Here is a 142,891-nt window from a genome sequence, read left to right as displayed (position 1 = left end):
TAAGTAGCCTACCACATAAATTTGTTTATAGCATCAAGGCTTTTTGACTTTATCAGGAACCTCTATTTAAACAAAATAAAACAAAACACTTTTTAACTGCAAAACCAACCTTTTCATGGATAAGGAACAATGTAACCAAGAGATGAGAAACAAATGGGATGATAAATAATTGTTTTAGTGTGTTTTACAGCTGATTTAAGACTTGGGTCAAAACTGACCCGAACACCATAGATGGTAGCAGAAAGCTGCAAGAGGAAGGTTAGATTGATACTGACAAAAAAAGGCCCAGGGACCCACACCAAAAAATATTAAAACCAAAATGTTCACAGATAAGGAAGCCTAACAATGTGACCAAGAGAAGAAAAACATTTTATTTTACAGCTGATTTAAAACACGGGTCAAAATTGACTCTAACACCATAGAGACGGTAGCAGAAAGCTAACACAAGACGAAGGTTAAACTAACTGACTAACTTGTGTTAGTTAGTGTTAGCTCATTTACCTTGCAGACATGAAAAGTGGCCACTTTTAAGGTTGGCACATGCCACCATCAATCCTTTGATCAGTCTTTCTAAAAGAAAGTAAATAAAAACAGATTTCCCTAAATATCAAACTTTTCCTTCAACAGTTGCAACAAACCAACAGTGAAATGTATTTTGTTATATTCACAGGTTACATTTTTCTTTATTACTGTAAAGCTACTATGTCGCCATTTGTTTCAAATTTCATACATGGACATACATGAGTTTTTCAGACCTCTACATCCTCACTGTGATTTTTTTCCCCCTGAAAACCTAATGTATACAATCAGATACATGCAATGATCAGACAAACCACCAGGGTGCAGTTATTTATGCACCAGCAGGCCTTCACTTGGGACATCCAATATGGCTGCTGTCAGTCAGTGACCCAAATGTGTGTTCTCATGGATATTATTGACAATTTTGAAAAAGATAACGTAAGAAAAACTTAATTTTTTTTACTGAGTTAAGTAAGTTACTGCATTGATGCAAAGTTAAACTACTTAATATTTCATAACATCTTTTATAGTAGAACCGTGTTGAAAATGTGTGTATCAAATTAGATACAGCAGGTATGTAAGGTAATTTTCTATGCAAATCTCCTATTCAAAAAAAAAATTGGGGTGTGGGGGGGGGGGGACTTACTTTTTTTTTTTTGTCAGAAGGTCCAATAAAAGGTCCAATTAAAAAATTTTAGAATTTCCTGACAATGATATTTAATGGTTCAGGCTTTACAGGGTTAAGAAGAATCCAGAGTTTCATTGTGTAGGTGGTGATTCAGTGAAATTTATTTTTTTTGGTTGCCTAACAGGAAGTCATGTGACTGGGTAATCAACTCCTTTTTGGTGTGGACAGTGTCTTGAAATGTTTGGTACCAGTGTTTAGAAAATCAATTTTAAAACACATAGGTTATTTTTGGTGGTGCTTTGTCACATTCATTCAACTTTTCAACCTGTATAACCAATAGGACAAACCAAAGATCTGGTGAGTTTTACTGTATATACTGAGTTAACATAAAAATGTAGCAACTAGGGGTCAATGTGCAGTCAATGTGAAACATAGGTCAGGAGGCCTTTTTTGACAGATTTAAGCCCTGTGTGAATAGTTTAACTCCAGTCTGAGTGATGCTCTTGTTAAAGTCCATGCACCTTCCCTGCCTCACTCTGCCTCTTCTCATCTTCTCTTTAAATCACACTCAGTGTTGTTTCAATCAATCACACATAAAAATATGATGCTGCCAGTCCCACTGAAGCTACCGTAAATTTTCAGCAATCCATCATCCACGCTGTATTAATCACAGACTAGCTGCCGTCCATGTACTGAATTAGCTTTGCAGAACGGAACCCCCTCTGAGATAATCACTTTTTCATCGCCGCCAATGTGACGTGTGACAAATGCAGATGTGGCTATGATGGATAAAACAAAGGACAGATGTGTGTAGAGTTTCTCTCTTTGTTCAGCTGTGGCTCCAGTATGGTTTGTGCATCAATTGTAAATCTACTATCCCTAACCTTATCTAGTGTGTTACTGTTATTTCATTTAAGGTCAGTTAAGCAGATTTCAATCTATTTATATGTTTTTTCGAGTACATCTTGCACGGACCTTCCTGAATCAAGAGTAATGGACTGTTTTTATTGTGTGGTGCCTTTAAATTGCGAAATTAAACCTAATTGGAAAGGAATTGGTTTTCCATCTTTGAATTAATTTACATTTCATTATGTTTTATAAATGTATCTCTATTTGATAATACATGTCCATGAGTTTTCTTTATAGCAAGACAGAATCTTTGAGAGCCACTCCTTATCCAATACAGGCAAGAGTGACATAAAGGTCCACTGAAATCTAGGAGAATTCAGATTATAGTTGGCATTAAGTGGTAGCATGCAGGAGGCCCGGTTTGTGATCTTCGATAAACTCTTTTCCATCAGGTTCGAACTATGAGTCAAGGTGCTTGAAGACTGAATCGACTGGGAGTTATCATGTACTGGAAGATTTTCTTTCTTCCTGACAGTCTGTATCTTAGTCTGAAGTTGTGCATTATGTTGTCTGAGACTTGATGTGCGCTGTTATCTCCTTAGGCCCGTCTCCATTGAGATGCTGCCATCCTGACTGTCATGTGGGGAGGAGAAAAAAAAACTGTTTACATTCCACAAATGCAGCAAAGAGATGTGTATTTGCATTGTTCTGACTCACTCTAGGGGCTTATCCTCATGTAAATGGTGTGTACACTTCCAAGTGTAAAGATTTAGCACCAGCGCAATTGTGGTCGCTGGGTAAGGTCTGTTGGTTTTGAGCGAGACTGACAAGTGAGCGCATTTGCCTACAGATGTGGTGCTGAATGCCAATCTGAATCACAAACACACATGTTGGAATGAGCACACACACTGCGGTGATGTTTGACCGGCACTGCCATCTGGTGGTGGGATCTATGAAGTCAACATATAATCCAGCAGCAGCAGCAGAAAGGCCCACTGACAATCTGTAGTAACGAGAGACAACGATATGTTGTTGGCATTTCTTTAATAAACATTTGCCAAAGGAGGAGGGAGGGGGGACAAAATCATTTTTAGTACAAAAAAAAAAAAAAGACATTGTTTCCTTTTTGAACTCGGGTTACGTGTCTGTTTTCCTCATGATTTACAACACCTATTGGCAAAAAGGCATGTGGAATTGAGAGTGAAAATAGCTTTTCTCCAATAAGTCAGATCGGATTTTCTGCCGTTGTCCAAGTGCTACCAGTCTCTCTGGAACTAACAGTCCTTTTCTTCAGATGGCTGCCTGTGCTGATACCTAAGCCATTAACCCAATCAACTGAGTCACCATCGTCTCACTAAATCATGGCCATAAAAAGAAAAAAAAAAAAAAGAGGACACTACATTACTGGTCATATTCCTAATTGTGCAGGTAAAGCACATCATCCATTTCCTTTCATAGCTAAAACTGTTTCCGCCTACTTCAGTCAGTAGTGCAAAACATTAATACTAGTCTGCCCTGGAGCAAATCACAGACAAGCTAAAGGTAGAGATTTTAAAATTTACCTGTCTGATAAATGTACACTCAAAAAAGGTAAAAGTTTAATTTAAAAGACAGCAGAATAGATTACAAAAAAATATGAAAATGGTATGAGCAAGAAAAGCTCCTCCGGGGTTTATTCCACTGTCCTTCTGCAAACGTACTCCACATTCCAGACTGGGGAGGAATACAATGCCTTACACTGATTTAAGTTATTACAAACTTGAGTGTGCATCTCCAGATCCCTCTGGTCTGGCATGAGAGGCGTCAGGCTCAAAATAGAGTCCTCACGCCTTTTGTCCATTGTCACAAACTGCCATGTCAGATTTTTCCAGTCTTTCAGAAAGGTAGTCCTCGTCCTCTGATTGTTGCTGTCGAGTTCACGTGTGGGACGAAGCCCAGGGGTAGTGGTGGAGCCCCGACTTGAGAAGGGGAGCCCCAGGGTTGTCCTGGTGCTGGGATGGGTGGGGGAGGGGGTCCGCCGTCCTTCCGAGCCATGGCGTGGTTGTACAGGTGGATGGCGCCGGGGTTGGGCTGTCCCTCCACGGGTAAGGGGCTGTGATTGTACTCGAAGCGGTGGTCCTTGTCCCCGGTGAACACCATGCTGCTGGGTCTGGTGGCTCCGGAGCCTGGAGGGAAGGGGTCCGGGTGGGCCGGGGCCAGGACGCCGGCGCCGGACGAGGAGCCCGTGACCTGGCCCGGTCCGCTGAACACCTCCCTCAGGGCGTGTGGGGGCAGGCCTCCGCCGAGCATGTGGCCCATGTAGCTGTCCCCGAACCCTGCGGGGGTGAAGGGAGGAGGCGGCGGGTGGCTGTACTCGCCCCCGTATCCGGGCCCTTCTGCGGTAGGTAGGGGGGGGTAGTCGGGCTCCGGGGGTCTCCCGCCGTCGCCCCCGCCTGCAGATGCGATGGGGGGCGCGTGGCCCGTCTTGGGCTCGGGGGGAGGCTGCCGGTAGTCCAGGTCAGCGTGTGGAGGTGGTTCTGGAGGTTCAGGTGGTCTCTGGTCTGGGGGTAGGATCGACACTCCACCTACTTCAGACACTAGAGAGGGAGATTAGAAAAATTATCAGACACAGTGAGTAAATGTATCCCATTCTTTCAATTTTATTTTTTAAAATGGATAGTTCAACCTTTTGGCAAATTGGCCCATTGCCAATTGCTATAGTCATAGCAGTAGGTTTGTTACCTTTAATTGTCGGTGCAAGCTGTTTTTAGAACGGCGGAGCAGAGTTGCCGACTGCTCAGAGCTACTCTACAGAGGCTCATGGGATTTCTTGGTGTCCCTCATCCAACTCATCAAATACACAATCCAACAACTCCAAAACACTCTGGTGGACAAGTTGTGACCTGCACATTCACCACGCTATGAGATAATAACGGAACATTACGAGAGATTTGTTTTCGAGGTAAATGCAGAGACTGCTTGCTGACTGACCCTTACGGGAACGCGCATCAGCGGTTTTGCATGAATTTACCTCTAAAACAACTCTGTCTGGTAACGTTCTGTTATTATCTCATAGCGTGGTGAATGTGCAGGTCACAACTTGTCCACCAGAGTGTTTTGGAGTTGTTGGATTGTGTATTTGATGAGTTGGATGAGGGACACCAAGAAATCCCATTAGCCTCTGTAGCGTAGCGCTGAGCAGCTTGCGGCTCTACTCTGCCGTTCTAAAAATAGCTTGCACCGACAATTAAAGGTAACAAACCTACTGCTATGACTATAGGGATTATGGCAATGGGCAAATTTGCCAAAATGTTGAACTATCCCTTTAAGTTGAACTGTTTTCTACCTAGACAAACCACTTCTTGAGTTCCTGTAATGTGGATTTCCCTGTTTCTTATCTCAGTCTAATCTGAATAAACGGTTTGGATAGAGCCAATTTTTTTGTGTCACACTAATGGTAATTGACAGATCTTGATCCTTCTGGAGATATAATTTTGTGGTTTTGTACATTCTTGACATACTCCATCTGCTGACCACTTTCCCTGCAAAGCGTTCTTGGCCTAATCTGTTTTCATTACACATGATTTCATCTGGTAAACCAATGTTCTATCGCTGACATATGGTGAAAACCTTTTAAAAATAAATGAAGGGGAAAAAATGGCTTAAGGAGCCTCAAGTAGAAAGAAATTGTCAGATGTGTTCAGTCAGACAGCTGAGCGTTAAGTACAGGAGGGGAGGGAGGGGCGGGGGGTTACCTGGAGACACTGGGCTGGGCTCTGGAGGCTGTTTGACCTCTGGAGGTAGAAGAGACCCTCCTGGTGCTACCACTCCTGCAGGGTTTGTGCTCTCTGCTCCCTCTGCGCCTTCGCCGGCGTCTTGCCTCTGGGCCTGTTGCGCTTGGAGGAGTTGAGCCAGCAGCATTGTCATCGCCGTCTGGGTGGCGGACGCGGCCTCTCCCTCTGGGATACCCGGCGGTGCGGACATGGGGGGCGAAGGGGGCTTGGGCATGGGAGGGGTGCGGGGGACTCCTGCTGGAGCGGCGGGCTGGGGAGGCTTGGCGGGCGCAGGTGGAGCGGGAGGCTCGGCCGGGTCGGTGGGCGCCAGGGCTTTGGAGAGCTGCTGTAACGTCTCCTGGTTGACCTTTGTGCTCATGGACTGGACAAACTGGGCTGTGTTGACCGAACTCTTCGGCTGGCCCAGGAAGTTCAGGAGGACCGCCAGCTGCTCCTGTGTCAACTGAGAGTTTGGACCCTTCGGATCTATAAGAAAACAGAAAAATAAGATAAGCATTGAGGTTTCGCTGTTAAACTTTGGTTCCAAGGTTCGTTTACCATAATAATCATTTGTTTTCATAGTGCCTTTCACACAGGGGAAAGATCTTTACCAGTGACTAACAAACTAAAATCAATAATTAAACAGTACAAATACAAATGATAGTCAGGCTCACCGAGCAGAGCTGAAGCAGCTGCATTCTGAGCTTTGATACCTCCAGGAGCAGGGAAGCCCTGGGGAGTGTTGCTGCGGCTGTCGTCAAGGCCCAGCTCTTTACGGGGTGCCTTAGGGGCCGCCAGTTCCTCTGGCATCTGCTTCTGTCGCCTGCGTTTCTTACTCCACAGCTCATGACAGTCCTGCCACAGTGGGAGACTGGAGAGAAACAAACGGTTACAACGGTGAGAAATGTTGAGGATTTATCAACTCTGGTTAAATACAGCAAGATCGACATGAACGGAGACGTACTCGGGCGGGGGCATCTTGTCTGGGTCCACGTCCTTGAGGAACTCGCTGCCCAGCGCTTGTTCGGCCGTGCAGCGCTTGCTGGGGTCCAGGTTTAACATATGGTCAAACAGATCCAAGGCAGACGGAGGGATGCTAAACGGCAACAGAAGCACAAGGTCGCGGTAAAACGTGCTGCTGGAGGCCCCAAGCCATAAATGTATGATTAGAGGTCATGGACATTGACTTACAAAGCAAACTCCTCCCGTAACCGTCTCCTGTACTGTTTCTTTGGTTTCATGGTGTTGAAGAAGGGAAGCTTTATTACATCTGGCCACACAGCAGGACAGGGGCTGCCACAGATTCGACTAGATGACAGGAACACAAGTCATTAGTTAAAGCAGAATACATCTTTTTAGCAAACGGTAAATTGTGACTCCCAGAATAACTGACAACACCCAGACAACTGGCCCGACTTGTTGCGTCACATTTACCGTCACAGTTTATTTTCTCCCCTCCCTCGATGTCACCAGTGTAGTAAAAGTGAGGAAGTAAATGAGACGAGTAAAACGTGCTTCTTCCATTTTCTAGCTTAAAGAACTGTACAAACTTTCAGGTTTTTTTTACTTTCACTACCTTGACTTTTATCACTAAAGAGGACACACACGCACACAAAAAAAAGATAAGTGAGGTCTGTTAACCAGAGCGCATATTATGGCTGAATGGCATTGCCTTCAACTGAGACGATCAGAGTAAAACATGTGCCACTTTCTCTTCCTTTTTTCAGAGTGGTTGCACCACTGAGAGAGAAACAGAACTTAAAGTGAAACATTTACATTTTTAGCAAGCATTTACCTGATGAGCTCTAACTGGGCTAACTCCTGATTAGCTTGGAAGATGGGTTTCTTTGTGAACAGTTCTCCAAGAATACATCTGTAACAGACAAAACAAGGCGTGAGTTTTGATTATGACCTGATGGATAATCATGTAACATGTCCACAACAAGTCCATATCAGTCCTGTTCTTACCCGCAGCTCCACACGTCAATAGCAGGCGTGTATCGCTCTTCCCCCAGGAGCAGCTCTGGGGGGCGGTACCATAGTGTGATCACTTTATTGGTGTATGGGCGACTGGAAAGGAGAATACAGATTATTATTTTAAATCACACCAAAGGGTTGGAATAAAACATGGAGAATGAAACAAACTTGGTTTTAGCAAGAAAGCTGCATCCAAGAATATAAGAGGCTCACCTCTCTTCAGAGTTATACAGCCGAGCAAGACCAAAGTCTGCAAGCTTGATTTGACCTCTGATTGGGTGGGGGGAAAAAAACGACTGATTAGACCTAGCTGGAAAACAGGCTTGACGATTTAATAAAAATCTTTGCGAGATCCCGAGGACCTACTTGTTATTGAGCAGAATATTGGAGCACTTAATGTCTCTGTGCAGGAAGTTCTTTTTGTGGCAGTAATCGAGACCTTCCAGCAACTGTCGCATGAAAGACTTGATGTGACTCTCATTGAAGTGAACCAGGCCGGACTCGAGCAAACCCATTAAGTCGTGGTCCATGTATTCAAATACGAGATAGAAAGCACCTGAGATGGAAGGGAGAAAAAAAATATTTAGTCATCCAAAAAAAAGATCAGGTTGGAGAAATCTATACATTCAACAAAATATACCTTTATCATTTTTAAAATCCAGAGCGTCCTCCTTGTCCGTGACAATCTCCTTCATGTTAATGATGCTCTTGTGGTTGAGTTGTCGCAAAATTTTAATCTCTCTGATGGCTGTAATTGGAAAGCCCTCCTTTTCATTGTCCAGGCGGACCTTCTTCAAAGCCACCATCTCAGCTGTGAAACGGAAGGAAGAAATGCACTTCAAAACTAGATCGCTGCACAGGACACTGGTTTATGAACAATATACAGTATGTACAGAAAACTTACCAGTGTCTTTGTCCTTTGCTTTGTACACCTGCCCGTAGGTGCCTTCCCCTGTGATTCCGATGATCTCAAACTTGTCCACACAGCGTTTGCCCCAATCGATCTCCGTTTCCTTGATCTCACCGTATCTTGGGCCGCAAATTCTGAGAATTACAATGAAAGAGTTCAAAGGAAGTAAAAGTCAGTGTAGAACAAAGAGCATCAATAGGAAATGATAGAGGAAGACTAGATGCACTCCAACATACTTAGGTCTTCGGCGAAGGGTTTGGGACTTTTTGTCCTCGGGTGGGCTGTGCGGGGAGGACGTGCCACCAGGAAGTTCAGGAGGGAGAGGCAAATCGGTCAGAAGCGGGCGGGCTTTTCTCTCTGACTTCTTCTTCCCTGAGAGTAAGCTGTCCTTTGAGCTGATGGGAAGAAAATGTAGGATACAATGACAGAGTAAGTCTAGACAATTGAGTATAGAGGTGTATTAATCTACTAGGTCAACTGCCCCAACACACACTTACCCTTCTCCTTTATTCATGTGCTCAAGAACTGTTTGGGGCAATGGGAGAGATGACAGAGTAGACATGATAGAACCAGTGGCACGTTCCTTGTCTTTGCTCGGTATAGATGCTGGTGCTTTCCTCTTGTCCCGATGTACAGAGTCGTCCTTCCCCTTTCCGTCTTTGTCCCTGCTGGTCTGGTGCTCGGTGGTCCTGGTCTTGGACGACCTGTCGGAGGGAGACTGGGGCTGGCTGGTTGTGGGAGTTCTGGGGCCTTTCTCTGGTGGAGGTGGAGAAGGGGGGCGGCCCTTCCTGGCTGCGTGATTAGACTTCGGGCTCGGCTGGGGAGCAGACGACGAACCCTTGGTCGGAGTAGACGTGTTGCTGGAGTTCTTGAGCTTGGCGGCCGCTTCGGCAGCTTTAGCCTTTTTCTGCTTGCTCAGCTCGGCCGCGAGACTGGTTTTGAAGGTGAGCGTGCTCGGCGAGAGGCTAGAGGGGCGACTGCGGGAGCGAGAGTGGCGGTGGCGGCTGCGAGAACGTGAATGCCTCGAGGATGAATATGGACTTCTGCTACGTGATCTAGCAGATCGCCTGGAAAGGAAACGACAAGGACACCATTGTATATTTTGCTTCAACATTACAAACTGTTACACATGACTGCTTCATTTGCTTGAATCAAATGAAAGAAAAACTGGTGGCTATTGAAGCTGGAGTGTTGTGCTTTCCATGAAAAGATATCAGGTAGGTCTTTTACATTTATTATCAGCAATTGCACAATATCTCTTTTTCTCTGTGGGGGTAGGAGTTAATAAGTTTTTACTTCTTCCTACTCCTTTTCGAACATGTTTAACTTTGTTTTCTTTATTATTATTAGTTAATTAGTAGTAAAAATAGTAGCTTTTTGTGGTCTTTTTATTTTTTTCTCAAATTATGGATATTTTGTTTGTTTGGCTTTGTTTTTGATTCCACTGTTCACACATGTTCAAAATAAAGATTTCAATCCATCAAAATCTCTATCAGTGTGCTGGTTGATCAAAGGCCTATAACAACAAATCAAAAGGACACACCACTATAATAGAGCACAGACAGAAATTAAACACACCTCATCCTAAGAACTTACCTGACATCTGGACTATGGCTCAGGGACTTCCTGTATGGACTTCGTGATCTCCTGCGATTCCCATAAGGACTTGAACCAAACTCTCCTTGTTCATACGGACTATGACGGCCATAACTTGGTGACCTGCGCCAGTTCGCTGGGCTCGCAGGGGATCGTTTCCTTTTGTTGCTAGAGTATGAACTGGGCGACTTTGTCGCGCCATACGCCCCATACGCATCTGAATCCCGGCTGTAATATGTGGAACTGGGAGAGAGTCTTTTGCTCCCATATGTTGGACTTCTTCTAGATATCAGCTGGTTGTAGCTACCAGGGGACTGGTAGCTGTACGAGTATGACGTCCCATAGGGACTTTCTGATTTTAAACCAGGACTTCTCCTGTATGCCCTGAGGTCTTCGCGGTCATCTCTGTAAGATTGTGGAGCATCTCTATATGCAGACGGGGGCTCTTTATCAGACCTAGTTTTACTTCTGTGCCTTTTTGAATCCCTTTTGTCTGCAGATTGTGAGGACTGAGACGTGGATGTCTTTTTACCATTTCTATCACTGCTCCTTGTAGTGTCCCTGTGGTTTTTAGAGCCACTCAAGCTTCCTCCACTCCGAGCTTTTGAGGAGTCTCTCTCGCGACTCTGGCGATCTTTTTTCCTCCCTTGCTCCTTGTCTTGCTTGCTTCTTTCAGATGGTCCTCTGGTTTGCTCGTCTTTGCTGACACTCACCGCCTCTCGGTCTTTCGGCTGACTTCTGTCTGGAGATGCTGGTCCATTATAGTCAACAAAGTCAACATCGCTGAGTCGGTCCACCGAGAGACGGTCAGCGTGGGGGTCAAGTTTAGGAGAGGGGCTCCCAGAAAATCGCTCAGACTGGGAGCTCACGTCGTCATACTCTACCAATGTCCGAAGTTCAACCTCTTTATCAAAAGTGCCTTTTCGATCATTGCCGTGGTCTTCTGCCGTACCAGTGTGCCACAAGTCTCTATCCTTGGCCTGCCTGCGTTTCTTTTTCCTAGAAGCCGACGAGCGCCTCTTCTCACGGGGCCTCTCTCGCTGAGCAGCACCGCTCCCTGCTTTACTACGCCTGTCCTGCCTGTTAGCATTTCTCTGTGCTGAGGGGCTCCGTCCCCGACCCTCGCGAAGCACGTCTGAATTAGGCATTTATCCGCCAAATAAACGCTACGTCCGCGTCGAGAGTTGTAGTTAATCCTGCGTACTTTACCTAAACTATGTCCCTGGCTGTGTCGTGAAACAAAACATTGGGGCTAGCTGTGTAACAGGCTAGTGAGCTAACGCTACGGCTACCTCACAATTAAGACAGCCAACCAGCTAGGTAGCTAAATCACGAGCTTAACGTTAGCATTACAGAGCTAACACGATTGTGGCTCCGGATAAAACGAGCTATCCCTGGCGGTAATTACTGAAAATAAGTGCCAGTAGATTCCGTCACATATAATCCACAATACAGTGCTTAGTTATAGAGCCAGTCGATACTCAACCATTGTACTCCAGGACGGACATCTCCCAGATATGCCAGCTAACGCTAGTCGGTTTTAGCCAGCTAGCCTCCACTAGCTGTGTCCGGCTACACAGTCGCTTTCCAGTTCATGGTCAAAGCACAGGCCCGGAGCCACACAGAGTTGAAAATCCAGTTCTTCTGAAATGTTGCAGTGAATTGCGAGCATGTACATCCATTCACCGGGTAGTGTTAAAGTGGAGGTAAACAACTATCTCGTCTCCTCCTGACAAACTTCTTCTCGCCCTCCATCGCACTCCTCCTCCAGTATGCAACAAGGAAGTGAATAGCACACGAGTTGTTGGATAGCCGCCGCCGCCGCTAGCGACGTTAGCCACTTAGCTTTCTTTTCTCCTTGCGTGGAGTTCACGGCAACTCAAGTCAAGATGCAATAAAACAATGCCATTCAAAAACACCTCCGCTCCGACGTATTCCGCCGGCTTCTTGCTCACTGCGACAGCCGCATTGTCCCAAAAGTGGTTCACGTCTTTCCGGGTAAAAATGACCCCAAAAATGATTTGATTTTTATTTCAAAATATCCCCAACTTTGTTCGAGTGTGGCTAACGCTGTGGCTCGCCTGGGCCCAGACAGCTTTCAAACTACAGGCCTTGTGCGTCGCTGTGGACCAATGATACGCGTGTGCGTCATCCAGCTCAGTGGTTACGTCCCACCAAGGGAAACCCCTGACCCCTAACTTCAAAATACAACCCACCGCTTCCTTTCTGTTAATCCGACGATCTCAGAATTAAACTTGTTTTTTCTATAGAGATTCTATACATCAAACAAGACTGGAAAATACACATATCGATTTGACGTGAGTTGTACGCCATTTATTGTTTTTGTGGTTTATTAAGTTTTTTCCCCTTCAAAAGAGATGTATAATTCCTGTAAATATATATAGCCTACTGTATATATGTTGATAATGGTATACATTTATTTACTGATTTTAGTGTTCATTTATTTGGATTTGACCATAGATTCTTCTAAGGGTCTGTGTCTTAATTAATGCATTAACGTAAATTAATTATATAAATTGAGACATTTCAAAGGTAGCTGTCAAAAAATAAAATAATGAATAATTATGAAATAGAAAAAACAAAACAAAATGGACAACATTTACAAAAAACAGTGTCCTCTTCTGCCTGCACATGGATGCAATACCAGATCATTCTTCAAAAGCTGTAATAGATTTGCTGAATTTATCACAAAAATACTAATACATTTGTAAAATAAAATGTAAAAATGACTAATATTTTACACTTGGCGACAGCTCTTTAACAAAAAAATCAAATCAAGCAATTATATAAGATATCATACACAAACTGTAAAGCAGCCATGTCTGTCCTATGGTAAATCAATACTTACCCCTTCCATCCTGCATGACATTGGCAAAGTCAAATATTAGAAGACAAAAAAAAAACCTAAATGCAGCACAAAGAATCAGTGTTAATGTGTAAACAGTGATGTGGGTGTAGACAAGCTGTCGGCGCTTGGTGACAACAAGGCCGATTTAAGCAGTGTCAATTTCTGCTTGAATGAACTAACATAATAAGACAGCTTCTTCAACCTGCATAAGTAATCACACAAAGAATGCTACAAACATCTGGAAAATGTTATTAGTAATATCCACTTTATTTGCCATTTCCAAATACCTCACAAAAAATGAATTGAAATGTAAGCTTCACCTCTTGCATTCACAAACAGATAGGCTACATTAGTGGTTATGTTTAAAATAAGTAAACATGAAGGAAACATTTAACTGATGGCATACAGTACATACAACCATCCAATCAAAAGACATGGATATCTATTCTTCTTCTTTTTTCACTCCGAGGGTATTTGTATAAAAGGCAAAACAAGTTATTTGAATACCCAGTAGGACATTTTGCTCTTAGCTTTCACACAAACATCTGTTTTAGTATCCAGCTGAAAATATTAAGACCGTCCAGTCTATTAAACTATTCATGAGGACAGAGAAAAAGAACGTTTATGAGTTACGTTTGCTTCCGAAAAAGCACCGAAACATGAATGAGACTGTGATAAGCCGATGTTCGAGTAAGCAAGCACTATGGTGGTCGGCGTAAGTACAGTAGCTTCTGCGATCCTCAACAATGTAGACACACAGCACTTGGTTATTGTAATGGCCGTAAGCTAAGGAAGGTGTGCCATAATAACAGACTGTGATTCTTACACTGCATGTCAGTTTTTGTGCCTGTCGCTTGAACTTTCAAGGGCCGTTTCAATCACGGTGTAGTGTACTGCAGGTTAGCCCTTAGAGAATATTAAACCAAACGACTTTCCAAACATTCTGCCGCCATGGCTTCCTAATGTTTTGCCTCGCAAACTGTCACGTATCCAGTCTCACCCTCCCATTTCCCCCATTTCTAAACTCTAAAACTCTCTCAACCGTGTGCTTCTCAGTAAACATGAAATCCCACAGACATTCTTAAGCATTACTGTCTTTCTGTACAACTAACACACTGAAACACACGACAAACAAAGCCTGTAATCAAAAGGCATGGATTTTAAAGTGTTTATCTATTAACTCAGGAAATCAATGACACATTCTTATTTGCGCTCGACAACTTTTGGATGATGTTGGATTTCCTCAGATGTGTTCAGCTCTCTTAACCGCATTCAAGTTTAAGTGCTTCTGCTGCACCGAGTCTTATAAAAAAGTAGTTTGAAGACAGTGACAATGTTTTTGAACCGTTTTGAAGTTATCTCGTCCTCTTTGCAATTGCACCAATTATTTTTGCATAGACTCCACTGTTGGGCATCCCACTGGTAGCTGGACTCTAATGTAAATGGTGAGCTGCTGCTGTTGGCAATGCACACACGCACACATTTACTCTCATGTCAATAAACCTAAACTGGATCAGTGTGAAATGTGGCAAAAGGAACCTCTGGATGGTTGTCAAACTTGAATTAAACATTGAAAAAAAATAATAATTTAAGTTATTTTTGTTTTAATAAGTTAGAAGTGGTAGGAAAACAAAGAGTGGCTCAGTTGTAAAGGGACTCTAAGAGGATTGAGGGGCACATTTCATTACGTGTTGTGGTGTAGGCTATGTAATTTAGCTACTAATCATGTGCTGCATTCTCACTTTGCCAATTCTTACACTACACTAATCTTCACTTGCTTGTACAATTATTCCACTACATGAGCAAGACCTGAAGAAGAAACACAAAATATTTCATCGAGTTGCCACTAAAGCATTCTAACACAGGGTAGGCTTGCACAAAATGTAACAAAGGTAAACAAAGTACAAAGTCAATGACCTCTAAACTCTGCACATCATTGGCAGCCAAAAGGTTACAGGCAAACGGGATGAGCATATGGGGGTTATTCACATTCACAATGGACAGAGAGGCAACAGTGATACACTGTACATGAATTACTAAAGCCCTCGTAACCTTGTACTTTTTCCCCAGGCCATTTCCAATGTAATCTTTTCACCTCCCCTGACGCTCCTTCAACCTTTGTCTCGGTCACTTCTATAAAGATAATTTATGCACTAATGCCGCGGCACTTTCTTCTGATGCTCACCACAGAAAGTTGTCATTCACTTCAATTAAACGGTGGGCACTTGTTTGTACTAGCTAGCATATTTCTTTGGTGACAAGAGTGTAAGTTTATTTTGGACAGGTACCACCTTACTTTTATCAAGCCAGCATTCATTTTTTTGACATTTTCTACCTTCAAATTGAATCTATCAATCAATTTAATACCACTTTTGTCCCAATTTTTAGGAATAGATGTACATAAAAAAAATAGGGAGATAAAAAGTCTGAGCCAGGAAAAGTAAAATCTGGCAAAATAAACCTTTACATGTCTGGAAGCAGATTATTTTATCTGTGTTAAATGACACATGTTAAATAATGTGTTAAAGACAGCATATAAAGGATGTAGTGTTATGGAATCGCCTTTTTATCAGAGCACCAGGGATTCCGTCATCGCAAAAATAAAAAGGCAATGGAAGTCATTAGCCGAGTGAGGTAAAACTTCTGAAATGTTAGAATTGAAAAAAAAACGTTCAAGTGTTGCAAAATCCCTCACAGGTTTAAGGGTAAAGATCAATGTTGTTTGTGCATTTTGAGAAGACTCAACAAAGTGACTAGAAGGGGAGAAAGAAAATTAGTGCGATCAGCTTACACTGGTTGATATGATAGAGGACAAGGAAAGAAAGAAAATAAAAGTTTGACTTCACACATAAAAACAATAAGTGGCGATAACCGTATCACAGTAAAATTGAGGTGTAAGACGACAAATAGGAATGGCATCAAATTTCAGCTCTGGCTAAGTTTAACACATGATCATTCAATTAAAATGCTTCCAAGATTCACAAGTGCAATGTACATTTCCTCTGTGGCACTTGATGAATTCTGGTTTGACACTACACTGCTGAAGTCTGTTCACTTGACGTTTCCTACCAAAGACGGTGGACTGATTCTACGAAGTGGGGCGTTCCAGTATTGAGCTCCAGTTATATTTCCCTCCCCCATTTAAACCTTGGCTCTGACACTTTCATTTTATCTTTTCCTTTTTGAACTTGCACTGCACAGTTGTCTGAATATATTATACACATCAAACTTTACAATGAAAGGTTTTTTGTAACATTTCAGGGCTTAGCCTCTTGTCAAGCTTAGGCCTAAATTAAAACACCATCCATTTATTACACTCTGTAATGTGGTCAGAGTTAAGAGAGAGAGAGTACATAAGTTATTTGGAGTGTCAGCACATAAAAAGTTAGAGCTATAAATGGTGTATGGAGTGCCACCTTACTACTCCCTGACGCACGGTCAGATGTCCTGTTAGCCAGGAACAGAAAGTCATGGTCAGGTGTGGGCACAAAGTAAATGCAAAAGTCTGAGAAATGTATATGTACATAAGCAGCTACCCTGCTCTCTTTTAGGACTATAAAATACAGCATCTCTCTCTAATTCTCTTGGCCAAACTTTTACTTTTCTTCTTCCCGTTCTTCTCTTTGCTGTCCTCCATTTTCCTTGCCCGGATCTCTCTCATCAGGTCAAAGAACACCTGTTCAAAAAAATAAAAAAAAATACATGAATAAACAAAATAACAAAAAGAGGGCTCTCATATCTCTGCTGTAGATCAACTGAGCTTACACGACCGCAGCCAAGCCGTGGCTTATCTTTTGCCGATCGGACTAACCTTGTCGACGTTGGCACGGGTTTTGGCAGAAGTCTCCACGTAGCACACGCCCCACTGCTCGGCACGTGCCTTCGCCTCGTCTGCGCTGACCTGCCGTCGGTCGTCCAAGTCCGACTTGTTACCGACCAAGAGGAACGGCACGTTCTCGTCCTCCTTCACTCGAAGTATCTGCTCTCTGCAAAACAGGAAATGCCATCGAGTCATGAATTATGGAAGTAAAGACACTCACTCACAGTGTTACAACCATCTCAGAGCAAAAGCCGTAAATCACAGATTCCAAAGTATCAGAAAGCGAAGCATTTAGTCTAGGAAAACCACTGAAATGGATCCAATGCTGATGGATAAGAGAGTTCTGCATTAAAATCAAAGCACGCTGCTGTACCTGAAATCTACTGTTGCCGCAAACGATTCCAGTTCTGTGATGGAGAATACACAGAGGAAACCTTCACCACTGCGGAAGTAGTTATCCCGGATGGCTGCATAGTCCTCTTGTCCAGCTGTGTCGAGGATGTCGATCTGTACCTCCTCTCCGTCCAGCACCACTTTCTTCCTGTAACTGTCTGCTTTGGTTGGCTCATAGTCTTCGACAAACTGGAGGGGTAGAAGAAGAGGGAAAAAAAAGATTAACTTGAACTTTTTCCACAACAAAAAAAACTTGTGAATTGTAACTGCACAGCTGTGGCGTAAGTGGCTCACCTCATCGTACATGAACTGGAGTGTGAGAGCCGATTTGCCCACTCCTCCACTGCCCACCATAATCACTTTGTGAAGGGCGAGAGAGTTCTGCCCCTTTGGCTTAGCAGCTGCCATGGCTCTGTGTACTGAGAGATCTGAGTGCGAAAGGGAGAAAGTTCAAGGTGGAGGGGAAGGGTTGTGAAATGAAGAGGGTAAAAATCAGTCTGGACTGCAGCTGCAACAAAGAGCTGAATGATAATTCCTGGGGAGACAGAGAAGGAAAAGAGAGAAAATTATGGTAAGATGTTTCATCATCACTTCTGGGGGCCCTAGACTCCATCTCAGCAGTTAGATTGCATAGCCATCAGTGTGTCTCGTAGCAATAAATCCCACTACAATAAAAATTCAACCAGTAGAAACAGCCATTACTCTAAAATATAATACAGGGGGGTATCCGCTGTACCATGTCAAGATACAGCAGATAGAATAAGAATGACTTCTACTAGACTGACACACAGTACAGGCTGCTTTATAAATCCACTGGCTCCTTCCCCATCACCATGCGTGTGTGGATTACATGTTCCTTAATACAACAGTAGTAAACACTGTTGTTACACTCCAATGGTGCCTTCACGATAAGCCTTGTAGATCAGCAAAACACCAAATCAGAGGTCATCATGTAAACGTAGATAGCCTCTAATCACAACTACATTTGCAATCTGTGGGAAAATAAACTGTTTTTGGCAACCTCTGAGAAAACCTACTGAGATGGATGACATGCAGATAAGCAAACACAAATTCTACAAATTCCACTAACCCTGGAGGAACTTGTGCACGCCATATGGCAGAGAAATAAAACTTTTACAACTACAACTGGCAGTATTTTCCTAAATTCTGACAGGGGTGGATAAGATCTGACATATGTCAGAGCCATTTAGTGATCCGTTTCCCATACTGGACTGTCCAAGACGACTATAGGAATGACATGATGTCAAGAGGTGTGTGTGTGCTGATGCCGTTTCCCATCACAGGCCAACACCGGCTTCTGAGGATCAGGGATAAATACGGGAATGGAGCCAATGGGTCATTATACAAATTAACAAAATGGTCTGCATGCTGGAAGTCAATATTACGATTAAGTACTAAAGTCAATGCTTTTACCTTAACCATTTGGACAACCACATTGCGGAGGCACACCTCTTGACTAAACATGATGGAAAAATATCATCCACGTGTAGCATTATAATTAACATAAAGTATATAAAAATGGCAGAGACATAGGTTAATATGTAACCAGCTCAAAGAGGAAACGGTTCAACAATTTCTAAACAAAGTTACATGTTCAAAACAGTGATAGAAATGCACTGGCAACAGCCGTTACTTAGGTAACAATTATCGCCATGGTATTTTTGTTTAATGTCATTATTTGGCAACTCATAGCTAAACAAGGCTAATAACACAGGCACGTCAACAACACAATTAGATGGTCTAGGCTACATCGTCACCGGAGACAATTTGACTTAATCATTACATCAGTAAGACGAAGCACAGTACTCCAATAATCACGTTAACTTATTAGCAAGTTAGCCGCCGACATGCCGGACTGACTCCAGTGGGCGATGCGGCTAACGAGCTAACTAACCAACCAACCGAGCAGGTTCACCTGACAGACAGGTCACCTAACCGGTCATTTAACATGTACGGAAGTTCAAAACGCAGGTGGCGACTGAGACGACACATTAAACCACATTTTAATAATAAAAAAGAGCAGATACCCAGCAGCAACAGATGCTCGGGTCGATGCTTTTTAAAAACTCAGCAGCTCCCAGCTCGGGTGGCTAACCAGCTACACAGGCAAAAAAAAGAGGGGGCTAGCGAGCAGATAACAAGCAGCTAATCACAACTAAATGATGCGAGAGCAGAAAAAGAGCAAACGAGACACAACAACGGGTTTTGTGTGCAACAACATCACCTACCGGTAAAATGTTAAACAGTGTTCACCTTGGCACGGCGTTTTGGCGAAGGCTGAGTTGTGGTGGCAAAAACTGGAAAAGACTCAGCTAGCTACTTGTTAGCTCATGGCTAGCTCCGTGGCTAACTCCAGAGGCTGGGCTGGCTGGTGGCTGTTAGCAGCAGACTGACTGCACGTCCTGTGGGCTTGGCTCCGTCTGACAACGCCCGCCCGCCCGCCTGGGAGAACCTGATAACACTCATTTTTACTTTTTGTTTTGAATGCAACATCAATTTAAATATTTATTCATAAAATAAAACGTAATTTGCATTGCTTCACACATCACCATTTCTGTTTTATGTGGTTAGATATTGCATGAAGCACAAGAGGATGCCAGATAATTGAATAATTAGTTCATCCGCATTTAAATGTTGTCACGTTTGCTCAGGGCGAGGCCCCTTTGTCAAGTCAGCAACGCTGCAATAGACACACACAGACCAGGTAATGTTGGTTTTTTAAGTGTTGACTGCAAGATGAGCATTACAGGCTGCAAACCAAAATCCAAACACACAATTAAGTGTTTATCTTTAATCCAAAACACACTTTAAAGTTTGCCCACAAATGTAAGGGTGTGGATATTGTAGTTTTAGTTTCATATTTTGTCCTCTTTTTCTCCTTCAGAGATGAAAGCAAAGTCCATAATTTCTGTCCTGCGCTTGAAGTTTGCAGAGAGGACCTGGAATGACACCTTTCAGCTTGTCCGCAGATGCATGGTGAGACAAACGTCAAACATTTCACAATGTTTGATCACTCTGGTTCTCGTTTTCTTTATTTTCCCCTCACATGAGTCAACTCTTGCCCTTCATTATGTAAATGATGGAGTTCACCCAAGATTCCCGTTAGTCAGGTCATTTGAGACTATCCCCCTTATTTGCTATGCATGGGGAAAACTGATATTTTTCAGTTTGCAGGTCACTGGAGGGTTTCTCCAATATGATGATGTGCTGTGAATCAGGAACTGGTGCAGTGATGCACTGAGAATGAGATCATGTATCCTGGAACACTCGAGTCTTTGTTGTTGATCAGCAGTCTGTGCATTGACAGTAATCACAACTTCACTTGGATTCACTTCTTATCAACCACATGGCACAGTATGTGTTGTCAGCCTCAGCCTTTTGGAACAAAACAAAGTTGGTTGATTGGTTTTTCTCGTTTTAATTAGGCTTCTGTATGGCCTTGGCTCGGCAAGGCCTCCTGTTTGGCAAGACATGTATAGGCTACTACGTATCTGTTGGTTTCACTCATTTGATTTTGCAAGTTTTACATTGTGCTCCATTAATATACTTGTAGACATACATTATTTTACTTTAGGATTAGCAAAGCTTCATAGATTCCAATGGATTGTACACCCAACAGAGGATCTGCAGAGTGCATTAGCTGTGCCATAGTTAGTTGTGTGCAGAGGCTCTTGAGGAGAGGGTGGGTTAGTTTTCTTTAGATTTGTCATGGGTGGAGCAGCAGGGTAGATAATACTTTTGGATTAATACAAAGTGGAGCTTGGCAGTGGCCAGTCTCTGGAGTCTAGTAAAGAAACCTGATTACTTGGTGGTCTGAAGGGATGTGTGGTCCAAAAGGATAAGGCAGCTGGGGTTAGTCATACAGCTTCCTGCCAGCACTGATGTAAAAAAGGACTCCTGTAGGACCAGACTTCACTTTAACTAAGCAGGGAAGTGCACAATTGTATTTGGACAGGTCTGCTGCTGTAGCCTCCTTGGTCTTAACCCATCCCAAAATGCAAAGCATTCAAATGTCAACTCAACACTCGTCTTTGCCATGGTGACATGCAGTTTGTGTGTTAGGCTACATGGCGGGATGGGCCAACAGGACCAAAGAGTGTGTGCACAAGGATGACATTGCCACACAACTGATCCATTGTTGTTTTTTTTCTTCCCTTTGTCCCCTAATAGGAGAAATCCAGAGATGCATCCAAACCCTGTGAGCCTCTGGTCAGATCCCTAGAAAGGCTCCAGGAAGAGTTCAGTGGTAAATAAAACAAGATTGTGCACGTATTTCAGTATGTATCACCTGTGAGTAAGTCAGACTCTGTTTGTTTCAGTGTCATCTATGAATACCATGAGGTTTTGTTTGGAAATGATGGCCAAACAACAAGGGTAGATTCCATTTATCATCTTTGTCCTTTAATTTGTTCTATTTTGAGCTTATGATATTTGATTCACACCCCTACCAGATCTACAGTATTAACCTGTTAATAGTTTTATTTAATTTCTAACTATCTAAATCCCCAGGATATAACATTATCTCTTCTGACACCCATTCATTTCCATATCCATGTCTAGAATGGGTTTCCATGTTACTGAGGCCACTTGCTACCTCACAGCCGACTTGTTCTACCTGGAGGTGGTGTTGTTGCCGTGTGGTGGGGTGGAGGAGGTAAAGGTGGCCCCGCAGGGAGAAGCCCCCGTTGTAAGTGCAGTTTCCAGCCGGCCATTAACAGCACTTCCCTTTTTTTTTTTAGTCCATGTGCTAATAAAAATAAATTGTTTTGCAGCCCAGTGAGTCCCTTCTGCAGCTGCTGAGGTAAGAGGAAGAGCAATGGTAAATTTAGACTTTGACATTTCACTTGGACCCAACAGTGCTGCTATTCCCTCAACCATTGAGTTGATGATTAGAGTACAAACTATTTAAGTGATTACTTAAAGATAGATGATTTCAGATACACATGCTGACCTCCTGCTTTATCCACACAGGCTAAAGAACTTTGCCGACTTCTCCGTGAGATTGGCAGGCCTCTTCACCCAGTACAACATCCCTGGAGAGAGGTACACAACCCTAAAACAATTTTTTGTCTTGCATTTATCTTTTGGCCAGTTGTATTTGTTATCCATTTCCTTCATGTTGTTGTTTTGTTTTGTTTTGTTCCCCCCCCCCCCCCCCCCCCCCCAGCGAAATCAAATTAAAGCTGTTTACATCTCTACACTCCCTTGGGAAAGACTTGCAGCACATTTCTAATTTGCCAAGGTGGGCAACATCAAACACAAAAGCCTAAACTTTATTTCCCCTGCAAATTAGAGCTCGGGCAATAAGTCAATGGTTTATGTGGCATTCATGATTGCATTTTTCATAAACCTAACAACTCATCAAGAAAATAATTATTTGTAAATTGGAATCACTTTCAATCAGGGTACAAAAGGACAGTGACCCCCAAATAGACACGATTAACAACGGAAGGATTGGATGTCTTACAGCTGGAAAAGAAGGTAGAGATGCAAAAACACAAGTTATCAACACATATTTTCGTAAATTGCTTAGATTTTAAATGAACAAAGTTTCTGATTCCAGATTGCCCCCTGACTATCCAGTTCTTTATCGCTCCGACTGATGTAAAACCAACAGATTCACGTAAGATCTCAAAATGCCTCCAAAACAAAAGCAGACCCTCCTTGGTGGTAAACTAAAATCATTTAGACGTGCTGTGTGAATGCATGAGAGATGTGTCTGTATGCCTGGGAAGCCTTTAACGGCCCTGTCGAATGCAGATTTTCCTGTAATAAAAGCTCTTTGTTTTTTAAAGAAATAACAGATATAAAAGCAGGTGTCCAGGCAGCCCAGGTGACCGTATGTGTCAGCGTTGTCTCTCACAAGCTCCAGATGGCATCTGTGATCCCACAGCCACCACAGCTGGATCCCCAGGGGTAACGTTGTTATTGTTTAATCTCCCTCTCATCAGGAATCGTATTTAATTTTACATCCCACAGTGAATGTTGAATGTCAGCGCCAGTGGTATTAATATAGCGAAATTGTGTCCTGTGGCAGTTCTCCTGTGTTCCTGCCGCTGAACGAGGTGCCAAATGAGACGCTGCCCGCCTGCTTTCTCCTCAAACTGCAGCCAGCTGTCCCAGTGCTTATGTCTTTTGTAAACAAGCTCAGCCAAATTACAGGTGAGGTAATTGTTCACAGGAAATATTGCATAAAACGTAAGCCGAACTTTCTTTTTCTTTTCACACATGTTAAAGTTTATACTTTTTAACTCATTTTAAAGAGGAACTATGCAAGTCCGGTCGCTCTTGCTGATTTGCTAACCCTCCGTCTGGTCATGTGCATTTGTTTACAACGAAACCAGCGAAAAAAATCCATGCATGGGCAGGTGGATAACGTTATATAACATATACACTGCAAAAACTCAAAATCTTATCAAGGCTATTTGTCTTATTTCTAGTCAAAATGTCATTTCTAGTCAAAACAAATATCATTATACTTAAAATAAGACACATCATATTAAAAAGTAGCTTGTAGAAAATCTGACGTTTTTCTTCCTTATTACGAGCACAAAAAAACCTGCTTTCACTGGCAGATTTTTCTACTTATTTCAAGTGAAAATTTGTTTGAAACAAGTGAAAATTATCTAAAACAAGTTAATTTTTAGGTGATGAGTCTTATTTTAAGTGGAAAGAGATTGGTTTTGACTAGAAATTAGACATTTTGACAAGAAATAAGACAAATATTCTTGGAAAGATTTTGAGTTTTTGCAGTGTACAATGTTACGACGTGTATATCTGTGTAGTCTTAAAGCAGAAGTAAGCGATCCGGTCGTTTTGGCTAATGCTGCGTTCCAGGTAGGCTTTTGAAACCGTAAATTACAGCTTCAAGTCACAACTTACGACTTTGTAGCGTTTCAGGCAACCCACTCGTGTTTTTCCGACCTGTTTTACCGGTGAAAGTCACTATAACGGCCACTCGTAACTTCTGACCCGTGAACTCGTACCAGATCGAACTGGTATGACTTCACAGGTCGGAAAAACACGAGTTACGAGTTTCCTTGAACGCACCATAACAGTCCTCGTCCCTACGTCACCACATTCACGGCGTCCCTTGGCTGCACACACAGCCCTTCATGCCGTTCTCTCTCCTCATTGGATAAAAACTGTAGGATACGATAAATGTTTTCTCCTCGGCTCAGAGCAGAGCAGAGTGACTGACAGACCCGTGTTTCAGTCCAAACACTCTATGTAAGTGATTGCTGTCGGAAGATATAACTATTTAAGACTTATATTAACACAAATATATCACTTACTTCTGCTTTAACTGTCATAAACAAACGATTGCGGGTTATGGAGACAAGAGCTGGGACACCAGGGCGGCGACCAGGTACTACACTGATGTTGCAAGGTTGGTTTTCAGCCCTGAGACGCCAGGTGGAAGGCAGAGAGCCTCCATTCTCACTCATAACAAGTCACAAGTCATGTAGTTAACTCTGGAGCTTTTTAATTAAGGTAATAATATAGCAGAGCCACGGGAAAAATCCTGCTTAGTTCCTCTTTAAGCTGCTCTTCACCCTATCACATGTTCTCCTGTATTCTCCCTCTGTGATATTCCATAGATGTGGCCATACCAGAGGTTGACCTGCAGTGGGCACCCTTACCCAAGCTTCTGCTGAGAGGTTCACCGAGTCCAAGCAGCCATGTGGACACACTGGATGGACAGGATACTATTTTTACAGTGGTCTGTATGTTTTGCTTTAAAGATCAGCACGCCGATTATGAAACAAATGATAACTGGGTCCAAGCTAAATTACTATGCAAGCTTTAGATCTAAAATAAATCTTTGTTTTTTATGCTCTCTCTTCTCTTCAGCCTCTCCCTGGTGGTGTGATGCACAGTTATATTTTCCCTGGAGCTGCATGGGAGGCGCACGCACATGGGGGGACTGTGATGGATGGCGTTCCCTTCACCCACCCGGCACATGTCCCGGCTATACTGAACCTGCTGCGCCACCAGTGTGTCATTAACACCCTGCTGAGGAGCTGCATCGCTTCCCGGTGTGCCAATCAAAGTAAGAGGGAGTTTTACATTACAAAATCACTGGCGTCATGGCGACAGACACGTCTGCAAAGTGACGTGAGGCTTCACTGATGTACCTTGTCTTCAGGCTCAGTTTGTGACCTGCACTTTGAAGTCCTCTTGGAGTCTGACACCAGCTTCTCTGTGACCTTCCACCAACCAAACATCGACTCCCTCGCTGTGTGTGAGTATTTCCCACTGAATGTTTTTACTCAGATTAAAGTGTCACAGCTACAAGACAAGCCAAATATTTTCTGCCTCCAGCTTCTGAGCTGTGAGGATGTGATGTTTTTCGTTGACGTTTTTAATTATAAACTCAAATCTTTCAGTGTTAAAGGGATAGTTCAACATTTTGGCAAATTTGCCATAATCCCTGTAGTCGTAGCAGTTCATTCATTACCTTTATTTGTCGGTGCAAGCTATTTTTAGAACGGCGGAGCAGAGCCACGAGCTGCTCAGAGCTACGCTACGGAGGCTCATGGGATTTCTTGGTTTCCCTCATCAAACTCATCAAATACACAATCTAACAACTCCAAAACGCTCTCGTGGACAAGTTGTGACCTGCACATTCACCACGTTATGAGATAATAACAGAACGTTACGAGACAGTAGTTTTTGAGGCAAATGCAGAGACTGCTTGCTGAAAAACTGTGGGAACATCAGCGGTTTTGCATGAATTTACCTCGAAAACAACTTTGTCTCGTAACGTTCCGTTATTGTCTCATAGCGTGGTGAATGTGCAGGTCACAACTTGTCCACGAGAGCGTTTTGGGAGATGTTGGATTATGTATTTGATGAATTTGATGAGGGAAACCAAGAAATCCCATGAGCCTCCGTAGCGTAGCTCTGAGCAGCTTGTGGGATTATGGCAATGGGCCAATTTGCCAAAATGTTGAACTATCCCTTTAAGACTGTTGGTAGAATTAAAAAAAAAAAAAAAAAAAAGCAATTTTAATGAAATTATAAGGAGCATTTTCCACTAGTTACTTATCTGAAGCTATGTTGTGATTGATATAATGTCAAGCAAATGACAAATATGACACTGTATGACTTTATGGTGCATTTCTGTCCATAGTGCTGGTGAACGTATCAGATCCCCATCATATTACCTGCAGCTTGTTTGGAGCAGGAGCATGTGATCCGTCCATGGATGAATACATCTCTACTATTATGAAGAGGTATGGTTCATGACAAGTTTCCCTCCCTGCTCCACAATTTTATGAGGAAGCACATTGATGGCTCTGAATCTCCCTTCTGAGTGTAATCAATACTGCAGCAAACTAAGTGATTTCACTGATGTATTTTTTTTTTTAGCAGATGTAAATATAACCAAGTGCGGAAAGCATTCAGTCATTTCCTTGCAGCCTTAATTGGATCTCTTTGATAGTGTGTATTTGTGTTCATGACTCAGGTGCATGTCCGTTCCTCTGACCCTGAGGACATTATACACTAAGCTTGAGGAAATCACCCCCGCCCCACTTTCTCCCTGTGGCCCGGCCACCACGGAGGCTGAAAGTGACCACTCGGCTCCATCGAGTGCTGCTGTGATGGACGCTAACAGCCCCTTGACCAAGTCGTCCGAGGGTGCAGCTGTGCCAGAGGACGGCTTCAGCGTTTCCGGCTCGGCCTGCTATGCCATGTCTGTCGCCGATTCTGAGCTTCTCCCTGAAATAAATACAAGTCCTGCTGTCAACCCTTACCCATTCACTCCTGTGGGTGTTTTCACATTGAATGGTCAGCTGTCAGAGGTAATCTAAACCAGTTTGTGACGTCCCAAAGTTTTTAAAATGTGTGGCATGTATAGAATGGAATAAATGTTTTGGTAAAGCTTTTTTTTCTCCCCTCATATGTCAAATCAGATACAACACATAACTTACTTTGTCTTTTTTTTTGCCTGAGGATGCTGTGTTATTTGTAAGTGCATGATCTTCTGCAGAAAGCTTAAGTGCTTCTTACTATGCATTCCACCGTGGCAAAGATTGCTGGCTGTAAAGGTTTGAGGTTTGGCATTTGACCCCTCTCAGACAGCCAAGAGCCAATTTGATTGGTACCATGTGAGCCAATCAGACATTGTTAAAGTACATAATGCATTCTTGATGGCTCGTAATAATAAAGTAGCAATCAAAACACGACATGTTAAAGTAAAAGAAAAAGTAGCTCTCCTGCATGCATAAATAACATTAATGCTATGGCTTGATTGTGTTGGGCTGATCAACAGGAGTTAGCACTCTAGTCATTTTTTCCTTTTGAGAAAACAGCTTTGCACGATAAATAAACGACTTTTGGTGTGAAAAGTGTGGGAGTTGAATACCTCTTTGGAATGGAAATTCCACAGTAACAAATCTTTTGATTACTGCTGAGCACCCTGTGCACAATTCTGCTTTTCCTGGGTGCAAGCCAAGACGACTACCTACCACCACCATAGCACAACGATGACTAGTCCATATATATTGTCAAATGTTCTGCAAAGGCAAAAATGTGCCCACGTAATAACTCTGCCGTGCACCTATTGTTAAGATGAATGGCGCTGCATTAACCTCATATCTGGTTATAGAATATACAGTCTGCCTGTATAGACCAAAACACCATATTTATCCCAGCGTTAAGCTTGCTGCAGCTCTGTTTGCTGTGTGCATTTAGAAAGGAATTTAACATGTATTTGGAATATTAAGTCGACTGTCAACAGCTGACAACTGCTGTTGACCGGTGTTTACTTCTAGGTATCCGATGACCTGTATGACAGTTAATTATAGAAACGTCCCAACATGTGTGGTTAAACTATTCTCCTCTGTCAGCTGGCCTTTATACTTAGGATATATGAGTCCTCAGTTCTGTTTGGTGGGGGATTTGTCTGGTAAAAGATACTTCTGATCGGATATTACTGGGAAATATCCAGTTGGGGGTTATAATATGACTAATTCCAATCTGTGTGGTAGTTTTGAAGAATATAACAGGGGTGTATGTTGTTCTTTCTCAAGTTTGTCCATTTTTAGAGCATTGTGTCGTCATGTGTTGCAATTCCACTGTCTCTGAGGCACAGTCTCCCTGTCTTTGCCTTATCTTTTTTTAAACGTCCACATCTCCCTCCCTGGTCTGCGGTCTCTTTAAATCCAGATCCAGTGGAGGAGAGCTGCGCGTCCTCACAAACTCGTCTGGCCGCTGTGATTGCCCGCACTCTGCCTGATAAACAGCTGCTTACCATTTAGGGCACTTCTCAAAAGTTTTTCTCTCCCCCCTCTCCACAAAAAAAAAACTCCTCGAACTGGGACTCTTTTTTTGTTGTTGTTGCGCGTGTGTAGCCCTACAACCCTCCTCGCTGTGTCTGTGGATGTTCAGATATAGAAAAGTCTGCACCGCTGGAAGCTCAAGTCTGGATTCTAGGTTTGCGTAATGCTGAGGCGTCCTCTGTTCAACATCTGGATTAACTATTTGGAGTCGGAGCTAGCGGCCCTACACAAAACTCCTGACTGTCTAGCCTATCTTGATGGAAAGACTGTCCTTTTCTCTGGAATTTAACTCCTTTTGACAACCCGGGCGTTGCGCATAGATTATGTATTCTTTAAAATGGGTGCGAACAATGGAAAACAGTATGGAAGCGAGGGTGAGTACTGTTAATTACTACTTTTTAATTTGAATTCCACTTTCAAGAACGACTTTTATCATTATCAAACCTCCCCCCGCTCTGCTTGGAGAAAAGCAGCCTGTTATAGCCTACTACCGTTATTTCCCACAAGTCCTCATTTGAGTCCAGCTACCGTAAGAAATGGAAAACAATGTGCAGTTAAATTGCTCCGTAGCTTCCTTGAGGTTAACTCTACACATCAGTCTGCTAGCTGAAAACTAGCATATTCCCCTCTATAACTTTATTATACTCACAATGAGTCTTTGCTTTCCTTGCGTAAAACAAAAGTCACACCGAGCTCTATTCATAAATCTTCAAATTTGAAATAATATGAGCTGTTATGGAGCTAATTGATACTTCTAAAGGGTAACTGCGTACTTTTAAAGAACATTTTTTTCACAGATGTGCAACGTTTATATCCAACTTGTGAGATATAGGGTGACATCTGGTGGTCATTTTGTCTGCATTTTTTGAAGAAATGAACTGTTTCTAACTAATCTGTAGCCTACAACATAAAAATGTAAAAGCTTAATACTCCCAAAACTGGACTGGACACTTTTCTCATTCAACAATTCAACTTTCATTGTCTTATCCAGCTGCAGTTGAAGCCAGTTTACATAGTGCTATAATATAATTGTATGACCCAACATGTCCAGGAGTTATTATAGACATACAGTACAAAAGTGCCAGCTGACTTCACAGGTTCAACAGACAAGATGTTTTTCTTTTTTTTAGTGGTTTAGTTTTAGTGGAGGAAGGTCAAAGGACTAATGTGTTTGGGTCTCTGGGCACTTAGTCATTCTTTTATCTTGATAAGAGCCAATTCCTGAGATTTTTGTCCACAATTCCTTATCCTACTATTGTTGCATTTAGAGGCCATTTTGTGCTTACATGTACACTTCAATACCATATGATCACAGTGCATTGATCACAACAACTCAAAATAGCTCTAATAATGAAAACCAACAAGTGTCAGCAACCACTTAACCTGAGCTGGGTTCTTGCAGCCTGCACCTAAAAGGTAACCGAGTTCATCCAGTAGCCTGTTTGTGATGTTTAGTGTCTCTCCTGTGGTTGATGGATGTTGACACTGCAAGCTGAGCTAAGAGGGTTCTGAGAGGAAAGTTGAACTGTATGCAAAGCACAAATAACTCTGGTGCCAGTTTCCTTTCTTTACGTCCACTACAATAATACTGAAAAGAACCAAAGACTAGCACCTTTCAGCCTGCTCTGTATCAGTGTCAATACAAGACTATATAGCTCTCAAAAAGTCATTAGTAATATGATGATTTTTTAGCCAAGCAGCCAGAGGCATTCACTGTCTGTCTCACTCAACTAAAAGATAAATTCAGATTTTTTTCCACCCAGCTGGAATGCAGCTTAAAACTCAGGGGAAGACAATACTAGACATGTTTTAATGATATTATGATGACCACAACCTGGATCTGTTGACTCTCATACCGCAATCTTGACAAAATCTCCAAACACAACATCAGTGATTGTGTAATATGAAATGAGCTAGAAAATCAAACCCACCCTCCCTGCTATATAGGCTTGGGGTTTACTGCATGCTATAACAAAAGCACATTACCCCTGATAGTACCTCCTCTGTCCTCTCTAACCCCTCTTGCCCTCTGTCTTTTTCATCTAAGATGTAATCTTCAGCATTACTTATTCAGAAAAACCGTGGCCGGCTACACCAAACACATCATTTCTGTCTCCCGAGCAGAAATGTTTGTATAAATAACATTCCAATGTGCTCTCTTCCTAAGTCAATAAGTGCAGAGAAAAGATTGGATCTCATGATGTTAAAAATAACATGTGGACCTCCAGCTCCACCTAGGAATCCAGGCTGTAAAGGTACATGAACAGATTCTATCACAGGTTGGATCTTTTTTTTTTTTTTTTCAGCCATCCTTCAGCTGAATTTGCAGAAAATATTCACCTGTCTCGACTCTTAGTCAACAGTGAGGTGGGAGAATGAAAAACACTGTGCAGACTGTATTCCTGCTGCACAATAGTCACACTGCCACTGTCATACCTTACTATGCAATTAGTGCTTGACAAACACACATACTTTTCTCATTAAACTCAGTATAGCTTCTATTGCGAGCACGGTCTTGTGTGCTCCGTGTTAATGTGACATCACCAGATGTTAGGGGGATGATGTCAAACTCCGCCAGTGAAAACATCTTTTGTGTGCTCACTAGGATTAATTTGATGAGTTTGAGATTGAAAACATTCAGCTTAGGTTTTAAGTTTCTGGTTGAAGTGCAGCGATGCATGAGGACGCTTTGGAGCAAGCAAGTGTTTTAATGCCTTTTTTTCTTAATGGCTGATTTTGCTATAACAAAATGTAAGAATTACACTGTATTGACATTTATTGGTACATCACAACAACATGGCTCAGTGCTCAGAGTTCATCTGAAGTGCTAATCACTTCCAGAAAGCCTCAGTCCACCTTAACGTTTTCTAAAGTTTGAGACACAGCGATCGCTGATCTTCTCTGTCAGACACACAACCGCTCAGCAACTTGGTCTGTCTGTTTACAGTGGAGCCAAACAAACTCCCATTGTTTTTACTGCTGCAACTGATGATTATACACTGGTTATATTATTCTGTAAATGATGTTCTTGATTAAGTGATCGGTAAATAGTGAAAAATATCCCTCACAACTTCCAAAAGCCCAAAAGTGATGTGTCTAAATATCGTTTTTAGTCCAAACAACAAACTCATATAGTCAGCGATGACACTGGAGAAGCTGTTAGTGGAAAATATTAGCTTTTTTTTCTTAAAGGTGACCTAGCTACTCCTCCTGGCCAGTAGGTGTAGAACTCACACTGCCTGCTCTCGCTCCAACCTTCCGTTTTACTGGTTGCCAGTTACAGCAGTAGCTAAAGTTCTAATGCTGTTGCCACAGAGATCATTCCATGCCGACGTTGCCAGCGTAACCAGATGTAAATATTTATATATTTCGGACCCGCCAAAATTTATTAAACAATTATGTATATACTATTTTTTTTTAAATTCAGTAAAATTAATACTTTTATTCTGCACCCCTCTAGACATTCTGTGGATGTAGCCTATTTTTTTTTTTTAATTAATCCTTTTGATGAAAAAGTTGTAGCTATAACCTTTAAAATGATTGATCAGCTATCAAAATACTCCTAAACTGATCAACTCTTTAATTCATTGCTGCAGGTGCAGTCGCTTTAATAAGAAGTTTCTGGGCAGTTCCCATTTAAACACATTCCACATTCGCATGACACTGACAACTACTGAACAGTGGTGTAATATAACTGGTATTGCTGAATAAATGCTGAACATTCTGGCTCTGATTTCATGACTGTCATATGTGACCATAAAAACATCATGCATAAAAAAATGACTAATTTATAAGTATTGTCAAATCACAGAAGAAAATACTGTGTGGTATTTAAGACAGTGTTTTCCTGGTAGTCTTGAAGGCCAGTGTCTTATTTACAAGTGCAGAATTCTGCGGTCAATCGGTCCACATCTGTTTTCAAGTGTGATTCCACAATTAATTACACACTGGTCACAACTATGCAGCAGCCCTCCACAACACATTATATAAGCATAAGACAGGAAGCAGGAGCTTTTCTGAAAGTTGTTTTTTCCATGAAAGATCCACATGCGTCAAACCAAACAGAGCCACACAGAGATCCTGCATGCCCGGGACTGAAATCCCGTAACCGGTTCGATATTAAAAATATACTCGTTCAACTTGACCCAGCTACAGGCTCAGATATTAGAAAAGTGGTCTGAGTCATTTCAAGGAGCAATAGCAGATGTGCTGGCTCGGTGATGTCACCACAAAATGTCATTCATACTCATGCCATATGAGTTGCACTATGGGTTTATATTATTATTTCATATCTGTGTGATCATATGTCTTTGGTGTGGCTAGTAGTGGGAGTACAAGTTGCTGGAGCTTTCGTATCCACTTCTTATTTCAGGCGCTGTCTGGTCCGTTTAGGTGGGCGCGTTTGATGCGCATGTGGGTGTGACTGTTTGGGAATACCTCTCCGGCCTGTCGTGCCGGGTGAGAGGCTCCTACTTAAGTCTCAGGAAAGCCACAAAGCTGCATTTATGAACTGACAGAGGAGTAAAATGCCATAAACAACTGCTCTACAGGCAGCCTGCAGTCACCATGGCCTGTCGCAGCAGAGGAACTCCAGACACATTCGAAAAAGAATATACGGTGGAAAAATGGAGCTCTCCTGTGTGACCGTGTGGAAATTTAAAGGGATAGTTCACCCAAAATTCAAATTTCACTCATTATCTACTCACCCTCATGTCGACTAAGAGCTGTGAGAATTTTCAGAGTCCTCCGTGCCTTCTCTGAGTTACGGGGGGGGGGGGGTCCGCACAGCAGTATTTGTCCATATAATGGTTGTCAATGGATACCAACTTTCTTCGTCCAAAAAGACACACCAAAAAACATCCAAATACCTCCATAGTGCTCGTCTGTAATGTCCTTCTTGTATTGAAGCTCCAACATGAGAAATTGTTCCGCCGGTGATTTGCACTGACACAGGAAGAGCAGTGAACTGAGACACTGGGAGCTTCCGCTACAAACAAGCTTAAAATATAGACTTATTTAACTTTTTTCGGAACAATTTCTCATGTCGGGGCTTCAATACAAGAGGGACATTACAGACGAGCAGCATGGAGGTATTTGGATGTTTTTTGGTGTGTCTTTTTGGATGAAGAAAGTTGGTATCCATTGACAACCATTATATGGACAAATACTGCTGCACGGACCCCCCCGTAACTCAGAGAAGGCACGGAGGACTCTGAAAATTCTCCCAGCTCTTAGTCGACATGAGGGTGAGTAGATAATGAAATGAAATTTGAATTTTGGGTGAACTATCCCTTTAACTCCAATAATGCAAGCATAGCTCATAAAGGAGGAGTGGTGGTACATTACTGTAAACGTCTTTAAAAAAAAAAGCACTTTGATGTGGCACTTAACAGGCTCCTCCAGCTAAGACACATGTTGATGATATGTTTAATTGTTATCAGAGTGACGGCTTGCATCTTGTGCAGGAGTGTTTTCTCACTCAAACTCGACAGGCATCTTAGGAGACTTTTATATATATATAGTGGACACTTACTCAAACGAACCAGCAGAGACTTTGTGCATGTGCCAAGGCCAACCATTCATCCAGAATTGAGGAACATAAACGTCATGAAAGCAGTGAATGATGGGATTTATAATTCCACACACTTCTTACCTCCTTATACCATATTAAAAACATCATGAAAGTGCGATTCTATCTTATCGCGGACAGACGCTCTTCAGGATTTAAGCTTGAAAAAGCGTGTTTTCATATGACAAGATTGATTTCCAAGGTCAAACTCTCCGTACGAGAAAGAAAAACACGACATTCTGGTTTATATTTTTCAATCCGCATTCTACACATGACATTTTAAGTGATATAACACAAGTCGTCTTGAAGTTGCCGTACTGTGTCCCAGCAATCTTGTTTTTCTTCCCGTTTCCCCCTGCAGGTAAAGGGAGCTCAAGCATCTCTTCTGACATAAGTTCGAGCACAGATCACACACCAACTAAAGCTCCAAAGAATGTGGCTACCACCGAAGGTAAGGCATCTGGTGCTCATTAACCAAACTCCCCTCCCTTCTCCTATACCCTCCTCTTCTTCTTCTTTTCCTCCTCCCACCCCTCTCTCTTTCTCCTCCTCATCCACTTTCTGCGCTGCTGCCTATTTTTGGAGAGAAACCTGTGTGTTCATGGGATAACCCTAAATTGAAAACAAACTCACAGCACCCATCAGAACCCAGAGAGCAAAGGCATTTCTTGGGCTTTGTTTTAGAAGAAGGAAAAAAGAAAAAGAAAAGAAAACCCACTTCTGGCTTCTCATTGTAGAAGAATGCTTATCTAAACTGTGGTCGTATCAGGCTCAAAGCATTGCCAAGGAGGGAGGGAGGGAGGGAAGGAGGGAGGTACGTGTGCTCGAGATACGAGAGCGGGAGGGATTTTGCTGGAGAAGGAGAAGGTGTGGGGAGTGAAAATGGGAAAGAGAGTTTCATCTCGCGCTCAGACGCTGTTCTTACTCTCCATACTGCTCTCCCCCCTCGCCGCCGCCGCCTGGCCAGGCAGTCTTCCAACCCCTGGCAAAGTAAATGCAGGGAGCTGCTCCTCTTTGTCAAGAGTGTATGTGTTATGAATGTAAACTGTGTGCTCACTGTAATGGTTCAGAAAAACTTTGCAGCTGACAGATGCCTTTTGAAGCACCCTGTCAGCACCTTTCATGAACGTAGATCCGTCTCATGCATCTTTAACAAGCTGTCACTCAAAGCAGGAGGTTTTTTTTTTTTTTATATATATTAAAATCCCAGGTGCTACATTCTCATTGGCTTATAAAAATCAAAAGAAGATTTGTATACAGATTTTCTTTTTTCCCCAGTGAATCTGTTTTTACAATAAATAAGCAAATTAACATGTTTGTATCTTCGGAAAAAAACATTATAGTTCATTTTGTTTGTGTCCAACAGATGAATTTCCAATATTTACCCATCTTTTAGCTTTGTTTTGGTCTCTTTGGTCTGTATTGGCCAACTAGCAGTTGCTGATGACTTTCCCTTCCGTGCATTTTTATTAAAGAGGAACTATGCAAGATATGCACCTTAATTAAACAGCTTCAGAGTGATTGTGATGGTTAAACAGCTTGTTATGAGGAGAATGGAGGCTCTCTGCCTTCCACCTAGCGTTTCTTGGGTGAAAAACCAACCTCGCAAGATCAGCGCCTCCGACCCCGGTGTCCCAGCTCTCGTCTCGCAAGAACCATGGACTGCTTTACGGCACTAGGACACAAACCATAATCTCTTGTTAACGTTATCCACCTCGGTAGACATCGATCCACAGATTGCCTCTCCACCGGCTTTGTTGAAAACAAACGCACATGGCCGGGGTGGGCGGCAGCGGCTAGCGGTGAGTTTTTACGACTGTGAAAATATGCACTCCGAAACTGTAGGAGGAGCTCCGTAGAGAGAGAGAGAGAAAAAAACTAAACAGTGAAATAGTTCCTGACTTGCATAGTTCCCCTTTAAGAGCTTTTTAGCAAACAGCTGCCTGCTGCTGATGAAGCAGGGACTGGGAGTGAAGCAAAGTAGTGAAGTTGTGAGAAGAATGAAGCAAAAAGAAGCTAAAACGCTGTGTGGGTGATTACTGTCTGTGGTTCTGTTGCTTCTACCACTACTTCTGTCATTTGATCCACTGTAAAAATGTTTAATAAGTGCAGCTTTAACTTTTTCACTATAGCAGACTAGATGATTTTAAAAAAAGATGCTAAAATAGGACAATATACCGCATCTTACAGTTTATTATCCCACAGTCCTATCTCACAGATTTCCACAAGAGTTTGTTTCTGTTCCACTGGACAGTAAATATTGAAAGAGACTGAGTCATACAGTGAAACTGAAACCTCAGTAATGGCCGAGCTATTGATCCCGATCATAAACCTCCTCCCAACCCCCACAGACACAGTCATCCTCCCTCTGTGCTGTGGTCTCTCATCCTGCTTTGAGTCGACCCAGTGAGTCACCCAGTGTTTTGCACGCTCATGCTCTCATACGCTCTACCCCTAGCTCCTCTCGTGCATTGTTATCACCAATCATAAATTTGCTGTGGCATGATGAATGTAGTATTCTTGTGGTCTGGAGCTGCCCACAAGAAAACAAATAGCAGTTAGAGCCTGTGTTTATAACTGTCCCTCAGCTGAAGCTTTCAAGGCGTTTTTTTGCAGAAAGAGAAGAAGGAAAAAACTCCTCACCACCACCAGGCATCTGATGTTCTTTTGGTTTCACGCAAGATGTGTGACGATTACTCTATTTCAGCGAGGTTAATTTACTGATTAACCCCACGGAGTAAAAAAGCAGAATGTGCAGTGCTCTTAGGACAAGGCTGATTACTGTTACTCCTTCAGCTGCACTGGAAATGCTGACTCACTTATGGTCTGTTCATTGAGGAGCTGCTGAAGTGCAGTAGTAGAGTAATTGGGGAAATCAATAGTTTGTCCCGAATGTGTCCACTTGGAGAAGAACCTGTGCAGATAGAAATATATAGACAAGAGTATAGTCCATGGCCAGTGGCTTCCCAACCATAATTTCCCTCCTGTGTTATGACTGAAATTGTTATTTTTTTTCTCCATGCTAAGTGGGAGTAATTACATGGTCTGGAACCACCACGGCCACAGTCAAATCCCCCCTCCTTAAAAAAAGCATAGACACACACACATGCACGTACACAAATATGCACACGCTCGCACACAGTGGCAGATCACATAGTCCTTGCCCACCTCGTCCTGTGGTCCACTAAACTAATCAGGAAGCAGTCTGGGCTGTTTCCCCCACCACACATTGGGAGTATTCATGTGAGGGCCTCCACTGTCCTCACGCTGCTGTGATGTCACTGCACTAATATGGTCAGTCAGTCAGCCAGTCAGTCAGTCAGTCAGTCAGTTAGTCAATCAGTCAGTTATTTTGTCCCTCGGCGCTACTGTATATCTCACATCAGAAGTAAATCTTCCTGTAAAAATATGAAAAAAACATTGCTGATTCCAACCAGAAATGCTACTTAAAATGTATCCTGCCACTGGGCAATAAGCATGTTTGATATGTTTTATTTTACTTTAAAGCCCCAGTATGTAACTTATTTGGCTTTTTATTAGCAAAAATCAAATATTGCTTTCATAAATACGTATTTCACTTAAGTCGAATCACATCCGCATACAAATGAAAGCTTTCTCGTACATTAGAATGAGTTGTTACAAGTCGTTACAAATACATAAGTGGGCGACGCACCGAACCGAGGCGGCCATGTTGCATCGCCATTTTTTACGTTAAGTGGCAGCGTGACCGTAGGTAACCACAGAAACTCACTTGTTTACATAGACGCTGTTGTTGTCTGTCTGACATCTGCCCGATTTCACGTGAATGCAACATCAAGAATACGTTCAGATATGCAACCGCACTGCTAGATGGGGGGAATTCCTACACATTATACTTTTAACCTATTCTATGGTTACCAGCAACAGAAGGCAACGTTTTATTTATCACATTTTCCATGTGACTGACACAGTCCAGTTTTCAAATTTCAGCAGATCAACTTCTAAAACTAAATAAATATAAAAGGTTTTATTGCAGACACAGGTCCATAATACATCATGCAGTATAAATAGTTAAAAAGAAAGGAAAATACAACGGTACAAAACACATTTTGCGTGTTAGAATGTTCTCCAACAGTGTATCTGAAATGCATACAAAGTTTCATATGAATAAAAAGATAAAAGATTTTGTGAAAATTAAATCACAATATGATCATATTATCACTGTAGGAGCCCACTGGCACATATTCCTCACATTTCCTCAAGGTAGAAAGATTTCATCAAATCACTTCCCGCAAGTTTAATATGTCTCACATTACTAAAGCTAAAGATGCTGGATCTGCTGTTTGACTGTGGCTTTAAAGCTCATAAGTAGCTTATATTCAACAGTGGATACTGTGGCCTGCTGTGACAATTACAACAAATGGTAAATGTTCAAATGTAGTTGATGTGTCAAAACAACAATATTCACCTAATGTTTGCTATTAATGGACATTAGTAATCATAAGTTACTGGTCCTACCAGGCCAGAAAACAACATTCTTATGGAGCCGCCTGCTCATTTGACTGTATAATTTCTTTTTCTTTTTTCTTTTTTTTAAACAAAAAACATACAGTGTAAGATCCAAACCAGAGAAAATGGCTGGAGAGACGGCACCAGTTCAGACCAGGAATGTTTGTTTCCCTCAAAACAAAAACCTGTGCCATCAGAGGAATCTGAAAGATGCTATATTCACCTCACGACTCTACTGTAGACTCCGTGGCTTCAAAGTCAATAAACCGTAACATTGAGTTATTGTCCAGCTCTAATACGCAGATGGAAAGTAGGCCAGTGCCTGTCTTCCTTCACATGGCCCAACATGTATTCCCACAAAATCAACATTAGGAAGTTAGGACTCATTCTGGTCCTGAAAACAAACTGTGCTGGGCAGTCATCTGGCAAGTTTTTGCAAAGTGTCTCTGTTTTCATTTATTATTTAGACGGGCTTGTGGTGGCCTGACCCAGTTGAGTTGCTTATTAGCTGCAGACTGAAAGGCACAGTCCTGGACAGTAAATCCTCCTTGTGGGATGAAATTGAGTATCTCCCAGCAGGGGTTACGCTGTGACCCTGTCTGGGCCTCAAGGGTTTGCTTTGGCACAGCCCAACCCAGGGTACCTTAGGAATGTGGCTCAGACATGGTCGGAGCAGAACTAACAACACGCTTAGATGCTCGGCCTGCGCGTTGTAGCTCTCGAAGGCCGTTTTTGATCCCGCTGTATCAGTTGGAGCTTGTGCCAAGCTTCAGCCACTGATGTAACACAGACCCGCGGAGGTGCTGGTCATGTCAGAAGCAGCCGTGCAGCGGGGGTCAGCTCCGTCACACGTTTATTATGGCACCAGGAAGGTGGCTGAGGCACTGGGAACGGTGGGAACAATGAACATGACGCCTTCCTCTCCGTCTGCCAAGGACCAACCAAACAGTGATAAGAGTGACACAGCTTACTCTGTCCTTCCATTGCACTTCCAGCACTCTAGTAATACTACACTGTAAACATGTCACTATTGATGTGCACTTCTCTATATGCTTATCAGACACACTGCATTCTTCAGATTGTATTTCTGTTTCTTGCATGAATTCATAACAGCCTTCTCATATTGCAAAACGAGACCGGGGCTGCAACTGCCAATTATTTCCTATTATTGCTTGATTATTATTGCTGGTGAGTGTTTTATAAACATAACTGAGTAATATCTTTTATTAATTTTTTTTTTTTTCATAGAGCCAAATATTTGCTTGTTTTTTCCAACCGACAATCAAAAACTGAAGATTTCATATATGTGAAAGAATCCCTTCAAATCCTCACATTTGAGAAGCTCAAACCAAAGAATATTTTTTATTTATTTTGCTCCAAAATTTACTCAATAATTACAGTTGTTGCAATTGCTCATTGTTTCATACAGATCAGCTTGGCAAGCAAAGAATATTAGTGGTACGACGTCACCTTCAGCACACTAATGTAAACAGGGCGGAGAAATCCTATCCTCTGTAACCTTTATTATCAGTCCAGTCCTCAGGAGACATGATATAAGTCATATAAATGAATGCTTGTTTAAAACAACTTTTGCATCATCTTAAAACATGAGTTCACCTTTGCATGTCAGACAGGGCACGACAGACCGCACACAGTGATGGCTCAATTTCTGTAATGCCTGTAATGTCTTAATATTTACGGCCCTGAGAGCTCAACACACTGCAACTTTAAAAAAAAACCTACACACTACCAATTCAGACAACAATTTCATCAGTTGGACAATGCATATGCTTAAGGGTATAATATGTAGGAATTCCCCCCATCTAGCGGTGCGGTTGCATATCGGAACGTATTCTTGATGTTGCATTCACCTGAAATCGGGCAGACGTCAGACAGACAACAGACGCTGCATGTAACAGGATGAACAAGCGTCTATGTAAACAAGTGGTCCGCCAGCACAAGGCAAAACAATACAGGTGTGACAATATGTTGTCATGGTGATGTTGTATTGTTTACCTGACCCACATTTTACCGTCTTTCTCTCGTCGAGTAAAATGACATCCGGTTGGTTTGCCGACGGCCGTCTGCCTGACTGCACCTGAATGCAACACCAGTGCCTCCGTCCTTCCTCACACTACACAGTGGTGACAGTTTTAACAGGCCGAGCCCACAGCTCCGCTGAGTTTCCGTGGTTACCTACGCTCACGCTGCCACTGAACGTAAAAATGGCGATGCAACATGGCCGCCTCGGTTCGGTGCGTCGCCCACTTATGTATTTGTAACGACTTGTAACAAGTCATTCTAAGGTACGAGAAAGCTTTCATTTGTATGCGGGAGTGATTTGACTTCAGTGAAATACGTATTTATGAAAGCAATATTTGATTTTTGCTAATAAAAAGCCAAATAAGTTACATACTAGGGCTTTAAAGTGACAAACCTGGCTAAAAACTAATGCTAAGCTAAGAGTACATATTTGAAATGACATCTGGATCATGCAATATTGACGTTATAATAAAACCAAACAAACTCACACCACTAATGGGTGGCCATCTTCACAACACCAGCCAGGTCCATCACTTTTTTGTGTCCCTGGAAACACTTCTGTAGCCTATTGTTGTGAGTTCTTGCAGTGCATGTTGTTTTCCGAATTGCAACTGAAGTGCAGTTTTGTCTTTGCATGTGTTCTTATTAAAATGCTTAAAAAGTTTCTCAAACTTCAGGAAAATAAATAGTGAAATCATCATTTGTCTCCATGCATTTGAAAAATAGGATCCTAGAGTTCACCTCTGCATCAAAGTGAGAACTCAATTAAAACAACATTGATTTCCAGTAATTCTTTATGACGTGTTACAAAAGTTCATAAGAGGAAGTGGATGGCAATGCAGAAGGGCCTCTCTCACAAGACATATGTGTTGACAGGCGCTAATTATAGCAACAAATACTGCTAATATTGATTGCTTTGAGTTCCCACGTTGCTGTGGTGAAGACGGTGTGAGGGTCAACTGTCCAGTCTAAACAGCCTCGCCAGAAAACCCCCTGTCTCCATCATGTTAATATTTTTCCCCTCCCAACGGCAACAAATCCCTCACACTTCATCTGTAAACCAGCCTCACACACCGATGACCCATTTACTTGTGTTTACTCAACCGGATATATAGTGTTTCACTGTTGATTCTTGCCGTGCCAAACATTAAAGAGGCTGCAGCGAGGTGTTTGTGCGTGTCATTGCCGGGACATTTTTCCTCCCCTCGCAGAAGGAAGATTTAACTTGTAACCGTTGTAAATGTAACTTTATCATTCATCTCGAGTCATTTCTTCTATGCTAAACAACTCTTGGCAAACTTCAAGCATGGTGTGACAAATTTATCTTCTCTGAAGCCTTGCTGAAACTTAATGCTGCATTTGTTCTGCTGCGCTACAGCTGTGTTGGAAGTTCTCGAACAGGCAGAGAGGTTTTTGTTTAGATCGGGAGGCATCTGTTTCTTTGGCAGGGGGGGACGTTTGGCAGGTGATCGACTATCTTATGGAGGTTGAGCGGAAATAATGTTGGGAGATTCTTCGTATTTTATGCGCAGAAAATTCACAGAGTCGAGAAGTTTCTGCTCATAAAATGCAGGCTGCGCTGGTGGAAAAAAAAAAGAATCTGTCCCTCTGCACCGCTTTGACTCAGGAGACGGAGCAGGCAGCCAGCAGTTATTTTAAGACTTTTTCAACAAGCCTATAGCAATTGTGATGAGAAATATCAGCGGTTTTAGTTTTAATCCTCATTGGAAATTGTCTACACAAAGAGAGAGAAGACAGAGAAGCAAAGAATGCCAATGCTATTTCCCCCAGATTTTCTCCATCAGCTGTCCTCGCTCCTCCCCCTTCCTCTCCGCCGCTGCTGCTGCTGCTGCTGCTGCTGCCAGAGCCAGGAAATCTGAGCAAAAAAGCACAGAACAAGGCGGCGAAAGAATAAAGAAAACAAGTAAAAGCGGTTTACTGAAGGAGTTGGAGGGTGGGGGCAGGGGGCAGTGCTGGTGGGGCAGTGCAGCAAGCCCCAGCTCTCCATCTCCTAACTCTTCTCAGATTACCGCTCCGTCTTCTCCTTCTCTGTCTCGGAGAGGAAGCGCTCGGCCTTGTTGCTTTCAATGCGTTTGCCATTTTCCTTCAACGGGGTCACATTTTTCTTTTTCTACTACGGCAGCAGCAGTGGTGGTTTGACAGGAGTTGGGACGGACGCCACCTGGACCGGTCCACGCTCCTGCTTCCTGTACGATTGGCTCAGTGTTTTCTCTGTTATATACACCTGGGTGCTTTGGGCTTTTATGTGGCAACGCAACCACACTCGGTGGACCAGCTGCACTGACACATTGGACTTCCCCTCCCCTCGTTTCATCCTGTGGTTTGTTTCATTACGTAAGCAGTGAAGTGTCAGTTGTGGCTGGAGCTGCAATGGTACAAAAATGAGAGGAAAATTCTTCTTCAGGGAGTCCTGGTTATATCTACTTGTTTTTTTAAACTTTATACAACCATGTTTTTAAAGAACAACCAGAACCAACCATTTGCTTTTTTCAGTCATGCTAATGGCCCCGAGAAAGGATCATCTGGCAACATTGGTCCAAACCAACAGTTATTTATTATTTTATTAACCTTTATTTATACAGGTAAAATCTCATTGAGACCCAGGTTCTCATTTACAAGACCTGTTCCGGGTAGGCAGTAGCAAACACAAAGTTACAGACTAACTTGAACGTACAAGAGACAAAACATAACTATTATAATTAAAGCAGTACTAAAGAACTTTCAGTTTTGGTTGAGTTTGGCGGCGCCAGTGGCCCAAAGCGGTAGTGTTTTGCCTGAAGGAAGACTCCATTTCCCATGAGCACTAGCACGTAGCGCCGTAAACATCCTGATCTCCCGGTGCATGCATGGAAATTAACAGAAGACGTCCAAACTAAGTTTCTGTTACCAGCGGAGGTAATGGATTGCCTGCTTCCTCCTCGTCGTGACTCGCAAAAGTGAAAGTGAAACTTAAGTGAGAGCCGGGTTCCTACCATGCTCCTCAAAGTTGCTTAGTGCCAGTGAAGGCGATACAGACCCCCTCAGGCCACGACAGAGGTGTCATTCAACCTGTTGTAAGTCGATGTACCATCACAAAAGTTCTGAAAATATTATATGAAGGTTGAAAAGTTCCTTAGTGTTGCTTTAATGCAAAAGAAGAATAAAACTAGTTAAGTACATGTGGAAACCCCCACAGACTGTCTCACGGTTAGATCAACTGTCACACAGTTTGAATCGCTCATTAATATTCCCCTGAGTAAGCTGTAAATACTTTACTTTAAAGACTTTACTTTCACTTTCCATATAGCATCATCAATGAGCAATGTCATCCTGAGCACGTGCTATGTGTGAGTGCACCCTCACACAGCTGTTAGCAAAGCTACAGACTTGTGATTGTATGTAACCTGTCTCTTTCACACAGTTTCACTTGCTGGTTTATTTGGCTGCTCTTAAAGGGAAACATCGTTTTTTTTCAACCTGGGCCCTGTTTTCATATGTTTTTCTGTATACATGAGTGAGACATACGTTCATTTCTCCTTTCTAGTATGTTGTCGGACACTCATTGTAACTATCTGAACCTGTCAGTGTGAAAAAAATGCACGTTTAGGGCGAACTTTGACAGGAGCCACTGCCCGGTTGAAGAGCGTTAGCTGGGCTGCAGGCTGCCTGCCCTGCTCAATACTGGAGTGACCTCAATAATTGTATTATCCATCACTCACGTATACAGAAAAACATATGAAAACAGGGCCCAGGTTGAAAAAAAAAACAAAGTTTCCTCTTAACCCCCCGGCCCCTTGATTAGATTTAAAGGGCCCATATTATGCAAAATCCACTTTATACTGGTTTTGTAGCAGTTAGCCTATATGTGTTCCTGTGGTCTTTCTGTGACGCCTGGAGGTGAAAATTCTGTTCGCTCCCTTAATTGAGTGCTTCACTGCTTTTTGAGATCATGTGCCCAAACGGGCCAGTTGGAAATCATGACATCAAGAAGAGCAGCTAACTCCACCTCCCTGTACTATAAAAAGGTGAGCTCCTCCTGCTGAGATTTTTCCAAAATGATAAACAAACATGGCGATTGCGTCCAGACACAGATGCGTGCAGCCCGACCGACCCAAGCCCGAATTAATTAATTAAAAACATGGCCCGGCCCGGCCTGTTACCCGTCGGGCCTTGGGCTGGTAGCCATGCTCTAGTGCAGACACCGAAATGGCTCGTTCTCAGGAGAACTCTTATGAGCTACTTTTAAATTGCTGAGATTTAGTACGACAGATTGATTTGGGGCAGTAGTACACTGAAAACAATATTAGACCACTTAGACCTATGTGAAATGGTTGAAAAACAGTGTAATATGGAACCTTTAATTGAATTGAAAGAACAAAAATCTTCGGTCAAGCAATGGTTTGATATTAGCTTAGCATGAAGTCTGGAGGCTGGTGGACACAGCTAGCCTGATGCTAAGTGGCTCCTCTTCTACCAGCACCTCTAGCACTGTGTGGAAAAATAACACGTTGTGGTGTTCATTTTCCATTCAAGTTATTAAACCACATTAAAAAAATATTGATCATGTGTTGCCATGTAACCATGACCTGACTTTTTCCCACCCTAAAAGTCAGCACTGTAAGTGGTTTGCTTACATTCTTCCGAAGTAGAGGTTTCTTCCAAGGTCATGTAAAGGCTCATCAAAAACCTTACAAGCAAAATTAACATTACAAACCAACCAATAACATGCAAACACATACATATCTGCCAATTGGGCCTGTCGCTGAGCTCTGTGCATGAACTGCTGGAGTTTTTACTCCTTCCATCTACAGTACAATCCAAAGCCAATCACCTTGCATGCAGAGTGCACGGTTACTTTAGCTAATAAAGTCAGATTTTAATAAGAACCCTCAGCTCTATAAAGGCACTTTTAACATTCGGGACAAAATAACCCCTCTGGAGTTAAAGTGAACCCTTTTCTGTCAGGACTTTATAACTGCAGAAGTTCCAGCACTTCCCTTGTTCTGTTGCTTTAACCACATGAGATCATTACATTTGCTCCTCATCACAACCAAATCAACCGTTTGGGCCAGCGCTCACTTTTCCATTCCTTTCTGATGTGCAGTTCTTTCTTGGTACAGCAGTGTGTGTGTTTGGCGTATGTGTGTGTATCCTCAGTCATTTAACAGGACTGTCACTCCACACTCTAACCCTTCTCACACACCACTGCCAAAGAGGATAAACTGTACGTAAGGTACCTCATGCTCATGATTCGCCCCCAAACTTTGACATCTTGATTCAACAACTTTTTTTTTTTTTTTTTTTTTTAAATGACATCATCTTGAATTGTCAGTAATTTGCCAAAGGTCAGATCAATTTTAAATGATGCCAAAATTGCTCCTGGAGCCTTAACTGTCATTTCTCTCCTGGAAAGTTTGTGCTGTGGCGACTCGTCAAACACAAAAGGCTTATTTCTGAAGAAAGTGACTCCACCTTTTTAAATTTGCCTTTAGGATATCGGAGCGTCTGCTGTCCTCCTCAGCTGAGGATTTATAAAGTGATCAGGCCCGAGTGTGGAGACGTTTGTGTCTTCCCAGCAGACAGTAGGGCTTTAAGAGGCGGAAAACTCCCATAAGGAAATTAGTTGTGATGTGGGGAAAGAGCGTTAGAGTTCCTGGCACATGTATCGCCGAATCTGTTGCTGCACAAGCTTAAACAAAAAAAAAAAATGAATCTGAGAGTGAGTGAGTGTGAGAGCGGCTGCAGTCCTCAAGTAGAGGAGTTATGGGGGTTGTGTGGAGCTAAGGAGTCTGTTTCCTGTCCGAGTGTGCACATTGTAAAGGAACCAGCAGGCCCTATTGTCTTTTGGGTTGTGTTGTGACGCAAGACCTTCCTGTAGTGAAGGCTTTGCTGATAGCCCAGCCGCCACACTGTACGGTAATATCAACTTCCATGTATTCAATAAAACCTGAGACAGACCCAGATGTTTTTTATCCCAGGAGTTCTCTCTCTCTTTCTCTCAGTCAGATGTTTCCCTGTAAAAAGAAAGAAAGAAAGAAAAAAAAGAAAGAACTGGAGCACGTAACCGTTTAGCGCTGATAAATCAATTGTGTTTTTGATTCTCTTTCAGTCAAATCCCCACTGCCTGGTTGTTTTTTTATTAGCTGATACTTCGGTTTTAACACTTCCCCCTCTTCTGTGTTGATTTGGATTTGATTTTCTGACTCATGAGAAGAAAATGAGCATCTCTGACACTCCACACCACCCCGTCTTGGCAGAAAGGGAAGCGCAGTGCAGAGCAGGGGAACATGTCACAGGCCTAATGGCATTGAGGTAATGGATTGGTCTGTCCTGCCAGATGCAGTGGTAATAATCCTACAAGCTCCAGACAGGGTCTTAGCAGAGCTTCACAGCGCTGCAAGATCCTGAGTGGAATCCCTATAGCTTTAGTTTATGACCAGACTGCGTCAAAGTCTGGATTGACCCTGCCTGTGCACTTGTCTCTGTCTCTGCTAAAGTCTGCAGGCCCTTTTGCCAATTTATCTTCCCTCTCGCTTTTTCTCTATTTTCTTTCACTTCCCCCCAAAAAAATCTGTTTCTGTGCAAGAGAAAAATTAATCAAGTCTTTGTCATTAAGGCGAAACGGCTGCGAACCCTCAGCTGCACATCTTCATCAGGCGGGGCAGGCAGGCATCTTGTCTATTCAGTGATCACTCCAATTGATTTACATTAAACTTCTGGTATCAAAGCACAATCCAGATGTGTCTCAGAAGTCAGAGCTGTAGTTGATGTTAATGGGATCCTGCTGCGGCACTGCTGTGGATCAGCTTAGATTTGGGTATTAGTGGCAAATGATTTCAGCCAAGTATGCCTTGCTGTGGCTATATGCACATTCAAAATGCATGAGTTTCTCTTTCATTTCACCACTGCTCCGTTGTTCTTTGTCCAGAGCAAAGACCAGATGTTTCACTGTTTCTCCTCTGATTTCCTAAACCAAACTGAGTCTTCCACCATCTGCTCTCTCAGTGCCTTCAAGAGATGTTTAACAGCTGTATGATATTTGTTCGGTTAATGATCGGCGTGCACTGATACAGAGATATAAAACACAACACCGCCGCTTCACTTTTGCAAAGTTTTCAGCATAAAGAAGAGTTTATTTTTTCATGCTGGGAGTTTGGAGCTGCAGGTAAAACACTCCGAAGTGGCACATAATTCCCAACTATCCTAACCCGAGGTCCACTTACAAGCTCTTTCTGAGGCTTTCAGATGGCCCTTGTTAGCGGATAACGTTTGCTTAGTTACCATGGAGATGTGCGGGCTCAGTAGCGCTTATGATTTCATCATCATCATCATCATCATCATTATCATAGCACTTTATGGAGTTTTCATCCATGTTGGCCCATAAGCTGAGTCTGAATTCCATTATTAATGTAAAAAAAAAAAAAGTTTCAAAACTACACCAACTTAAAGGGATAGTTCACCCAAAATTCAAATTGCACTCATTATCTACCCACCCTCATGTCGACTAAGGGCTGGGAGAAGTTTCAGAGTCCTCCGTGGCTTCTCTGAGTTACAGGGGGTCTCGGCGTAGCAGTGCAACGGTTGCAAATGGATACCACTTTTCTTCGTAACAAAAAGACACACCAAAACATCCAAATACCTCCATGCTGCTCGTATGTAATGTCCCTCTTGTATTGAAGACCCGAAATGCGAAATTGTTCCGAAAAAATTTAATAAGTCTATTTTTCAAGCTTGTTTGTAGTGGAAGCTTCTCTTCTCGGTTCGTCAAATTTGGACGAACCAGGGTCAGTCCGCTTCAAGAAGCTTCCGCTACAAAACAAGCTTGAAATATAGACTTATTTAATTTTTTCCGGGACAATTTCGCATTTCGGGGCTTCAATACAAGACGGACATTACATATGAGCAGCATGGAGGTATTTGGATGTTTTTTGGTGTGTCTTTTTGTTTCCGAAGACAGTTGGTATCCATTTGCAACCGTTATATGGACATGCACTGCTACGCCGAGACCCCCTGTAATTCAGAGAAGCCACGGAGGACTCTGAAACTTCTCCCAGCCCTTAGTCCACATGAGGGTGAGTAGATAATGAGTGAAATTTCAATTTTGGGTGAACTATCCCTTTAAGGTTTACTTACACGTTATAGCTGGAAGTTCCCCTAATAGTTAGTAAGTGGAGCCTAAGTGGGGGGTTGTTTTCCAACAACAAAAGTCACGAATGAGCTTTAGGCAGATGTTGCAAACTAGTAAAAGTTAAAGTTGAACCACATATGAGTCAACGTTCACCAGCTCTTTCTAATCCTCCATTTGTTCCGGTCTCAAAACATTCGGAGCTCGTAAAGGGTTGTTTGGGGTGTTATTCCAAATTTAAAAGTTTGTGCGAAATCAACCGTTGTAAACCCACGTGAGAAATTCAAGCTCGTGCAGGTGGAGAAAAGATTTGTATTTATAAGAAGATAGGGATTCTAAAGGGGGAAAGAATGATTTCAGTGATGAGGTTACACAAAGCCAGGTGTTTCTGCACATTAAATATTTAGCATCAGTTTCTAAAGCTTCTTCAATTCCAATTATAAACTCAACAGAAGTTTTTGGTTTGTTTTTTTAAGGGATATGCAATTTTTTCTACAATAGTAACTACCATAGCAGTAAAAGTACTTTTGATTTTTAAGAAAGATGAATGTTGGATGTTTTTCTTGACTGTATCCTAAATGTTTTGGCTTCTTTTATTTATTCACTGAATTTTGTTCTTGTATATTATTATCTTTTATGGGTTAGGGTATGGTTTATGGGTTATCTTTTATGTCTTAATTCCAGAGCTTTTTATTTGGCGTTTGTCCGCAAAGGCTGGCTTTGAAACTGTATGTTTGTCTTACCATAGAGAGAGGATTTAGTGTCTGCTATTGATGTGTGTTGCAATGGACTTTTGGGAATACCCCATCGAAGAGTCACACACCCCGGAAAAACCAGTAGAGACAAGAAGGATGCATTTATCTCCTATCGAGAAGTTCCAGAGTGAGTAAAAACGGGAATGTTGCAGCTGTAAGATCATTCTCAACAACTTCATCATTTGCTTATTTATCATCATGTCAAGCAATCACCACAGCTTGACATGATGATGGTGATTGGATAAACAGATGCCTCATGCGACCAGGAAACAGATCGATAACACCTGGACTTCCCTCAAGGAATCCACGTGTCCTCTGTCCAACCAAGCGACTGTGAATCTGTCTTCAAATAACTTTCCCCACCGCCGCCGCCGCCAGCTGTGTGGAAGTCTGTGTCGGCTGTATACAGGAGGTGTGGATGTAGCCTTAAGTAGTAGCTCCGCCGCTGCTGCTGCTGTGTTTCTTCATGGCTGGAGCGCTCCTCTGATCAGCGACACATGTAATTACGCAATTTGGCAGCGGCTCCTTGGCCAGTGGCATTATTAGCCCCGACTTGGATAACAAAGCCGGACCCCTCGTTCATCCATCAAAACTAATGAGTCAAGAAATGTGTCTGTGTCACGCCTGCACATGGGCTCTGTGGAAAATCTGATCTTCTTTTGGATGTTGTGAATTTTGGCAACCCGTGACGCTGTTGTGATGCCGCAAAGGATTGATCGCTGATTTGTGACTTTTGGCCATAAATGTACACCCTTACATCATTACTCTTTCATACATGCTGCAGATGCATGGACCAGATCCCAAATATATACTGATTTCCACTTGCTTGTATAGCTCATGTGCTGCAAAGCCATGCGCTTCCAAATCCAGCCATGTTGGATAAATCCACAAACACTAGGTATTAACTCAGGAATCTTGCAATATTTATAATGTACTTGAATAAACACGAAAACCCAAGGAGCACTACTGTCATGCCGTATTTGTTCAGGTGTGTGAAATTTGAAATAGATGAGGTGTTTATAATGGCCTCAGACCATTAAACCCTTTGTATTAGGCTAAAAAAAAAAATGCATTATCATCAGAGAAATCCAAATGAGGCCAAAATAAGCTAGATGACCTCAAGGAAATGAACCCTACACATTTACGGTTGAACTAATCATAGGCGGACCACCCACAAGAATGTGATGCATTAAACCCAAACTGAGGTCAATCATATCCCACAAGGATGATTAAATCCCACAACCTCACGAAAGCTGAATAAAATGTGTTTCGCTGCAGATCCCGAGCATCTTGGACGGCGGCGCTCCTTATTTTTTGCTCGAATTTGGACGCGAGTGAGACTTTTAAGGCACACAGGAGGCCGTTTTAAAGTAGCTGCAAATCGGAGGACATGTTCCCCAGAGGATGAGCCTGCGGATGTCATCAGACCCCAGGCAGAAAGGTCTGGAATACAGATCCCTTTTGCAGGACGGGGGCCCGTGAGGAAGGACGGTGTCACAGTTCCAGCTGTCTGTCTCAGCACACAAATCCACATGACAGGCAGGATGCTGTCCATTTGTCATGCAGATGCTGACATACGCCGTGCAGAAGCAGCTGACCGTTGGCCCCCCGAAGCCAGCACAATTCAATTACGGGCAGATCTACATGAGTGGAACAAGAAAAGTAGGTTAATACAGTGTTAATGTGCCGTTAATACAGTTATATCTGCTGAGATTTATGGGAATCACGGGTTGCATAAGTCTCGATGACAAGGTAATCTATCACAACACGACACTGCAAAATTACCCTAAATCTGAGTCAACATTACAAGCTTTAAACTGCGTGACTTTTTCAAACCAAGTGTTGATGATTCCTCGAAAAATGGAGCCTCCAAAAACAAAACAAAAAAGGAATTCAATGCCTAGTTCAGCCTGTTCCTGTTTGGCTTTTACCACATCTTAGAGACCAAGATTAGACAAATAAGTCTGATAAAGGATTAAAAAGTGACAGCTTTGTTTTGGGCTGAAATTTTGGCACATGATGAGACAACAGCACAGAGCAATCACGGTCATTTCTGCAAAGTGGCAATGATCTGCAGGGTGATGTTTTTTTCCCCTTGTTTTACTACACGCTGAAGCAATTACAAAATAACCCCAGTGTTCCCCGGCTTTATATTTTCTTATTTTAAATAGATGGGGATTAGGGTCATAGGGAGCAAGAAATTCCAAAATGTTCAACTCCTGATATTGATATCAGTGACAGCTTGAGTCGTGGCTGGGCCTTCATGAAGTACTTGAAGATGAACTTAGATGAACTTAGATGCATGAACAACTGGGACTATGTTGCAACCAGAGCCCCTGAGTTTCCTCGAGAGGTTCTCGTGGTGAAACTGGGTGATGATGGTGATGAACTGGTTCAAGTGGCTTCCTTTTTAAAAAAAAATTCTGATGTAAATTACATCTTTTAAGCCACCACAAAATAATATGATGAGTGGGAACTGCAACCCAGAAACCAAAACCGGAGGTATAGATTCCTATAGTTAAAGGCAAGTAAAGGTTCCTATACAGGTTCTTGTAGGTTCAGTTAGTGTTTTGGTCAGATGTTTGGATCAAAGTTGACACTATAGGCTACATTTGCTGGTTGGAAGTTCTGACAAGCTGGATTCCTGACAAAGTTCTTCATTGGAAGTTCATTGGAAGAAAAGGTGTAAAATGAATGTGTTATGGATTGATATGAAAAGTTGTTTTTTTCTGCTGGTAGAGCTCAGCTGTTGGCTGGGAGACTATAAAAGGGAGGTGTAGGAGTCTCAGCTCAGTTTGGCTCAAAAGGTTCAGCACGCTCAGCTGTCTTTCTTTGTGTATCTTTTTGAATACCAAGCCTGAGTGTCTGAATGTGAGAATCGTAAATTGTGTTGTTGTTGGGTCATAATTTTTGGTTGGTTATCCTTTTCATATATTCAGCAGGTGGTAGTTGAGAAAAATAATCTCACTATCACCCTTTAGAAAGAGCTATTTTTATTTTAAACTCAACTTTGAGTGTGCAGTTATTGTAAGTTTCCCCCATATTCGACCTTAGTTTTCTTGTGTTCTGTGAATAAATTTGTGAAAATGACTCAGTGGAGAAAAATCAAACTTAGAACTGTTGTTGTTTTATTTTGAAAGAGGATAAGACCCTCATCTTTTGACCACGAAGCCTCCAAAGTCATAGTGTGACAGCTGTAAGTGACATCATACTTGTGACTACTCGAAATGCTTTTAGTGATTACTATCACTCCAACTGTGCTGCTCAAGACTGGACAAAGCACTGTGGTGTCGTAGGGGACGGGGGTCTTGAGGAGACACAGATAGCATCAGATGAGAGCGCTCGGCGTCCCGGTGTGATGGGGTTCAGATCCAGCGAAAAGGCGGAGGCTCGCGTCGTCTCACGCCACGGTGATGGGATCCAGCCACCGCTTTCTCACAGCTGCGTCTTCAGCCGTTGCGGCAATCAGCGCACATCTGTCAGGAGGGCCTCAGTGTTTACACAGGGCTAACCGTACATTGTTAGCTCCAGCACCAAAACCTCCTCAGCTGTGTTTTCTTTGAAGCCACAGGGTTCATCTTGATCAAGAGGCCCTAGCTGTGACTGCTGCCCAAATGCCTGAGAGATAAAACGTGACACTGTTTTTTCCCCCCTCAAACACCCCCCAAAACAACGATAACAAGACCCATGGAAACTCCTCTTCAGCGATGATAAAAGCTGGTGTCTCTGTTGGCATCGTCACCGTGATGCCTCCACCTCATTTTGTGGCCTTTTTGTAGTTTTTTTGTGTGTTGTTTCCACATATGACTAATTTCTAACGCAGAAACCGAGATGAGTAAAGGACTAGTGGAAAAACATATTTAAAAGTTAAAGGTTGATCTTTTTTTCTTTTAGAAATCAAACTTGAAAAAAAAAATCATGACAACAACAAACCAAAAGTTAAAAAATATATATACCTTGCCGTTAGGGACTTTTGTAGTTTCCCTTCCTCATTTCTGTCTCTTTAAAGTCTTCTATCTTAATAGACTAGTAGGCTACTGTCTATTAAAAATGCTACGCTGGTTTTCTAGGTTGGAAATACTTAGTTTCTAGGCCTTACCAGCAGTGTATCCATTAGCCGTTCTCTCCCCCTCTGTGAAACCCGCACTCTCTACAATACAGAAACAGTTTTTAGTTGTCAGAAGTCGTTCAGAGAAGTGGGCGAAATGGAAATATAAGTGCATCGGTGAGTCAGGTTACAGTGCTCATTGCAAAATGATTCTTGGAATGCACTAAATGTCACAGATTGATGATATTAAACAATGTATCTGAGGGTGGGTTTTTCCATTAATAGAAGTGGAAACAGGACGGTGCTGATGTTGGCTTCCACTTTGCCAGAATGGGAAATTGAGCAGAAAGTTCTCAGTATTTATACACCATTCATTGTTCTGAGAAAGTCACAGACATCAGGACATCACAGTAAAAGTCTCAACACTGCTTATAGAGATCACAGGAGACCAGGTCTTTCAAAAGCTCCTGTGCTTTACACTTGTCAAACCAGGACTGGATCAACAGATGGACACAAGGAAGAAACTCCGAGAGACTTTTCTTGGCTTCAGACACTAACTCTCTTTGTTTCACATCCATCTTGTCTTTCTTTTTAGGTTTAGACTCCAGCACAAGGACTCTGAGCACCCCCAGCCCTGGTCTGATCCTCCCGTCCAAGTCCTCCTCCCTGTCCTCGCCCGCCCTCTCCAGCAACGGCCATGAGACCAACTCCTCGTCCTCCTCCTCCGCCCCGGCCGAGACGGTCGCCGTGGTCCACCCCCAGCCGGGCACTCACACTCGCTCCCGCCAGTCGAAAACCCACCACCACGCCCCCATCGACCTCCTCCCCGACCACGCACTCCTGCAGATCTTCTCCCACCTCCCCACCAATCAGCTGTGCCGCTGCGCGCGCGTCTGCCGCCGCTGGTACAACCTGGCGTGGGACCCCCGGCTGTGGAGCACCGTGCGGCTGACGGGGGAGCTGCTCCACGCAGACCGGGCCATCAGGGTCCTGACCCACCGGCTGTGCCAGGACACCCCCAACGTGTGTCTGACCCTGGAGACGGTGGTGGTGAACGGCTGCAAGAGGCTGACGGACCGGGGGCTGCACGTGGTGGCCCAGTGCTGCCCCGAGCTGCGCCGCCTGGAGGTGGCGGGCTGTTACAACGTCTCCAACGAGGCCGTGTTCGAGGTGGTGTCCCGCTGCCCCAACCTGGAACACCTCAACCTCTCAGGTAAAGAGACAAGAAACTTTCCTTTCTTACTCGCCCTATGAGATGCGTCCATCTCACCTTAAAGGCTTATTCGGTTTTTATTAACCCTCCTGTTGTCATTCTGGGTCAAATTGACCCAATCTGTCTGTCTCCATCCTTCCTTCTTTTCTTCCTTCCTTTCTTCCATTCGTCCTTACTTCTTCTTCCTTCCTCTTTTGATCCAATTGACCTGATCTGTCCCCTCTCCCTCCATCTTTCTTTCCTTCCCTTTTCCCTTCCTTCTTTCCCTTCTGCCTTCCTTGAACGAATCTGTTCCCTCCCTCCATCTTTCTTTCCACAATCCTTCCCCCCTTCCTTCCTTCCTTCCTTCCTTTTTGACCCAATTAACCCAATCTGTTCCCTCCCTCCTTCTATCTTTCCTTCTTTTTCCCCTCCTTCTTTCCTCCCATCTTTCCCTTTGTTCTTCCTTCCTTCCTTCCTTCCTTCCTTCCTTCACTTCTTCCTTCCTTTTTGACCCAATTGACCCAATCTGTTCCCTCCCTCCTTCTATCTTTCCTTCGTTTTTCCCTTCCTTCCTTCCTTGTTTCCCTTCGTCCTTCCTTCCTTCCTTGACCCAGGAGGACAACAGGAGGGTTTTAAGGAGTGGCTTCTACCTTACATCACACACGTGTGGACTTACCTCAAAGAATTCCTCCTCTCAGTCCTCCTCAGTCATTTCTCCTGAAGCTGGTAAAATCATTAGAGGAGCGGGGAGAAGCTCTGCCAACCTTAAAGCTCCCATATGGGAGAAGAAAGGCTTTTTTAGCTGAGAGCAGAACTTACCTCAACATGAGTAAGAGGGCTGGTCTGCTGCTTTCATTAAGGAAGTGACACAAATAACATTGACTTGGACAGGGCTCCGGTGGCAGAGCGAAGTCTGCACCATTAGCACCAGGAAGTAAGCCCCTTTGTTGCAAAAAATAGCCTTTGTAAAAAAGATGTGGTTTTTATTTGAAAAGCCAAAAATAATGAAATCAAATCTGTTTTGTAACCAGCAAGGACACCAGACGTTGATTCTTATCCTGAAGAAATGACCACAGTTTAGGTTTTCCTGGAGTTGCTTGCACTCAAACATTTTCATGCTTCTAGGTGCAGGTATGCAGCCAAACTCAGCAGGTTTTTTTACTCTGGCGCCCTCTAGTGGCTGCGTATTACTCAGTTTGACCTTCTTGACAATCTTCTGTTGAAAGTAATGGGACAAAATCCACTAGTTCCATCCAAAAGTTGTTCTCTGAAATTTAACTGAAGTCAACATTTAATACCAGGTGTTCAAAGTCAGTTTTCTTCTTGTATTGTTAAAATAACAAAAGGCTAAAACTCACCTCATGCTTTAACTTAACTCAGGGCGAGGATTGAGGTGAAGCTCTCCCCCCCACCAACTCCTCCATTACAAGCTCATTAGAAACTCACACAAGGAGTGAACAAGACAAATGATTAAAGGGATAGTTCAACATTTTGGCAAAATCACCTATTGCCACAATCCCTATTGTTATTATTAGGCTACCTTTAATTATCAGTGCATGTTGTTTTGAGATCTGCGGGGCAGAGACGTGAGCTGCTCAGCGAACACAATGGAGGTGAACGGTACAGGTCCCCTGTCCCTCAAAACTCATCAAATACACAATCCAACAACTCCAACAAGTTGTGACCTGCACATTTGCCACGCTGTGAACTAATCATGTATAATTATGTAACATTACGACACATGAAGCAAATACTCAGAACTACTGGCGCTTATGAAATCGCTCCACCCAGCAGCCATGTCTTGAATGTAGTCCCGGCTGCATTTGCCTCGAAAACAACTCTGTCTCGTAATGTTACATTATTATTTCATAGCATGGTGAATGTGCAGGTCACAACTTGTCCACCAGAGCGTTTTAGAGTTGTTGGATTGTGTATTTGATGAGTTTTGAGGGACAGGAGACCTGCACCGTTCACCTCCTCCTTGTGTTGTCTGAGCAGCTCACGTCTCTGCCCCGCGGATCTCAAAACAGCTTGCACCAATAATTAAAGGTAATGAACCTATTCCTATGACTATAGTGATTATGGCAATAGGTGAATTTTCCAAAATGTTGAAGTACCCCTTTAAAGCAAGCAAAATGTCAGTGTTCATATGGGGACCTGAATGCTATGACTGGGAAATCGTGAGCTTAGAATTATAAGGTTCTATCTCAATTTTTTTGCATAATATCATCCATTAGTGGTCTGTTAATGCCTGTGTGGTGTTATTTTTAAATTTATGATGAAATTAAATTTCATCATTTTTTGATTAGTTATTCATAAAATACAAAGGTTCTATCAACCAAAACACAAGCCGAGTTGGAACTTTGATGCTCAATATCTCGGAACTACCCTAAACGGAGATAGAACCTTATAATTCTAAGCTCAAGAAATGTGTAAACCAAATCTATCGAATAAAATAAGTGTACACTTCCTAAGCTGACCACCTCTCCTCCCTCCTCCTCCAGGCTGCTCCAAAGTGACATGTATCAGCCTGACCCAGGAGGCTTCGCTCCAGCTGTCCACCCTGCACGGCCAGCAGATCTCCATTCACTTCCTGGACATGACCGACTGCTTTTCCCTCGAGGACGAGGGCTTGCGAACTATCGCCTCCCACTGCCCCCGCCTGACGCATCTGTATTTGCGCCGCTGCACCAGACTGACAGACGAATCCCTGCGCCACCTGGCTCTCCACTGCCCCTCCATCAGGGAGCTCAGCCTCAGCGACTGCCGCCTGGTGGGGGACTTCGGCCTGCGGGAAGTGGCCCGGCTGGAGGGCTGCCTGCGCTACCTGAGCGTGGCCCACTGCACCCGCATCACGGACGTGGGCATGCGTTACGTGGCTCGCTACTGCCCTAGACTGCGCTACTTGAACGCGAGGGGCTGCGAGGGGCTGACAGACCACGGCCTTAGCCACTTGGCCAGGAGCTGCCCCAAACTCAAGTCTCTGGATGTGGGTAAATGCCCACTGGTGTCAGACAGCGGACTGGAGCAGCTGGCCATGTACTGCCAAGGCCTGAGGCGAGTGAGTCTCAGGGCCTGCGAGAGCGTGACGGGCAGAGGACTCAAAGCTCTGGCGGCCAACTGCTGCGAGCTGCAGCTTCTCAACGTGCAGGACTGCGAGGTGTCGCCGGAGGCTCTGCGGTTTGTCAGACGCCACTGCCGGCGCTGCGTCATCGAGCATACAAACCCGGCTTTCTACTGATGCCGTGGGGTTTCTTTTTCGGGACTGGTCCTCTGACAAGTGGATGTTCTAATATTCCTGCTATGGTGTTGGCAGAGTTTGGCGGCTGATGTGTCAGAACTGGTTGTAAACTGGTGTGCAATACTGGCCAGAATTTGTCTTTTTTTTTTTTAAACGCTTAGTGACTGTTAATGCTGTCCTTTGAAAATACTTCAATAGAATGTATTTAACGTATTTATCTGTTAAAAAAAGGCAGAGAAGTACAGTATTTCAATATTCCTTTTTTTCCAACATCACAATTTGCATTGTAACAACATGCTACAACACTGAGCACTGGGTACAGTTTGTGTTACCATTTTAAAGCATTGTAATATATTTTATTTTAAGTTCATCATCACCTTAAGGCCCTGAATCATAATCCTAACCATACATTACTGCATCTATTTATAAACAGCAAGTATCTTCAGACTAAACCACTAAGAATGTAGCTACAGAGCAGCAGCACAGCAGATCTGGTGATTTAGAATATACTCAGTTTCACTTTCTTTATGTTGTGTGCATTATGCACTTTATGCAACTGTACTGACAATCACTTCAACTGAGCTCAAAGTGTCAATAATATTCCTCTTAATTGAAGGTTACCGATAGCCAAAGCCAGATAGAAAACAAACTGCTATGGGACCATTGTTGAAAATAAACAAGAACACATTGCTGCTATAACTGTGCCAATAAAATTCTTCTAAAATCCGCCTCCACAACTGTGAGTGTTTTACTCAACCCCTCATTACCATCTTAAAGGATTTAAATCTGCACAAGTACGGCAACTGGGAATATCCAGGAGTGCCATATACGGTATTTTAAAAGGTTGTGTTCAGCTTTAGGGGTTTAAAATGTGCAGGTTCAAAGGGCAGCATGCACAAACAGGGAAACAGAGCTTCCTGTTTTCATTACTATTGGCTTGAATCAATGTATTTGTAATTTTACATGACTGAGACAAACCTGCCAGTCAGTCCTAAAAAGGTATCATTCACATTAACAGTACTTACTATTGTTTGTTCTTTGGCTGTGAAAGATGCAGATTGTTTATACAGCAGTCCAGTCAGACAACTCTGAAATGAGAACAAATAATTTATTGAGTATAAGCATAGCAAGCTGAAGCACAGCATAGTTAGCATATTCTTGAGCATGGTTGCAGCAGGATTGATTGTAAGCATTGCAAGCCGAAGCACACCATAGGTATCCTTGAGCATGGCTGCAGCAGGTTTGGTGTCAGGCTCTGTCTCAGTTATTCGTTCCCTGAATTATCTGGTTTGCCAGACATTGCAGGGAATAAAGCAGACCCCCACAAATTGTCCATTAAAGCAGAAGTAAGCAGAATATTTGTGTTAATATAAGTCTTAAATAGTTATATCTTCCGACATCAATCACTTATATAGAGTGTTTGGTCTGAAACACGGGTCTGTCAGTCACTCTGCTCTGCTGTAAGCCGAGGAGAAAACTTTCCTTGTATCCTACAACCTTTATCCAATGAGGAGAGAGAACGGCATAAAGGGGCAGTCCTCTCTGTGTGTGCAGCCAAGGGATGCGCGTGAATGTGGTGACGTAGGGACGAGGGCGGGGACTGCTAACTCAATCGGCTGACAGAAAGTTAGCCAAAACAACCGGATCGCTGACTTCTGCTTTAAAGCAGAAGTGAGTGATATATTTGTGTTAATATAAGTCTTAAATAGTTATATCTTCCAGCAGCAATCACTTACATAGAGTGTTTGGACTGAAACACGGGTCTGTCAGTCCCTCTGCTCTGCTCTGAGCCGAAGAGAAAACATTTATCGTATCCTACAGTTTTTATCCAATGAGGAGAGAGAACGGCATGCAGGGCTGTGTGTGCAGCCAAGGAACGCCGTGAATGTGGTGACGTAGCGACGAGGACCGTTATGGTGCGTTCAAGGAAACTCGTATTTTTCCGACCGTGAAGTCGTACCAGTTCGATCTGATACGAGTTCACCGGTCGGAAGTTACGAGTGGCCGTTATAGTGACTTTCACCGGTAAAACAGGTCGGAAAAACACGAGTGGGTTGCCTGGAACGCTACAAAGTCGTAAGTTGTGACTTGAAGCTGTAATTTACGATTTCAAAAGCCTGCCTGGAACGCAGCATTAGCGAAAACGACCGGACCACTCACTTCTGCTTTAAGTATAAGCATTGCAAGCTGAAGCACAGCATAGTCAGCATATTCTTGAGCATGGTTGCAGCAGGATTGATTGTAAGCATTGCAAGTTGAAGCACAGCATAGGTATCCTTGAGCACGGCTGCAGCAGGTATGGCATCAGGCTCTGACTCAGTTATTCGTTCCCTGAATGATCTGGTTTGCCAGACATTACAGGGAATGAAGCAGACCGAGACAGAGCCCACAGGTGGATCCTGGGGAGGAGGTGGGTTTGCAAAACCTCATGGGCAGCAGCAGCAGCAACAGCAAGATGTATGCAGAACGGCAGCAAGGCAGCAGAGCAGAAAATGGATGGAAATTAGCTTCGAGCTAAATCCGGCACTTTTACATGATGTGATGTGCGCGTAACAAATTGTCCATTAATGTGCACTGTCCTTGTCAAATAAACAATAAATGAAATTAAATTAAATAGCAACGGCAGCGGCAGCAGCAGCAGCAGCGTAGCCAGGGATGAGCAGGTAAACTGGGGGGTTTAAGTAGCCTGCCCTATTTGGCGGAGGAGAGCATGTGACTGATCAGCTGATCAAGTTGGGCACAGCTTGAGTTATGTACCTGAACTAGCTCTGCAGGCTTCACATAATTTCTGGCAGTTATGGCCTATAGGTATACATCCTGTTTCTATGTGACCTTTACAGCCACTGCTGCGTGTCAGTGGGTCAACTAAAGATCACTTTATACAGCTGCTGTGGAAACTAATCCTTCACCTGTTGTTTCTCTGAACTGAAAGCAGGAAGGTACGTGACATGCTCACAAAACAAGAATATCTCCACACAGATCTGCTCTGCTAATGCCTACATTTAGAGTCTTTTTTAAAGTGGTGCTGTTTCAAGCAAATATGCAGCTGTGAAAACATTTGATTCCTCTTTGTCTCAAAGTTCTGGACCTGGACCATCTTGGAAAAACTGGCATCGTGCAAGGACTCTACGAGGGTGCAGAGCAGCAGGTGGAAGAGTGTTTAGACGTCTCGTTTGCTCATCCACCACTGCGGTTTACTACAAAAATGCTTAAAATGTGATTATACACCGACTCCTGATGGAGACCTTTTTTTTTTTTTTTTTTTTTTGGTTTAATTCAGCTTCAGTGTTGAATTACATTTGAAAAGCAGACTGAACTTGTTCCAGTCACTGGTTTGGAAAAGGATTCATGGATACAATTTTAACGAATGAAAGGTCTCGTTTTGAGAGTCAGCATAAATAGGACCGATACCAAAATAAATGAAATGAAAAGGATATTCAAACCGATTGATCAGCACATGTGCAAATGCTTAAATATGCTATGAGAGCAGTCACACTAGACAGCAGAAGTGTTTCCAATGAAATCAAATGGAGGTGGGGGTCACTGTCTCTCCATGAACTTCCTTTTATTTATTTATATACTTTTGAGTTGTATTGTCCCTTTAAGGAAATTCTTTTTTCACCTCTTCATTTCACATTCCACCACAGGAACAGAGCAAGAAGATAACATTGGGAGCAACATACATTATACAACATATAGACAGAAGTGTGCACATTTGTTGTTGATATGTTAAAAGGATAGTTCAGGAGTCACGTGGGACCGTCGGGAAAGATGGCGGCACACTAGGAGAGCCCCAGACGACCATCAACTAATTACATAATTTAAGAAACATACACTCCGTTTTTCAACATAATACTAGTGGCCTCTACTTAAACAGACCTATTGTTCGTAGTGGACCGACAGTGTGCGACTTCTCGACGAAATGGCAAACAATAACAAGGCTAACTTTTTCAAAGGCGCGGCGCCGGCGCCAAGCAAGCAAGCTAACGTTAACGCTACGAGAGTCAGTCCACCACCTTGGAACACGTCGCCTGCGACGACACCAGAGAACAGCAGACCCCTGCCGAAAAATGCAAACGACCCTGGCGCTGGAAAAAACATAGATGAAAATATGTTTGAGGAAATACGAAAAATGAGCGCTACTCTGCAAATAGTGGCGGGGGACGTGGTCGCGATTAAAGAGACAACAAAAGAACTAAAAGACTCGGTGGAAAACATTCAAGAACGACTTGGAGAAGCAGAACAGCGGATATCGGACATGGAAGACATGCATGCAGGGATGGAGAAAAACGTGGAGAAATGTGATAAAAGATTGGAAGTACTGTGGACACGTGTGGAAGACCTTGAAAACCGAAGCAGAAGGAATAATATCAGGATGGTGGGACTGAAAGAAGGTAAAGAGGAGACGGGCAAAATGATGCAGTATATAGAGAAGATTCTGTCTGAGGGGCTCGGTCTCACTGGCTCTGGTTTCGAGATAGAACGCGCGCATCGATCTCTCGCCCCCATGCCTGACCCGAATCAACCACCTCGGACCATCATGATACGCTTCCTACGTTCATCAGCACGAGACAAGGTGCTACAGGTGGCAAAGGAGAAACGTGGAATCGAGTGGGAGGGCTGCAAGCTGTCTTTTTTTGAAGACCTGACGAGGGAGCTGGCAGAGAAAAGAAAAGCATTCAACCCGCTGAAGAGACACCTGCACGAGCTTAATGTGAGACACAGGCTCGTATACCCTGCAACACTCATCTTTACATGGAAGGGACAAAAGAAAACGTTCCGAGACAGCAAGGAGGCAGAGAGGTTTATGCAAGATCCAAAATAGGACCACGGGACTTGATAATGAGAACATGGCGGAGTGTATGTGAATTCATGGAAATAAGGTAACTTTTATTTTGATGGATTTGTCGGGGCCGGATGGTTGGGTTGCCTAGGAAACCACGCCCCACGGACCAAGTCAAGGTTTTTTAGTTCAGTCCGTGTTCAGTCAGGACGGGAGGGGGTCGCTTAGCAACCGTAAGTTCTGGGTTGCTTTGCTTGGGGGTTCGTTGTTTTTGTTTATGTTGGTTTTGTGTGTTAAGACAGTGTGTTGGCCTAATAATGCTCTGAACAGTTTAAACATTTTTTTTTGTGTGTGTGAAAATTACAACCATGATGGATAAATTGCAGTCACGGTCACAGTACTATTACAAACCTGAGAAGTATTGCTGACAGGTATATTAATATCATATCGTGGAACATAAATGGATGTGGGAGCTACATTAAAAGGAAGAAGGTTCTGACGTATTTAAAATCCAAAAATACAGATATAGTATTTATCCAAGAGTCACATATATTGGGGGATGAAGAGGCAATGAAATTTAAAAGAGGTTGGGTGGGGAAGATCTATCATAGCTCCTACTCGACCAAAAGGAATGGGGTGATGATTCTCATTAATAAAAACTTGAGCTTTGTCATGCTAAAACAACACAGTGACATGGAAGGACGATTTATCTGTATTGAAGCCTTGATCAATGGGATTAGGACAATATTGTGTAATATCTATGCTCCAAACAAAGAGGAGCCTGATTTTTTCCATGAAATCAATAAAGTGATAGGACATATGGAAGGTCAGGTTATAATGGCAGGTGACTTCAATCAGGTAATGGATGGGATGATTGACAGGAGCAGACCCAGTGGTAAATCTTCACCAAAAGACAGAGCTGCAATTAAAATGTTGGCAGAGGACCTTAATTTGGTAGATATATGGAGATTAGTAAACCCACGTGAGAGAGAATACACCTTTTACTCTCACTGCCACAAATCACATTCAAGGATTGATTTTTTCCTGATATCAAATACGTTAGTAGATTCAGTTGTGAACTGTGAGATAGGTGCCATTGCCCTTAGTGATCATGGCACAGTGGAATTACATATTGACCTGAATACAGATAAAATAAGAAGGGGTCGCTGGAGACTCAATACCATGCTGCTGAAAGACAAATCTTTTAGTGACGCATTATCAGAGGACCTTAAATTTTTCTTTGAAACAAATATTGGTTCCACAGGAAAAATATCCTCCGTTTGGGAAGCATCTAAGGCATTCATAAGAGGGAAAATCATTGCCCACTCTTCAAAATTGAAAAAAGAAAATAGAAAGAAAGAAGCAAGATTAGACCAAGAGATACGTAATTTGGAGAAAGACCTGGCAAGGCATCATTCAGATCAATTATACCAAACCATATGTAATTTGAAATATCAGTTACATGATATATATAATAAAAAAGCTGAATATGCTTTATTCAGACTCAAGTCCAATTTTTATGAAGGAGGTGAAAAGAATGGCAAATTATTAGCCCGACAATTGAAACAACAAGACAACTCTAATAACATTCCAATGATTAAAAAAGACAATGGAATAGTGACTTCATCAAAAGACATTAATGAGACCTTTGAAAAGTTTTATAAAGACCTCTACACATCCACCTGTACGCTTGATACAGAAGAAGCGGAGACATTTTTCGCAGGTCTCAACATGCCTAATATATCAAATGAACAAAAAAAACAGCTTGATGCTCCTATAACAGAAGAAGAGATTAAAGCTACCATTCTCTCCATGAAAACTGGGAAGTCACCAGGAATGGATGGCTTCCCAGTTGAATACTACAAGAAGTATATTGATATCTTGGCCCCCGTTCTACTTAAAGTATATGGAGAAGCATTTGAAACAGGTGCTCTGCCTGACTCATTTAATGATGCATTAATTACTCTAATCCCTAAAAAGGATAGAGATACATCAGAACCATCTAATTTCAGACCTGTAAGCCTTCTTGGTGTAGATTTCAAAATTCTGACAAAGACACTGGCGTCACGTGTAGGGAAGGTGTTACCAGACATCATACATGGTGATCAAGTAGGATTTATTAAAAATAGGTCCTCAGCGGATAATATGCGGAGACTCATACATCTCATACATAGGAACCGCTCCAGTTCGATACCGGTCGCAGCCCTCTCACTTGACGCCGAGAAGGCTTTTGACCGGGTGGAGTGGGGGTTTCTCATGTTAGCCCTTTCCAAATTTGGATTTGGGACTGATTTCTGTAACTGGGTGAAGATACTTTATTCCAACCCGAGAGCAGCTGTCCTCACAAATGGGCTGACATCAAACTTATTCTGCCTTTCCAGAGGGACCAGACAGGGATGCGCTCTCTCTCCACTACTCTTCACGATAGTATTGGAACCACTGGCCTCAGCAATCAGAGCTAATATGAGAATCAAAGGTGTGTCTGCGGGGGGAAGAGAGCACAAGCTTTTTATGTATGCTGACGATATTTTAGCAGTCATAGCAGATCCTGTCAATTCCCTGCCGGTGTTATTAGAATGTATTAACACATACTCTAAACTATCAGGTTATAAGATAAATTGGCACAAGTCAGAAGCTATGCCTTTGTCAAACACATGTCACTCTAGTTGTGTTAAATCGTTCAATTTCAAATGGATACCTTCAGGTATGAAATACTTGGGTATTCAGTTAAATCCAAATTTAGATGAAATAATGTTGTCCAATATGGAACCACTCCTTCAAAAGATAAAACTGAATCTGGACAAATGGGAAAAATTGAAACTTAGTTTATGGGGGAAAATTAATGTGATTAAAATGGTGGTTGCCCCACAATTCAATTATGTTTCCATGATGTTACCTGTTTGTATAACGCCACAGCTCTTTAAGCAATATGACACAATTATCAAAGACTTTTTATGGGACAAGAAGAGACCAAGGATTAACATAAAGAAAATGTGGTCACCAAGGAACATAGGAGGACTGGCTCTACCCAATGTCAGACTATATAATCTGTCGTTTGAAATGTTCAGACTGGCTAAACATTGGATGGGAACCGACCCGGAGCTGAGCTGGATTAAAATTGAACAGGAACTAACAAACCCCTACAAGCCTTTGGATGTTCTCTCACATGGACCAACTTCTAATGGACAGGACTACTCCTCAAACCCGGTGCTAGCTCATTCTAAGACTGTTTGGAGAGAAGTGCATAAGATGTGTGGTATGTCACATCTAAGACAATCATATGCCTCTATATGGCACAATCCTGCCATACGTATCGGGAAAAAGACTGTTTACTGGAAGCAATGGCTTATGAAAGGAATATGTAATGTAAATGACCTATACTCTGATAGAGTGTTTATTTCTTTTTCAGAACTTAAGAAAAAATACAATTTGGAAAGTAAAAATAATTTTTGGAAGTTCTTACAAATCAGAGACAGTATAACTAAGGGTCAACTCATTCAAGACAAGAATCCAGTGATGGAATTTCTTAAATTACCTGATATAACACGCAAGGCAGCTGTATTTTACAGAATCTTTAATGGGTTACAGGAAAACATCTGTCAAAATTTGAAATATGTCTGGCAGAAAGACCTAGGATGTGAATTAAATAATGAAACCTGGCTAAGAATATTAGCAAACTCAGGGAAATATATAAAGGAGGCTAGGGGGAAATTTACCCAGTACAAATTAATACATAGGTTTTATTTCACCCCATCTAAACTCTATAGAATGGGCCTGTTAGCTAATAATTTATGTTGGAAATGTCAAGAAGAAACAGGAACATACTTGCATGCTATTTGGGAGTGTAAATTCATTAACCCATTCTGGGAAAAAGTGCTTGAATATATAGGGAAATGGGTGGGGTTAACAATACCGATATCACCAAGATTGTGCCTACTGGGAGACCAAACAGAACTGCCCAATATACCCAAATGTAACCTTGTAGTGATAAAGTTAGGGGTTGTTACAGCTGCTCGAATGATTCTCAGAGTATGGAAAAGTACATCCTCTCCAGATGTTAAAAAATGGATAGAGGTAATGTTGGAGGTTGTGTCATATGAACACATGTTAGCCAGAATCAATGATGATGTGGACAATTTCAAGAGGTCATGGGACCGCTTTCTCAAATGTAATGATGTGACAATGTGTTGACTGACTGCACTGATGTGAATGTAACTGATGAATGTTTAGATTGGTTGTTTCAAATATGAGCATTTATCATGGGCCGTTATATACTTGAAAACAATACTGTCTGTTTGTATGTGTTTACATAAAAAAGAAAATAAAAAAACTTTAATGACAAAAAAAAAGAAAAAGGATAGTTCACCCAAAATTCAAATTTCACTCATTATCTACTCACCCTCATGTCGACTAAGGGCTGGGAGAAGTTTCAGAGTCCTCCGTGCCTTCACTGAGTTACGGGGGGGTCCGTGCAGCAGTATTTGTCCATATAATGGTTGTGAATGGTGCTCACTTTTCTTCGTCCAAAAAGACACACCAAAAAACATCCAAATACCTCCATACTGCTCGTCTGTAATGTCCCTCTTGTATTGAAGCCCCAACATGAGAAATTGTTCTGAAAAAAATTAAATAAGTCTATGTTTTAAGCTTGTTTGTAGCGGAAGCTCCCATGTCTCAGTTCACTGCTCTTCCTGTGTCAGTGCAAATCACCGGCGGAACAATTTCTCATGTCGGGGCTTCAATACAAGAGGGACATTACAGACGAGCAGTATGGAGGTATTTGGATGTTTTTTGGTGTGTCTTTTTGGACGAAGAAGTTGAAGCACCATTCACAACCATTATATGGACAAATACTGCTGTGCGGACCCCCCCGTAACTCAGAGAAGGCACGGAGGACTCTGAAAATTCTCCCAGCCCTTAGTCGACATGAGGGTGAGTAGATAATGAGTGAAATTTGAATTTTGGGCGAACTATCCCTTTAAGCTGTGGTGGTTATGTGTGTGAGTTTGACTTTGTTTTTAACAGATAACATGTTGAAGAAGCAGGTGGAACAATACGTGAGAATGGACTGGATCATGCTTGGATACAACAGGAGGAGATGGGGGGTAACAGGAAGCGCTTTCTATCGCATCCTATTCTGGATGTCACTGATGTACTGGTCAAAAGTAAATTGATTGTCCAATGTTAGCCCAAGGTACAGTATTTAAAACAGTCTGTTATTTCCACTGCCAGGTTGTTGATGAGGATGGAGTTCTCACGGTGAGGTTCCTGTCTCAGTATAAAGGTAAAAAAAGAAAAAAAAAGAAAAGAAAAGAAAGTGGGAGTGAACTTTTTTGGATTAATTTGTATTCATTGCTCTCAGCTTCAAAAGTAAGAATAAGGCATTGAACAAAGAGCCCCTGTCAGAGTCATCGCTTTTTAACGTCCCTTGGAAACTTCTATATGTGAGTTTTCTAAATTTGTAGCATGGTTTTGTAGAAATTACGTTTGCTTATGTGTATTTGGTATCTAATTTATGTCTGGAAACCTTTTTAATGTTCAAAACTATTAAAAGATCAGATAGAGTTTCAGTAAAATGAAGTATTAGGTTGCTGTCTGCTGACGGCCGGGCCTTGAAAGGAAAAGTCAGTTACTGCACTTCCTTCTCTTCACCAGTAGAGGTCAGTAGAGGTCTTACATTTCTACCATCACTCAACCATATGATTTATTACTTGCTGTTTTTAATAACTACTTCAAACAGGTACCTGGAAGCAGCTGGGGCTTCCTGGATCAAACAGTCTTCAGTGGGTTCCTTTAATGGAGATCCAGACTCTGTCACTATCAGAGCCTCATCACTGTCTCTGTTGGTGAGTACAAAGGGGGGAAATGTAGATTGCGAGCGCTGATCTGATGAGCCGGGATATTGAATAAAGACTTTTACACATGTTTCACGGTAGGTCCTGTGTCCTTTGGCTCAGGGTTTGTTCCACAGAGAGATCACAGTGGGTGGAGTGGCAGCACTGAAAACCCCCACTGGCTATGGACCAGATATCAACATGTACCCATAATAATAACAGAAACACAGTGTGGTGCCCTCTCTATTTCCTGTTCTAAACCATTTTTCCCTCATGAAGATGACTTTGACTGATTATGAGAGCAGCAACAATGAGAAACTTCATGCCATTTAATAGGTACAATGACTAAACAGTAAATGATTTACGTCCTTTAATTAACAACTCTTATTGCCATCAGGGAGCCATTACCATGTCATTGGCATGTGGAGCCATAAAGCCACAACACATGGAGAGTATGCCGATGGTGTGTGCCAGAAAGGACCTTTGAAGGACATTTTACAAGACAAGGAACTCAGGTAACCCCCCCACCCATTATCCCCACACTGACTCTCACAGTCTGCTAAGAAAATAATGTGTGTTTAATAGATTACAATTCATGCCAAATGATACATCTGAAAAATGTAATAATATTGTGTTTCCAGTGTTACAGTCTTTTTCTGCAGGTATTAGCTGTTTCTTTTTAATTTACATATTGCACATGCTTGTGACAGGGGAGGATGTGATGTCATCGAGCCACTTTCCTGTTAAAACTGTATTTACTGATCTGTACAAAACATTAAACACACACACATATGATTCAGTAGTTTATATCCATGATAAATACACAAGAGAAATTAGACATTTACACTCATAAATACACTGTTAAAATAAATGTTCCTGTACACTTTCTTTCTAGCCGTGTCTCGGAGAGGCCGCGGGTGCAAATGAGCAAAAAACTGAAGATCGAGATGATTCTCCAGAGAACATGGAGTCACGTGACTTTTATTCCTCCTACAATGAGGCTGTGTTTTGTCTTGGTCTTTCTTTATGAACAAAGCATACTGTAAAACACAAACTCCCTTTCATTCTTTATCTGCCTTTGATAAATATGATCCATGTCAATTTTGTGTGGGTTGTGCAATAACTGATACCTCCCTCAGGACCCAAACACTGGGTAGAGTATTTAATGTCAGTCTTTGGTGTGTCTTTTGTGTATCCTCCTATACATTTGTCTTTTCACACAGCAGGTCACCAAACGGGTCCTGTACCGGCGGAGCGGCCTCGTTTCAGTCGTGATGAAAAAAACCAACAACCTTGAGGTTAAACGTGCAGCAGACAGTTGGCGGAGCACTGAAACAGAGACAGGGCTCACTTCCTCAATTTTCTCCCGATAATCGAGCGTCGTCTCGTGATGAGTTTCAAGTGTCACAGTTTGTTATCATGCGCGTATCTCCTCTGTAGCTGCACGCGGTGCTGCTTGACCGGACGGACCTCCCACTTTGGACAATCTGCACAGACGCATTCGAGCACGGGCTGCGGCGGCTGCGGCCGAGCCAGCTGTCAAAACAGAAGAACTGTAATCAGCATCTTTTCGGCCTTATTTCCAGCAAACATGACAGAAAAACAAGCATCTTTCACGTAAATGCGTCATACCTGAGATCTGTGCTCGTGGAGCTCATTGCGAGCTTTTCTAAACCGACTCTCCAGCTCCAGATATTTCTCCTTGAGTTTCTCTCTATCCTTTCTCTCCGTCAGAAAGTCTTCCTTGTAGATCTCAGCCTGGAAAATGATGATAAGGAAATGATATAAGGATACAGGAGAGGGCACTAGAATCCAACAGTTTGGGAAATACCTGTGTACACTTCAGAGGGTTAATGCCACTCAGATTACAGTTTCATATCTTACATCACCAAATGAGAGTTGTATCGATTGTCTCATCAAAGTATTTTTCCCAAAATGTGGAACTATCTCCTCCTGTTACCCCTGGACATTTTTGTCCACCTCTCACACTTTCCCAACTCCTCACGGTCAAATGAAAGGTCCCTGGGGCCTGATTTTTGGCAAGGAGGTGTATCTTTGGTTAAACTCTGGATGTCCAGAATTTCAGAATGAAAGTCCATTTTTTGGACCCGTAATGCATTTTAATCACATCCATATGACCCTTCAAGTGGAGAAACATGTCCACCTCCGCCTATGGGGTTTTTAATGTATTTTAAAGTAAACATTTTAACTAACAGATATCACCATGAAACTTCCCAAGTTTATTACTCACATTAAGACAAATATTTTTTCTATTACAAGTTTTGTCAAATGTTATGTTTAAATATGTAAATGAGGCAATATCTAATGAAATATGTGCTAATTTCCAGAACCGAAATCTGAACAATGGATGAAGCCAGTTTCAAAATTTTTGTTTTAGTTTGTTGGCATATTATAGTCAGAAGTTTTCACCAAGGGGATTTTGGATATCTATTTTTATCACTAAATTACTGTCACCATCCCTAAAGCCCATAGAGCCCCATTGAAATTTTGTGTTTTTCAGCAAAAAAGACACAGCCCTATGTGTATCACAAATATTTTGGGAGTAACTGATGTCTGAATTTTGTCCAGGGGTCATGGATGTGGTACAAATTGAAGGATCATCCGAGGGTTAAAAACAAAAAAGCACAAAAACATTCTAACTACATTTACTGATGTATGACGCTCACCTGGTGTTTCCACAGATCCTGTAGTGTCTCACTGTTCATCAAGGGCGGCTGAGCGGGCAGAAGAGTCTCCTTCAGGGCCTGCATGGCAGAAACAGTGGCATTAACTTAAAGCCGTTGTTGAAGGTTTACGAACAACAACCATAAACGCTCGGGTTGTTGCAGCTGGTCTCACCTTGTTGAGCCGTTTGATCTCCTCGCGCTGATGCTGCCCTCTCCGGGTCAGGGTGCTGTTCTGTGCTCGCAGCTCTTCGGCCTCCTTCTCTACTCTCAGCAGCTCAGATATGACATCGATGTCGCCAGCCTAGGAACATGTCGATGAAGTTATTAGAGACATTTTACACAGCTAAGGGGGTCATTAATGCCTTTAAAAATCATAACTTATGTATTTACCCATTTGCTGCCTTCATCTTTGAATGTTTTGGATTTTAGCTTTTTACACGACATGTTATGTGTTTCTTCTCCCTTGCTGGTTCCCTCCTCAAAGTGTCTGTTGTTTTGTTGCTGTAGTGCTTTTAAATCCTGGACCTGTGTGTTAGGTAAAGAAAAGGTCAAATGACGCACACACCGAAACAGCTCACAATAAAATAATAAAACAAAGTGACAAGAGCTGGGACTGTGTTCGCCCCATTCTTACCCTCTCTTTGTAGTACTGCACCATGGTTCTGTACTCTTTGGCCCATTTCTCATTAATAGAAAGAAGCTGAGTAAGACAGAAAGAACACAAATTGCATGAGTGCTATAAGTACATGCATGTGTTTTGGGATGAATCTAAATCTCAGTTCTGAAATGTACTCACCTCTTGCCTTTGCTCCTCCAAGATAAGTATCTGTGCTTTCAGTCTGACGTCAGCGTTGGCTGCACACACTTCCGACTGCGGGGAATAAGAGGAACTATTCAAATTTGGCAAACAGTACATCCATTAAATGGGCAATTATGCAACACAACTGCATCCACTGACTTCCTTTTACATATTTTTGGAAGTTTTGCTCTGGACTGTTTCCAGTAACTCTTGAACTGGGTCATTTCTTTGTGGTGAGGGAATCAGACGGTGACTGGGCGAGAGTGAGTAACGCTCGGGCGTATCTTCCAGTGTTGCACATGGTAACGTTACCTGTGTGTGTTCCAGATGTCTGTCAGGATGGATGTCCACAGCTGTGGGAAGCTCCGCGCCAGCGAGACGGTCCACCACACAAACATCGTAGCTGTAAACACATCGTTCGTGTTAAGGCCGAGCCACAGAATCACATGAGGAGCTTGACATGAAGTAAAAAAAAAAAAAAAAAAAAAAAGCCCCTCACCTGTCTACGTTAGGCAGTGATGGATACAGTCTGTGAGTTGGTTTGTTTGCAGGAGCAGGTTCACTGGCCTGTGATCTGCCCACAGGGGGTCTCTCCATTGTGTTTTCATGCATGGACTGTTCAAACGCAGAGACCAAGACACATAATCAGACAACTGCATCATATTATATGTGTAATGGCTGTTTGCATCAAAACATAAGCTTAAAACATGCCAAACTCTACCACTTTGTGAACTAGGGTTTTATCAGGTAAAATAAGTATTTAACCTCTGTGTGGTTTGATTGCTTTTTAACATTTAATAGATTAAAATGTAAAAGTACTGAGCATACCATCTAGCATTTAGTAACAAGGCAAGGCAAGGCAAGGCATCTTTATTTATATAGCACATTTCATACCAAGGCAACTCAAAGTGCTTTACATAAGACAAAACATTTTTTTTTTTAAAGAAAAAAAAGAGAAGCATAAAACAGAACACTAAAAACAGAGTTAAAAGCAAGAGTGAATAAAAGTAAATAGATAAAGTTTAAAGTTCTAGTTTGTAAGCATTCAATAAGTTGTTCATGATTCACTATAGCATAGTTGTAAACAGATAAAAGTGTTTATTAATGCATTTTTGAACTACTATAACTCTTGCATGAGAGGAAGCTTGTGTCAATACAAATAGTATTAATGACAATGACAAATGATAATATATGTATGTGCATGTATGTGTATGTGCAAATGAGAATTGGTGACGAACACTTGAAATTATATATGGTAAGTTATAACCCATTCATCGTTTGTGAATGAATCTAAATAATGAGAATCTATCTGAATGAATCTAAATAATGAGATAATAATTGCTAATAAAATATATACACATACAAATTATTAATAATATATAGCCTATAAATTATTAATAATTATTAGCCATGGCCCCAACATTTCTCATTTACAGTATTTAAGGTAGGCTACCATCCATGGATCAGTAACTTTACTGAGGTGAAATAATTCATTCTTCTGTGCTGCACTGATGAGGTGCAACACATTGCAAAGAGCTCAGCATGTGCTGGAGAGGCAAAGGCCACAACTGACTCAAAGCCACAGAGGATGTGAATTATCTCATCTCCACACAGTCATGTAGTCATCTAAACTTAGGCTGCACATGCCCTCACATACTGTATCTTCACACCACATCGTTTGACCGTAAAACCTATCAAACCCTCTTCTACCCACATCTCAGTGGGACATTATGGGATATTTGTCGACTTACACTGCAGGTTAACTTCTGTAACCACACACTGACACAGTCTAGATAAAACAAACTAGATGAAAAGTCAACTCACCATAGTGTAATTGTGAGGTGTGCAGTAGATCCCTCTATAAAGCTGAGAGGCATTGAAACAGACGCTCACGCTGCATGTTAGTTATACTAAGGATCCCGTGTGACGTATTAAAACCAACCTCGTCCAATCAGCTGTCGGGATTCCCTCACCGCGGCCGCACCGGTGTATAGTCACGACCATAACGAAGGAAAGGAAAGTACAACTAGTTGATCAACATCCCGAGCGGTAAAAGACGCTGTGTTTATGGTACGAATCGATGACTAAGTGAAAAAAAATCTTTATTTACACTGCAAAAAATGAGTTTCTATAGGTATCTTCCACTCAGCTGATTTTATTCAGTTGATCATTTAACTATCTGTAATATAAGAGCTGTCATTTCAACTTCATCCTGTTAGTTTGGTAAATTAAATTAAATGTTAATTTAGAGGATAATATAACAAAGCAAACAAACAAAAAAAGAACATTTTGAATAATCAAAAATTTAATATTTAATATATGATACAATAGAAACAATGAATAAAATGAAATTAAAATAAATTACTTGCCATATTTTACTACCTAAACCTATATTGCTAGGCTATATGCTGTGCCAATATGACAGGGAATAACATTATTAAATGCACCACACACTATGATTACATCATATTTAATCTTAGCATAAAGTCTTCATATAGATACAGTGCTGCCCTAACTGCTCTGCCTTAATCTTTTTTGTCATTGCAGCTCTTTCAAAATAAAGCCCCCTCAGTTGGAGTCATTTTTTACAGTGTGGCCTTCAGCCCGCTGTGCTGTGTGAGAACTTCTCAGCGTGCCGAGCGCCTTCTAACTTCCTGGGTGGGTAAACCGCACACCCTGAGAATCCGGAAAACGTTTTTTTTATAAAGTCACCAATATCGAGATGAAACTGTCCAACAATTAAAAAAAAAAAAAAAAAAAAGATATGTAAAAAACCTCTGGGCTGCGGGTTATGGGAAAATCACACATCATGCAGGCTTATCGTCTTACACAATCTGCTGTTCTCAAAGGTGTTGACTCAGAGCGGGCTTGTTTCAGGGAAGAAAGAGAGAGGGGAAACTACGCCGCTGATCCTCCTCCAGTAACCGACACTCAGTGCAGGGGACGCAGTGTCCACTCATTTATTCTTGCATATAGAAACCCTCAGTCACTGTATCTTATTTTCCATATTTACAATACATGACGCTATGGGACCCCCCACCCCCCTCCTCACTTTAACACTGACCTACAGTAATGCAGGATGAGAAAAGTCATGAAAAATGACTCACCCCCACCACCCTAAAAAAAAAAAAAAAAAAAAACCCTAACCACCTGTTGTCCACACGAAAAGACAAATTACAGTGATTCTCGCTGTGCCACTTTTTACTGCTGTGTGTATGGATTTTTTTTTAGAATAAGTTGAAGTTGGAGCTTCCACCTCCATTGATTTAATGAGTTGCCGGGAAGGTTTCGGCTGGGTATTCTGGAATATCCCACTTCACCCGCAGGAGAGTCGTTATGTTTATTATTAGGCTATTCCATGAAGACAAAAAATAAAATGGAAGGTTATTTTGTGGGTCAGATGATAATCATATTGAGGAAATAGCCTGTTAAATTATCTTTAGAGGAACACAACTATAGGCAAACAACCATATGATCCTATAAGACACTCAGGCCAGAGTACACAAAATGACCTGCTGTTTGTGGTCACGTTGTGTCTCTGTAGTTGTGTTGACACTGCTTTGTGTTTCCTTTGTGTCATATTTAGCCTGTGCTTCTTGAGTTCATTTTGTGTCTGTTTGTGGTTGTTTGAAGTCGTTTCAATTGCGTTTATTTTATATCTTTGAAGTTGTCGCACATGTGTTGTTGTCTCGCTTCCGTAGGCTACCTCTTTGTTGTTGTTCTGTGTTTCTTTTCGATTGCTTTGCATGTCTTTGGTGCTGTTTTCAGACTTGTTATTGATGTGTACCCTTCTCGTGGGCTTTGCCTGACTTGAGGAGGAGTTATGGCTCAGATCCAGGTGAACCCTGACTCATGGCCGTGTTGGGTAGGCCCATTTATGCTTTGGTTGCCATGCTAATTTAACCTCTGTTTTGTTGATCTCCTAATATTAGCTCTCCTACATCAGCAAGTTAATTTAAAGGGATAGTTCAACATTTTGGCAAATTGGCCCATTGCCATAATCCCTTTAGTCATAGCAGTAGGTTTGTTACCTTTAATTGTCGGTGCAAGTTATTTTTAGAACAGCGGAGCAGAGCCGTGAGCTGCTCAGAACTACGCTACGGAGGCTAATGGAATTTCTTGGTTTCCCTCATCAAACTCATCAAATACACAATCCAAAAACTCCAAAACGCTCTAGTGGACAAGTTGTGACCTGCACATTCACCACGCTATGAGATAATAACACAACGTTACGAGACGTTTCATAACGTTCAGTTATTATCTCATAGCGTGGTGAATGTGCAGGTCACAACTTGTCCACTAGAGCGTTTTGGAGTTTTTGGATTGTGTATTTGATGAGTTTGATGATGGAAACCAAGAAATCCCATGAGCCTCCGTGGCTCTGAGCAGCCTGCCGCTCCGCCGTTTTAAAAAATACACCGGCAAATAAAGGTAACAAACCTACTGCTATGACTATAGCTTATTATGGTTATACGATTATGGCAATGGGCCAATTTGCCAAAATATTGAACTATCCCTTTAATATAATAACAGCCATGGCTTGTATGTCTACATTACATCCATTGTTTCATATCTTGCACTATATGAGGAACCTGAGACTTGCATGCAAAGCTTTCCCAGCTTATCAGATTTCTCAACCTCTAATCTTGTTTAGTTAGTTTTGTCAGGAGTTTGCTTACGCCCTGGGATAACCCCTCCACTGGTTGCCAGATGGTGACATATAACCATGGCATAAGATTTATAGACTGATATTTCCTCACAAACGAGATCAAGAAATTTGGAGTTTACAGATCTGGAGGACTATTTGAGGAAATCCTGAGACATTGAGAGCATTTGCCTCATTCACATCATTTGCTTTTCTCACACAGTGGTAGTGTGGTTTCCATTTTTCCCATCCTACCTCAAATCCACTCTGGCTTGATGAAATGTGACTGCCCTGTCTTTGACTGAGTGTCTTCTAGGTAGTTGTACGGCAGTACATGTAAGTGAAGTGGTAAAACCCAAGGTTGGATAAACCCCAGATTTTTCCTATACATGCAGCCACCTGGTCCCATGCAGGTTTGCGCTGTGGGGCAGTTTGATGAAACACACATTAAGTCTGAAATGTGCAAGCGAGAAAGTGAAACTAGTAAACTAGGTTTTGACACAGGAATCCCCTTCGAGCGAGGGTGTCATGATCAGGTAATGACACAAAACCACTTTTGGGGCTCTTACTGTGTCAAGGGATCAACACTGCACTTGAGTAAAGCACATTTTGAAATACATTTCATTAGCAGAAAAAACGTTTTTGGATACTTAGCTGTCCAAAAAATAATATGGTGTGATATCACAGATGTTTTGTTTGTGTTACATCCCAAACCCAAATTATACCAACACGTTTTAACCAATGGAATGGGGCAAATATATTAAGCAGAAGACTGACTGGTGATCAAACCATGTTGTTTTGAGTTTCTTAAGCCTTAAAATTAACATTAAGCTACTTAGCAAATGGGAAATGTCATGTCAAATGTGACCTAAATAAGGTCTCAAACATTTCCATCACAGACACATTTTAGTTTTACTCAGCTGATTTTTCCTCTTCTGACCTTGAAACGCTTGTTTTTGTCTTAGAAGCTCCAAATAAAGATTATAGCGCTGCGTGAGCGTCAGTGACTCAAACTGTGACCGTGTTTACCGACATTACTGTGTTTCTCACAGTACCCCCCTGTTGTGGTTTCTTTTTTCTTTTTTCTTTTTTACAGAGGGGGGCCTCCTTCATGCAGCAACACCTGTGCAGTGAGAACCTTCAACATCTCTTCCCAGCACCGACACAGCCCCGTTTACGGTACGCGTGACACAGCAGCAAGTCACTAGGAAGGAAAGGGGAGGTTTGCACTGCGCTCTGTGAGCCTCCTCCTTCCTGCCACAACAATCTCACGCCTCAAGATTCAAGAGTCAAACCCCACGCTCTTTATGTTCCGGTCTGCGTCAGCACGCGCATACCTGAAGTTCACACACATCGGTGATAAGTCATTTTGTGGCCTACACCTACAAATATAAAACCAAAGGTAGGTTTGATTTTCTTCATGAGCACTTTCTATCCAGTCAGTGGTTTAGCGGTTTTGCATATCTAGATGTATCTTAGGTTGAGTTTCACGTGAAGCAAAATAGAAAGTGAAGCTGATGTGTTGGACAGAAATAAAAGTAAAGGTGTACACATTAAAAACTGGGGAACAGAATAATTTCATACTTTTTTTTGGTCCTAGAATTACTCAACAGAAAATCAAACCAAAGCATTTTATTATTCATGAACACCTTTTAGGTTTTTTCTCCTTTTATTCCTGGAAAACAAACACCACAGTCTGACACATAACTGCTAAATATGTTATGTGTCATGAAAGGTGTTACTTTAACATCTTTTCACATCTTTACCAAAAAAAAAAAAAAGGTATTTCAAAATTATTTTTAAAAAGATTTCCAAGACATGAAAAAAGGAACATTCTGTTCTATACATCCATAAACATATGAAAGGATGTGGAAAAAAACAACACCAAAATGACACTTGAACCTATTGCTAAACATTTGGCGAAAGACATTTGTAATGTAGTAACGGGTCAAAGTGGAGAAAGAATTTTATCAGGTAACCACATGATACAAGTTGATGATTTGAGGACTGATCTGAGATCGGAACCAACAGAAGATCCATGTTTGACATTTTAATCTGATATGTCATTCAGGCCCTTTAAAACAAACAGGCTCCACAAGGCTTGCTGGTATCAGCGATGCATTTCTCGATATCATACCTACAATGAAAGACAAAATAAGTTAATCATGGCTATGAGGAACAAAGTGATAAGTGATGGTACATATGACTGTCTCCTCCCTCTTAGACAGTTTTACTTACCCAGATATTTTCTTGCAGTTAAATCCAATTTCCCTTTCTTTTAGTTCTGTCCTTAATGTCTGTAAATTTGAAGAGTTACACCTTGACCTACGTAAGTGGAAGAAATACAAAACACAACGTGCACATTAAAATTATAATTACTACATAATATTAAGATTATGTAATGCCAAATTTATTTCCAAATAATCTCATTCTTTCTTGGGAAAAATGAGATATTTGGTATGAACTACAGATCATATAGAATGTGACTACTTCCAGTGATTTCCATATTTTTCCCTGGAGGACAGTCTCAATAATGATGAAAAACAAGAAGAAGAAAATGTTGAACTTACTCATCTCCGTTGATTAGAACAACATTCAGCTGCGTCACAAACGACCTTCTTAGATTCTTTATCTCAAGTGCAAATATGCTACAAAGTAGATAGAACAAGAAGAAAAAGACTTTTGAAAAGGGACTCAAACCCTTACAGATAGATGCCTCATCCATTATAGGAGGATTTCTGGATGAGGCACACTTGTACAAGATACTGAATGAAGGTTACTTTTGCATGGGTTAGGTTAAAAAATAAACAATTTATGAAAAAATCTGAAATAAAAATGTGTTATCACCAAAACATTTTGACTTACTGAATGTAGATATCAATACACCTACCCACTCACTATAAAGATTATCCCTGCAATTGACCTTTGTTATAGAGGTGTGTTCATGTAACTGTTTTATACTGCTCGTGACCCAATTATGGTACAAAAAGAAAGTATGAATATCTGTGAGAGGTAAAAGTGACTGATTACATCAAGGCTGAAAACACTTCTAATCTGTCGTAATGTTTGAACGTTCATTCATTCATTGTCACAAAACTGTTAATAAATGGAAGTTTAATGCTCACCTGCTGGGATCAAAAGGTTCATTTTGGTCTCCATCTAACATTGCTGTGACTTCTCCACAGGCATAGAGTGCAAACTAGAGATAGAAAGACATGACATAAAGACATGGACACTATGAGACACAAGATAATTATCCTCTTATTTTGAAATAACTGAGCTTGTTAACAGTTAATTCATTATAAATGAGCTTGTTAATGTGAGATCTGATGTGCTAAGCCAGAAGCTACACAGATGCTGCAGTTAATATCAATACTACTCATCAATCAGCGTCATGAGATTTAAATCGAGGCCTATCAAGAACATGATGTCATCATCATCATAACCTTTAGAATGTCTTCATATCAGATGAGTCTCTGATCTCTTGTTGGGCACTTACTTGAACTGAGGCTCTTCTCCAGAACGAGTAATAAGGATTGTTCACACACTTATCATCGTACTCTGGGCACAAGTGTGTGAATGTTTCTAGAATAATAAACACACAACACAATTAAATGTTAATTATCATTTTAATGTAGGTGGAAGGAGCTTGCTTTGGAGAGTTGATGACATAAAACTGAACAGACACCTCAGGGTGACACAATCACAGTGTGACCACTCTGACAAGAATCAGTACACAGTGACCAGAATAACACTGTACATCATCTATGGATTTGTCTTGTGGCTATTGCTTTTAATTACTACAATTTTATATGGAACTATGGTCTATGGATCATATTGAAAGGTGTTGTGCTTTTAAAAGGTCTTACCTTTGCTGTTTACCTTTCCGCACCAGATCTCACCATCCAGGATAAACCCCAACAGAGTTTCCTCGAGGCTGAAACAGCCTGGATTATTGGTGGTGTACGTGCGGACGAAAGGCTGTGTGTCGCTCCAGAGGGTCGTCTAACCCAAAAAAACAGTTCATATCACGTTGTTAAATTCACTTTCACTTTTCATTCACAGAGAACTTTGCTTTCATCAGATAATTTGCAATAATTTGTGAGGTGATGTGTGATGTTTACTTGGTTGCACGGATGATTTAAGTTATTCATGTATATCAGTGGATCGTAGGCTTCCATAGGAACTTCACATTGATCCCTCCCAACATAGGCTCGCTCAAAGACATCTAGCAGACGTTGACAGTAGTCCCTGAAAGGTGAACAAAGATATGATTTGACCTTGTTGCAGTAGGCTACAGGTAGTTTGACATCCATCCCGTTCATTGAAACACAGGCTACTGTTATCGTCTACAATTTGTCAAGCACACAGAGGGAGCACACACTGTTAATTCACTGTCATTTATTGTCAAATGATTTTTACAGAGTAAAATTACATGAATTGCACAATGTCAAATTTGAAAACTTCTGAGAACATGTAAGTTTACTTACTGTTGGACTTCCCCCATGAATTTCTCACATTTATACATGAAATTTAGTCTGAAGGCCTCGGTCCGAGGCAGCAGTAGTCCCATTGGGACCCCAATAATAACGCAAAGCACTCCAACAACTGTAAGAGAGATGACCACAACCCAAATCGGACGCATCTTCTGTTTCTCAATTTAAAAATCTCAAGTGTCTGAGGAAATTGAGAGGGAACTCTCACACTCACCGTGGCCAGAGCTTATTGTTTCTTATAAATGAAGCCCAGTTCAAAGGTTATAAATGCATGACATCAACACATTGTAAAAGTTAATTATTACTAGATACTATTATGATACTATGATACTGTTGTGTTGTGAAATGAGGCTCTCTAATGTCACTGTTTAATTCTACAACAGAGCCAAAGCAGCGACAAACATCATTATCACTATCATTAATTTATTATAGGCATTTATTATCATCATATCACAAACTATTCATTATCATTTCAGTCATTCTTCTTCAGTCAGCCCCCTGTATTAATATTATTATGTATTATTCTATGTATTCTATGTATTATGTCTGTAAATTGGGGAATCATTTCATACTTTCTTTGGTCATGAAATTTCCTCGGCGAAAATCAAATCAAACCAAAGACGAAACTTAATATTTTATTATTCATAAACAAACACCTTTTAGGTTTTTTCTCCATTCATTCCTGGAAAACAGACACCACCTCTCACATAAGTCTGACACACAACTAATCTGTTCTGTGCATCATGAAAGGTGTTACTTGAACATCTTTTCTCAATCTTTAAATCTTAAAGAAACATACAGAAATTTTACAATGGATTTTAATGTTTCAATATATATATATAAAAAAAAAAGACTTTCAGGACGTGAAGAAGAAACAAAGCCAGTCAAACAGTCATTCTTCTATACATCCATAAACATGAGAGGATGTGAACACAAAACAACAAAGTGACACTTGAAAATGACATTTGTGATGTTATGGGTCAAAGTCGATCATGAGTCGTGTTTATACAGAAGATTCATGTTTGACATTTGAATCATTCATTCATTAATTTCTTTATTTCAGACCCAAGGGGATCCATATCGCAATAAAAGCACCATAAAATAAAAAAAAGACAGAATAAGTGTAAAAAAAAAAAAAAAAATCAGATATGTCATTCATGCCCTTTAAAACAAACAGGCTCCACAGGGCTTGCTGGTACCAGCGATGCATTTCTCGATATTATGTCTACAATGAAAGACAACATAACAAGTTAATCATGGCTATGAGGAACAAAGTGATAAGTGATGGTACATATGACTGTCTCCTCCCTCTCAGACAGTTTTACTTACCCAGATATTTCCTTGCAGTTATATCTAATCCCCTTAGCGTTTAGTTCTGTCCTTAATGTCCGTAAAGTTGAAGAATTACACTTTGACCTAAGAATAAGAAATACATTGGATAAAAAGCGTTAGTTTTGACTTGTCTAGTTTGTCTTATATATCTATATCTATATCTATACCAACATCTGACCCAACATGCACAGACAATGGACAATTATTACACATGAAATTTACGGCTTCATTTTAAGGCTGTATACCCAAATGTATTCATAAATAATATCCTGCTTTCTTGAAAGAATGATATATTTGGTACAAATAATTACAGATCATAAAGAATGTGAACCAGTAATTTCCTTTATTTTTTTAAAAGTAGTGGACAGTCTCAATAATAATGAAATACAACAAGACAATGTTGAACTTACTCGTCTCCATTGATTAGAACTACATTCAAGCGCGTCACAGCCCTTCTTAGATTCTCTATTTCAAGTGCAAATATGCTACAAAGCAAATAGAAGAAGAAAAAGAAAAAAAAAGACTTTTGAATGGGGACTCAAACTGTCTCATTCATTACAGGAGGAGGGTTAGGGTTAGATCGGACGAATTACAAATAAATTTGGAATAAAAATGTGTTTTCACCAAATCATTTTGAGTTACTTAATGTGGATATCACTAAACTTACATATCATTATTAAAATTTGGTTGCAGATGAAATCCCTCCAATCAACCTAGATATATATAGAGGTGGGAGGGATATATATAGAGGTGTGTTCATGTTGCTTTTTACTTTAGTGACCAAATTATAAAGGAAGTGCAAATACATGTGTGAGGTCAAACAACTGAATACACAGAAGCTGCACTTCTGTTTAGTGCTCACCTGTTGGGGTTAAAAGGATCTTCTTTGGATCCATTTAACATTGCTGTGACTTCCCCACAGGCGTAGGTTGCAAACTACAGATAGAAAGAACTGATGTAAAGACATGTAGCTGCACTGTACAGAAGCTGAGAGGCAGGTTAATTAGCTACTGTAAGCTCGTCTACTCAATATAAATGAGTTTGTTAATGAGAGATCTGATGTGCTAAGCCAGAAGCCAGGAAGCAGACAGCAACTTCTAGTGCTGCAAATATCAATACTACTCATCAATCAGCATTGTAGGATTTCAATCAAGGCCTATCAAGAACATGATGAAACTAGATAAAGTAGCATTTCCTGATGGAAATGGTGTGAACGCTGAAAGCAGCTGAACGCTGTTGCAGAATTAGCAAATAGTGCAAGCGGTGATCACCATTCAAATGGTTGACCAAGGTAGGTATCGAACCCACAACCTCATGGTCAGCAGACTTTCACTCTGCCTCTAGGCCACAGTGTACACACACTTGCAGAGACTGTTGTCTGTTGATGAACTGCACTCTGTCTCACTCTGAAGTTAACGAGCCCAAAGCTGTAGTTCCAGTGCAAATCAATCTTAGTGCAGTGGTATAAACAAGAAACATGTTAACACAAACCAAGATTGAAAGAGGTAAAGAGAATAGGTGGGGGCGCATATGCATTATCAAGTTTGATCATGTGACCAGACCAAGTGGTATTGGTTAAAGTTCAAAGTGGCTGACACACTAACAAGACTGCTCAGGTGGGATTTGAACCTGTGACCTTATGGTTGGATGGCAGGAACCTTATCCACTAGGCCATTCCAACACTTCTGATGAAGTAGAGGTTGAGACTTTGATGAATGTGAGATTTTTCAATGATGCTTAAAAAAGCATCATAAATGAGCCATTAGAAGTTTGTCTACAAATCAGAATTTGAATGAAGTCTCTAGCAGAAAGTACGACATGAATGAGGCAGGAATCGAACCCAGAACCTCATGATCAATAAACCTTTACTCTGCCACTTCGCCACAGAGAGCACAGACATAAGCATGTTGCCATTGTAATCTGATGATGTGCTGCAAACAGTGGCAGAAGCAATTAATGCGTCTCTTAACGAACACCTGTAACCAATTGAGGGTGGGGGAGGGGAGCAGAATTCAACATCACATAACCGCCGCCAGCCACCAGCACTAGCCACCAGCACTAGGTCCTCAAGGAACACAAAGTCACTTACCGGACGCTGATCCAATCTCACCAGGCCCAGTCTGGGCCTGTGCCGGTAAGTTTTGCCGATAAACCCTGGACCTGTGTACAGCATCACTGTGAAAGTAGTAAAATCTACTCTACGCTGTGGGCTCCCTTCGTGGAGCTCTCTCGAGTGGGTCTCGTTGCTGGTGTGCTTGCATGCCAGCGGACGGCACCTGTCGGGTGGCTTTCTCTTTCATAGTTCTATATACTGGCAGTTCTTTTCTCTCTCCCGAACATGCCTCCTCTTACTCTGGCCGAGTTTGAGATGTCCAGTCTGAGATCGGAACTTCACTCCATCGAGAGCCTCCTGGATGATGTTCTTCGGCGACACTCCCTGCTCCTCTCCCGGGTGGACGCGTTGCAGCAGAGGGATCCCCGCAGCAGTGAATGTCCAGCTGTTGATGTTCCTGGCCCTTCGGATTTTCCCCCTCCCTCCTGGACGTCTGTAGCCAAGAAAGGGAAACGATTCTCCCTTCCCCTCTTTGCCCCCGAAGATGACGGTGATTCCATCCCGCTCTACAATTTCTTCGCTCCGCTGCAGGAGTTAGCTGGTCGCGCCCCGGATCAAACAGCACCGGTCCGCTCCAAAAAAAAGAAGCGTCGGACCCCTCCGACCAGTCCATCAATGTCTCAGGGTAAACGAGCCAGACGCTCGTCCCCTCCACTGTTATCCGTTGCAGAATCACGGCCTGTTTACTCTGCCCCGCTGCCCTCTTCCCCCCGACCGAACGAAGGTCCTGTCTCCTCGGCGATGAGTGATGACGTCATCTGCGCAGGTGACCCCAATCCCTCTTTGACTGTCTCCAATGCTCCAATCACGGACCAGCAGTCTCTATCGCCTAAAATATCTGTCTATGACAGTGGTTGTGTAAATCATGCCCCTGAAATTCTCATAATAGGCGACTCCATCATTAGGAATGTAGTTCTACCAGGCTCCATCACTTTCTGTCTTTCTGGTGGTAAAACTGCAGATCTCATAGAGCTAGCACCTGCCCTCATTGATCTCCATCCCTCTGCTCACATTGTGATATTACACACAGGTACCAACGATGTCATGTCCAGACAATCCCTTAAACTTCACCATGATCTAGAGTCACTGGTCAACACAATTGAAAGCCTTGGGAAAATTTGTGTTCTGTCTGGCCCAGTTCCCACCCTGTCTAAAAGTTCAGAACGCTTTAGCCGTCTCTATAGCTTGCATATGTGGATGCAAAATTTTGCAACTGCTACTGGACTTGGCTTTGTAAGCAATTTTGACTGGTTTTGGACCGAGCATGAACTGTTCAAAACAGATGGGCTACATCTGAACAGGAAAGGTACTGAAAAACTGATCCACAATTTTATAAATTTTATTGCTTTTAGCCTGCAATGATGCTCCCTCCAACAAGACCCTGCTCAGACCTTCATTTGCCCATATCACAGCCCTGTCCCTGTCAGTGTGGACAGTGCGGGTCTTGTTGCTGGTGTCATAGGTATTGGTGTCACAGGTATTGGTGGTGCTGTTGCTCCTACCGGTGATCTGGTTCCCATATTTAACAGTGACTCTCCTATTTCTGCTAAGATGCCCACATCCCTGCTGTCCTCCTCACTGTTCTTTTCACCTATGACTTGCAGTACAAGCGCCCCCTACTGTCAGCCATCACTCTCAAACCAGTCATCACTAATTAAAACTATTGCCTTAGCTCAAATTTCTCCAAGTCCTATTCCCACTATTCTCAATCACAATAGGAAAAAGCGCAACCCAGGTAGGACTAGGCTTGGAGCAAACCCATATAATCTGCGCAAGCTGCCCCTTTTGACTCCTAAAGCCCCCCCTCTTGAGTTCCCTACTCGTTTTATTTCTAATAACTCCTTTCTCCTTAAGTGTGCACTTCTTAATTCCAGATCATTATCATCTAAGGCACTACTTGTTAATGAGCTAATATCTGACCATCATATTGATCTGTTCTGTCTAACTGAGACCTGGCTGTGTCAAAATGAGAATGTTAGTTTAAATGCAGCCACCCCTCCCAGTCATACTAGTACACATATCCTCAGGGATACGGGCAAAGGGGGCGGAGTTGCTGCCATCTATGACTCAGCTTTATCATTTCATCCTAAACCTAAATTAAACTATAGCTCATTCGAAAGCCTGATTCTCAGTCTGCCATATCCTGCACGCAGAGGAGTACAGCCTATGCTGTTTGTCACAGTGTACCGCCCTCCTGGCCCTTACTCTGAATTTCTAACTGAATTTTCAGTGTTTCTTTCAAGTCTAGTTCTTAAAACAGACAGAGCAATTGTTGTTGGTGATTTCAACATTCATGTGGACAATGTTAATGACAGTCTTGGTTCTGCATTCATTTCACTATTAGACTCAGTAGGCTTCTGCCAGTGTGTGCATGAACCAACTCATTGCTTTAATCATACCTTAGACCTTGTACTGACATATGGTATTGGTGTTGATCATCTAACAGTTTTTCCACATGTTCCGCTCCTATCTGACCATTACTTGATCACTTTTGAACTTTCAATAACTGGCAACACAACAACAGGCAAATACTATTATTCAAGATCTCTTTCTGATGATACTTCAAGTAAATTTGCAGAACTGATTCCACTAGCTCTGGGTTCAATACCTTGTCTCAACACATTTGAGGTCTCTCCAGTCACATATAGCCCTTCCCAAATTGATGACTTTGTGGATAGAGTTTCAAATTCACTACGTACAACACTAGACTCTATTGCTCCTTTGAAAAGAAAGATGCTTAAGCACAGTAACACTGCCCCATGGTACAATTCTCAGACTCGAAAATTAAAACAAGAGACACGCAGATTAGAGAGGAAATGGCGCTCTTCTAAACTGGAGGAATCACGAGTACTGTGGCAGGATACCCTCAAATTATACAAGAAGGAACTTCATGCTGCTAGGGCAGCCTATTACTCAGTTTTAATCGAGAACAACAAAAATAATCCAAGGTTTCTTTTCAGTACTGTTGCCAGGCTGACACAGAGCCAGTGCTCTGCTGATTCAGCTATTCCTATAAGCTTAACAAGTAATGATTTTATGAATTTTTTTAATAATAAAACTTTATCTATAAGAGAGAAAGTCAAGACATTACTGCCCTCTTGTAACACTGACAATGCAAACTCTGTTTCAGCTACAGGACCAGCTAACCACCTTCATTGCTTCAAACCACTAGGGCCTCAGCAATTAATATCAGTAATCACCTCCTCCAGATCAGCTACTTGTTTCCTTGACCCTATTCCCACTAAATTACTCAAAGACATGTTACCCCAGGTTAGCACTTTTCTGTTAGATATGATTAACCCCTCACTTTTAACAGGCTATGTACCACAATCCTTCAAAGTAGCTGCAATCAAACCTCTCCTTAAAAAGCCCACGCTTGATCCGGAGGTTCTGGCTAACTATAGGCCAATTTCTAACCTTCCCTTTCTTTCTAAAGTCTTGGAGAAGGTGGTAGCAGATCAATTAAATGAGTTTTTACAGAATAATAGTCTATTTGAAATGTTTCAATCAGGTTTTCGTAGGCACCACAGCACAGAGTCTGCTCTGGTTAAAGTCACGAATGACCTTTTAATTGCATCAGATGAGGGATGTCTATCTGCACTTGTTCTGCTTGATCTTAGCGCGGCTTTCGATACCGTTGATCATCAAATTCTAATAGAGAGACTTGACACACTAATTGGTATCAAAGGTACTGCACTAAGCTGGTTTAGATCCTACCTTTCTAACAGAACTCAGTTTGTACATGTTAACGATGAATCCTCTTTGTACACCAAAGTGAGCTATGGCGTTCCACAAGGATCAGTACTTGGCCCAATTTTATTCATTTTATATCTGCTTCCTCTTGGTAGCGTTATTAAAAAATATGATATTAATTTTCATTGTTATGCGGACGACGTTCAGTTATACTTATCTTTTAAACCTAACGAAACCAACAAAATTTCTAAACTTCAAGCTTGTCTGCAGGATATTAAAATATGGATGACTCGTAACATTCTGCTGCTCAACTCAGATAAGACTGAAGTTATTGTACTAGGTCCTAAACATCTTAGAAAACAACTAGTCAATGATACTGTTACTTTAAATGACATCTCTTTAACTTCAGCCCTCACGGTTAGAAATCTTGGTGTTATTTTTGATCAGAATTTATCATTTGACTCTCACATTAAAGAAATCTCAAGAACCGCCTTTTTTCATCTGCGTAACATTTCCAAAATCAGATCCCTTCTATCTCTAAAGGACGCAGAAAAATTAATTCATGCATTTGTGACCTCACGACTTGACTACTGTAACTCTTTACTGTCGGGTTGTCCGAGTAAGTCACTTAGGCCACTTCAATTAGTTCAAAACACTGCTGCCCGTGTCCTGACTGGGACGAGAAAAAGAGACCATATCTCTCCTGTCTTGGCCTCTCTTCACTGGCTCCCAGTAACTGCTAGGATAGATTTTAAAGTTCTCCTCCTAACATATAAAGCACTACATGGTCAGGCACCCTCATATCTTGAGGACCTTATAGTTCCCTACCACCCAAATAACACTCTGCGATCCCAAAATGCAGGCTTCCTGGCTGTGCCCAGAGTATTAAAAAGTAGTATGGGAGGCAGGGCTTTCTGCTATCGGGCCCCACTTCTCTGGAATAAACTTCCAATTCAAATTCGTGGGGCAGATACTCTTTCTATTTTTAAAAATCGACTTAAAACATTCCTTTTTAATAGAGCATATAACTAGGGATCTGACTATGGTATCTTTTATCTTTTTATTTTTATTTTTTCCTCAAATTGATTTGTTTTTAACTTGGCTTAATTTTATTGATTGTTTTGTTTTATCACTGCTACTGTTTTATTGTCACTGTGTATTTTTACTGCCTGATTGTTGATTGATATTGTTTTTAATTGTTTGATTTGTTTAAAGCACCTTGAGATGCATTTCATGTATGAAAGGTGCTATATAAATAAAATTATTATTATTATTATTATTATTATAACAAGATTGCTCAGCCTGGATTCGAACTAGTGACCTTGGGGTTGGCAAGCAGCCACCTTACCAACTGGACTACAGACAGAGTTGTGGAGAAGTTATAAAGTTGAGCTCCTTCTCCTGCTGCTGTGAAAAAAATGCATTGGGCTGAATGAGAGCAGAGAGCTCCCTGGCTGCATTTAAAAAATATTTTAAATTATTATCTAAGTCTCTTTGCATTTTTGACCAGAATTTTAGCCAGAAGACAAGTGTGGAAAAAACTGGAGAAAATAATTTGTCTAGAGTTTAATTTGCAGAAAAAGTTAAATATTTTAAAAAGTATAAATAGTTAAAAAGAGAAAAGTAATGCCGATAAAGTTTAAAAAAAGCTGCACGTTTTGATATATGAATTGTTGAAATAGCACAAAGTATGAAGGACTAGAAGAAGACCGTAAAAAGGTGCATTCACACTATTGTTCTTCTGTTCGGCCATTTTCTAATGATATGATGTCTTTCATTGTCAGATCAGTTCTCATGAGAAAAGGAGTAACTATTGTTGCTAAGGAGCATTGATGAGGGTGATCTCTTGTTGGGCACTTACTTGAGCTGAGACACTTCTCCAGAACGAGTAATAAGGATTGTCCTTACACTCATCATCATACTTCGGGCAGTTTGTGAATGTTTCTAGAATAATAAACACACAACACAATTAAATGTTAATTATCATTTTAATGTACAGTAGGTGGAAGGAGCTTGCTTTGGAGAGTTGATGACATAAAACTGAACAGACAACTCAGGGTGACACATTCACAGTGTGACCACTCTGACAGACAAGAATCAGTGCACAGCGACCAGAATAACACTGTACATCATCTATGGATTTGTCTTGTGGCTATTGCTTGTATTTACCTATGGCACCATGGATCATATTGAAAGGTGTTGTGCTTTTAAAATGTCTTACCTTTGCTGTTTACCTTTCCACACCAGCTCTCATCATCCAGGATAAACCCCAACAGAGTTTTATCAAGGCTGAAACAACCTGGATTATTTGTGGTGTACGTGTCGACGAAAGGCTTTGTGCCGCTCCAGAGGGTCGTCTAACCCCCCCAAAAAACAATTCATATCACATAGTTGAATTCACTTTCATTCACAGAGAACTTTGCTTTCATCAGATAATTTGCAATAATTTGTGAAGTGATGTGTGATGTTTACTTGGTTGCACGGATGATTTAAGTTATTCATGTCTATCAGTGGGTCATAGGCCTCCATAGGAACTTCACATTGATCCCTCCCAACATAGGCTTGTTGGAAGGCATTTAGCAGATGTTGACAGTAGTCCCTGAAAGGTGAATGAACAGTTCTTATGATCTGAGATGTGATTTGACCTTGTTGCAGTAAGCTACAGGTGCAGTGTGACATCCTTCCCATTCATTGAAACATAGGCTTGTCTTGTTTGTCAAGTACAGTACACACTCTAAAATAGTCAGTTCACTTGCTGTCAAATTATTTTTACGGGGTAAAATTACACAATGTCAAATCTGAACAGGTCGGAGAACATGTAAATGTACTTACTTGTGGCCTTCCCCCTTGAATTTCTCACATTTACGCATGAAATTTGCTCTGAACTCCTCCTCCCGAGGCCACAGTAAGACCCCAAGAATAATGCAAACCACTGCAGCAATGATCACGCAGACCACAACACAAATCTTATTCATTTTTTTCCACAATTTAAAAATGTCAAGTGCCTGAGGAAATTGAGAGGAAACTCTCACCGTGGTTGGAGCTTATTGCTCCTTAAATGGAGCTCTGTTCAAAGATCATGAATGCAGTGATCAAAACATTGTAGTTAAGTTAATTATTAATAGAGCTACTGTTTACTGTGTTGTGAAATTAAGGTCTCTGTCAAATTCTAAATGCAGCATCTTTTGAAGACTGAGTCAAAGCAGTGACAAACATATCAGTATCCTTAATTTATTATAGGCATTATATATCATATAATCAACCTTAGTTATGGAATTGCATATTTATTTGGCCTTTTTGCCTTTAATTGATAGGATAGTTGAGGGTTTTGAACCAGAGTCTCTACTTAATGGGGCACCCCAGATTTGAGTATTCTACAGCCCTGTCAAGGACTAAAGGTATCACATGACTCAATCTAGAATGATTGTGTAAGATAGGTGTAAGCAGAATAGTTCTGCTTTTTGAAAAACATCTGCAAACTTTTTTTATATTATTAAAGCAGAAGTAAGCGATATGTTTGTGTTAATATAAGTCTTAAATAGTTATATCTTCCCACAGCAATCACTTACATAGAGTGTTTGGACCGAAACACGGGTCTCTCAGTCACTCTGCTCTGCTCTGAGCCGAGGAGAAAACTTTTCTCGTATCCTACAAGTTTTATCCAATGAGGAGAGAGAACGGCATGAAGGGCTGTGTGTGCAGCCAAGGGATGCGCCTGAATGTGGTGACGTAGGGACGAGGACCAATAGATCCATGACGAGGGCGGGGGCTGCTAACTCCATCGGCTGACAAGACGTTATGGTGCGTTCAAGGCAACTCGTAACTCGTGTTTTTCCGACCTGTGAAGTCGTACCAGTTTGATCTGGTACGAGTTCACGGGCCGGAAGTTACGAGTGGCCGTTACAGTGACTTTCACAGGTAAAACACGAGTGGGTTGCCTGGAACGCTACAAAGTCGTAAGTCGTGACTTGAAGCTGTAATTTACGGTTTCAAAAGCCTACCTGGAACGCAGCATTAACCAAAACGACCGGATCGCTTACTTCTGCTTTAAGTATGTCAATATTAAGTCAAGAACAATGCATATTATATCCACATATACAGTACAATATGGCAATAATATAAAATAAAGCACTTGAAATAAAAAAAAGACATGTATCATGTTTTCATTATTCCATATTAAGTCCAAAGATGAAGTCACACCCTCATACTGTTTTACTTTAATTAAAAAATATTGTAAACGCTGATTACACCAGGAAGTAGTTAGATTGTCATTTGCACATAGTACGTAGTGGAAACACTGGTGCTTTTCTTTACAGTATATGACACTTAACCCTTAACTTTTCTACAACAAAGCTTCCCCATCACAGTACAAACCCTTTCACTACAAAATACAAAGGCATTTAAAAAAGACACATTCACAGTAAGTCAAACTGGCCCACAGGTATGAAAAAAATGTACATCTACAAAACAGACAAATAAAGCACATTTGGTGATTCCCAAAGAGATGAAAACTTTTTTTTTGACAAATATTCAGCTGATTGTTGCTGACGTTTTCACCAACAGGCTCCACAGGGTTTCTCTGGATGGTTGCTGCACTCCTCGATTTTAGAGCTACAAACAGACACAGTGACAAGTCAACAAACTGTGATAAAAGAGATAACATCAATGTCACACACACACACACACACACACACACACACACACACACACACACACACTGTACTTACTCAGCCACCTCCTTGCAGTTATATTTAATTCCTTCCTGCAGCTCTTTCTGTAAATCTTTCAAAGATGCATTTGTGCAGTTTGTACTGAGGAGACAAAATGCACAAAGAAATGCAATAAATATGATTTTTGGTTCAGTTTTCTCAATGTGAGTGCAAGTTCAAATTTAACAACAAAGGCAAAACTCTTAATCTTACACATAGTTCTTCTGTGTGACCAGCACAACGTTCAGGCTCCTCATCCTGGTGGTGTTGAAGTTCTTAACTTCGATGCTTGCAAAAATACTGACAGCAAGAGTAAAAGAGCACAATTCAGAGAGATAAAAGCAGCAAAACAGCAGAAAGGCTTTAATATAAAGACATCATACAATCCCTTCATACTCTTCAGATTCACCCATCTAGCTACAGGAGGCAAATAAACCAAGGAATTACAAAAGATGACAAAGAAAAACATGGATGGTGGTGATATTTGAGATTCTTTTGGACAGAGACAACCATTCTCTAATTTACGGAGAATACATTTCAAATGAAATATGATGAAATATTGCTCACACTTTTTCAGCATAATTAAATCAATTGTAGACGGATATGTAATCAGCAGGAACCACCCAAAAACTATTTCTGTAAGCGGTGTATGCACACACACCCTTAGTCTGGCTTTAGCCCCTTCTCAAGTCCTGGAAAGACCGACTCATGATCTGCTTCAACCAGCATCCTTGCAGACTTCCCAAGCAATCAGCTACTTTACATAAATCATCCTATCATAAATTATTCATTATCATTTCAGTCAGTCCTTAGAGAATGTGCTCCTCTGTTAATAATTGACCAAATTAAGCATTAAGCCTTTGGATTGTTTGTCTACATAGATCTGGCAACCAGACTTTATATTTACTAGGTGATTAATAATCAAACAAAATACTGTGCAGATTGACTGATAGTGAAACTAAGCATCAATCGCAGAGTACATGAGAGTAGTTGTGAAGCCGACCAGCAGGTGGCAGGAACGGCAAGAGCACAGCTTAACTGTTTTGATTTACAGCAGAGGCAAAGGAAGTGACAGAAACCTCATTCATCAAGCGTGGAGTACATTTTGCTGCTGAAAGTCTGCTAACAAAGGAGATAAGGGATAAACAACAGAGAACAAGCACCCAAAAGTATTATATAGTATATAGTATAGATATAGTATAGATTTTTTTTTTTTTTTTTTTTTAAAGTTACGCAGAGAAAGATCAGAGTGTTTTCCCTGCTGGTAATGTGAAAAATAACAATAATATTTAAGTGCAAATAGTCAGCAGTTAGATTATTAGATTTGAGATTATTTTATTAGCACATTAATTGCCGCTGTGTACCAAATTATATCACAAATATGAAACAGGAAGTGGTCTTGACTTGAGATCAGTATATTGTTTTATGTATATTTGTCCACATTTCTTGACATCTCCATTGTTCTGCTATTGCCATGGTGTTGCGTGAACACGGGAGAAGATGAATGTCTTCTCTCAGCGGTCTCACTAAAGTCATAAAATTGTCAACAGGGGAAGTGTTAGAGCTGCTTACCTTGTGGGGCTGAACGGTGTGGCGATGGATCCGTTTAGCATTGCTGTGACATCGCCGCAGGCAGCCTCCGCAAACTACACACAGGAAAAGCATGTTCAAGAAAAATGCACCCCACACTTAGCCCTAGAAACATACAGTATTTCATCAAGCTAGGAAAGGTATTTGACAAATAACTTATATACAGTATGTACTTCACTGCTACATTTATGAAACTTTTTTTTCTTTGGGAATTTCTTAGGAAATGGTCAAAACATGCTTTTTCTTAAAGAAGAAGTAAGCGATCCCGTCGTTTTGGCTAATGCTGCGTTCCAGGCAGGCTTTTGAAACCGTAAGTTACAGCTTCAAGTCACAACTTACGACTTTGTAGCGTTCCAGGCAACCCGCAACTCGCGTTTCTCCAACCTGTTGCCTGTGAAAGTCACTATAACGGCCACTCGTAACTTCCGACCCGTGAAGTCATACCAGATCGAACTGGTACGACTTCACAGGTCGGAAAAACACGAATTACGGGCTGCCCTGAACGCACCATAACTTCTTGTCAGCCGACGGAGTCCGCAGCCCCCGCCCTCGTCATGGATCTATTGGTCCTCGTCCCTACGTCACCACATTCACGCGCATCCCTTGGCTGCACACACAGCCCTTCATGCCGTTCTCTCTCCTCACTGGATAAAAATTGTAGGATACAAGAAAAGTTTTCTCCTCGGCTCAGAGCAGAGCAGAGTGACTGACAGACCCGTGTTTCGGTCCAAACACTCTATGTAAGTGATTGCTGTCGGAAGATATAACTATTTAAGACTTATATTAACACAAAAATATCACTTACTTCTGCTTTAACAGTGCATATTTGAGAATCAAATAGTTTGACACCACTCTCCAGAGATGCCACTGGCTTACAGCTAAAACCATAAATCAGTTTTATGAGCAGCAGCCTTGGACAATACTATAACTATAGTGCCTATAGCAGTAGCCTACACTAATAAGACGTTACACACCACACTTTGTATCATATCAAACACTAATTGGATCAAATTTGACAAAACTATGACTAATATGTTTGCTATTCGACCGTAAACAAACATCATTTACACCCATTTTTGGCATCATTGGCCACAACTCAATTTTGCTATCATTAGAAACCGCCTCTAATTATTACATATTAGATAAATGATACTTCGACACTATTACACCAAATCATACTTTAATTAAAAACCAAACAGGTCATAGGTGACATTAGCTGGTCTAATGTAGAAATAAAATACAAAGTCATATTAGCTCCAAAATATACCACAGTCTATTAATTGTTTGTTGTTCATTAGCATAAAATTGTACTGTAAATATAATAAGGGCATGACTACATCTGTTTACTGTCCAATAAAGAACAAATGATTCATAGTTTTGTCAAATTTTAAAACAAGTATGTTTTATTGAGTCTTATAAGAATGCATTCCTTTGTGATTAGCACATCTGTTATAACCCATAGTTTGAAGTTGAATTATTTATCAGTCTATTTATTTGGTTAGTAATTACACACCTACTTTGATGGGAAGGATGTTTTATAATATGTATTATTAAAGCAGAAGTAAGCGATATTTTTAAACTTTAACTTTTCTTGTATCCTACAAGTTTTATCCAATGAGGAGAGAGAACAGCATGAAGGGCTGTGTGTGCAGCCAAGGGATGCGCGTGAATGTGGTGACGTAGCGACGAGGACCAATAGATCCATGACGAGGGCGGGGGCTGCTAACTCCGTCAGCTGACAAGAAGTTATGGTGCGTTCAAGGCAACCCGTAACTCGTGTTTTTCCGACCTGTGAAGTCGTACCAGTTCGATCTGGTACGAGTTCACGGGACGGAAGTTATGAGTGGCCGTTATAGTGACTTTCACAGGCAACAGGTCGGAGAAACGCGAGTTGTGGGTTGCCTGGAACGCTACAAAGTCGTAAGTCGTGACTTGAAGCTGTAACTTACGGTTTCAAAAGCCTGCCTGGAACGCCAAAACGACCGGATTGCTTACTTCTGCTTTAATGTTTTATGTTCTATGTCTTCTGTCTGTGACTTGTTATTTGTATGACTGTCTGGCTGACTGATGTGGGACATTCAAGGGACATTCAATAAAGATGATGATGATGAATTGACGATGTTACACCGAAATCTGTGACCTGTCAGACTTTGTGACCACAGAGGCGCTGTTGCGCATTTTCAGCCATGCGTTTCACTGACAGTGAGCCAGAGGACCAGCGTGTACTACTCCGGTTTGCTAATTCAGCCCTGGTGGACAATGTCAGCTGTCTGAGGAATGAGCTGATGATGTCCTGAAGAGGTAGAAGTATAGTATACAGTAGCAGACACCCATTCCGACTAATTGTTATTTTTTCTATCTATAGATTGGGTCTCGTATTTCACGTAGCCTACATAGACATCTCTGTAATTTTTTCTATGTATTGTGTCGTGGTTGTATTTTTGCATTTCTTTGTTTTTTCAATGGCACCGCATTATGTGGTTGTCCATTAGACTTCTAATGTAATTGTATTGTTGCTGCATTCATTGTTACACTTTTATGGGGTTAATTATCCTATTTATACTGTTGTTGTCTTGGCTCGACTTTCTATGTTGTGGATGGACGCGCCCCCCTCGAGTCCCACACAACTGTATCTATTTATCCCTCATAAGTGTTTTGTGTCACCATACCGTGAGGAAGACCTGTATGAGGTCGAAACGTCGGTCCTTTTTAATAAATTACATTTTTCTACATCGAGGCTATGAGTTGAGCAACTGCTTTTTTCCTCTTTCACTGAAGAGGTAGAAGTACCATCAGTCAGTCAGATTCAGTCATTACAGGGCTGGTGTCACACCAACAAAAGGCACTAAAACCATTTTTAGATTTTAGATTTAGAGCTAGCCTGCTACATAAATATTTTTGGACATCATAAAAGTATGTTTTTCATTTCTTGTCCTTCCTTTTATATGGAACCTGTAGGCGTCTTGCAAGATTTTGACATCATCTTGCTGCACTTCTGAGGTAACACCTGTGTGTATTGAAAACAAGGTTCGGATCTGCCTCACATCAACTGTTGAGCTGCTGTGCTTTGCAAAAAGATGCCAGCAGAAGCTTAAGTGAATCCGAGGGCTCCTCTGACTGTGTGGGTTGCTGCTGCTCGCTCAGGAGAGAGCTGCACAATGTGGCTCCATGGAGACCGACACAAAGCCTCATTGATGAAGAACCAGGCAGAGTGACCTTTTTCTTCCCCCCCTCCATCATAATCACTGATACACAGGAGAGATTTGCAACACCTCATGTTCTACATATGTTCTATTTTAACCGCAGCTTGATCCTTGTCATTTTTCTTTTCTTTGCAAACACATGTGAATTTCTATTGAAAACTTACAGCAGCTGAAGCTCGGTTCCAAAAGGAGCGAACCGGGTTGTTTTCACATTGGGTCCAACCTGGGCAGCCGGTTGTGAATGTTTCTAAAGCAACAACAAGTCCACACACACACACACACACACACACACACACACACACACACACACACACACACACACACACACACACACACACACACACACACACACACACACACACACACACACACACACAGATTTATTGCCACTTAAGTGAATCTGAGAGGAGTTTGCTTTGGCGAGACGCTGGCATTAAACACAACAGAAATCTCAACATAGTGACAAAGAAACTGAAAACAAATATTAAAAGTGCATGATTAAAGGTCAAGTGTGTATTGATGGCTACCTGATGAATAAATTGCGTGGGTAGGGGAAGTATACCTTCACAATGGTCAGGATGAAAAAAAATGAGGTGGGGCATGTTAAACAGGGTTGAGTTACAGGAGAGAACCACAATATGGCCCCAAATCATGTGTGCTCTCATTGTCTCATAATATCTTATTTCTCATTCACTATCAGTTTGAACCACAATGCAAATATGTATTTGAGCTACAGTTATGAAGTTATAAAATGTTAATTCCCTTGGTTTCATGTTAGAACACTGGGTCATTTGCCTTAATAAAATGAATCATGCTATACTCTTTCTTTTGTGCCCTTTGTCAGTTTTATAATGTGAAGTAAACTGAACACATCTCTTACCACTGCTGCCCTCCTTTCCACACCAGGTCAGACCATCCAGGACAGATCCCAGCAGCGTGTCCTCCAGGGTGACAAAACAATCTCTCTTGTCAGTGAAAGCGTGGACCACATCCTTTGTTTTGCTCCAGAACATCATCTAAAAACACAACAAACAGCAGTTCATATCACAATGTTAAACAGATTACCGGTATTTTTCGTTCTGAAAGATGCCAGGTAATAGACGGATGATTAATGTTTACTCTGTTGCATTGTGGTTTGAAAGCAGCTGCAGCGATGAGCGGGTCATAGGCTTTCAGGGGAACTTCACAGGGGTCCTTTCCTACATAGGCCTGTTCAAATGCATCCCATATCTTTTGGCAGTCGTATCTGGAAAGTGACAGTTTCTTGACAGTTTAGTCACAGCATTGTGGATCAAGTGTGGGAACAAGAAAAACAACCTTATCCTCATCTACCATGTTTTATTACCCTGCACAGTAATGATCTTGTGTTTGGTACAACTTACACTAATAGAAGATTTCACACTTGCCTTAAAAGTAAAGAAATTCTTTCAGGTAAGAGCACAGTATCAAGGTTTAGATGTAGCAGAAACAGTATTGCCCAGTCCATATTACAGTATCTCTGAACTTATCACAATAGATAATGCAGAAAAGAGACCTACGCCTCATTCTGATATAAGCTGCTGAAGTCCAACACTGTGTTGTTAAGTGTTAACATAGATTTGGTTTAAACTTGATATTATTGTGGGAAAACAATATTAGCATAGGTGTAGGTAATACAATGGATGATGAGTGTGCATCTGCTGGTTTTATGTCTTTTATTGAGCACTTTGTCACTATCATTTTTAAGTGCTATGTTAAAATCCTGATGAAAACACAATACACAATATGCAAAGTTCATATTGCCATTCAATATTGGCTTTATTATAATGAATAATACAGAAAATATGACTTTGGTGTGTAATGATAATAGATCCAGTGAACACCAAGTAACATCAACATTCACTACCCTGCAGACCTGCTGACAAGGCAGGTGAATTAATCATTGACTACAGTGACAATAATTCTCTGGACCTTGAAGTTGTCACTGTAGTGTCACTGTAATGCTATAGATCTGTTTTGGAGAATTGTTGACAGGATGTAGTTTGCAGTGCTGTTGAAGTGTGTTTAATGCCACAGAAATATTTCTGTGTGTATTTAACATTCTTTCAGTGATAGTGTTGGGTTGACAAGATAACATCATCAACATCTATCGGTTTTCTTGAACGCAACACAACTCAACACATCTTCCAAAGTGATAATAGCCTATAGTTTCAACAAAAACTCAACATATTATCCTGATTCAGTGCATGACTGCAGCAGTATAGTTTCAGCTCGGTGTAGACTATCCACTGCAACATAGCCTTTAGCCTATTTAAATTGGCTGCACATGCTCCATTGTTTTCATTTCATATCACTCCACACCCCACCTTTACATATGATAGCCTACTCTATACATATACCTTTCAAAATAAAATACTTACTCTTTAAATTTCTCACACCTGGCGATAAAAGTTTCCTTTAGTTCGCCGGTATTGTGACGGAGGGTCAGCCCCAACACAACAGCGACTATGACAATAATAACTAGGACAAGTATGACACTGAGAATGACACAGCGTCTCCGCCGTCTCTTCTCAGGAGCTCGGTATCCTTCCTGCTCCATTTAAAAGTCCTCAGTCCGAAACTCCGCGTAAACTCTCCCGGACGTTTACAAGTTGCTGTAGAAGCTTGTTGACACTGAACGTTGCTCGGCTCGCACGTCTATTTATGGCTATACGTGCGCGTGCGCAGGCACGTGAAGGGGTCTCTGTGGAGGTGCTGAGGTCCTCGCGAACAGTTCCAGTACTATAAAGTTACAAGTCACAATTTAAAAACTAAAACAAAAAACAGCAACTTAAAATTCTACTTTTTTTTTTTTTACTATTTAGATGTAATTTTTAATTTACTATTTTGAATTAGGTGCAACACTTTCATTCAAACAGAGGTATCTTACATTTTAGTGCAGGGGTTACTAAAATGAAATAAATGAATATATAAATAGCAATACAAAGATGAGTATGCTCCACTCTCTGCACCTTTTTGTATCTCTAAAATGAAATGATTCTCAGTTGCAACTTTACATGAATACGCCTGGCACTGCTCTACATTTTACACTCATAAATTATGGAGCAAGTGTAAACAGGTTCAGAACCCTTTCTTCTCTTTGGCTACAGTCATGTAAGTCTGTTCACAATACACAGAAAGCAAATAACTGTCATAGTAGGTGGCTGACATTCTTGGAGGTAATTGCTTTTTAGTTGTGAAAATGCAGGGCTGACATGTTGAGATATGCCCCAGACCTTTTACCACAAACAGGAAGCTTAAAATCAAATGATAAGCATTCCAGGGAAGAGGTTATCCATCTGTTTGCCAGATGAAAGTAGAGTAGCCTACTAGACAAACATATAATTGAATGGATACCTCCCTGATAATCTTGTATTGCATGTGTGTGATATTTGCATCTCATATATTTGCAGGTTCAAATGAAATTCTTGTGGATTTGATAAGACCTATTGTAATATTTTAATCAAAGTAAATAGTTTAGTTGCACACACAGTTGAGTGTGCTACAGCCTGAAAACAACACAGTGAAGCAGCACAGTAAAAAAAAAAAAAGAGAGAGAGAAAAAAAAAACTAAAACTAAATCATACATGTTTCTAACTATGATGTTATACAAGATTAAATTACATGAGCCATTTAGGGTCTGCAATGATTTCTTTATGGCCTCAGGCAAAGAGACGGGTGTGTCAAGCAGGGCTGGATTAACCTGCTATTAGGCCCCAAAACTGGACTGCTGGTCCACTTAACCAAGCCAAACAAATGATGTGCATAGTTTTTCTGTCTTTGAGTAGCCTATCTCTTCACTGCTATTCTATGACCTCATTTGCTTATGAATAGGTTCAGTAGAAAGTAATGAAAACATTGCTTTGCAGCCGGAGGTATTACCAGCAGTCCTCCCTTTTGTTTCAGATTGTTTCTTTATTAAAATCGTATTTATTTACACTGGGTGTAAAATAACAATATCAGACTATTGAACATGTGGATGAGTCATTTGGACGTGAGGCTCTTTCTGTGCAACAGGCTGTTTGCACATGTCTGGCAGGAGGGCTGTTTGGGGTCCTGGATACACTGAAGGATCATCAAGGTCCTGTTAAAAAAACATAGTTGATATTACTCCAGGGTAGTTCCATCAGGAAGTTCACTACAAACACCACCATCAATATTCTCATCCTATCTGTCCACCTGTTGGTCCAGTTATAAATGTCTTTCAGTAAGACGTCAAGAGATGGATGGTCCTCCTAAGAACAAGAGCATCAGATCACGATTTCTCCCTAAACATGTCATTGTTGGATGTCACCTACTGCTCATTGTCTGTGCAGGTCCAGCGGAAACCTCTGGACTGGAGGATTTGGATCAGGTCTACAATGGATCCGTGACTACATGATTCACTGTACAGGTGAAAAACAACAAGTTCGAACACAAACTGTGAACATGAGTTCTTTTTATGGAGACAGCTTTGTGGTAACTCACTGAGGGATTTTTCACAACCTGGCAACATGAATGTTCACATTAAAGCAGAAGTAAGAGATATTTTTGTGTCAATATAAGTCTTAAATAGTTATATCTTCCGACAGCAATCACTTATATAGAGTGTTTGGACCGAAACACGGGTCTGTCAGTCACTCTGCTCTGCTCTGAGCCGAGGAGAAAACTTTTCTCGTATCCTACAAGTTTTATCCAATGAGGAGAGAGAACAGCATGAAGGGCTGTGTGTGCAGCCAAGGGACGCCGTGAATGTGGTGACGTATATAGGGACGAGGACCAATAGATCCATGACGAGGGCGGGGGCTGCTAACTCCGTCGGCTGACAAGACGTTATGGTGCGTTCAAGGCAGCCCGTAACTCGTGTTTTTCCGACCTGTGAAGTCGTACCAGTTCGATCTGGTACGAGTTCACGGGTCGGAAGTTACGAGTGGCCTTTATAGTGACTTTCACAGGTAAAACAGGTCGGAGAAACACGAGTGGGTTGCCTGGAACGCTACAAAGTCGTAAGTCGTGACTTGAAGCTGTAATTTACGGTTTCAAAAGCCTGCCTGGAACGCAGCATTAGCCAAAACGACCGGATCGCTTACTTCTGCTTTAATGAATAGCTTTTAACTTATCTATCCATTTGTAATATAAATCAATAATCATTAATTCATCATTCACTTTAACAATATTGGATATGACTGTGAGGTACAGTACTAGAAAATGTATTTATCCTCACATATATGGTCCATCTAGATTGGTCACCACCTTAATGTTGACATAATTCACCCTTTGTGGATTCAGGCTGTCCAGTTCAACACTCCCAAACATGCTGTGAGATTAAATAAAAAAAAGAGATGATTTTATTACTCACTCCACAAACACTTACGCAACATATTTGCTCCATTCATTCAGAATTTTAATCGTATTTTACATTTACCTTCTCTTATTGAAGGCGTTGACAATAGATCCATTCAGTAACACAGTGATGTTGCCACATGCCATTTCTGCAAACTAACAAACAAACGAGGAAATTCACAAGGGAACAACATTCCACTTCTGGTTTTGGAACAGTATGTTGCATGCAAATGATGAATGGAATGAACACAGATAGTAGGGTAGACAGGGGTAAATGATTGTCCTGCATGTTTGCACATTAAACTCACATTTTGAGAGGCTTGCCTCCACAGGGAATACACCGGGTGGTTTCTGCATGCTGACCACTCCGGACAGGAGCTGAAATCAAAACCTGTGTATCAAATTCACAGCTATCGGTTAAAAGTGACACAGAGATACCAAAAAAAAAAATGTGTTTGGGTGATTGTATCATAGGATAACATGCAGGTTAATCTCGCTTCACTACGACTACGACAGTGATGAAAGATTTGAAAGGCCAAATAAAACACTGGGAGCACAGCTGCAATGCGGCTTCCTGAGGGATTATGTTTTCCTTGTAATACTGCTGCTATTGAGGGAAATTTACCATAAGAATACATAAATAACAGCAAAATACATACACAGAATAGGCCCCCTTAACACCCACTTGTTAGTTGTGTTGCTTCTAATGCATGCTGGGTTTTAGGAGGTTAAATCAAGGAATTACACAACTAAACTTGCTTTCTTCATGAGAGTTTGATCACTATGAAGTTGAAGCCAACAGCTGGTTAGCTTAGCTTAGCATAAAGACTCAAAACGGGGTCATTCCTATGTTCCCACAGCCCTATGCACATTTCTAACTTTTGTTGTCACTGAAAATTAGGCCCTATGTTCCCACAGCCCTTTGGTCCCACCATTGGTTGGGTTTAGGCAATGAAGAAAGGAGTTGGTTAAGTTTAGTAAAAAGACCAGGTAGAGGCTAGACAGGCCAGATAGATAGAGTCCAGATAGGTAGAGAGAGTCCAGTGAGAACATAGGGCTGAGGGAACATGGCTGTGGGAACATAGGCACGCTCCCACTGAAAACAAGGTCAAACAGCTAGCCTGGCTCAAACTTAATGTAACAGTAGCCTATCCATCATTTGTTTGGTTTTGAATCTTTTGTAAAAACCTACAAATAAAGTTACAGAAAAAGTTATATCATATGTTCCAAATTTGCAGTTTAGGACCGTTCAAAGTGGTCACAATATATGTGTTTTACCTGTGTCTTCGTCTTGTCCACACCAGATAAGGTCATTAAACATGAAGCCGACCAGTGTGTCTTCCAGTGTCCAGAAGTTACCAACAACAGCTGCATAGCTGTGCATCAGGGTCCTGGTTTTACTCCAGAAGAGAAACTAATCAGGAGGAAGGGAAACCAATGTCAAACATTTAATAAGGTATCAATTAAAAAGCAATATCCTACGTCTAATTTCAAAATTGGAATCTCAGTCTTACTCACCCTATCACACGGCCATGTTTGTGGCATTGCATAAAACATAGGATGATAATTCTCCACCGTCACGTTACAAGAAGACTGACACACAACCGCTTCCTCAAACTCCCTCCAGATCTCCTCACAGTCATACCTACACATTCAGATAAAAAAGTTTTATGTGATACACTATTTAGTTTTTAAAAACTCAAATATTCCAAATATAGACCACAACATCTTTGGATTTTGGACTACATAATATCTATAGATATCTCACTTTGCTCAGAGAAAGTGGGATGTGTAATTAAAAAAAAAAAAAAATCTGACATGTTACACCAGCGTTTAATTAATTAATTGGGAAAATATTCAGTAATAACATTAATTATAAGATGCAATCCTAAAAACTGGATGTATGCAGGGCGAGAGTCATATAGCCATCAAAGTCCTTATATTTCTGGGTTGAAGAAGGCCTAAAGGAAACAAATGAGGATTTTCTGTATTTGAAAACGCAGACACCTGTGACACAACAAAAGTCATAAAATGTATTATAATATATGTGAAATATGATGTGAAGTCTTTCCGAAATAAATTTATATGCAAATACTGCTGGTTATAGCTCAAGTTATGTAAAAATAAGTTACAAATTCCCATGAAATAAAACATCTTTTCAAGTCGTTCTTTATAAAGAAGCACATGAAAGAAAAATCACATCAAAGCAAATGTTACAGCCTGTCATGTGCACTTCAACACTGGCCTCATAATGAGCTGCTGGTTCCAGTCCAAATTCTTTTGCTTTGGACATTAGCAGGGAAATCATGTCTTTCAAATCTTCGAAGTCACTGGTGTTAAAGTCAAAGTCAGATTGTGAAGTCTCATCTAAGGCCGTCAAACTTGCACGACTGGTAAACGTTGTGACATGAGAAAGAATCGCTGCACTGCACTTTACCTTAGACTGGGGTCAACTAGAGTGATGTAATTGTAACACCTTCCAACCACAATGTGTTTGATGTTGGGGGTTGTCCCGAGCTGTGCTTTCAATTGACTGGGGCAGAGCAGCAGCATAATAAACCCTTTGAAACGGACACAAAGGCACAATAGAGAAGTCATTATCTTTCACATTTGGGAGGAGAATATCAAAAGAAAGATAAAGAAAGATCAGAAAAAAATTCAAGGATGTCAGGAGGAATTACTTACATATCGTCACGTTGATCATTACAAAGGCTGCAGATGTTTTAGAGGAAGTGAATGTTGTGAGACCCCGGACCACGCAATCGCTCCTCAATGAAGATGCAAGATGTTTGTACATGCTTTAATCTTTCTTAGAGTTGATCACCAAAAAAAAAAGAAAAAAGAAAAACAAATATAAATGTCATGAATTTGACTCCAAGCCAGCAGGTACTTTCCAGGGTGTGCCTAAGGTGTGTGTGTGTGTTTTCAATTGAGACCAAAATCCTGCCAAACTTGGCATTCCTTTAAACACCTACAACAGAGTAGGTTGTAAATACCTACAGAGAAACCAACAACGGGGGTAGACATTTGTTGAGTAACACATCTGTTGGATTGTGTTATTGTCTGAGAAAGTTAGAAGGGCGTGTAGGTATTGAAGTAACCAGAGTCATAAAGTGGGGTATAAGAAGGGACTGCAATCTCTGTTTTGGGGCATTACTCTGAACTGTTATCTGCTGTGTAGTTCTGTGTTCTGTTCCCTTCTCTAGAGAATAAACTTGGGTGCATGCTACCACTCCAGTGTTGTTCTTTGACTCACCACCGGCAGAATCAAGATTTCTGCGACAACCAAAAAGGTCATGGCTGAGTTTCAGACAATGCCAAAACCTCTGGCATTTAAAGGAGATTTGCAGCACATAGCCTACACAAATTCTTCACATACGGCACATGCAATTGTTAAATGTTAAGTGACACATGCTCAGTCTGTAATTGCGTTAACTTATAACAAAAAGTAAAAGCTCACCTATCCACTTGCAAAAGGTTATAGTGCAACAGATATCTCCATGGCTGTGGTGTGAAATGTTTTCTGCCCAGAACTTGAGTCCTGTTGTGGTGTGATGCGATGTGGACTCTCCTCGCAAGGCTAATGGTTGACATGGCCGAGAGAGGCCGATCTTCATAGGTTGACGAGCAGAGCTCCTCACCAACCCGCAGAGAATTTCTTAAAGGACAGATGAGATGTTTTCCCCTGCCTCCTGCTGCAGCTAATAGATCCACATGACTCCAATTAGGAAGCCCTTATCCACACAGAGGAGGTGCTGTTCCCTGAGACATAGCGCCATGAGCTGGGGGAAGAAATCTAAATCGATGCCTGGACACTGTCCATTATGACAATGTCTTAAAATGAGCTTGCAGTAATATTCTGAGGACAGAAGATGTAATTTAAATGAGGAAGTAACGATGCAACTGGCAATAAAAATATGAATTGTATCAGATCAAAACAATAGTGAACTATATAAAATATGATATCTTCTATCTACTGTTTTTCATTGGTCCTCAATTTGTTGGTTAATCCTTGTAATAACTACAACCACCACACGGTGTTGCTAAACTGCATTTTGGGTGAAGAAGCACCAGCAACATCACAGAGTAACACAATTGAATTGCAACATCAAAGTCAGTTATTTCTCACAGGTCAATGCAATACTGAAATAATCTGAAACCACTGGATTGGCCACTGGTTGGGCAACACATTTTTCTTTCCTTCTTGCTATTTAACTTTGGTCTTTTTATTACTCTGACATTACTCTAGTCTACATTTGTCAAAAATACCTCAACAAATAAAGGATGGATTGCCATGTGATTCCTAGAGACAAAACATCCTGAGCTTGGATACATTGCACTTGTCCTATACATCCAGTACACATCAGTGTGTTAACATGCTAATCAGATTGTTAGAAAATAAGATGTTGAACATTCTAAATGACAATTGCTGTGGGTGGTAGCAGGCTGATTGTACAGCTGATGAAACCAGTCTCACATGTTAACATCGATTTTGGGTGGGTGGGGGGTAAAAAGAAATTATGAAATGACATATTGCATCATGAACAATTTGCCAATGTGTCGTGTTGCAATTAACTGTCAAAAGAAGGTATTAGTAGGTGTTTGGTGAGTTGTTGGTGTTTGCTGCTTTTTTCTTTTAAACTTGTGTTTTGAGTTAATATGTGTAAACATCCATAAAAGAATTGTAGAGAATCCAAAATAGACATTAGGTAGTCTCAGTTTATTCTGTTCCACCAAATATACAGAAAATTGCTCTCAAATGACTTTCTTGTGACCGGCTAAATGTGATTCTCATTATCCTGTCTTGTCTTGAATCATTAAAACAAAAGATCGCTCTAAGATGGAGGAATTACATTTAATGTTTGCCTAACTGTTGCCAGACATCTCATTAACTGCGTGAAGAAAATGATTTTGAATTTCTGCCACCTCTTAATGAGATTAAGGCCGGTCGAGGTGAAATCTGTGAGATGGTATGGATGAGATTGTGCCCCTGTGTCCTTAAAGCTAATTGCACTGTTAGCACTCTGCACAGGAGAGCAAGAGAGGGCTGCACAAGCTTATTGACAGAGAAAGCTGTGAGGTTAAGTGGCTGCGTATAAGCTCAGAGATAAGGCTGCTGAACAAAGCCAAAATACTGAAGCAGAAGCTGGAGACAGCAAATTTAAATGTACTGATTTCACACAAAAGCTATATTGACAAAGTAAATTATGCATATAAGCTGTCTTCCTGTTTACACCTAACTTCCTTATATAATGTACGGTATGTGGAGTCCTTTTTCTGAAAAGGCAGAACCAACATAATGTATTTTGAGGAACTCACATCAAAGGAAGCCTATTCATACTGCAGCCTACATACATATACATATTTTTCTTTCTCCCAGGATTTGGTCATATTATACCGGCAAAATCAAGTTTTGCAAATCTGAAGGAATATAGGCTAGTTTTCCTATTTGTCAAAGCATTTCTGTTAACACGGACATTACTAACTATTTCACTTAATGTTATCTTAAAGAAGAAGTAAAACACAGACCTGTGTAAAACTGTTGAAACATCTGAAGAGGTAGTGTGTAATAATTGTACAGAAATCAAAAGCATTTTTGTTAGATGACACAATTTGTCATCGATCTCACCATAGCAGATTAGCAGCTTTGGTTTGTCCTTGGTTATGAACACACTTTTACCTACCATGGAGCCTTTCTCTCTTCAGTTCCTACACTTTTGTTTATAACTGCAACTGAAAAAAATGGAAAAAGTTGCCAAAGGTGTGGTATTTTATGACAGCTACAGCCACAACAAAATAATGTATAAAATGCTGAAACAAAACCAGTCTAACCAGCAAATGTTTTGGATTTTACTTGCCTTGAATGATCTAAGATATAGCCTACTGTATTACGACCGCACCCATAGTCTTAAATTATGCAATTGGACAAAAAGGAATCTGCATTCAGCTTTATTTCACTCAGTGGGAGGTTTTGGCATGGACTTCACTTTTTCATTTCAACTCAAAATTAAAACAGTTGCTTGTGGGACTTAAAACCTCTGCACAACAGCATGTTAAACATCTATTCACAACAGGCAGCCAACAATACCATATTCTGTTGCTGCTGCCACCTTCAGGACTAAAGAGAGTTTGACTGTTCATCACATAGGCTACACTTTATAAACCATGGCCCATCCATATCTTCCTTGTGTACATTTTTAGTTAACATTCACCATGGATAGGTCTAATTGTTTACTAAAAATACCATAAAAAATAAATGAATGTAATCGATCAGAATTTATGAAGAATGTTTTTTTTTTTTTTTTTTTAATTAACTAGGGTGAAACCACCAGTGAAGTCAATTGAAAAGTTTAAGAAAACTCTGCCACCTCCAGCTCCCCTTATATAAAACTGATGAAGTGCTGACCCGCCTGCTCAGTCATGGCTCTGCCCATCTGTATAAAAGGTTCTGCCTGAAAAAGTACTAGACACGGTGCTTTCATACCAGACAGCTCTTCTAGCCAATGAGAGCAGCGACTTCACTGTGACTGACAGAAGTCGACCAATGAGAGTGAGCGCTACTTTTAGCCCCGCCCTCTCATGGTGAAGGCAACACTGAGAGAAGTCAGTTTGTTTGGAGGTGGGTGTGTTAGCATTAGCCCATTGAAACTGCCTTGGGTTTGCAGGTCTTTATACTTTTATTGATAACGTGTTCATGTGTCATTACAGAGCAGCCTGGCAAAACCGCTAATGTTGTGTCAGTAGTCTTGGTTGTCTTCAAGCTCCGACTCCATTTATTGCAGCTTTTCCCCTGCAGAAGCTAACTAGCACAGGGAGCTAACTTAACTTAGCTTGACAGCTATTACGTTATTCGCGCCGTTTGCAGTTGCATTTCTTCATTATTGAGCCTCGTTTTCCCAACAGTAGCTCACCGCCTGTGTATAAAACAACTTTTAAAACGTTGCTTCAAACTGTTAATGTTGACACTGCCTTCAAAGTACTTACTGTATGTTAACAGGTCCCTATCTGTGACTACTCCTGCTCCTCTTGTATATCAACATGAGTGACCCTTGGAAAGAGTGTATGGACCACTGTCTGGAGGTCACTAAAAAGGCTGGAGAGGTGAGGAACCACTAACAAACTGTTTTTGTATCTGTTTAAAAAGAATCTATTTAATCTTTGGTCAGTTGTGTTGTTTGTGTGCATAATCTGTTTAGCTAGATAGACAAAATGCCACTACAGTGCTGCCACATAACTAGTCAGTCAACTGATGTACAATAACACAGTGACTTCACCTTTGTAAAGCTTTAAATGGAGAGTCTGACTGTTTCCTCATGACATGTTTTGAGGGCTTGTACTTGTTGATTTTTCTGGGTTGAGGTTGTGTTAAATGTTCTGAACAAGCCCCGGTGATGCAAGCATTGTCTATTTTCTGTTTGCTTCATAACGCATTAAAAATGAATATTCCTCTATGTTTTCAACCAGGTCCATCTACTTAACATGTGTACATTATAGTGATGAGTTTGTGATCTAACAGAACATTTTTTTCTTCTGAATGCATAGAGGATTCAGTTTTCTTTCTTTGTATGATATTCTGAGACAATTTCATTAGGGTGCATTTTATGTTCAGTTTCAGAGTGATAGGCTCTGTTTTTTTTTGTATCAAACAGGATTCAAAGCTGACATGTAATAATCTCTGACCTAGCCACTAATATGGAACTGTAGCTATAGCCAGTCATCCAAAAAACCCTGCTGAGTTTGTTTTTGTAATCCTGCTAGATGGTCCGTGAAGCGCTCCAAAAGGAGATTGCCGTCATGCAGAAGAGCTCACCAGTTGACCTGGTGACCGAGACAGACCAGAAAGTGGAGCAGCTTATTATATCCTCCATCAAGGAAAAGTACCCCACACACAGGTACTGACAGACATGAGAGACATGCTGTATGCTCTGACATTGTAGGTTAGTAATGGAAGAGCCTTGAGTTTATCAAAGACTTTCTGTACATTTTATTCATTCTCTCAAAGTTTTTAAAGCAGAAGTGAGTGATCCGGTCGTTTTCGCTAATGCTGCGTTCCAGGCAGGCTTTTGAAATCGTAAATTACAGCTTCAAGTCACAACTTCCGACTTTGTAGCGTTCCAGGCAACCCACTCGTGTTTTTCCCCTGTTTTACCGGTGAAAGTCACTATAACGGCCACTCGTAACTTCCGACCGGTGAACTCGTACCAGATCGAACTGGTACCACTTCACGGTCGGAAAAATACGAGTTTCCTTGAACGCACCATAACAGTCCTCGTCGCTACGTCACCACATTCACGCCGTTCCTTGGCTGCACACACAGCCCTGCATGCCGTTCTCTCTCCTCATTGGATAAAAACTGTAGGATACGATAAATGTTTTCTCTTCGGCTCAGAGCAGAGCAGAGGGACTGAGAGACCCGTGTTTCAGTCCAAACACTCTATGTAAGTGATTGCTGTCGGAAGATATAACTATTTAAGAGTTATATTAACACAAATATATCACTCACTTCTGCTTTAAGTAGAAAATTTTTACTTGTTTAGTTTCACTTTTCATGCTGTTCAGGCTTAATATCTGTCCAGGTGACAGATTTATATCAAATTGATGTATTATCAAACATTAAGAGGTTAAACCACATCTTTGATTACAAAAAACAAATAAAAATATATTTTATTATTAGGTTACCAAATGCCCATGATATGTTGGATTGTAAACATTTACTTATTAAAGGGATACTTCACCCAAAATCGATAATTCACCAATTTTATACTCACCGTCATGCTAAGGAAGGACTCTGTTGATGTTTGTGCGCATGCGCAAGATCGCAGCAAATCTCGCGCATGCACACACACATCAACAGAGCCTGTTTCATAGTGTGTGTTTTGGACGATTCAAAAGTGAGCACTATCCGTCGCCATTATATGGAAATTCGTTGCCAGCCGGACCCCCGCTGGAACTCCAAAAGAGTTTTGATGACTCTGAAAGTTGGTGAATTATCAATTTTGGGTGAAGTATCCCTTGAAGTGAATCGTTAATTTGTAATTGTTTGTACTGTAATGTACTCTTATTAAATACAGTGTGGAAATACTGGAACCAGCCCGTCAAATGTTCAGGTTTAGTGTATTTGCAGGATGTAAGTTATCGCAGGACAGAGAGATATACTGTAGAACATCAGGCTTTTTAATTCTTAGATGATCTGCCAGACAATGAATTTTCCTTTGGGGATTAATAAAGTAATTCTTATCTTATTGTATCTTATCTTACAGGATGCTCAAAAATTACAAAAAAAATGCTGCTTATGTGACCTCATGCTGGATACAGCCTTGCATCCAGGCAATTGGAAACTGAACTTAAAATAATGTTATGCGTTATGGACTACTAGAGAAGGACTTTGTCTGGTGCAGTGGGTTCAATAACTTTATCAGTTGTAACTGTGACTAAAAACGCCAATTTTTCTCTTTTTGTGTTGTGTGACTTTTTAGCTTCATAGGTGAGGAGTCGGTAGCCGCAGGTGCACCAAGTATCCTGACTGACAATCCCACATGGATCATCGACCCCATCGATGGTACCACCAACTTTGTTCACAGGTGCTTCTTAAATACTGTATGAACCACAGAGAAAGTCAATACTGATACTGCACTGGATCAGTTTTTATCTTTGTCGCTCCTTAACTATTTTTATCTTTTAATTAGGTTCTTTCTTGCCTTGTCCTTTCTGACTGGGATAATTAGACAACGTAGATGAAACCGAACTGATAATAGAAACTGATTCCTCTGAGCTTTAACCTACAGGGAGTTCATTAAATGAATGTTATATATTGTAAATTTCCTTTGTGCAGGTTCCCGTTTGTGTCCATATCAATTGGCTTCACTGTGAAGAAAGAGGTAGGCTTTTTTTTCCTTTTGTGATTATAAGTAAATGACACCGTGACGTCTTTATAATTATAAGAACCTTTAACATAGCAATTGAATTCCTGATCAGTGGTAGAGCAGTTTTCTCTATTTACATGGCTGTTGTTCTATTCTTGGCTCTCCTCCCACACTGCATTAATCACTGCTGTTTTCTGCCTCTGCTTCTTTGTCTCAGATAGAGTTTGGGGTTGTTTACAGCTGCATCGAAGACAAAATGTACACGGCGCAGAAAGGGAAAGGGGCATTCTGCAACGGGGCCCCCATCAAAGTGTCCGGACAAGAAGGTGAACATCGATAATCACAGCAGTGCTCTGATGGGGGCGGTGCAGTTTGTCAGGAATCCACCAGGTGGAAGTAAAATCACAGCAAAGTTCACTGCTTCTAACAGCTCAACACAGTGAGAGCTCAAGAGGCAGTAGTTCTGCATTACACATTGATGTTGTGTCTGTGTTGTCTAACCTTTTGTTTCTACAGAGCAGCAAACAAGCTGTCATTTGTGGAAGAGTAACATTTTATTCTCCTTTTTTTCCATCCAAGACATTAGCCAGTCTATGGTGCTGACAGAAATGGGCTTCAAGAAGGATCCTGAGCAGTTCAAAACAATGTTGGCCAACATCAAGACCATCCTCACCATCCCTGTGCATGGGTAAATATGTATTTATGAAACAGCTGTACAGTAATTCTTTCACATCCCGGTCCTGTTTGATTCAGTGACAGCAGTAGTAACTACACCAAACACTCCCTGAGCAGCCACCTAGTCAGAAATGCAGCAGAAAAACAACAACAAGTATTTCTGAATCTCATGAAAAATTTAAACGAGAAGTCAGTAATTGGCTCTTTTTTCCGTCATAGTGTGAAGACCCACAATCTGATTTTATGCACAGACGATGTCAGTACTATTTCATATAACAGCAGGACACAGTATAACTTGTTAGCCACAGAGGAGTCGGGGGTGTCCCCTGTAAGTCTTCATTTACAACTCACTGAAGCTGCTCCTTTTTGTAGTTCATTTTGTTAAGAAATTAAAAAAATATATCCATTGATGATCTATTTATTTATTTATTTTCCTGCTTGTTTGGTCTGTTGAATGAAAAGAAATAGTGGAAAGTGGCTGTAATGGAGCCCCGTGTGACATTTCCTAATAGCTTGGTTAGTCCAACCAACAGTCTGTACCTCAGAGATATGTTGTTTCACTGTGCTTCATAAAAAAAACAAAAAAAAAACTACCCTAGTTTCCTGGTTGTTGCCAGTTGAATGCTTTTAATGTGTAGCAGCAGCAGTGCAATTTTTGTTTGCATTGTCAGTAATTGAAAACAGCTCTGGGATGAATCATGGGAGAGTGAAAGTAAACACAACGGACTGTCTTTTTTTATTAATGAGATAAAAAAATAAAATAAAAGTTTGCAACTTTGCATCATTTCCTGAGAATCCAGCACAGGGACATGAACTCTGCCACTAACTGGGTAGCTCTTGGTAGCCTAATAGCTATAGCGGATACCATATGTCAGCGGTGGCCAATGGTTCACTTCCTGGCCTAAGGGCCCTCCCACATTTCCTATTTGCATCTCTACTGTCATTACCAAATAAAGGCAAAACACAGTCAGTATGTGTTTTATACTCGAAAACAGGAACCCACAAAAGGATTATGACTTGAAAACATCACATTAAACATTTACTAAACCATCTGGTATTAGGGCTGTCACTTTTTATTCGACATTCGAATATTCGTTCGAATGTTGGGGGAAAAGTTCGTATTCGAGCAGTAATGACCTGCTCGATATGCAGGCTGCAGCAAAGATACTCTATTTACCGTCTTTGGCTGCAGTGCCCGGTGCCTGCATAGCGCCGCGGAACGTCCACCGGACGCGGAAGGGCCGCGAAGAGCCGAGAAACGGAGCCAGTTTACTTTCTGTGCCCATATTAACCGCTGGTGTGGTGTCGCGGAGTGCACCTCCGCGGCCGGCTCGCGCCGTGCAGCCTCTGGTCTATTTTGTGTGAGAGCCACGAGCAATCGTGTCAAGCTGGGCAGGACATGAAACAACGAGAGTATCCGGTCAATTTTCAAAATAAAACACTGCGACTGTGTGTGCGGCGACGGCGGCGCGCGGGGGGGGGGGGGGGGGATTTGGGGGGGCGTTGTAATATTCGAATATATCCGAACGAATTACGGGTCATTCAATATTCGTTCGAACCTCATTTTTCTAAAAACTGACAGCCCTATCTGGTATTCACGTGCAGTCAAATTCAGAGCAAATATCCTCGTCTCCGTTTGCAGAATCCGCTCCCCGGGCAGTGCAGCTGTCAACATGTGTCTGGTAGCGTGCGGCTCGGCTGATGCTTACTACCACATGGGCATCCACTGCTGGGACATGGCTGGAGGGGCGGCGATTGTTACCGAAGCCGGGGGCGTTATCATGGACATTTCAGGTGAGTCACTGGGTAAACGTGATTTTTTTCTTAAAAACTCCGCTCCTGCCAAACTTTTCAAAGACCGTTGAGTCACTGGATGAAATGATGACGGTCAGCAGGGTCACTGACTTGTGGGGAAAAATGTAATATTGCTGTATGTGATTGCTTCACACAGAACAAAGCAATGAGAACGGGCTGCACAACAGAAGTTATTAATTTCTGTGAATTATTCATGGTTACTAATTCTTGTTATTGGTTTCTTTTCTCTTTCGGCTCACACATGCTTCAGAAACACAGTCAGGGATGAGGAGAGGGAAGTGACTGGCTTTGCACTCAGAATGAGAAGAAGCAGCAGGATTTGAGAAATCAGATTTTAAGTTTGGGCACCCATGCCTGTGGCCAGAGATTTAGGATGCAGAAGAAGCTGCACTGGGCTCCACTCACGATAGTTTGCCAAGCCAAGTTGAAGCTGTACTGTTGATAGTAGTTGTGCTATTAACCTTTCTCTTGTGTTTTCGGTCACCAGTGACCCGTTTTCAGGTTTTACATGCATAAGTACCACATAAATTTGTTTATAGCATCATTACAGCATTTTTTTTCACAAAATTCTAAAATGCTCTGGTTAAAATTATGACATTTGTGGTGTTAGGATCAATTTTGACCCGGTTATAATGATAAGAACAATAATTAGAGAGTTAAAACTAAAATCACAAGTGCAAAACCAACCTTTTCATGGATAAGGAAGCCTAACGGAATGATAAATAATTGTTTTTAGTGTGCTTTACAGCTAGACTCGGGTCAAAACGGGTCAAAACGGGTCCCCTAACACCATAGACCAAGACCAAGGTTAAAAGAACAACCATACCCTCAATTTCTGCCAACCCCCGTCCCCCCAAATGTGCATCCAAAATCTACAATGACAGAGGGTGTGTAGCAAGGATTTTCTGGACACTCTGAGGTGATGTGAGGTGAAAGAGCCGTGTCCAGTCAGCAATCCCCCCACCCCGCTCCTCTCCCGATAACTGAAGGTTATTGCTGCTCTTCTCAACATCTGATTCCATTTTGTATGATATTTGACAAAACGAAAGAGACCGTGATCTCATAAATTCATTGCTCTGCTCCTTCACCAGTCTGCTTTTAGGCCCACACAAGAACAAATGCTTTTTTTTTTTTCATGTTTCATTGATTGGTCAGCGCAATTATCCCAAAAATGTCATGCCGCACAGTCTATGCTGTAATGTTTGACATAATGACTAGTATTGTTTAATTCAATCAGAGATTAGTGGTGAAGTGTAAAGTGTCCCACTCTGTGGATGTGAAAAGGTTTTTAAAAGGCTTTTGAAGTTTTAATTGGTGGGTCCTGCAGAGACACTGTAGATTCTCATTGTCTCTGCTGTTCTTTGACTGTGTGGGAACCAAATGTTGAGTCTCACTGTAACCGGATGTATTCTGTTAGGAAACAAAAAAATGTTCAAATGAGGCTATGTGCGTTTGCGTAATGATGGACATAATGAGGAAATTAGACACAAATCAGTCCTTCAGCACAGTAGCAGGAGCTGCAACTGACAGTGATTGTTTCACTGATACATTTACAAATGTCTTTCCTGTCTTCAGTTGCTTCTTCTGTCTAAACCCAAAAGTTAATTAGTTTACATTTTAGTTTAGATTATTCATTCTATAAACTGATCGTGGATAACAATTGGCTCTTTTTAGTATTTTACTTGATCATGAAGTTTGTTTTCTGGTGATCATCTAATAGATTCATCACCAGCTCCACTAGCAGGTGGCATTTTTTGACCATCCACTGCTTAAACCAAATTTTAGATGTTTAACTTTATTCCAGTAATAATTATTTTCTCTTTTCACCAGGTGGACCTTTTGATCTGATGTCTCGGCGGTTGATCGTGGCCAGCAGCAGAGCAATAGCAGAACGCATTGCTAAGGAGATAACAGAGTTTAACGTTGGCAGGGACGACTAGTAAGCTTCTACACTCTAATCTTTCAGGATACTGTCTTTGCCTTAAGAACCAAAACGGTGAACTCACCACACAAGGCCAATTGAGTGAGTTTCTTAAACATACTCACTGCTTAGACATTCAGCTCGTTCTGCTTTTGTTGTAAATCATCGTATTTCTGCACTTGACAATTCATGGATTCAGACTTCCTCTTTCATTGTGACTTATTTAGATTAGATTATCTGCCCAAACTGGAGACTGGTCCAGGTTTTGAGGGACGGGGACGGGGCAATAAGCCATTGTGTGTTAATCATAAATGTTGTATATATTATCAACGTAACCTCAAACCTTAGCTTACTGTATTGTGATCAATGCAAAATAGGGTGGCAACAAACAACACTGCACACGGTGTGTTTCCTCCATGTTGCACTCATCTGAACACATTCTTCAAATGGTAGATGATCTGCCAGACAAATAAATTTCCCTTTCTTTCATTCAAACAACTTGTAATTGTAGTTTAAAACTTTCCCACAACCGTATTATCAAAAGAAATACTGGTTTTAAATTGGGCTGAGGCCCATTAATACAATCAGTGGGACGGGATTGGTGAAAGTGCACGTGCTCTGATGACATTATCAATAGTGATGAAAGAACCTCTGTCATGATACAAACTCCATTTTACTGTCTGTTATGACAAAGCCATGTTTTATATTTATTGATACAAATTATGCAGCTATGACAAGAGCAAAGGAACTTAACAGATAATATACCTCACTTCACTTCTGCACTATTGAATTAGTTTTAACATCAGTGTAATTGGTTTGCTTAGGTTATTGTGTTTTTTTTTTAAGTGTGTGTATATCGATACATTATTGAGCTTGCACTAGAAGAGGGAAAGGTACACAAACACTGTGTACATATAACTTCTGTGTTGTCTAACTGCTCCTTAACCAAGTCCAGAGTGAAATCATGTGCAGTATGTCTAAAAGTGATTTTTGTAAGACTGTAATGAAAGCAGCAGATAATAATAAAAAAACAACAAAAAAAAACCCACCACAGACACTTCCTGCTTGTGCTCAGCCTCTCTTTGACACACCCCATATTCATCCCATTAAAGCCCTGCAGAGACATGTGTCAGCGTGCACGCACATGTCGGGCATACCCGTTCACTGACGACAGTAAATGAACAGAACTTGTGCAGAAAAAATGCTGACACCGGGTGTTCAGTTTCCTTGACTAATTATCAGACTCCTTTTCCATTAAATTTATGAAAGAACCAGGTAAAACACAGAAACACCACGCCTGTGAATGCACCAACACCTCCACATTCAGACGTTCCTCTACAATTCTGCCAGTAGAAAAAGCTGTCATGTCGGCCCCATATGTTGTCAAGCTTGATATAATCTACAATTCTCTTTAGAGAATTGTGAATCCCCCTGCATTCAATCTCCTGCGAGGCTCCTAAACATCTCAGTGACATCCCAACATCAGCCCATATCAGACAAGTGTTCAGGACATCAATAAATGTCCATATTTGCTTTGACCTAGAAAAATGAGAGACTGTCTTTTTCCCTTTTAAAGTCTATAAAGTAAAAATGTCTCTAGTGACAAACAGGAAACCAAATAAACAGAAAGCCGGAGTCTGACACTCGCACATAAAACACCAGGAAAAAAAGAAAAACAGACTGCTACCGTTGTGATTTAGTAGAGAGATAAAAGCATTCACAGCCATTACACCATGTAAAATCTCCACTGCATTCCCCCTGCCCTTTCAGTCAGCTCTGTGGATGCTGCACATGCAGCGGTGGACTGACCCCCACCCCCCTCCCCCCTCGGGCTGATGTGCTCTATGAAATAGCCCAGGGTTTTGCTCTCCGTGGACTGTTTTCTCCGTTTCCTTTTTTTCCGGCTTGTGTTTGCTGATGACTAACAAATGGTTTTAAAACACTTTACTTGAGCAAACCCAGCCCCTCCCTCCACAGAAATCAATGGCCCATGTTGTTAGTCTGCAGCGGGGGGTTCAGACGTAATCACCAGCGTTGGGATTGATTCCGGAGTCATCCAGCTGAAAGCCAAGTCCTCTTCTGTCAACACTACTGTACCTTTACCATCTCCAGCAGCTGCTCAACAAATCTTTTCATTGTTTTAAATTTTTTCATATTTCTTCACTTGATTACAGTCTCATTAATGGCACCAAGACCCACGTCCTTATACTGCAAGTCCTCTATGCTAGACAGGAAATACCTACCATTGTTCTTTTAAACACTGGCAAGGCTGCGTTTTCCTGTTATATCCCAAAAATGAGTCCCTTGAGATCAGAGAGTCAGGCTCTGTAAATAATTCCTGAAAGCTTCAGTCAGGCTTTCATTTAGAATTTCTGCTTTTTCTGTCTGTCCATTACACTGTCAGTTTTGTTTGTGTGCTCTACTTTTTTGGCTTGATACACCATCATTTCATATCGGACAAGTCCTTTTGACTTTGGTGTCTTCTTTTGGTGACTTTTTTTTCTGTTGTGTGCACTATGAAGCATCAACGTTGCCCAGATTATAAATCCTGATGACGCTGATCACCTGTGGTTCAGTGCAGTCAGCAGGTCCAGGAAGTTGTTTTCCATCCAAACATCTAATCATAGTTAGGTCAACTGGCACAGAAATGTGTACAGTATATCCATTGTCAATCAATTTCACCTACACTTTCCCCAAACAATAGTTTATCCCCTGCTATAGCTATAGATTTTGTAGTCATTTCTGTTCCCCAAAGGATAAAGTGTTTTACCTTCCGTGATCCCTTAACTTTCCATGTAACACTTACAAAATGCATTTTAGTATGAATTTCTGACCGAGGTTTCTTGTCACACATGGTCCTAACCTTGTGCAACAACGCTGACGCTAAAACATCCACTGTACTTACAAGTTGTTGAAGGTACACATTACGCAGTAGATGCATATCGTCCATCACTGTCATATGCCAATCTAAGCACAGTATATACTGTATATAGTATAGTAATATAATCAACTACTATATGTATGTAAAAAAGCAACATTTCCATCTTCCAACAAAATCCCTGCACCCTTCCACTATTGAAATATTCATTACAGTTCATATATGGTTTTATTTCTACATGGGCATTGCATGTTTTCTAATATCTACACACAGCTGTTTGTTTATCATCTGAAAATTGACTGTATATATTACATGTAGCAACAAAAAACTTAAAAACCAGAGGCGTATACATTTGGTCAATGAAGCCCACACTGATTTTGAATTACCTGCAAAACTAATTACATTTAATGACCAATTTAAACCTTGTGACTGCCCTCAAGGATCCCTCACCTCTGCTGTAGAGAGAAGGGAAATTGGAGGCAGCCTCACTATCTGACCACAAATATGGATTGAACAATGATATGTAGCTCCACTATGAGAATATCAAATACTCATTTAAATTAAACTAAACTCTAATCAGCTCATGAAGATGAATGCGGCTCTAGACTTGTACAACTTCCATGACTTCTGTTCAAATTTCTAAGTAATAATTTTCACAGCTTATTGTATTTTCATAATGTCAGTCTACAGTCATTAGTGATTCCAAGAAAGTGTGTAATTGGGGACTTTTTTTTCTTCTTGTACTTGAGTCAGTAATAGTAGTTTAATTTTTTTTGTGACTTTGCTACTGCATCCTTCAGAACAATTATTTCTCATCTTCATTTCAAAACAGATGTGAGACTGAACTCACATTATGAAACTACAATACAGCAAACTCGGCCCATAACCAAGCTTAAATAACATGGACTCAATACAAGGAGGAATAGCTTTTGCAATGAAACATAAAATGGCAATCATAATAAACCAAATATTACATTTTCATTTGCATGTTTGGAGCCCTTTGGGATGGTTATGTTTGTCAGACCGAAACATCTTGATCACTAATTGCTCTACCATGAAATTTCTGAACGACATTCATGGAGCTCAGTCAGAGCCTGAATCTCTTTGACTTTGGTGGTTGTTGAGGCTGAAAGTAAATGGATGGACTTGGTTTAGACATTCATTTCCCCTGCAGTCAAGTGCAATAACTTTGCTGATCCTCTGACTTGTCATTAAGCATTATCATCATTATCGAGCACCTACAAAGCTACAAAGACACTCCCATCAGCCTCGGCTGTACAGGCACGTCTTTGCTTGGTAACGTGTTAAACTAAGATGCTAAACATGTTAAACAAACCTGCTAAAAACGTGTCATTGTGTGTGTTTGAGCAGTTAGCTGTCAGCTCAAGCCTTTGGGCCTAATTACAGCCTCACAGAGCAGGTAACATATTTGAAGACTTTTGAATAATGCAGCTGAAAGGAGGCTTGGTGACAGTAGAGAAACCCTGTCTCATCTTTCAGGGTGCACCACTGACCTTCAGCAACTTCAGCATCATGGCAGGCCTCAGTTACAGCTGTGATTCTAAGGAACCAAACAATCCCAAACATCCGCCGTCTCAGATAAATTATTCATAACGGATCTGCCAGAGAGAAAGCAGGACTGATGTATTTGTTTTTGCTTGTCCTATTACTTCTGTCTGCCTGTCTCCCGACATTTTATAGAGTGTCTTTATATTTAGTGCACAACTGGGACAACAGGGTGACAACTCCTCTCCTGCTGCTCCCGGTCAAACAAAAACTTTCAGCAAATCCCCCCCTCCGCGATACCCCATAGTGATCTGTTAAATTCAGCAGAGGCCTTGTTTATTTCAGCCGCACAGCTTGGCTATTGGATTTCTAGCAAATCCAGAAATCCAGGAAACTGATGTTGAAGGATGGCAGCATTGTCTGCCAGCTTTATCACCGTCGCAACAACATGATATCGAATGAGGAGCCATATCAGGTGACTTTTTTGGCTTTAACATTTGCTCTAACACTCATCCTGTATGTAGTATGGCAGCAAACCGGGGAAACGGAGTCAGGGTAGTTCAGCACACATAAACTTGAGTTATGCAAGGTGTGGCAATGGCTCAATATCTTGTCTGAACAAGTTCACAGACAGAAGTATGAGACAATGCATAATCCAATGCATTATTCAGGTTGTATGTGTAGTTCTGTCTCTTCAGCTCACAAAAATTGATAAAAAGTTACTTAGAGTGCACCTGGGTCAAATGTTGTTGCCGTAATGTATGTGAAACCTCTTTTGGAGCATTTAAATGAACTAGTCTCAACACATTTCAGGCCCATTTGCAAATAGGGAACACATGGTAAATTTCTTGCAACATGCAGCATTTACCACTAATTGTACAATCTGTCTTGCAGCAGGGTATGACTTCCTGGTAGACGGTTGTGAGGGTTTGATGTGAAGTAGTTAAAGCACTCAGAATAGTCTTTTTCACTACATTGCTGCATCACTGCGAGTGCTATCCTCACGCTTTATTTCATATTTTTAAGTGTGGGGTAGCTGCTGAGAATCTGGCAGTTTAATCATAATATTTTCACTTGACATTCGTACCCCGCAGAATGAACCGTCGTTGATGTTACGTCATGACAAAGGCGTGCTTTTACCTGTCAATACAAAAAATCGCTGCAGGAAAAAGGTTAATTGGATTTGGACATACAAATGTAGATACAAGAAGCACGTCTGTATCTGTGTGTCTGCAGCGTACCCTTTAACTGATACTGTCAAGACTGTATCAAACTTTCAAGATTCACAGTGAGAAAATGGGCATGTATGCACACATATTCTACACAAGCTCACCGGGGGGAACTTTTTAAGTATTTTCCACCAGTGGAATACAATAAAAGAACATAAAAGGAAAGCTCAATAGCTGAAACTGTTAGGAGATATAAAACTGGCAGGAAGCTGTGTTTGTTATGCCAAATCCCATGTTAAACTAAATCAGAAGCAGAATGTTCTCTTTTATTTCTCTTAAAAAAGAAAAAAAACAGACTTTTGAGGTCAGTGTGAGCTGACGTGAGCACAGAAAGGATGGAATTTTTCTGTGCTGCACTGTAAAGCATTGGATGACTACAGTAACAGTAGTCACGCCAGCTGTTATATATTTTACATACGTTACGCACAGACGTGAACAGCAGGGAGTGTCTTCCTGTGACACCTCTGCATTACTCGCTGAGTCATCACAGAGGAATTACATTAAGATGCACAAAAAATTTTCCACTCAACTTCTGCCACCACAATGCCGCATCATGTTATTGCAGGTCTGCCTTTATGAGAACAGAATGTTTTTTTCTCGAGGTTGCTATGGGGAAACATGTGAAGGCGGTGCTAGTATTTTTCCCACTCTGTCATGCCAGCTTTGAGAGTTTCCTCATCTCTGACATGAGGCAATTTAAAGTAAAGTTTTGCAGAAGAGGGTGGCACTAGCATCCAGGAGCTCACTTTGAAAGCACCCCCGGACTTAACAAGGTAGGTTTTTCTTTCATTTACTCAATCATGGATGATAACATGTGTGTGCATAGAAGCTGTAAAGGTGTGTGTTTACCATCATAGCACATTGACACTTGTGTAATACATGCTATTTTTTTTGTTTTTGTTGCATTTATCTCTACAAATTCTTAATGTAGGGTGAATTCATCATAAAGCCGCCTCTTAGACATGAGATATATTTTTTAAAAGCATACATAATGCATATAAAGCTTGATAGCAAGACATATACTGTAGCGTGATTTACTACAACAGAGATCAGTGGGTTGAGGGGTGGGGTCATGTCCTTATAGCGTATAACACTACACACTCTGCAGACAAACTCATATGGTATGCACACATGCACACACTTAAACCCGTTATGCCTTGAGCAGTTTCGGAGATGTAAACTTTTAATTTACACGGTATGTGATGCACAACATGACAATTTTCTCTTGCATGCCTCCGCTTCCGAAAATCAAAACCTGTGCCTTTAGCAACGTCTTTGTTTCCTAATCTCCTTGTCGTTTAAGTTGAAAGCTTGTGGTTGCGATTTTAAAACAATGCAGGACAGATGGATGCCAGCTGCCGGGGAAGTGTTACATAACTTATTGTGTTGTAAGAGTTGTGTGTCTTAATCACACAGGTTTGTAGCATTGTTTTTTCCTTTTGGCCCCGGAGATGGGGCGTCAACACCTTTTATGACAGACACGATGCCAATTTTAGATTCCATTCGGTTTATATTTATTAAGTCAAAGTTTTATGCATTTATGATTGATCGTTGCATTTTTGGTTTTCAGCTCTCTCTAAATAACAAGAAGAAACAATGGAGGCAGACCCATGGCAGAAGGCATACGACTTCGCTGTCGAAGTGGCACGAAAAGCTGGCGCGGTATGTCTGGGTCTTTTAATATACTTCTTCCCATGTGTCTGCAACATTGAGTTTCTTTCCATCCACTGCATTCCGTGCACTTCATTTAGATGTGCACCATGCTTTAGGGTAAAACTTTTTTACGAGAGAATTTTTGTGATTACGTTTTAACCTCACGATCTCAATAAGAGCTCATAAGTTTATGAAGCAGAATGAGCACATGCTAATAATGTTCCCATTTCTTCTTAGGAAATTAGGAAAGCCGGGGAGAGTGAAATAAGGGTCATGACAAAAAGCTCCACTGTAGACCTTGTCACCAAGACTGATGAGAGGGTGGAGAAAATCATCATTGGGTCTCTTAAAGCAGAATTTGGAGAAGGCACACACTGGTGAGAAATGCTGCCATGCTACCTCCACACACACACACACACACACACCTTTGATTATGTACGCTTGTACTGTTTTGTAACAAAAACACAACATTGCTCAGACTTGTCCTGATAATGCAATCGCTTCATTGGTTCCTCTGTTCTGCAGTTTCATTGGGGAGGAGTCTGTGGCGAAGGGGGAGCCGTGCATCTTAACTGACAAACCCACCTGGATCATCGACCCAGTGGATGGCACCACAAACTTTGTGCATGGGTACGATAATTTGTTGTGTTGACTGGATTTATTGAATTCAAAACAAACACTTTTACATTGAGATGCACCATTACAAGAGGCACTGGAAGTGTCCTCAAGCAAACACAGTGTGGGACCAAACATTCACAGTGTCAGTGGGTTGATGGTATTGTTGATCAATACAATCGACTGAGTTCATTGGTCTAAAACAGTGAGTTGCAACTTTTACATCTCACTTTTTGAGCTATTGTAGGGTTACAAACCCACCCAGTGACATGTGATCACTGTCACTGAACTGAGATAAACTCCATCTGCACTATTTCACATCCTCTGGCCACCATCAGAGCTAAATTACAAACAAATATCATCTTGCAGTAGAGTAGTTTTTGGGGAACTTCACATTTTTTTCTTACTGACCCAAACTTCTGATCAGTGTCTCTGTAACTCATTCATCAACAGAGAACATCTCATTTTGCAGTTCTCTTTTCCTTTAATCAGATACCTGTTTCACATTTCATACACTTCTTATTTCTTCATTTACCACACATATTAAGTTTTAATTATACTTCCCAAAAATGTGCAACTTCCGTCCTCCGTTATTATTGAAAATACATCTTGTAAATGGAGCTACGTAATAATACACCCTAATTCTTATTCACAGATTCCCATTTGTGGCTGTGTCAATTGCCTTTGCTGTCAACAAGGAGGTATGTGGAATCAAACATTAAAAAAAAAAAAAAAAGTAGTTCATCCATGATTAGTACATGAAAGCTGAACAAATCATCTGGGTTTTTTTTTTCAGCTGGAGTTTGGTGTGATTTACAGCTGCTTGGAAGACAAGATGTACAAAGCAAGGAAGGGGAAGGGCGCTTTCTGTGATGAAGAACAAATTCAGGTCTCAGATGTAAAAGGTAATAGCTGCATATTTATGTGTAGCACCCGTCAAAGTTCACACTATTCTTCTATACACTTGAATTTACAGAAGTATTTTCAATATGCAGTACTGTATCTCTGGAATGAAAACCGTATAGTAATCACTGACCTCAAGGTTATACGTTTTTCTGAGAACAAATTTTCCACCTTTGTAGTGACTGGCACACCTATAATGGCACATATTGACTCTTTTGACATGCTGCTATTACAGAAATCAAGAAGTCCATTATCATTTCTGAGCACGGAACTGACAGGAGCCCAGAAAAAGTGACCAAGATCTTCTCTACAATGCAGAAGATCCTCTGCATCCCTGTGCATGGGTGAGTGCATTGCATACATGGAGTGAAATGTACTGTAAATCGTAGTTCATAAACAGTTAAAAATGTTTTACTCAAAATTGATAAGCACTCATTCTATTTGTAAACTACATACTAATGAGTATTAATGCGTTATAAATGAAGAATTCAGTATTTATTAATGCTTAATTACGTGTGTGTACTAATTATAAAGTGTTACTACCCCTGCTAATGCTAGATCTATAGGGTACTGTCACATTAGCTTTAGTGAAGTAAATCTTGTTGTTAGCCATATTTACATTCATTAAAATGATCATTCATATTTAAGTCTAAATACTACTCTACATGTAAGCCCAAGTCCACTATGATGTATAAACTACACAGCTAATTGAGAAGTGTATCTTTCTTTTAACGTAAATTAGTCAATTGATGTAAATATTTGTTAATTTCTTGGAAATGTAATTTAATGAAACTAAGCTAGGTTCTATTGTACATCGAACTGTAGCAGAGAAAAATAAGCTCTTCTAAAAATAATTACTGTAGAGAAATTACACAAACACATGTATCCATGTGTAAATGAATTGCTAATATTATAATATAATATAATCTTAAACTTCTTTTTAATATTGAGTTCATTTGATATTGTGAGTGGACAAAGATACTTTGCAGCTCGTTGTACTGCAAATAATGTAATTAATCTTGTCACTAAACGTTAATTAGAAAGCTAAAATAGAGTACATTTGTTTTCAGTCTTTGATTTCCATGAGGATAATCCAAAGTCAGAGTGCAGCTGCAGCATCTGTATGTTTTATGCATCATAGCATAGTACCACTATAAGTTCTGTGGCAATTACTTCTTTGTGTATGATAACCAGCATAAAGTTAAAGCATTAAAACACAGTTTGTGATCCCGACAAACTTTAAATCCGTTTTTCTCTACTTGACTGCTCCTGTGGTTGCAGTTGGCTGTTTTTGTAGGACAGTGTGGCTGATTTAAATTAATTCATCTCCAACTGATCTGTCCTGACAGGCTCCGTGGATCAGGAACAGCTGCCACTAACATGTGTCTGGTGGCGTCAGGGGCTGTGGAGGCCTTCTTTGAGATCGGGATCCACTGCTGGGACATCGCTGCTGGTGCAGTCATAGTGAAGGAGGCTGGAGGAATATTACTGGATGTCAATGGTGCGTATATGCTTTTGAATCTGATCATCCCCTGATTATGCAGATTTGCTGATTGGAAAGTTTTACAAACCATCATAAATGAATGAAAATATGCGGATACTGTGATATAAAGCAGGATTCACTTTTTGAAAACAGACTGCAGGTGAAACCCCCGCTTAACAAATGCTTTCTTTTTCACTTAAAAGGTGGACCATTCGATTTGATGTCCCGAAGGATGGTTTCAGCAAACAACGACGTTATAGCTAACCGGATCATCAAAGAAATAGAAATATTCCCTGCAGACAGAGACGACGAGGTGCCGAAGAAGAAATAAGAACATTCCAAAACCTTGTTACACAATGCACAAGTGCAGTCCGCCATATGTATGAATAAAGTTGCTGTCCTTTAATCACCACACTTAATCTTAATTTACATGCTGAATTTGTTTCCTTGCAGGCAAGTTTTTCAGCCACTGGAAATAAATTCAGCTCAACTGAAATGGCCTTGAGGTCGAATTTGATTACTTGTGTGATTCGTCATCAAAAATGTTGATTGTGAAGTGGGAAACGAGTGTAATTTTGCACTTAGAAATTTTTGTAAACTAGCCAAATCTACACACTTGTATTGTTTCTGTGGCTTTGCATGCATAGATCTGATCTCAAAATACACATGAAATACACATTTTGTTTTGGTTTAATTTGACACAGTTTCAACTCTGCCACACCCTCACCACCATAACAAATTGTAGTTGAAGCCAGGCCAGCCTGAGACTGATGGTTATTTTGACTGGCTCTCCAATCAGTGAATTTATTTCTCCTCCCGTCTCATGTGACTCTAATGAGTAATTATCGGATGGAAATGAGTGAAATTCTGCCCGGGTGATTACCCTCATTAGAGGCAACAGTCCTTAGCACTGAGTTAAGTCAGTGCTGAAGTCACTTTATAAACATTGGCCTTGTCAAGTGTCATATAATTTACTTACAGTTAACATCACCATAATGCCTGAGAGCCTCAATTTAAGCATTATTGCTGTTTACACAATTTATTACACTCATATTAAAATCCACCACTAGAGGTCAGTAATGCATCAGCAAATGGGTGGATGCATTTTCTAGCCATTCTTCATTCACGTCAGTGTTTCCTACCATCATTATTTAGGTTTTTGCATACTTTAGTAGAGGTTGGTAGCATGCTCTGATGTATCTTTATACTTTATAAACACCTTTTCTTGCCTCCACGCATGGAGAATTTGCTCCCAACCAAAAGACAGGACATTTCTGTCCTTCTTTCTCATACATCAGATCTGTAAATTAACCACTGGCTCAAAGATCAGTCACAAACAAAAAGCACAGAGCAGAGGAGCGAGCTGAAAGTGAAAACTAACAGCAACGACAAATGGAACAGCAGCGGCAAGCAACACGAACAGCGGGAGCAGCAACAACAGCGGCAGCAACAACAGCAGGAGGCTCGGTGTTGGGGTTGAGGAGGCTGTGGACATGTTTGAACTAGTGTCTTAGGAACATAAATAAATGTAATTTCTGCATATAATTAGGCTATAATATTCTACGGTTGCCACAGCTGTAGATCGCACAGAGGTGTGTTAACTTCTTGCACAGATGCACTCCATCTGTCTTTGCAATGGCAAAATCTAATTCGCAAGCATTTTTCAGTATCAGATGAAGGATAGGGAGCTGTACAGTAGGCTATGTGTTTTTATTGCGTTGGGTGAAATGGTGAGTAATTATATTTAGCAGGAGAGCAGGGCAGTTAATAGTTGCAAATACAGTACAAATCAGTGCCAACTGACTGGATTTGCCTTGTAGGACAATACAGTAAATGCCACAGGTCAGAGAGCCACACACTGGTTCATAAAAGTCAATTTTGCATTTTTCATTAAAACCATTTTTTTCCCTGCAATAATTCAAGGAATGACAGAAAAGTTGAGTTGGTTCTTTGTGTTGCGTCTTATCAGAGTCTACATATAGTTTATATTAAAACCTTTGTTTTATATTGAACAGCTTCAGTACAGTAAATTTTGTATTTTATTTGATCTCTGTGAGGAAGATCTGAAAGAACATGGCAGTGTGGAAACAACAGTGCTTAGCTGAAGTCAAATCTGATTCAAGATCCAGTTTTTGGGCTGTGAATTAATGATTCATAGACAGATTATGAAATAATTGGCCCCTGGGCACAGATAAAAGGTCAAACACGAAATAGATGAGTAATTTTGTGTCTCTTTATGGTCGTTTTGCATGTCGTTTGGTATTTTTTTTGCCTCTTTTTAGTCACTTTGCATCTATTTTTACTCATTTTGTGTCTCTGTAGTCAGTTTGTGTGAAATCTTGCTCTTCCTGTGTCTCTTTAGGTCTCCTGTTGGTGCTTTGCATCTATTTTTACTTGTTTAGTGTCTTTTTGTGGTTGTTTTTTTTGCTTCCCTTTGTAGTCAGCGGAAGCCTGAGGCTAGCTGGTTAGCATGCTAACTTTAATCCAAGAAAAGACATGATATGATGGAGACTCTTGTTAACATTAGTGTTGTGTTCCACAGCTGGAGGCAGCCCTTGTTTGAGAGTAAATGAATAAAGTCTAATGCTGAACTCTCAACGTTTCTCCTAGACTGTTAAGTAAACAGTTGTTAATGCTGAAGCTAGCTATAGCAATAGCAAAAGTTACAAATTGCTCATTTGTCAACATACATAAATCCTCTGTCTGCTTCCTCCATCTGGCAACAGCTTTGTGATTTCCTGTCAAGGATGATAAACAGTGATGTAACGTAGTTAAATCATATAAAGTTTGAGGTTTGAGGAAGTTGATGAAGATTATGACATCTGTCTGTCAGCTTTAAAAGAGTAGCTAAGTGAACCTTACAGTTCAGTCACACATCAAATATGATTATGATTATATTATAGCCTATTACTAGGCCTATATATATCATTCAGAAACTCTTATTTACTGATGGTTCAAACGAAGAGTTCAAGCTTTATATAACCTACTTGGAAAAGTTTAACAATGAGATTTAAGTTCCTCAGTGTGGTTGTAAGCACGAACTGTCTGACGTATCAATGTAACTTCACCACCAGTTGTGAAGTGAGTCATCCACAGGCTGAGACACTATACCTTCAGTATAGTGGTGTATAATTGCTGTACCTTTTACTCGAAGAACCAGTGCTGAATGCCAGTAAGGGTCACCTTAAGATTGACGATGTGTCACAGTTATTTGCAGAAATAGATGCACTGTAGTAAACAGCATGTAGAGCTGAGGAATTAATATGGAAACATAATAATCAACCTTTATGTTTGAACAAATCATCCAAAAAGCTTTTACATGATCCGGTGTGAGATTAAGTATCTGTGAGCGAAGAGAATCAAGTTCTCAATGGCTGATCGTAAAAGTATTAGCATACAAATAAAACAGCAGGTAAGGTGCAACTAGAACGAGTGGTGGAAATGAGTTTCTGACCCAAAGGACCGATCAGCCATGACGTCAACATCCTCCAAAAAATAAAACACACACTCACAAAAATTTGATTAAATAATATGTGCTGATCCAGTGTCAATGCAGGAGGCTTGTTTCCATCACCTTTCCAGTTCACAATCACAGCAGAAAACATTTGAATAACAACAAGTTGATTCTTAAGTATCTCCTTCAAAAGTCCTAGAGTCTGGTTCACTTTTATAACCAAAATTACTATTTTTTAAAATTTTTTTTTGGAATTATTCCTTTTTACGGGTACATCTAATGGAGTTTCTACAATTAAATTTGCTGAGATTTGCTCTGAAGAAAAAAGAAATTCAATAGCAAGTATGGCTGTCTCCCAACACAAATGCTGTAACGGCACATTCTCTACTAAGATTAAGCCAAGTGAGTAATTTGTTGGTGTTTTGATTGCCTGAGTGAAGAAGCAGTTTGTGTGGCCCGTGTGAATTTCAGCTCCTTGCAGGTCCCATTGGGTTTTGTCACAATCTTGGACACACCCCAGACCTGGAGCAGTCCAAAGAGTCCCAAAAATCCCAAATCTATGCAGTTTACCAAGCGGCAGATTCTAACATTTGAGAAGCAGGAATGGCATCTGTCGATTAGTTGATTAGTATTTTCAGCTCCACTTTGTGTGCCAGTGTTGCCACTGCCTCTGCATGGATCATCATAACAAAAGAGGGCAATCTGATTTGTAGATGTGCCATCATTTTTCATTATGGTGGTGCATTAAGGGCAGGAGCAGGTTGTTTTTAAAGGGAGTGACTTTGCAAAAAAAAAAAAAAAAAAAAAACACAAGGGAACAGGTGGATGATGGAGGAGCTTCACGTTGGTCTAAAAAAGTTACTATTAACTGGCTGGCTGCAGCAGATGTGGGAAAAAAATAGTGAGAAAGGACCTGTTTTCACATAGGAAGAATAGAAAGTGTCAAAAGCAGCTTGGTGTTAAATGCAGCAGTGAGTATGTGGATTTTGATTTCAGAGGGAGGATAATTTAAGACTTGAGGCGAAATTATTGAAAGACCTTTCCATCCTTTTTATGGAAACGGGAAAGTAATCTGTAAAAATTATATATGATTCTACTGTTAGATTATAATATATGCATTCTGCAATCAATAGTAAAGAGGATGTAGTGTATATTACCCTACTCAATCAATAACGCTGGGAGGGTAAAGGAGCAGAGCAATACTCTAAGATATCATTTCTGCTTGATTTCCTAATTAATGAAATTGGACAGAGAGAGAGAGAGAGAGAGCACTAAGACCAGCAAAGCTACCCAAGATATCCACAGAGTGTCCACCTTTTCTAGTTTGATAGAGCCAGAAACAAAACAGACTGCAGGAGATTGAGTGTGCTGATCCTGCGGGTCCGGCATGAAACCACGGTGAACAACAATAGCCATAATCAAAATGGAAAAAAGCAAGAACCCTTTAATTTGTGCTTGTTACCATTAGCTGTCATCATTAGGTAACCAAGGCATGCAGTTGCTTTAAATGCATGACACAAGCACTGTGCATCATCCAGTAATCTACAGCACAACTGAGCTCCCTCTCAGTGATTTGTAGAGATTATTGTAGTGCTCACATTACAGGAAGATCTACTTTCATTAGTGCCTCTGCCTGTTCTCTTTCCTCCGACTTTTTTGTCAGTCAGTTTAAGTCATGTTATGCAAAACATCTGAAGCAAAGCCAAAGAAATTAGCTTGTCCTGGCCGGCAGCCATATTGACTTGTGGGCTCCCGGTCCCAGTTGTTTTTGATGCACTATTACGCTAATATAAAAGTTGAGACACGTATCATCAAAGCGTGCGCACTCAACTTATGCTTTCTATCTGGGAGCCGATCGATGCTTATAACCCTCCTTGAGGAAATTAGGAAGCAGTCCGGACATTGTAATGAAATCTGAGACTGAAAGTTTTATGAGACACGACGTGTGAGCAGGTGTCTATCAAAAACTGCTCAAAAGTGGAGAATCAATAGGGATATTAACGTCAAACTCACATAGATATAGACAAAAATCAATAGTGATAATCCTAATTAATAGCCCTTGAAGCTTTTCTCACACTTATATTAACAGATTTTTTTTCTCATCCCAGCGAGGTTTCCCCGACATATTAATTGCTCGCCTAAGTGCTCTATTTTCTGAGCACTTTGATTAATCTTCTTTGTCTTTTCTGTCCATCATTATTGATTTATTAAACACACACTTAATCTGCTTTTTAAAACCCCAGATTTAATTACATCTGCTTATGCTGTACTTTCCACCTAAGTGAGCACATTCCTGGCGCTCTCTAACCACTTGTCACCTGTCCGTGTGTGTTACAGTCTAAGGGTTTTTCTAAGTGTGAACCAAGCTGTGTGTTGCGTGTACGTACATCCTCTCAGCAAATTACCCTCCTCTGGCAGTAAGGTGCCCTGTAACGCAGCGGGTCTATCACCGCTGGTTCCTCAGTGTCATTCAAGATGTTTGAGATGTGAGGATGAGGAATCAATATCCCTGCCTGGAGTCTGTGTAGGCGTTGGCAATTAGCAGTTACAGCCATAGACCGGTGGCAGATGGATCAAACTGCAGAGGGGGGAAGGTTTCCTATTAGTTGGTAATTTGACAAATAACCATGCAAAATGTACCAGCCTCACTTTGCACTTTGCCACTTTTAATTGACGAGTGTGGAGGATCTCACGAAAGTTTTGAACTGTAAACGGAGGGACTGAAGTCTGAAGTTTGGTGGTTTAATATTTACCTCTTAAACCCCTGGAAAACACCACAAGTTGTGCCTGTATAGCCACAGCCCAGTCACTCAAGCCTTTGTGACACAGAGCTCTACTGTCAATAAGCAACACCAATGAACACGCAATGAAAAGCCATTGCAGTTTATTTTAAAGCCCCAGTATGTAACTTATTTGGCTTTTTATTAGCAAAAATCTAATATTGCTTTCATAAATACGTATTTCACTGAAGTCGAATCACACCCGCATACAAATGAAAGCAAATTAGTTTTTACAAGTTGTTACAAATACATAAGTGGGCGACGCACCGAACCTTGGCTGCCATGTTGCATCGCCATTTTTTACGTTGAGTGGCAGCGTGACCGTAGGTAACCATAGAAACTCACCGGAGCTGTCGGCTCGGGGAGAAAGTTTTCCAGGTAGTGCCTGTTAAAACTGTCACCACTGTGTAGTGTGAGGAAGGACGGAGGCACTGATGTTGCATTCAGGTGCAGTCAGGCAGACGGCCGTCAGCAAACCAACCGGATGTCATTTTACTGGACGAGAGAAAGACGGTAAAACGTGGGTCAGGTAAACAATACGACCATGACAACATTGTCATGCCTGTATTGTTTTGCCTCGTGCTGGCGGACCACTTTTTTACATAGACGCTTGTTTATCCTGTTACATGCAGCGTCTGTTGTCTTTCTGACGTCTGCCCGATTTCATTTCATTTCATTTATTGTTTATTTGTGACGGGACTTTGCATATTAATGAACATTATAAAAAATGTAAATACACCAGATTTAGCTCAAGGCTAATTTCCATCTGTAGTCCCGCGGCACACATAACGACAGTTGTACAAAACATCAATAACAACATTAATAACTAATTAATTTCACGTGAATGCAACATCAAGCATACGTTACGATATGCAACCGCATCGCTAGATGGGGGTAATTCCTACATATCCAGTGGCGGCCTTAGACATCTGGGGGCCCGTTTCAATATTTCATATGAGGCCCTACCCTGTTAAACATAAAATTATTTGCCAGCTATGTGCCCATGTGTCGCTGATGCTTAAACCCTGAAAGGACGCAGTAAACACACTATCCATGCATCCCAGGTACGCGCAACACATCTCTATCAGGGCAAGAAACCAGGACTTAGCAGAAAAAACAAGTTGGTTTTCATCAAAAAGCTAAATCATTATGTACATTTTCAGACATGAACAGGAATCTTAACACAATCAAAAACTACAGGCTTTAACAATATTCTGAATTTAAATTAGCAACAAAATTAATGAGAGCAAAGTGCTCCGCATTATTTCAGCACCACGAACACGGACAAGAAAAGGACGAGACATGCGGACAGACAGACGTCTACAGGTGCTGATCCTGTCGGTGCTGCGGTGCTGCGGTGCTGGGGCAGCAACTGGGCAGACAGACAGCTGTCAATAAGCTGCGAATAATATCACATTTTAGTTGTGCTCTCGCTGTGTTTTATTTCTGTTAAGTTAGGACGTACTCATAGATAGCCTGTTTGGAGGAGAAAAAAAAGAAAAGAGGAGGAAAGTGATTGACAGACGTCAATCATCAGGTTACGCAACTGGGCGCACGTCGGGAGGAAAGCAGGAAAAACAAAAGGACATTAGAAACGCTAAGAGAAAAATGAATAATACTGGGAGACGGAAAACGAGGGTCTATTGATAGTTTGCGGACCGTTTTCAAAGGTAAGACAAGTTGTTATTGATATTTCCTGCCGTATTATTAATTAGGAGCGATTACTACCGTCGCGTGGCATGATATCAGTGGTTGTAGAGCGGATCAGGGGTCAAGTGTGTGACCGCACGGTGGACAGAGCTGTTTGTGTGTGTGGTGGATGTAGGCCTGTGTGTGTGTATGTTAAGGTGAAACCTAGGTGATGAATTATTGTACTGTCTTTTACTTGGTGGCTGGCAGCTGGGGGCCCCCCTGGTGGCTGGGGCCCGTTTCAATTGAAACGGTTGAAACATAGGTAAGGCCGCCTATATACCTTATACATACACTATCTTCCATGCTTCAGTTGCTTCTAATACTATAGTGAAAGTGAAAGTCTTACTATTGCAAACTGGCCCACACCATCCAACCATCATTTGCATGAAAATATTATAAGGTAAAAAATTACACATTTATATAATTAGGAATTATAATGATGATGGGTTGTGTGCAAACAGGTTGGTAACCACTGCACCAGAGCATCAAATGTAGATTAATCCATGGCTGTAAATAGTGCCAAACAAAGCCACTATTTTCTCCTGTTGAGTAATGCTAATGCACCTGTTTTCATAAATGATGTAGCCTTTTATAAAAACTCAAGGGTACAATCAGTGTATAGATGTGAAATGTACTAAGGTATGGAGCTTTTTGGAAGAATGTTTCAGACATAAAACTTTCTTGAAGAATACAGAACAATGGCAAAACATGTTTCTTTTGGGGGGGTGTTTGTCAATATTTCCAGTGAAAAGCTCACAGGCAAGGTCGGCAGATGTCCTCTGATTTCAAAATAAAACGGTCAGCCGGTTTCAGATTTTTAATCTCGCGGACAACAAACAACGCAATGATAGATATTCTGGGTCAGGGTACAGGTTTACCTTTGTTAGTTTGTCTATCCACGAACAAACCTCGCTGCAAAACATAAACCTTCTTCTCATGGATCCATGCAACATTGCACAATATTCACATCCAATAAGCTGGAGCTCTTGTGACATTCTCAAAACAGGACAGCCATTCATTCATCCATTCATCTTGTGTGTATGTGTGTGTGTGTGTGGTCCACAAGGCCACCGGCTAGACTGTGTCACCTTGTGTCACCCATATGTCTGAAAACAGTCAGCATCCCCCCCCTCACCCCCGACTCCGAAGAGAGAGAGGAGACACAACAGGAGGTAGTTAGTAAGGGGGAGGGGGGGTTATTACGTGCGGGGAGTGACCACGACTCGGCAGCGGGGCGACCCCAAAAGGCAAAGCATTCATGCATTTGAATAATCTATTGCACCAACTCACACATTTGCATATCTGGGCACTTCCAAGTCACTGGGGCACAATGATTCACTTCCCTCTGCCAGAATGTGCTGGTACTAGTATGAAACAGGATGGATATTAAGCTTGTTTGAATTCAAGTTCCCTCATGAATCTTTAAGGCTGCTGTGTAATAAAGGGGGAAAAAAACGAAAGAAAAAACAGAAAGCGACGCCATCAGACTGTGGAATTACTTTTCTATTTCATTCTCAGACATCAGTGACTGCAGGGAAGTTTTGTCCACCAGGAGATACCTGACAGGGCTCTAAATTGTGAGGAAGACTGACATAAGTGTGAATTTAACAATTGCCTGTTAGAGTGTAAAGAGAAGTTGTGTGGTGTGCAGTGAAGCGGGCCCTCCATGCTCTCTGCCTCTTACCCTCCTCTAATGGATCCTGTAATGGATACAGGCTCTGAAGGATTTAAGGATAGCCGGCCTACTCACCTGTTAAAACAGAGCTTGTACCAAAGTCTATCCTCTGGCAAACTTTGACAATAACATGACTTTTCTGCTGCAAGCAAATGGTCTTAAGGTTGTTATTCAGTCTTGTACACATGCATAGGGGCACAATGAAAAAGTAATTAAATCTGTATTCTGACCTTTTGTGGTGTTTTGACAGCTCTCTGCTGTGTATTCAACACATTTTTTTAATGAATGTGGAGTGTTTGAGCGCTGATATCCACCAGTGCGCTGTACTGAATCAACAGAAAGCAACGGGGAACACTGTGTAGTCATGCACTCACCAGTGAGGTTATTGTTAGGATTGTCGAGGAAAAAGGAAGAAGAGCACAGAGGAGCTGGAGGAATGAAAGATGTTAGTCTGCCAGTTTGTCACAAAAGCAGTGTGCTCCTGTGTGATAGACTGGCAGACCGTGCTAGCTCAGTATCCTTAGGGACACGCAGGCTACTGTTATAGAGTCACATTTTTTGAGAAGCTCCTCTCATTTTCTGAAGCAGAGAGAGAGAGAGGGAGAGACAGAGGTGGAGAGAAAAGCCACTGGTTCGGTGTCTCGGAGCAGACATGGTTAAGTCTTGTTAGGCTGCCTGTGTCTGTGAAGGTTTATAGCCTGTGTCGAGCAGAAAGTCCACAATCAACTATCATGACACGGAGGATAACAAAAATGAAATCACTGGATGGATCCTTTCCTTTCAGCAGCGTTTTGAGTGCGTGTGTGTGTGAAGAGCTGCCCAAAACTTTTGTATGACATCGAGCAAAGCATCGGGACAGTGCTGGAGGTGAGATTAGGGAGCTGGGCATCCACGTTTTTCGCTTGACACCGTGGGTAGTCGAATCAATTCCAGCCAAGTTAAGTTTATTTATACAGACAAAAGATTGTCCCAGCGGGCTTTCCAATCTCTATAGCAGAGAAAACCCTCCGTCCTGGCTTTAGTTCAGCGACAGAAAAACCATCTTCCAGTCTGGACAGACATGCAATGTGTTTTTTTTTTCCTACTGTCTGTGTTTCATTGTCCAGTTGTTTAATGTATCCACAACTGTATATTTTATATTATAATTACTGGGCTTAATTGTTTAAAGGGACAACAAGGAGTTTTGGAAAAGCGAAGCGTTTTCACACTACATTTATGAGCCTCCGCGCACCGTGAAATTCTTTGACCGGCGCAAGACGGACTCATGTTTTCATTCATCAAGAATTAAAGTCAGAGGTTCAAAGACGATCATATACTGTCGTAGTCCCGACCATAAACGGCGATTCGGCGGCGTTATTCTCATGACTCGCCACGAAACCGAAAGTAAGGAAACGCTGGCCGGCTCGCTTAGCATGTCCGCCACCACTAATAATAACAAAATAACGATAGAGACAAAACGATATATTTATCGAAAATGGGCCCATTAACAAGTGTGGGTAGCGTAGATTCATCCACATTAATATGAGACTTTTTTATTGTCGCAGAATTTTTCGTTCTGCCGATGGAGAAACTCCTTGTTGTCCCTTTAATTAATTAGTTGAACTGGTCTGAGTCAGGGCCACCGTAGTCGGACTGCACTCCATCCAAAACACATTGCCCCGAGTCCATCAAATAACTGCAGTACACCTGGTTTAGTTGTTGCCAGCCAATCATATGCGTGGCATGATATTTTAAAAGTACATGTCCACTTCCTGTTCCTTTAGTCCTGAAGAAGATCTGAAAATATTGAAACGCTGACCCTCCACTTTTAATATAAATTTTCGGGGAGCATTTGCCGGTGTCACCATTTTTTCCCCCTTTGGCTCAATGTGTTGTTTTTTATTAGAGCAGTAGAAATAGTAGAATTAAAATAAATCTACATCTTTAAAACATGTAAACTCAAAAGTAACATAAGTATAAAATGCTGGAATCACAAAGGTTTAACAGGCATCGATAAAAAAACAAAAACACAAACATAACACAACATTTTTATAAAAGCATCACAGTTCAACACTCTTTAACATCATATCCCAGTATCTCTTGAGAGATGGATGGTCAGGGTGGTAGGAGGTCGTGTAGCCTGTAGTCAGAAGACTGGACTTTGCATATATTTGCATTAATGATATTCCAGTTGCCTTACCCCAACCATACCTTGGCAGAGCCACAATCTAACCCTGATCTTAACCATACTCTCAAACCGCCACGCACGTATTACAGAAACTGTTGGGAGATCAAGGTTATGCAGAATCATCCCATGTCGACGTTCTCGTGTGATAATGTCGGCCTCCGCTCCTTCGGCCTTTTTCCGCATGATTTTTTAGAATCTGGCTGCAGGGATTTGCTCCTGTTCGCACACAGGAGAATTAGTGAGGTCGACCGCCGAGTTCAGAGGTCATCGATCAAGCCTGGTTTAAAATCTGCGTTCCACTTATTCCAAAGGTGTTTGGTGGTTTTGAGGTCGAGGCTCTGTGCATACCAGAAGTTATGAGTGGTGAAGAAATTAATTAATCTGTATTATATACTGTCACATTAAGATGGGCCTTAATTGGGGTTACAGGGCCCAAACCATTAAACACCAATACACATATACTTTATACACATTCAAGACTGAAAAATGTAAATATTTTATTTCCCAGTATGTATGGAATGCAGGATGATGACCTTTGAGCCTGTACTCAAAAATTATAGGTATAGGTACATCAAGCATGGTGGAAAACATACTGACTCACTCACATATTTGTTTCAGTAAAATGACAAACCTCCGTTGTAAATGTCACATTAATACAAGCGACAGTTGCCAGGATATAATATAACATTGTTTAGATGCAGGAAGTCGTTCTTCTTTAAACACCTTTCACCATAAAATCTTTATTGTGTCAGTTATGCTGTTCAATGCAGGACTAAATAGACACAATGTAGCAATTACGGCAAATCAATTTTATGGGGAATGTGTGGAAGTGATGGTGTACAATATCCACATCATTATAATCTTTCAAAAAACATAAGAATAGATGGATCTTACCTAAAAAATCACTTTATTCTGGTATCTCGTGCAGTCATTAAACTGACTGTGTGTATTATTCTTGGTTGTAAATATTATTTAACAGTATTTCTAGTTGTATTGCTTCAAATGGAGGGAAAATAAACCTATAAGGAAACAAATAATAATGAAAAACAACTAAAAGAAAGAAGAAAACACTTGTCATTTCTTGTAAAGCTGTTCACACTCTTCGCCCACACAACACTGCTGTATAGATTCACAGTTTCAGTATCTGTTAAAGAAAAGAAAAAACACAGTTGCAGTAAAACATGATGGGTACAGACTAAATGTCCATGGCAGAGGTCAACTGGAGAGCCAACAGGAGCAGGATGGTGCCCCACTAAACAGCTAATTTCCACTCAGTGCCCTGTTACTGTTGCCTGGATACTGTGTGATTCTAATTAACAGATTTGTGATTCACATGTTCTCGTGTTAACCTCGGTTTCCCACACTTGCTATGCTATTTCAGTTTATGAGCCCCATTCTCCGTCTTGATGGACACTAAACTATAGATAAAAATCAGTTCAATCTCAAATCATTGTATAATTTATACTGGAAAACAATCATGTGAATAGAAACTCAGTTTGTGGGTGGATCTGTATTTAAGGGTCATGGACTAACAACATCTCTGTAAATACCTATCTCTTGCTTGTTATTTTTCATATTATAGCATCAAATTATTAAATAAAATTTCAGTGTTGCGTTATTTCCCCACTTTTTTTTTGCAAACACTAAAACTCCTTTATATTTCCTGAAAGCCTGAATGGTACCCCTGGGACCTGAGCTCTTTCAGCGATTAGAATGGCTGAACTCTCCCAGAATCTGCTCTTTGAATTAAGTCCCCCTCCCCTTTCCTGAAGGCCTCTCACTAGGCTGATCTTGCAGGCTAATTGGCCTCTGGGTTGATGTGCAGTGTTTACCAGCGGTCCACTGGGAGCTGAATGAACCGGTTGAGGGGAAGGGGTGCTGCAGATCCCCTACCATCAGCGCCGGCTCATGGCATGGACCGCTAGTCCTTATAACTGTCCCCCTCAGCATGTGGTCAGGACCCAAGCTTTAGACTTGAGATAAACTAGAAATTCTTCTGAGTTCATGTTGGGCTATATGTGAACAACACAGAGCCTGGGAAATTGAGAAAAGTGAAGAGGAAACGTACTGGGTTGCACCTGTCAATGCTGCGATACACGCTCTTTCACAGAAACATAAAGCCCAAACCCCCACACACGTTCTTGAACCAGGTTGTCTTTTCTGTCTATCAGAGGTGATGAAACAAAATTGTTCTCTGTACTGTACAGTACATGAAAACCTGATGGTCAAGTTAAAGGGATACGCCAACATTTTTTTGTGTGTCTTGCCTCACTCCCGAGTCCATGACAAGCAGATAGACACCATCCTTTCGACTGTGCGTGCAGTAACAAGGGGGATAGAGCCGTATCGCCCGTAATTAGCTTAGCTCAAACGCTGGAAGTGTATGGGTAGTGTTAGCCTGCCTCCTACCCCAGCCGAAATCAGCAGTCAGAAGCTGATTTCATTTTAGCTCTAAACTCTGTATCATCATCACTTTATCGACATTTCAAACATTTTTTGGCGAGAAAGTAGCCGTTTAGATCAGCAGTGTGTCGTTAATTTGTGTAAATACCAGCTGTTTACAATTTTGTTCGGACGAATTCTGCGCTACTCAAGCTAGCAGTTGTGACCAACGCACTTCCGGTTACTTTCACAAAATAAAACACCCTTTACAGACAGAAAACCATGACGATATAATTTGTGCTTTTACTTTGAAATAGGAAGCTAACCTACCGTTGATGTAGCTAGCTTGAACCAAAATAAACCGTCTTTGCTTGAACCCTCCGTTTTGACCGATCTCGTCCTGTTACCGGCATCTGACCGCTCAAGATGCCTTACTGGAAAGTTTTGGTAGTTCTGAGATGAAGATCGGCCCGCTGGTTTCCGTTTAGAGTTGCTGAAGAGTTTCTCTGATGACTTGAGGTGGAGGCAGGCTAACACTACCTATACACTTCCAGCATTTGAGCTAAGCTAATTACGGGCGATACGGGCTCTATCTCCCTTGTTACTGCACACACAGTCGAAAGGATGGTGTCTATCTGCTTGTCATGGACTCGGGAGTGAGGCAAGACACGGAAAAAAAAATGTTGGCGTATCCCTTTAGCGGGATTCAGGGGCCCTCAAGCCAATCACAGACATTTGACCAACCCACCAGACCAGGGAAAAGTAAACAGCTGTAGAATAACCTGTTTTCACTCACTTCAATTGTATCAACGGCTTGTCAACATGTTAATAAAATATGTTTTTAAATGACTTTTTCTTGTTGTATCAGCCAACATTACTTATCACTTATT

General features: G+C 41.2%; 9 protein-coding genes across 13 annotated transcripts; 3 read left to right on the top strand and 6 right to left on the bottom strand.

The window, feature by feature from the left end:
• Nucleotides 1-3,030: 3,030 nt before the first annotated feature.
• On the bottom strand, nt 3,031-12,323 carry cdk13 (cyclin dependent kinase 13). The gene is made up of 14 exons (XM_083995965.1): nt 10,232-12,323; nt 9,133-9,702; nt 8,872-9,030; nt 8,630-8,769; nt 8,366-8,536; nt 8,092-8,281; nt 7,939-7,995; nt 7,717-7,818; nt 7,544-7,621; nt 6,940-7,056; nt 6,713-6,844; nt 6,423-6,619; nt 5,731-6,234; nt 3,031-4,572 (listed from the first exon to the last, which is right to left on the bottom strand). Exons 1-14 carry the CDS (start codon nt 11,377-11,379, stop codon nt 3,872-3,874), a joined length of 4,266 nt encoding a protein of 1,421 aa, XP_083852091.1. The 5' UTR covers nt 11,380-12,323; the 3' UTR covers nt 3,031-3,871.
• A 1,037-nt stretch (nt 12,324-13,360) lies between these two features.
• On the bottom strand, nt 13,361-19,753 carry ralaa (v-ral simian leukemia viral oncogene homolog Aa (ras related)). Of its 3 annotated transcripts, none has more exons than XM_083995554.1 (5): nt 19,588-19,753; nt 17,608-17,741; nt 17,294-17,502; nt 16,912-17,086; nt 13,361-16,776 (listed from the first exon to the last, which is right to left on the bottom strand). In XM_083995554.1, exons 2-5 carry the CDS (start codon nt 17,719-17,721, stop codon nt 16,654-16,656), a joined length of 621 nt encoding a protein of 206 aa, XP_083851680.1. In that variant the 5' UTR covers nt 17,722-17,741; nt 19,588-19,753; the 3' UTR covers nt 13,361-16,653. The 3 variants fall into 3 exon arrangements, with proteins under 3 accessions (XP_083851680.1, XP_083851679.1, XP_083851681.1); XM_083995553.1 differs by having other exon boundaries at nt 19,563-19,747; XM_083995555.1 differs by having other exon boundaries at nt 17,608-17,848; nt 19,563-19,736.
• An 8,832-nt stretch (nt 19,754-28,585) lies between these two features.
• LOC311003875 (F-box/LRR-repeat protein 7-like) lies at nt 28,586-58,575 on the top strand. The gene is made up of 4 exons (XM_083995780.1): nt 28,586-28,996; nt 34,553-34,642; nt 54,246-54,863; nt 57,350-58,575. Exons 1-4 carry the CDS (start codon nt 28,960-28,962, stop codon nt 58,084-58,086), a joined length of 1,482 nt encoding a protein of 493 aa, XP_083851906.1. The 5' UTR covers nt 28,586-28,959; the 3' UTR covers nt 58,087-58,575.
• An 11,532-nt stretch (nt 58,576-70,107) lies between these two features.
• LOC311003536 (TNFAIP3-interacting protein 1-like) lies at nt 70,108-74,042 on the bottom strand (the record flags this gene model as incomplete). Its single annotated transcript, XM_083995303.1, has 10 exons — nt 74,014-74,042; nt 72,689-72,804; nt 72,502-72,592; nt 72,187-72,261; nt 72,025-72,090; nt 71,781-71,915; nt 71,563-71,691; nt 71,391-71,468; nt 70,336-70,461; nt 70,108-70,239 (listed from the first exon to the last, which is right to left on the bottom strand). Exons 1-10 carry the CDS (start codon nt 74,014-74,016, stop codon nt 70,108-70,110), a joined length of 951 nt encoding a protein of 316 aa, XP_083851429.1. The 5' UTR covers nt 74,017-74,042.
• Nucleotides 74,043-78,861: 4,819 nt separating this feature from the next.
• Nucleotides 78,862-91,510, bottom strand: LOC311003434 (ADP-ribosyl cyclase/cyclic ADP-ribose hydrolase 1-like). 2 transcript variants are annotated; one of them, XM_083995199.1, is made up of 8 exons: nt 91,301-91,510; nt 90,941-91,067; nt 90,690-90,825; nt 90,330-90,412; nt 83,525-83,598; nt 83,073-83,147; nt 82,660-82,746; nt 78,862-78,971 (listed from the first exon to the last, which is right to left on the bottom strand). In XM_083995199.1, exons 1-8 carry the CDS (start codon nt 91,441-91,443, stop codon nt 78,911-78,913), a joined length of 786 nt encoding a protein of 261 aa, XP_083851325.1. In that variant the 5' UTR covers nt 91,444-91,510; the 3' UTR covers nt 78,862-78,910. The 2 variants fall into 2 exon arrangements, with proteins under 2 accessions (XP_083851325.1, XP_083851324.1); XM_083995198.1 differs by lacking the exon at nt 78,862-78,971 and adding an exon at nt 81,969-82,555.
• Nucleotides 91,511-92,274: 764 nt separating this feature from the next.
• LOC311003275 (ADP-ribosyl cyclase/cyclic ADP-ribose hydrolase 1-like) lies at nt 92,275-100,616 on the bottom strand. The gene is made up of 8 exons (XM_083994988.1): nt 100,370-100,616; nt 99,090-99,216; nt 98,851-98,986; nt 98,135-98,217; nt 94,750-94,823; nt 93,391-93,477; nt 93,196-93,279; nt 92,275-93,079 (listed from the first exon to the last, which is right to left on the bottom strand). The coding sequence occupies exons 1-8, from the start codon at nt 100,546-100,548 to the stop codon at nt 93,022-93,024; spliced, it is 828 nt and encodes a 275-aa protein (XP_083851114.1). The 5' UTR covers nt 100,549-100,616; the 3' UTR covers nt 92,275-93,021.
• Nucleotides 100,617-101,972: 1,356 nt separating this feature from the next.
• LOC311003535 (ADP-ribosyl cyclase/cyclic ADP-ribose hydrolase 1-like) lies at nt 101,973-106,854 on the bottom strand (the record flags this gene model as incomplete). The annotated part of the gene is made up of 10 exons (XM_083995302.1): nt 106,771-106,854; nt 105,996-106,119; nt 105,748-105,871; nt 104,829-104,955; nt 104,589-104,724; nt 103,619-103,701; nt 103,393-103,466; nt 103,192-103,284; nt 102,287-102,373; nt 101,973-102,072 (listed from the first exon to the last, which is right to left on the bottom strand). The coding sequence occupies exons 2-10, from the start codon at nt 106,105-106,107 to the stop codon at nt 101,973-101,975; spliced, it is 936 nt and encodes a 311-aa protein (XP_083851428.1). The 5' UTR covers nt 106,108-106,119; nt 106,771-106,854.
• Nucleotides 106,855-109,898: 3,044 nt separating this feature from the next.
• On the top strand, nt 109,899-117,807 carry LOC311003844 (inositol monophosphatase 1-like). Of its 2 annotated transcripts, none has more exons than XM_083995733.1 (9): nt 109,899-109,929; nt 110,308-110,411; nt 111,069-111,202; nt 112,787-112,891; nt 113,143-113,188; nt 113,391-113,499; nt 113,753-113,861; nt 115,491-115,642; nt 117,494-117,807. In XM_083995733.1, the coding sequence occupies exons 2-9, from the start codon at nt 110,349-110,351 to the stop codon at nt 117,601-117,603; spliced, it is 828 nt and encodes a 275-aa protein (XP_083851859.1). In that variant the 5' UTR covers nt 109,899-109,929; nt 110,308-110,348; the 3' UTR covers nt 117,604-117,807. The 2 variants fall into 2 exon arrangements, with proteins under 2 accessions (XP_083851859.1, XP_083851860.1); XM_083995734.1 differs by lacking the exon at nt 109,899-109,929 and adding an exon at nt 109,937-109,967.
• A 6,103-nt stretch (nt 117,808-123,910) lies between these two features.
• Nucleotides 123,911-128,793, top strand: LOC311003843 (inositol monophosphatase 1-like). The gene is made up of 9 exons (XM_083995732.1): nt 123,911-123,970; nt 124,768-124,859; nt 125,088-125,227; nt 125,376-125,480; nt 126,121-126,166; nt 126,262-126,370; nt 126,604-126,712; nt 127,718-127,869; nt 128,055-128,793. The coding sequence occupies exons 2-9, from the start codon at nt 124,794-124,796 to the stop codon at nt 128,180-128,182; spliced, it is 855 nt and encodes a 284-aa protein (XP_083851858.1). The 5' UTR covers nt 123,911-123,970; nt 124,768-124,793; the 3' UTR covers nt 128,183-128,793.
• The last annotated feature ends 14,098 nt before the right edge of the window (nt 128,794-142,891 follow it).

Source organism: Trachurus trachurus (genome assembly GCF_905171665.1).
Source record: "Trachurus trachurus genome assembly, chromosome: 20".
Classification (NCBI taxonomy): Eukaryota; Metazoa; Chordata; class Actinopteri; order Carangiformes; family Carangidae; genus Trachurus; species Trachurus trachurus.
Note: the sequence above shows the minus strand (reverse complement) of the source record. Positions and strands in the feature narration are given on the sequence as shown.

Excerpts from the sequence above, each read along its gene's own strand:
- LOC311003875 (XM_083995780.1), top strand. The coding sequence starts at position 28,960 with ATGGGTGCGAACAATGGAAAACAGTATGGAAGCGAGG. Across the intron at positions 34,643-54,245 it reads GAATGTGGCTACCACCGAAG|GTTTAGACTCCAGCACAAGG; the intron begins GTAAGGCATCTG and ends CTTTCTTTTTAG. Across the intron at positions 54,864-57,349 it reads GGAACACCTCAACCTCTCAG|GCTGCTCCAAAGTGACATGT; the intron begins GTAAAGAGACAA and ends CTCCTCCTCCAG.
- LOC311003434 (XM_083995199.1), bottom strand. The coding sequence starts at position 91,443 with ATGAATAAGATTTGTGTTGTGGTCTGCGTGATCATTGCTGCAGTGGTT. Across the intron at positions 83,599-90,329 it reads GGAGAAGTGTCTCAGCTCAA|TTTGCAACCTACGCCTGTGG; the intron begins GTAAGTGCCCAA and ends TTCTATCTGTAG. Across the intron at positions 82,747-83,072 it reads GTTCTAATCAATGGAGACGA|GTCAAAGTGTAATTCTTCAA; the intron begins GTAAGTTCAACA and ends TCTTATTCTTAG.
- LOC311003844 (XM_083995733.1), top strand. The coding sequence starts at position 110,349 with ATGAGTGACCCTTGGAAAGAGTGTATGGACCACTGTCTGGAGGTCACT. Across the intron at positions 110,412-111,068 it reads TCACTAAAAAGGCTGGAGAG|ATGGTCCGTGAAGCGCTCCA; the intron begins GTGAGGAACCAC and ends TAATCCTGCTAG. Across the intron at positions 113,862-115,490 it reads CTCACCATCCCTGTGCATGG|AATCCGCTCCCCGGGCAGTG; the intron begins GTAAATATGTAT and ends CTCCGTTTGCAG.
- ralaa (XM_083995554.1), bottom strand. The coding sequence starts at position 17,721 with ATGGCAGCTGCTAAGCCAAAGGGGCAGAACTCTCTCGCCCTTCACAAA. Across the intron at positions 17,087-17,293 it reads GCGGCAACAGTAGATTTCAG|AGAGCAGATACTTCGAGTGA; the intron begins GTACAGCAGCGT and ends CCTGTTTTGCAG. Across the intron at positions 16,777-16,911 it reads CCCGTGCCAACGTCGACAAG|GTGTTCTTTGACCTGATGAG; the intron begins GTTAGTCCGATC and ends TTTTTTGAACAG.
- LOC311003275 (XM_083994988.1), bottom strand. The coding sequence starts at position 100,548 with ATGGAGCAGGAAGGATACCGAGCTCCTGAGAAGAGACGGCGGAGACGC. Across the intron at positions 98,987-99,089 it reads TCAAACCACAATGCAACAGA|ATGATGTTCTGGAGCAAAAC; the intron begins GTAAACATTAAT and ends TTGTGTTTTTAG. Across the intron at positions 93,280-93,390 it reads GTCACACAGAAGAACTATGT|TACAAACTGCACAAATGCAT; the intron begins GTAAGATTAAGA and ends TTGTCTCCTCAG.
- LOC311003843 (XM_083995732.1), top strand. The coding sequence starts at position 124,794 with ATGGAGGCAGACCCATGGCAGAAGGCATACGACTTCGCTGTCGAAGTG. Across the intron at positions 125,228-125,375 it reads TTTGGAGAAGGCACACACTG|TTTCATTGGGGAGGAGTCTG; the intron begins GTGAGAAATGCT and ends TCTGTTCTGCAG. Across the intron at positions 126,371-126,603 it reads TCAGGTCTCAGATGTAAAAG|AAATCAAGAAGTCCATTATC; the intron begins GTAATAGCTGCA and ends CTGCTATTACAG.
- cdk13 (XM_083995965.1), bottom strand. The coding sequence starts at position 11,379 with ATGCCTAATTCAGACGTGCTTCGCGAGGGTCGGGGACGGAGCCCCTCA. Across the intron at positions 9,703-10,231 it reads AGCCATAGTCCAGATGTCAG|GCGATCTGCTAGATCACGTA; the intron begins GTAAGTTCTTAG and ends TTTCCTTTCCAG. Across the intron at positions 7,819-7,938 it reads CTGTATAACTCTGAAGAGAG|TCGCCCATACACCAATAAAG; the intron begins GTGAGCCTCTTA and ends TCTCCTTTCCAG.